The sequence below is a fragment of the Gasterosteus aculeatus genome, chromosome 15 (genome assembly GCF_964276395.1).
Source record: "Gasterosteus aculeatus chromosome 15, fGasAcu3.hap1.1, whole genome shotgun sequence".
NCBI lineage: Eukaryota > Metazoa > Chordata > Actinopteri > Perciformes > Gasterosteidae > Gasterosteus > Gasterosteus aculeatus.
The window spans coordinates 14,386,109-14,510,775 of record NC_135703.1 but is presented as its reverse complement, the minus strand read 5'-3'; the positions used below and the strand labels follow the sequence as shown (position 1 = coordinate 14,510,775).

Genomic DNA, 124,667 nt, shown 5'->3' with positions numbered 1-124,667 from the left:
ACAAACCAACAGGCCTGCAAGTCCCCCGCCCGGCATGCTTTCTCACCAACTGTGGTGCGTGCATTGATTAAATGATATTGTGTAAAAACGTAATAAGTTATTTGTCTTGCTTAGCATAGTGAGTGATGCCAGCGCTGATGTTCTACTGAGATGAGGATTAAACCAGTGCCTTTAATAACCCAGTCTTGGATCATTCACTTCCTCTGCAGATGTAAAAATGGAGTTTCCTGATAAGGCCACACGACTTATCCCTTTCAGAAACAACAAACAGCAAGCTGAACATGATGTTCCGGGGGCCTTGAGGGAAACTCCAGGCTCCTTTTTACCTCCCATTGTTCCGTCTGCATGACCAGTTAGACGGGGAGGGTTAGGCACATTTTTACTGTCACGATAGCGACTGGTGAACTGCACAGTCATGCAACTAATCGTGTCTACAATCAGAAAAGCGTTTCTTTGGAGGATCTTGTGCACGGATAACTAGATTTAGGTATGCACAGGGTTGAGTTGAGGACGCCCCGCTGTGCACCTATTGCATGACTCCTTTCTAATCTGCATTCTGTGCATGCATCAGTTTCTAATGCAGGGGTGGCCAGACGGTAAAAGCAACAAACCACACAGTTCATTGTGAATTCATGCTATGCATCCAGCCGGCTGATCACAAGCCGCTTAGAAGTCATAGTGAAAACAAAAGGTACTAAGGCCGTTATGTGGAGGAGAGCAATGCACACAGCCGGCTGGAGGGGCTTGTTTTATGTACTGAGACATACATTTCAAATAGATTTGAAACATTTACCGAGTCTCGACACCGGTCTACGTCACTCAGCCCTTCGTTTGCTAGTTTGTATTTATCTGTTTAGTTTACTTTCATGTCGTGTCTAATTGGACGATTCAAACATGGGATATGTGTAAATGATGGTGCTGTGATAGTGCAGATCTAATTTGATCTGAAACCACAGAAGCTCTGCGTTATTACAGGAACAATCTGCACCAGTTGATGTCAAACCTTCTTTTGCATCTAACAAACATCCTTGTGCGGCTCTAGCAGCAGTAGATGTGGGAGGAAGTAACAACAGTTGCAAACGTGACAAATGAACCTATATTTGTCTTGTGTAATGAGTGTTTTCCCAGGGTGTCTCCCAGCGGGCTCTTGTGAGCTCTTCAGAACGTAACCTGAGTCATTCATATTGTGCTCCAACCGGAAATTCCGGAAAAGAAAAAGAACATTTTGTAACCTCTGAGTCTGTGATAGTTATAGCTCTTTGTGATGGTTGGGATATTTTGGAGAGGGGAGGATTTTTTTTTGTAGAACTCGCTACTGAATGTTTCCCAGCAGGGATTCGTTCTAAGAAAAACCCAAAGACTGTAACAAACATTTCCGAATTAACTATGCTCATCTGTATCGTGTTTGAGTGTTTGACTGTTGAACTTGAGAACTGTGGGGGGGGGGGGCTACTTACTCTCCAGAAAAACCGAACACGTTTAGGCCGGCCACAAAGAGGAAGAAGCATTTCAACAATTCAACCACTGAGAGTCCTCTGCAGACATTTTGTAAAGAAGAATTCCGGTGATCTAAACCGCGGCCTTCCTCCCGTCCTAAAACACAGACCCACCGGATCGCCTCCCTGCAAAGACCTGCTGTGGCCGGTCAGAACCCGCAATCAGTGCCTTGGCATCAATCTTCCCTCGTTGTGAGGGGAAGATGGGGGTCAGACGATTCCTCTCCAGAAGCACATGCAACACATGAATAGTGTCAGCACAGTAGAGGAACCAGTAAGCATTCCTGTCTTTGACAGTGACGCACACGGCAGCAGGAGAAATCACCCAGAAGCTTCCAGGGGAAGTCAGGGAGTTAAAGTCCCTCTGCAGAACACTGTGGTGAAGCGCATTTCTGAAACATCTCCAGTAAGGAAACGAGATATCCGGAGTGGAGAGAATAGGCTCCATGACATTGACGTGCACTGTGCGTGCACCTTTTTTTGTGACTTCTGTTTTGTGTAGTTGTGCTGACTCGGGTTACTGTATACTGTATGGAACTGTTTGTTCAATACTTTAAACTTTGACTTTTAAATATTTTCATTCATTTGAGCGATTCCTGGAATAAACGTAGAGTCGGGTTTCCAGATGTTTTTCCTGGCATGCTGATCTCTCACCTCAATTTCTTCCCTCTGTAACAGGAAAAAAAATATTAACACAAAAGAGGTGTGTAAGCGGTAAAAGAACATTGGCTTAAAGGGCGGCCAGCCTGGCACCCGCTTCCATAGGAACTGCTTTTCCATAGACCAGAGCTACGAACTATCGTGCTCGCCCAGATCACTACACCGTGTCCGTGAGTATAGACCTGGTTCAATGTTATTTATACAACAATAACCACTTGTGGAATTTGCATCAATTCAAATACATCACCATCCTAAAAGACAACAAATATGTGTTACATGGGATCATTTTAAAATCAGCGCGTGTGTCTGTGCTATTTGAGTGATCTCCGTTGAATATGCTGCAGAAGAGGAGCCCTTCCCAAATAAATGTGCATGTACGTATGGACGCCTGCATGTAGCCTATCCGTGCGCGTTTGCGTGCGTCGTGGGAATCCCGGGGCCTTCTGGACCCGGCTCACACGTGTTACACAGAATGACTAACTATGAATCACTCAAATCATCCACACACAGTTAAATGCAGGATGGCAAAGGGTCAAAGCCAACAATGACTCATCAAACTGCATTCTGAACTCCTGAGTGTGCGGAGACCGAAAGCGCGATGGAGAAACCCCTCCTCCTTATCTGATGGGCTCTGAAACATCGTGGGGCTTCACTGCTTTACCTGTTTCTCCACCTCCTTCCCCTTTTTCTCCCCTCCCCTTACTGAACCAAGAGACAGACTCACTTCCTGTCTGGCAGGCTTTCCAATTTATTTACAGCCACGTGAAGTAAATATTTCTCTGTTTTTTCCTTTGACTCTTTCAAATAGACAAACATTCAGGTCAACACTATTATTTTAGAGCCATAAATAAAGCGCCAGTAATCATGTTCACGAGGAAGCACAGCTGTAGTCCAAAAAAGGGTTTTACTCGGACAGCAAAATGCACAGCACAGTTTATGCCGACATTGTGTGAATGTGAAGTATATTTTACCTTCAGGTTTGCTTAAATCAGTGGTGTGCTCTGTACTTTGAAGATATTCTACTTCATTTTGTATTTCACTGTAATCTAACTTCATACTCTTCATTATTTACTTTTCAGATAGACATTTTTATTTCAATCTGTTCAGTTCAGTGACAATAGTTATAATATGATGTATCTTGGTTACTATTGGGAGTGAAAAGACAATATTGTGGTGTCTTTAGAACGCTCAGAACCTCTTTCCAATAGTATATGAAACTCAAAATGTGTTATATAATATATAATTATATTATAATATAATCAGTCACAAAGGGTAAAAACGTTTGTTCGTTTCTGGATGATTGTTTTGCAGAAATGGTTCAGGGCTGTTTTCCAGCCCAAGTCACACCCCTGGTGGTCAGTGGGGAAAAGTGTTTATTTCTGAACTGCAAATTTGGGACCCTTTCACGCTCACAGAACCACATGAAAGAGCAATAATGTGTTTGGCTCCATTGGCAGTGGGATCAAAATGCTTCTATTACTGTTTTTGTTTACCATTGTTTTGGGAAATTCTATTGAATAAATTATATTTTTTGTAAGCAACCTCGCTTTTTCCTTGCTTAATAATAACATGCAGTACTCTTTCCAGTCTTACCAGCTTGTCAAATCAATACCACAGTATATTACAGGGTTTGCATCTGAGCACTTGAGAAAGTTTGGACGAGAGTGGAGTTTCAGCCATGTCCCATCCAGCCCCCACTTCCCACAAAGCAACGGGGCCTTAAGGACAATCAAAGGTCTCCTGAAGTCCAGTGATCCTCACCTTGGCCTCATGGCCGACTGCACCGCTCCTCTGGCGAACGGACACAGTCCAGCAGAGCTCCCCATGGGCAGAAAGATTAGAACACCCGTCCCTGTCATCCCACCCCAGTTTAACCCAGGATGGACAGACATGGACAATCGGACAGAAGCAGAAACAGAACACAGGACACGCAACAAGCCGCTCCTGCAATGAGGTGACTGTGTGTGGGTCAAAGACATCCGTGAGAGGGGCACAGTGATCCAATGCAGGCACTCCAAGATCCTCCATGGGAAGTCGCCCACACCTAGTGCACCAGCAACACTCACCGACATGCCCGAGGAGGCCCAATACTGTGGAGCAAACACAACTGCTGTTCCTGCTGCATCTGGGCAGCGGACACCAGTGACAGCGATGTCTCTTCCAGAGTCAGAGTGCCTCCAGCGTACTTAAATTACGCTTCGTAGGAAGGAGAGATGTGACTTGAAAAGCGTTGTTAAAGCTGTTAATGTTTGTTAAAGTAGCACATTTAAAAGGGTTTATGATTGAATGATGTTCAAAAACGTGAGAGGAAGAAGATGTAGAATGTAAAAGTAAAAATGTCAACTGTTTTATTTGGACATGATTGCATATTTACAGTAAGCCTATTTCATATGTACAGTTTGAGTTAAATACCTGTTTATGTTATTGTGTTGAGTTAAACATTTAAGAGGAGTGAATGGAAATAATTGGAGCTGTTTTCTTCATCTTTCTGTCATCGTTTAGTCATTCATATGTAGAAGGCATCTTGAAGTCAGAAAGGGGGATGTAGCGTTAGTTGCAATACGGGGAACCTTTTGTATGTAACTGTTGTCGCCTGAGGGAGGTATGAAAATAAAGAACAGGGTTCTAACAATGCGGCACGTCTCCCTAACTTATAACATCATATATAACGTTCAAGGCCAACTGAACCCGTGTCCAGTCGCCGGTGCCCTTGAGCCCGTCTCTATTTTTCCAGTCGCCGGGGGTCAACCCACGGTCTTTCCAAGTCCTGATGTAGATGTTGCTGATCGCGATCGACCTATTGGGCAGCCCTGCTGTCAATAATGTCAATGTCGCTTTCAAGCCTGGAAATAGGAAACCTGCTACAAAAACCATCCAACCTTTAAACAAGTTGTTTAATTTGCTGACTTTGCATGACTAAGATCCTTATTAAATAAAGCTTGACGTTCCTGAAATGTAAGGTGAACCAGTTTCTTCAATGTCAAAGTGGAATTATTGACATTAGCTTTAAGTTAATTCACAGAATGATCTTACTTTTGTAACAGCGGCGTTGCTTTAATGCTGTTAAGATGTCATGTCGTCATAACAGTTGGTCATGTGAATGAGTCACGTTATCAAACACATGTGTACTCCTGTCTCCGTAACATGTGTACAAACACATATACACATATACAGTGATAATCGATTTCATCTATTTCATTTGCTTGACATCTTGCTCCCTTGGACCTACAATAAATTTATATTACTATTTTCATTGTTGTCAATATATATAAAATTATTATCATACTAATATTTATTTCAGTCAAGTACCCCCAAAGCCTTTTTGGTTGAAAAAAGGTGTAATACAAAGTGATGTGCCATCAGAGTCTGAATTCTTTAATTGTTAACACTGAAACAACACTGGGTGGGCTGCACCTTGTTTTCTGATGACGGGGGGCGTGTGCCTGGTTGGCTCAAAGCATCCTGGTACGGGGAGACTCTGGCTTTTAAAGATAATAAAAATTGATTGCAAACTGAATATAAAATCCAATTTATGAATTTAAACTTATTGACAATTTATTGAATAACTATTTATTTCTTCAATTTTATTCAATTTTTAAATGTATTTATTTAGAAAACTACTCACGTACCCCTTGGAGTGCCTTCACGTACCCCCATTTGAGAACCACTGATTTAAAGCATCCGCTAACATGTTTATATGCAATATTTTAAGTACTATACTGTTCAGCTTTATTGGTAATAATACCGTAATACATGTAAATGCTAATGAAAATTGAATGCAACAATAAATGATGATTTGCATAATGTTTATTTGTTGTAAGGGTTGGCTGACAGCTGCCGACGGTTCCCTGTGTGTGTGAGGAGCTTCCCAAACCCATGAGCACAGAAGATGCCGATGGAGATAAACAACGCCCCCTATGCAAGTGAGGACGGGCCGCCCCTCATCCTCTCTCCGGACGGGTGGGGCGAGGGGTGACGGCGTGGCGGGGCAAGGACCACGTAACAGTACTCTCTGGGTCTGGGACTCACTGAGGTGCTGAGAGAGATTCAGGGGTCTGTGGTGGGTCCTCCCGGGATGACGGGTTGGTTGACGTCCACTCTCAACCGCCCCAGGAGGGAAACCAAAGCCCGGAGGAGTCTCGCCCTGTGAAACACAAACAGAAGTGATGAAAACGTTTGAGCTCAACTACAAAAGCTTTACTTTGTTGCGTCAAATCTGCCTCCAATGATGGAACTTTAATACTGATATAGATATAGTTTCAATGAGGGATTACTTAGTTTGCCCCTGTGAAAGAAAGGCGGCCGCTGCCCTTTAGTCTTCCATCCTTCTCATCTGGTCCTGAGTAGGCTTATCTTTTCCGTCGTCAAGGAGAACATAGATGCCTGAGTGAAAGAGACTTGGAAACCTTTTGTTAACGTTGGCCACTATTACTTGAGTTTCGTCTGGTTCAGTCACCTTCACCCATGGTTAGGTTTTAATTCAATTCAATTCATTTTATTTTGTATAGCCCAAAATCGCAAATTACAAATTTGCCTCAGAGGGCTTTACAGTCTGTATCCTCTGTCCCGAAAGCCACACATCGGGACAGAGGATGTCGAGGATGACGGTTCTTTGAATAAATATTAAGTGAGACTTTCTGGAGACTTGTTTGGTTTTCATTTTATTAATAAGTATTGCTTTACATCTGGACAAATTAAAAATAAAAACAAAATTCAGCATGGACCATTTTGTTACATCTTTGTTGGGGCCCGAACATTTTTCTTTCTCCAAAGTTTATGGTCTGTGCAGAAGAAAGGTTTATGCAGTGAGCAGTCCATTATCTCCCCCTCTGTCTCACGGCAGTGAAAATAAAGTTGCTCAACCTGCACAGATTCACAGTTCTAGCTTCCTTTAGGTTATTTTATATGTTTATTCCTCATATTACCACTCCGCGGCCAGAGGCCGGATTTAACTGGGTTTGAGTAACTAAACGGCAGCAGGAAAGTGCGTGGAGGCACGAAGGAGAAACAGGTCTGCTGTCAATGAAAACGTTTGAATATTGATAATAAGTATCATTAATATTATCCAGCACATGTGAAAAAGCTGGTGCTGTGAATGTGCCGCTAGATGGCAGCAAATGACCGCTTCATTGATCACGTGTCTGCTGCCACCCAACGCAGCGCCACGCGGCCGCCTAATTAAGTCCGAGCACGCAGCACGAGCCCAATTCATTGTCACGTGTTCAGGGATGATTGATTGGCTTTTATTTTTCCCTCGTCACTTGGGGGCCTCGCACTGAATGAAACGTACACTTAACGACTGACCATACCCACAGTTCTATAATTATACGACAACCAGGGAAATGTCTTAATTTAGCAGGTTTCCTTATTTTTTCCCCCCATAACACCCGATGCGCGTGCACGCATTCAGACGCAGTGAGAATACAGCTCACCTGTGTAACACTGGATTATACTGCAGTACCTAAAGGCTCGTGACTGAAGCGCAGATCGATAGAGTCATTTTCAGCAGTCTGGAGGATCATCCACCTCACTGGCCACTGACGCGACGCAAACTAAAGACACACACGGACTCACACACGCTTCATGTCCTCCAGCCAACATCCCCCATGTCTGTGGAAATCCATTTATTTACAGGACATCGACCAGAGAACATTTGTCCTGTTTTTAAACTACTAAAAAAGATGCCTGCTCTTCCCCTTTCCCTCAATATGGGTTCTACGTCAACTAAACTCCTTCGTCGTTGAGTGTTACTTTCTTTTCAGTGAACATACAGGTGTGATTTCATAATAATACTAATTCAGTCAGTTAATTGTGAGCAACTTTAATACAGTAATGTGAAATAACTACAATATTGATTGTAGCTTGAGAGCTAACAGAACGAGTTTCCGTATGTTTTTTAGATTCCTGTCATAAATTATACGTTCTGTTTTTTCTTATTCAAACAGGCTTCCTTGCCATAAAAAGAGGGGTAAAATGATCAAAAATAATCTGACCGAGGCCACGAAAGCAGAGGCCCTCAGTCCCTCATGGTGAGCCGGCTCCATAACAACTGACCCTGGGTCAGAGTTTCTCTGTGGCTCACTGAATGACAGGGGACAACAACCCAATTAAAGGGCCACACAGCTGGTGCTTCATTAGTCTTTAGTGTTGGGCCGTCCCCCCCCCCCCCTCTGCTCCTCTAATCTCATCTCAATCCCCCAGGCGGCCCTCGTCCAGCCAGCAGCCCGGCCCCCGAGCTCGTTCTCACGCTCACGCCTTGATGGATATCCAGCGAGGCCGGCTGGCCTGAGCACCACTGGCCGAGCCGAGGCCGCCTGGCCCGCGCAGGGGGGCCGGCCAAGCCCGTAGGGGACGGCTGGGGAGGGGGGGAACATAGATGAATATCCCTCCGATCTCTTATCAGCTAGAGCAGCTTCTAGTGATGGATGTGAACAATTCCCACCCTCTCACACACACACACACACACACACACACACACACACACACACACACACACACACACACACACACACACACACACACACACACACACAGATTATGTGTAAACTACTGGGCTCGAGGTATTCCCACCACCACAAACAAAGACAATCAGACACTTCTATGTGTCAAAGCCCCCAAGGGGATGATCACACTTACCCGGACACACAGACACACACACACACACACACACACACACACACACATCAGATTTTTTTTTCTGACAGGTGAAAAGCACTTCAGCCAGAAATACGAGGAAAAGTTCATCAATGTGGAACCAATAAGGTGTTTCAGACCACAAGGGAAATGACTGATAATTATAACGACTCACTATGATTATTCAATATATTCACAACCATATTGCAAACTTCCTGTTCACCTCTGAACCCACTTGTTTTCTTGTGAAAACTGCAATTGTCCAAACATTTCAACAAATGTATGTAACGCAATGCAATGTAATGCAAACAAGTGGCCCTCATTATTAGAGAAAAAACAACGTTGGTCCAGTGAAAATAACATAAATAAAATCAATATGACCCTTTAGTTTGTACAATGAGCCACCAACTGTTTATTTTAGGGTTTATCCAACTCCAAAGAGTTCTGTAGAATAAATAAATAAGTAAACACATCAAATGCTGGTAAGGTCAAAATGGTACAGCTGATTGAGTGATATTTAATGAATATACAGCGTCCTGGTCCTGTATTAAAAGTGCGTGTTTGTGTGTATCTGAGTGTGCGTGTGTGTATATTTGTGTGCCAGTGACCACGCACACTGATGTCTCTCTCTCTCTCGTGCCATCATCACACCTGCGCGCGCGTCTCTCTCTCTCTCTCTCTCTCTCTCTCCCTTTCCCTCTCCCTCTCTCTCTCTTACTTCAAAGCGCTACTTGATAGTGGGCTTTAGACAGTGGTTGTTGTTCCTTTCGCTTGGTGGTGCCGAACATCACCACCATCACCACCACCACCATGCCTCGAGGGTTCTTGGTGAAGAGAAACCGGCGATGTCCAGCGTCGTACCGGTCCCGAACAAACAGTGACAACAAACCCGAAACATGTTACGGAGACAGGAGTGAGAAGTGCGAAGCGACGGAGCGACCGGCAGCGGGGAGAAGCGACGTGTTGAGCGCGCTCCCGTACGTGGTGCCGGGTGGACTGCTCCCGGCGTCCCGCGGGGACTCCACCGTGGTCACAGAGGCGTGGAGGCCGCACGTGGAATCTGCGCAGTTACCGGAGATCGAGGAGCAGGTGAGGCAGGCGGCCGGTCAAACTCCCCGCAGCGACTTCTCCTGCTTCTTCACCCCCCCTCTGCCCCCACGCGACCTGACGTCGACCCAGTCCTGCAGCCCCGTTAAACCGGTCGGCACGAGACTGCTGGACCGTCAGCACCACGAGGAGGGAGATCAGCAGCCGCTGTTCCCCGGGAAGCGCCTCACTTCCTCCCCGGTGCCGGGGTTCCCTGAACCGCCATTCCTGGTGAGATCCACGCAGACCCCGGCGTCCCCTTCCATCGAGAGGCTCCTCGCCAGCAGTAGCCGCAACGCGCCGTCCTACGAGCATGATAACAGGTACGACACGCGCGTGGGTCACCTGTTCCCGCCATTGACACTAGTGAACCCGGAGCAGTTCCTCGAGCAGGACCAACGCAGCAGACTCAGCAGACCGCCCGCGAAGAAGCCCAAAGTGAACCGAAAGCTGACCTTCGAAGATGAGGTCACGACCTCGCCGGTGTTGGGGCTGCGGATCAAGAAGGAGCTTCCCGGACTGAGGAGGCAGCGGGAGAGGTCGTCCGGTGGCACCGCGAACCAGCCGCTCGGAGAGTACATCTGCCAGCTGTGTACGGAGGAGTACCCCGACCCGTTCTCCCTCGCGCAGCACAAGTGCTCCCGCATAGTGCGCGTGGAGTACCGGTGTCCCGAGTGCGACAAAGTCTTCAGCTGTCCCGCCAACCTGGCGTCCCACCGCCGCTGGCACAAGCCTCGTCCGGTAAACGGCCGCGGCGGGGAGACGCAGGCCGACGAGGGCCAGCCGCTGAGGGAGGGCAAAGAGAACGCGCTGCTGCGCACCGACGGCAATCAGCACCCCGGGGTGGCGGACAGCTCCCGCGTGCGGCGCGAGCCCCCGCTGCTGCTGCTGCACGGTCGTTCGCGGGACAGCCCTGAAGGCGACGGCCTCGCGCGCCCCCACTACGACCCCTCGCTTCCATATCGGAACGCGGCCGGGAGGTGCGCGGACCCGCAGGTGAGAGAGGCTCTCGGTCCGCCCTCGAGCCGGCTTCTGTTAAACGGCAGCCCGGATGAGGGCGCGGACCTGCCGTTTGTCCAGCTTCCCATGGACGAGGCGGAGGAGTGTCGGTACTGCGGGAAGAAGTTCCGCCGGCAGGCTTACCTGAAGAAACACCTGGCCGCGCACGAGACGGCGCGAGCGTCTCCCAGCCCGTCTTCTTATGGGCAAGCGCGCGAGACGAGCGGAGGACAGAGCCAGGTGTTCTCGTGTCACCTGTGCGGCGCGCGCTTCCCGTCGGCGGAGATCAGGGACAAGCACCGCGTGTGGCACGCGGTGAGGGACGAGTTACTGGCGGGAACACCGCGGGGGGACCTGAGGCCGGATTTGCTCCACGCGCAGGGAGGGGAGAGCGGCAGCGGGGAGCGCGAGCCGCAAGTCTTCACGTGCACGCACTGCGCGTCTACGTTCTACAGCTCCCCGGGGCTCGCGAGGCACGTCAACAAGTCCCATCCTGCCGAGAAGCGGCAGGTGATGCTGCTGCAGATGACGGTCCGACCGTAAAACGAGCGGGAGTTGGACCACGCACAGTCACACTGGCATTGCATTCAGGCAGGTACCGTTATAAATTGGGACGGAGGCCTGTTTGGTTCAGTTGCGATAAAAGCGAAAAGCTCGGTGAGAGCCAGTGTGCGGCTCGCGGATGGGTTTTGTTTAAAGCTCATTGAGCGTCTTCAATTGTTTAACCAAGATACAGTTCTGACCATATGACTGATAAATAAACAAAACGTCGCTGTGTCGCTGGCAATTAGAGACGCGTGTTGGTCGGAGCGGAACTGTCCACGGTGCTGAAACCACGCAACATAAACGACCCGGTCAAACTACTATTAAAAAAACGACACCAGGTCCAAGGAAGGTCTGTTGTCTTCCAGCAGGTTTTTCAGTCTTTACAGCCAACAGAGTGAAAAGGACATTTTAATTTTGTAGACGGGTGAAAGATCTAAAATTGAGTAAAATAACAGCTGGATTATTATGAGATTAAACCTCGAAATTGATGTAAATTAAAGTTACCCTTGTTCTAAATGGCAATTTATTCTGTTGAAATCTCTCGGGATTTAATTTGTGCAGCCAGTAACACAATCACAATACTCCAGTAGGGGAAAAATGAGATTTCTGTTCCAGCTTCTCTCGCATCCTTTCATTCGGCCAACACATTATTTGATATTTAATCACAGCAACTAAACGGTTACATTTATTATAACTCGTTAGAGCAAAGGGGGTCATTTGCACTGAGGCAAAGACACAGACCTCTCCACGTGTGGCAGAAGTTTAAATTCACAGTGGACACAGTTCTGGGGTAAAATAACCCTGGAGCCCGTGTTCCATTACTGGTGTGATGTGTGGAGACCTGATATTACATTTAGAAAGTGACCTTATACCCCACGAACTGGAGACAGATTCAATGTCTTTTTCATGTACAGCGAACAAAAAACAAAACAAAGAAAAATACATAGATTGACCATAATATGCCTTTTATATTAAATGTGCCGCTAAGTTTCTCAGCTAACATAATATTTTCATACCGAAATGGAACATTTAATGTGTGTACTGATAATTAAAAAAATAAGTATTTAGTCTTTATCGATTATGCATTATTGTTGAAATATTTGCTGAAACCATCATTGATGCGGATCATCTCATTGTGGTTCTATTAAGCCTGTAAAGTATTTTGATATTCTTGAAGTTCAATGTGACATTTATTCTAAATTATTGTCAATAAATGTTAAGACACTATGATGGCTGAGGAGTCCTGCTCTGTTAAATCATTCAATGGCACACACACACACACACACACACACACACACACACACACACACACACACACACACAATGAATGGGTCCGTCTGTTAAGTGGTACGAATTGTTTATTGTCAAACTCCATCGCACATCTGCGCTCTCTTCCGTTTCCAAAAGAGACATTACACGTCTACATACTAGAGGTGTGACAGTAACACAGTTGGAGGAAGTGTTGTGATGCAGCCGATCACCACATGCAGTTACTGAACCGGCGTCATGCAGTATGTACAGTCAGTAGTTACATACGTCAGTTTCCTGGCTGACAACAGCAGAAGCCCGCGTCCGCCTCCATCCCCGCAGGCGCAGCAGTTACATGTAAGTTTGTAGATGAGTGGGACATTGGTGTGGTCGACATGGTAACTGTCCCCAGACCACCGAGATTTCAGATTACGGTCAATAAGGCTGATTGATACGGTCCCCAGGCAGGTTGAGAGGGATTCCTTATCATGCTGAAAGGCTTGGGGTAACTTTTCTTTACATTTTGGTTTTGCTAATCAGGGTTGCTAATCCTTTACATATTCTGAAAAAATCCCCATCTTTTCGGTGGTGCTACGAAAGCAGCATGACTAATAATCAGGTGGAATCACTGATATTTGAATCCAAACCCCGAGAGATTGCGCTGCACTCCACGCACAACAGATCCTTCCCAGAGTGCAGTGGGGCTGGTAGAACACGTGTCAAAAACAATGTATGGTGCTTCTTTACCGTGGCAATCATAATGATAATGACAGCAATAATTTAGGGGAAACAATTAGCCATGCACAAAATAACAACATGAATTTGACCTAATTTTTAGACTGGCAGATACCAGAGAGGTCCCAAAAAAAGTTTGACCATGTATTTCCTCTCTATTCCTGAAGTAAAGAAAATGAAACAGTAACAGAAAATGCAGTTGTTAATACTACTACACAGTGAAGCACAATGCAAAACCTTCACCTGGATCTATATTTTCAAATGCAAATGACGCATACAGTAAATGTGCTTCCTTTAGATCAGGCCAGGGGGAAAAATAAGTTCATGCATCTTAGCTGTCATGTGGAGTAAGTGGCCCAGCAGTAAACGATGAAGAACAATTTGAAACGTTAGTGCATCAACGTAGAGTTACAGTTTATGGATTATGATTATGAGCAGATCCCCTCCATCCACAAGTAGAAATGGGGATGAGTCTAAATACAATAGTGGGATTTAAAAAAAAGAAAAATTATAATAAAAGAACAATCACAAAACCGTTCATTTCTAAATGATGGTGAGATGACATCACTTTTCTTCACCCCTTCTCCCTTAAACACTCTGTTTCCCCCCTTAATTCCTCCGGCCTCACTTACATGTCAAACGATAAAAACCCGGAATATGACACTGTGGTACCGAGGTTACGCGTATCAGCAGTACAGAAAACCTTAACCGTGTTCCCTTTGAATACCGAGCAAATGAAGAGTGAGCGGTTGTGAAAAGGGGAAACCGTGGAAGCTTTTCATCTCGTGGTGTTTTAAGCAAATAATGAGGTCCGACTTTGACAGCTATTCTCACATAACAGTATTAACAACCGGCCTCCGCACACTGTACACACACTCATTGATATTCATACATCGAATATATATATATATGAATATAAAAAGGAACAAAACAAACAAACAAACAGTTATAAAATAAAAGTAACATAAATGCAGTGAACATCAGTGCTTTTTCCACATTTTACAGCACAAGCACAAAAAAGTTGACACTTTCTGTGACAAATTGCGTTAATTTTTCTCTTTGTAATCCCTCCACCATTCTTCCAGGCTCGGCTTTCCAGACCACAAGTTCAAGGAGGAGGACATTTTTTTGGGTTCAAACATCTTGGGCTTGAGAGCGATGCAGCGTTTTATAGCCAGCTTTCTATGGACATGTCACGAGGACTGAATAGCAACGGACCCCTCATCTTTATCGGCCTAATGCTATACTTAACAAAATACACGTTTCCTCTTGCTTTCTCCATGCAAAACCGACGGTGCATTCATTCGCAAATGAATTATTTTGTTATCAAAACTCATAGTTGTGCCTGTACACACACAGGCTGACTATCTATACACTACTATACAGACTCCACCTCTCGTTTGTTCTGCCGTTCAACCTCGTCAAACGCGCTTCTTCAAAAACGAACAGCATCTAACGTGGCACACTTTTTTTTGTGAATCCTAGCATGGCACGGATTATGATGGAGCGCCGCCTCGGCTGTGCAAAACCAAAGGCTTATAGCAGCTGTGAGCAGCTTCTAAATTAAATGAATATGTTTATACTTCACAAAATACTGTTTTTTGAGAGTACAACTGTGTGACATCCATTGTTTCTCCCGTTGGAAATAAATGCCTGTGGACTTCCCCACCACAGCTGGTTTTCAGTGTAATTCATATCAGATTTTGCAACTTTTAAGCACTAATTGCCTGAAAAGAAGAGTTTGATCAGCTCTGAGCTTAAGTCTTATTGGCCGATCCGGAGGAGCGCCGCAGCTTCATCGACATGCGGCTCTTGCTAGTCCGAGGAGACATGGGGGACGCCGAGTCGCTCCCGGCCTCCCCAAGAGCCGGACTTTCTCCCCGAAGAATCTCGAGGCAGGAGCCTGTGGAGGGGGAGGAGGCAGGGGCGGGAGAGGGGGGGGGGGGGGGGGGGGGGGGCGGAGGACGGATTGTTGTTGGGGGAGGGAAGGACAAAAGAGAGGAGGGAGGAGATATATAAGGGGATGAAAAGGAAGAAGGGACAACAAGAAAGTTACATCACGCCCCTCAATGTTCTACTGAGCCAGATGGCAAACTCACACAGACAGAAAGACACTAGACAACGCACAACATCAACGCTATTTGTTTTCTACGCTGGATTCTTCCCCCCACAAATATATCTAGACCTGCTCACTTCCTAGAACAAACGATACGGTTTAAAGCTGTGAGTACCTCTGAGACGGTGTGTAATAAAAGAGCAACATAAATTATATCCAATGTTTAACAACTTGAAAGTGCTCCCATCTACATCAGCTGACGTGTCTCCTGAGCTCCGCTCTCGTCTGTTCTCACAGGTAGTTTGGTGCAGACTGTAATTTTGAAATTACGCTCTACAAGATTCTTAAATAGCATTATCTGACTTTACAGCTGATACCAGCGACACGTCATTAGACAAGAACTAGAATAGAAAAAAAGAAACGTAAATGTAATAATTTTATATCTATAAAGAATACCATTCACAGCTAGCATGAAGAACCTTCTGCTTCAGACCCTTCCTCTTCACCCTGAGCAGGTTAAAGCTGTCAAGTGGTTTAGGGACCATCATATACATAAAACTATGCTCCTCTGAAGGACGACGGTCAAGGAAAGGAAAGGAAAGGATGGCAGAGGAAAGGAAAGGAGGGACGGTGACAAAAAGAGGCGACAAGATGGAAGCAAAGAGGATACAAGAAGGAATGAAACAGCAGAGAAGAGAAATGAATGAAATAGACGGGAATAGAGCGGAAACCGGATAACAGAAAGAAGGTATGAAAAGAGGAGTTGACAAAGGATCCGTGAAGGAGGGACGGTCAGAGAAAAGAAAGAAAATAGAAAAATGAATAAAAATACAGAATGAGTTGCTTGCAAAGAGGTGAAAAACAATACGTTCAACAGACAGAATGGAAAAACAAACAGACCAGCGACACGTTGTACACATGTATGCTCCATGTTGCTCATCCGCACCACAACTCCAAATACAAACAAGTGTACTGACAAAGAAAGAAACATCTTATGTTAGTTTCAAGTTACACACGGTGTGTGTGTGTGTGTGTGTGTGTACAGCAATACATCGTAGCAATACCAGGAAGTAAGGAGCACACAAAAGGTCAGTGTGACAGCGCAGGTTAACAGAACAAAACCGGAAGAGGACCCAGTGAGTGAAAAGGTTTCTATAGAAAAGGACGTCTCACTTTCATCTTGACCCTGACTGTAGCTTGGTATGACGTACTCCTTAAAGGGACAGTTCACCCCAATATAAAGCACAGATATCGCTACTCTTACCAGTTGTGCCGTTTATCAGTCTAGTTTGTATCGACCGTAAAGATGTCCGCCTTCTCGCCGATATAACGGGCGCTAGGTCCGTCGTGCTCAAAGCAACAATTACGTGTGACAGAAAGACCTTGTTGTTCGCAGTTTAATGCAGGAACTATATTTTTAATCACAAGTTATAGACTCCAACCGTATCACCGCGCGGAAAGAAGCGCACGTCTACTCGCAAAATACAAGGATATTAATGCCCGGTTAGCTAGCTCGGTGGTGCTATGCGAGCAAGCAGAACCCAGCATAGACGAACACTTCCCTACGCGCAGTAATGCGATTGGCAGGTGTTGTTCGTAAGACAGAAAAACGTCCTCACATGAAACTGCTCAAGGAAGTCTTTATTTATGGAAAGAGACGGTTGCGGTTGAGTTACTTGGAGTGTATTAGCGGTGCGCTAATAGCAGCTCGTCATACCAAACTACACCCACGGATGAGCTGACAACGACACCTTTTGAACAGTATACAACTGCAAACACATGCAGGCCTGCTGACACTGTGGAGAACACAGAGGAGAAAACAGACAAATTTAGATGAAACAAAATGGTGGAGGAATCGGAGGAGAGTATAAGGTTAGGCTGAAATGTCAGTAGGAGGAGCCAATCATAACGAGGCGGGTCAATCACGTGACCAGGCTTACCTTCTTAGCTATAGGCAAGTGAGACACTACGATCTGAGGGAGGGAGGGAGGGGGAGGGAGGGGGGAGAAAAAGACAAAAAAATAAAAAGAAATAAAAAATAATATGAAAAAAAGTTAAGAGGGGAAAAGCAAAAATTAGAAAGTGAAAATAAAAAATAAAAAACAGAAAGAGGATAATGTTTGATCATTGTGCTTTTAAGGGTGAGGAACCTAAGTTGAGTAAAGATCAGGAGACAGACACAGAGAGACAGAGAGACTCCTCTTTGGGGGACCGGGGGGGGGGGGGGGGGGGTCGTAATTTGTAATTCAGAGCACAGGATTAGTATGCTTATTATTATATCATATATAATTATTATATAATAATAATAGTAATAATAATATATTATTTATATTATTATTACGTACAGATTTTGCCGTAATCTCCGACGCGATGGTGTGCACATTTTGAGATTAGTAATTTGGCCATTTCAGACTAGTCTGGTGCTGAAACAGGCTGGTGCTGAAATAAGTGGCCACGAGGTGTCCGAGCGTCTCACCATCGGACTGACGTTCTGATCCTGTGTTCTGGAATGACGTTTTGGGGCTGAAGAACACACTGACAACCCGATAAAGACCCACATGCTTAGGGATTTCAGTACCCAGGTTGTGTGTAATGTTATTCAGCCTCAAAGCAGGTTGATTATTATTGTACAGCTATTAACATTTGGGACACAAAAGCTGGTGGGATGAAGAGCATTTGGACAAATAAAAACATCAGTACTCAATTACACACATATTGACACTCACAGTCACACCTCTGCTTGACCAGTAAAGAAACAGAGTAGAACCTCATGTTGCTGTATTGCTGACATATAACACTGGTGGGTCTGCAGACTTACGTCACCCACTGGTGCTCCTTCATGCTTTATGTGGCTTAGCTGTAGGATTAGATAATTATAAATAACTGCCACGCTGAATAATTTGATTACGTGCAAGTCAAAGGACAGCACGCTATTCTCAATGACACTATCCGTCTAATAAACTTAAGGGGACACACATGAGGGTCACGCAGCAGCGTTTAACTCGCTCGCATCTCTACGGCTGATCAGATGTCAGCTAACTCCTCAGAGACGCTCTGGAGACAGAAAAAGGCTCTGCGAGAAGCTTTGGACAGAAACCAGAACGCATCAGATACTCAGACGTGAGCTGCCAGTGTGTGTGTGTGTGTGTGTGTGTGTGTGTGTGTGTGTGTGTGTGTGTGTGTGGCGGCCCTGTTGGATGCTTTTGGTAGTTAACAATCCAGCAGTGGTACTTAGCGGGAGAAAAAAAGCTGTATATTTACCTTTGTTCTTAGTATTAAATCATTTTTTTCCAATGTATTTTAGTTATTATGTACGGTCAAGGCACACGCACAGATGAAATATTTGAAGTTTGTCTCATAGGTCTTAATGTCACTAGTCTAAATTCCCCCAAGGATTTATGGTAAGGGTCAAGACACGTCTAGCTGTGGCCCCTGTGGCTGTTAAATCAGCAGTTTTCTCCTCTGAGGTCTTTGCCGGTCTGGTGTTACGTTGGTCTGGACGCTGCGCGGGCTGGAAGGTTGCATCTTACCCGTGTCAGAGGGCAGGTGCGTGCAGGGAGCGGGACTGTAGACCCGAGCCGCATAGTCCTCGAACGTGGTCGGCTCCTGGTGGTGCTGCACGATGGTTTCTAGGTACCGGGCTCGCTCCTCATAGCTGGGGTCAAAGGTCAAGGTCGAGCAACAACAACAAAAATGAGGACCAGACAGCAGCAGTACCCAAAATGAGCATGATGTCATCAGGGCTTGGAGACTACAAGCAAATGTATAAAAACGGCCGCAATACCAACTGGCTGTGTGGAGCTTAAAAGATGCGGGATTATAGAAACACTATCCAGTTGCATTATGGGAAGTGTAGGCTCCAGTGATACAGGAATCTTTTCGCTTTAGAATCTTACAAAGCATTTATTGTTCCAAAGTTTTAATACCTCAAATTACCTTTCCCTAAACTTCACATTCAAACAAAAAATGCCAGTAAAAGTAACTGAAAATAAGAAACCAAATAGAAAACCGGCTGTAAAAAAAAGGTGAAATACTGCAAAATAAAGCAAATATAAATTAGAAGAAGACACAATAAAAAAGTCAGCACTGTTTCCAACACTCCATATAGCTGCAGGGGTTCGCACATGGATCTACAGTGAATGCGGCGCAAAGGAGGAGGAAATCAAAGCTCTTTTATCACCAGCTATTACAGCCTTCAGCATCGAATTCAAAGAGCGGCGCTGAGAGCTGAGTGAATGGAAACCAGGACTTCAACTGTCCATCTATTAGAGATAACCTCATAAATAGAATGACATTCACCCCGCTCATACATCCAGCCATAATGCCATATGCAGCTATTATAGTCTCTTTGACACACAAACACAGCTCAGCTCCAAATAGTATTACCATTTGCTCAGTGAGCTTCAATAACCTGGGTTTTTCAATGAGAGCAGAGTGTGTGTATTTGATAACAGGGGTTGTGAACAGGCGCCATGTGTGTATGTCAGCGCATGTGTCGCCGTACGAGTGTGTGATAGGATTAGGCCAATGAATCTTCAGAATGAAATCTATGTGTGCGTGTGTGTGTGTGTGTGTGTGTGTGTGCGTGCCTTGTGAATGGGGCGGCCATCTGTAATAGCTCCCATGGGTTTTATATTGGGTTAGAGAGCCGGTCCACGGGCCTCAGAAGCAGAAAGATTCAGGTCTAATGGTAACTGATCCGGTTAGAGACAATGATAATAACAACAATATGGCTCTCTTAAAGTGGAGGGACAAACTGCGCTGGCACAATTCAAAAGAAACAAGGAGAGTGGAAATGGAGGAAATGAAAACTAAAATAAACCGCGGAGAGACATTTTACGAAATACAACCACACTGTATTTCACAGGAACTTCAAGGACTTTTAAGATCTAAAAATAGCAGTTATAGTTTCAAATATACTTCTCAAATTAGTGGGAGAGGGAATAAAGGCGGCGGGGAAGCAGGGATGGAGGCTGGAGGTGCAAAGGAAGCGAGATGGAGCGGGAGGAAGCGAACTTGTAAAAAGAGAGGGAGGATGTAGCAAGGGTGCCGAGGAAGAAGGGTGAGAATCCTGCAGCAAATCACAGTGGAGTGGAACGGGGAGGACTGCGGGGGAGACAGGATAGGGAGGATACAGATGTAACAGCATGTGTGTGTGGGTGAGAGAGAGAGAGAGAGATCTCGCCGTTTGCCTTTTCCCCGTTTCCCGCTGCCCTACATCGCACTTCCTCCATAGGTGTGTGTGAAGGGGAGAGTTGTGTGACTCTAATGCAATTAGGACCAAGAGTGGTTCTATATTCCTGCAAACAACACCTGATTGTCTTCATTGCATGTGTAAATAGCGTGTGGCCGTACGAGGCGGCAGCTTGGGAAATACAGAAGTATCTGCCAACACAACCTCTGGGTTCTTTAGAAAGCCGCTGCCTGATAAAAGGCCACCGTTTTGTCATTTCTGAAAAGGTCAAAAGGTTTAAAGGACCCCAGAGAAAGATGTCTACAGAGGCGGAGGGGGGGTGGGGGGCTGTAAGAAAGAAGGTGGAGAAGAGGGAGAAAAAAAAAATACGCTGGCATGGCTCCACCGCTGGGATAAACGATGGGAACATCACATTACTTTTCTTCGCTGCCTCTGTGAGATGTGTCTGTCTCCCTTTCTTCCTCTCAGCGTGGGGGTTCTGCCTGCGGCTTCATGTCACCGTGTCACAAACACCAGCTCCGACTTCACCAGAGCGAGCGCCGGATGCTCCGTCGCTGCACAGCACTTGACATGAGCAGTTCATATTTAGGATAATTAAAAGAGCCTGCGCAGTTATTCTCTACTTTTAGTAACTCTGTTCAGTTACAAAGTTTGAATCTCGGAAATATATGTACATACATGCCGACAGCAGGGCTCCCAATAGGTTCATCATGATCTGAGGCAGCGCCAGGAGATCGCCGGGCATTGGAAAGAAAACTGCTAACTGGTGCTAATGGTGCAAACTGGAGGCAACAGTGGAACACAAAGGTAGCCGTTACTCCCCTACATCCTTACCCAGCTAGTATAGTAATGCTCTGAATGTTGTATATTAAAGGACGTTCAGGCAGCTTCATTTTAACGTGGCTCTTGCTGGAACCGTTTAGTCTTTGTGGCGTCTAGTGGCGCACCTTCATCATCGAATGAAATGATTACTATCAAAAAGTAGAAACCAATGAGGGATCAAGGAAAATGGACTCTGGCTGACAGATCCTCCCTCCATCCATCCAAATGCACTCCACGCTGAAATCTGTAATTGGATTTAAGATGGCCCCTCTTTTTTGTCATTAGCTGAAAAATATCTTTTGGAGGCAGAGAAAGAGAAAGAAAGAGGGAAAAGTATGAGGGGACAAAGGCTCGCAAAGCAGCGAATAGAAAAAGCGGACAGGTGGGAGGACCGGGGGGGTAAAAAGCCTCTTTTGTATCAAGTCAGAAACTCATTTTCTTGTGGGTGACTGAAAAGAGGAGATTATACCTCTCTCATGTGAATATAGTAGATATTTCTATGAATGTCTACAGATTGGCAAAATGTTGTTTTAGTTTAGTATAATAAATCAATTAAAAATCAAAGGGAAAATTTAAAGATGTGGTCAGGATACAACCCCCCCCCCCCCAAAAAAAAAACCTTAGCTCTTCATACAGAACAGCTGACTTGATTTTTCTTGCAGAAATGTTCCGCTGGTTAAGCATGTTTTCACGGCACACAAATAAATCAGGGGTTAGGGTCCACTAGAGTGGGAGTGGAAAAGGCTTTTCTGGATGCAAACACTTGTCACCTGCATGCACAGACTTTGACCATCAGCCTCACTGCTGGCGAGAGAATCACATCCTGTGCAGATAATGTCAAACATTACTTCCCATATCACCAGCAAAGGCTATATTGACCTTTACTGCTAATGTGTTAAAACTAGACAACTAAAACTAAATAAGCTTCACTCAACTGTAATAAGTTAAGGAAGAAGACATTATTCTTTACTTTTCTTTCAAACTGATGTTCTATCTTACCGTCAAACTGTTGCCAAACTTTACTTCCAGTTAAAAAAAAGACAAAGCAATCCAATGAATCTGCGGGAAACTGTAGTTTTTAATTAATGCACATCTGGTGTTTGAGAGCTATATCTATGGCAGCGGCGTTTTAAATACATTTTAAACTAGACTGAAAACAAACTGAAGCTCCATGTTCATAGTAATAAACATGATGTGGCTCACTGATATGGCTTGATAGTGTTTCCACCGCTGATGGAGCTCTGCCGTGGATGACTCATCATGCTGTGGAGAAACAGGTACCGACGGCACGTATCGATGGCGTCCACGAGGAACGTCGCCTTCTTCTTCAGCCGACGTCGTCGCAGCAGAAACCAGACGATGATGCATTTAAAAGACACACTCGGCAACTGTGCAAGTGGCTCTGAAATGGCGTCTCGTCAAGTCCAGCCAGGCTGCTTTTATCGATTTTTAAAGCGACAGCGGAGTTTAAAGAAGTGGGATGGGTCAAGGTTTCTCTGTTCACTCGCTGCTATTCACATTTTCTTACGACGTTTATATGAATCGGTTGCATTTAGTCGGCCATGACCGCAATTCAACCGCGTGAAACTCCAAACAACTCCGCCAGCGTGAAGCAGGAGCATTCGGTCGCAGCTTTGAGCTTTGAGCGATTCTGAACGTGGACAAAGGGAAACTTGTCTCAGCATTCTACGGACAAGCTTAAACATCGGTTTTCAAAAGGTTAAAAAACGTGTTAAAAGCGCAACCGTCTACTTTCACCTCACCTCTGAAACACACACACACACACACACTCAGTATCTCACCCTGAATCTCACCCACACACCCAAAACTATCTGTGCTCTCCACCCCAGGCTTTGGAACAGACAACAGAGAGGACATCAGAGGGATAATACAATTGGAAAAGCTTTACAGCGTGTAATGATAAACCTGTGCGTGTCTGCCTGTGTGTGTGTGTGTGTGTGTCTCCATGCCCAAGGGAAAAAGCTAATGGGTTTATATCTTTCTGCGATAGCAATGATATGGAGGCTTTGTGATTTTATTAAGAGTGTGTGTGTGTGTGTGTGTGTGTGTGTATGTGTCCACGTACGCCAAAGATGAGGGCAGAGATAGGTTGGTCTAATGCACTACTTATTGTCAGGGGACAACGTACATCCCCCCCCGCACACACACAATTGTATTCACCCCTATTCATCTGCTCTTTAACCTAATGCAGACACAGGCCGAGGAGAAAAACAGACGTGCTACATTAATTGGCCCCTTGTCACCCCACCCCGCTCTTCGACATGTGCACACACACACACACACACACACACACACACACACACACACACACACACACACACACACACACACACACACACACACACACACACACACACACACACACACACACACACACACACACACACACACACACACACGCACACACACACGCACACACACACACCTCCCTCCCTTTCACCACTGGGGAGCCCTAAAGCTGCCAGTGCAATTACAGCTCTATCTAACCCCCCCACACACACACACACAGCAATGTGCTTGGACAGACACACACGCACACACAGCTTGCGTGTGAGTGAACGTCACAGAGGCCATGATAATAATTCTCTGATTAAGCAGACGGATGTTGTTCTTATCTGCAGGCTGTAACAGTTCAGCAGTATTCCTCCTCCGTGCACACATACAACCACAAACACCCACATGTGAGGTGAGATGAGAAGAAATGTTGTCCTTCCATAATGTGGACACGACCTCAAAGACATTACGTTATCCAGCTGCCACACACTCCCTGGACATGACGGATGCATCATGCGCCACTCTCGTGTTGTCTGTCCGTCACATCCAGACGTTCAAATGTAAACTGAACGCAGAGTTCTTGGCGAGAGTCATAAATAGATCCAGATGTTTGAAGGAGATATTTTCACAGCAATAAAAAATACATATATAAATATTATGAATTGAACAAAATTACAGCTCGAAGCAGCTTTTAATGTTAACGTTGTTCTAATTTTCAAACTAATAATACCAAATGTCTATTAATCTATTAAAGTATTTTGAAAGAAAACTGTATTTCTTTCTCCTTTAAATTGCAAATTAGTTTATTTTTTAGAGCTAACCATCTTTTTCGCTAGTCACACAAGTCTGATGCATTTACATCCGTGATTGGTTCCATAACAATTAACAATCAAGCGAACGTCGTGGCAGAAAAAGCAGCCTTTACGGTTCCTAAGCGCAATGAACAGAAACAAACCGAGCTGAGACATTTCTGCTCCTAGTTTGTACATTATCATTTTATCATACCGCCCTTATATCACCAGCAGGAACATGTCTTGAATAAGATTTGGTTCTGAGACAATTTAAGCAAAAGGAGTCCAAAGGTAACAACAACTCTCCTCTTATTTGTGTTAAACACAAACAAACAAACATCTGCCCCCAATGTTTTTAAATAATCTAATATTTATTATATAATACTATAAATATATATTATGTATTCGTAATAATCTGTTTTTACATGGTAATTTGTCATAACTAGTAATGTCAGTAAAAAGTCTGATTTCACAATGTAAAAACCTGCAGGAACATTTAGAGTTTCGTTCTTTCTCTTCCAAACAAATATTTGAGGGTGATTGATTAATTGATTAATCACACACACACAACTACTCCTAACCTGTGAAGACCACCGTTTGGGTGACGGCTGTCAGAGCGTATGACTCTGCTGCACTCTGTCATGCTCTCATCCTGAATCTTAAACACCATGTCACATAAAAAGACTTACATTCTCGCACGCACACACACACACACACACACACACACACACAAAACACACTGTGTGTGTGTATCAGTCAGAGGGGGAGTAGCTCAAACAAGACGTGATCAAGCCGCTGATGGCTACAACTCATGTGTCCGCACAGCTCCTGGTGACTAGTAGTCTACGTGTGCAACGTGTGCACACACACCATCACGTGCACACACACCATCACGTGCACACACACCATCACACACGGCTATTGCATGAATCGTACGTTTCTGAAATTAGAACAAAATTAATAACAAAAAACAAGCAATTTCTAGAGTAATTCGCTGTGATAATTCCGGTCTCAGACCTGAGATCTCTGCGTGGGCGTGGAGCCTGAAAAGGACACGTATGTTTACTGCTAAACGGAGTCTGTGTGACAACAACACGGTGGTAAATACCCGCAGCATTGATAAGGTGTTAACGGTACTTTAGGAGATACGGAGTGCGATCTCTATGCAAAAAGGCTGCTTTGCAAACCTCCTCCTCACACCAACACACGCACACGCACACACACACGCACACACAGTACCGCGTGATAAACACAGAATGGCAGAGGGAAAAGAAAAAGAGTGCGTCTCCATTTGACTCTAGTTGATGCAATGCAGGAATTAAAGGTGAGGCAGGAAGGAGCAGCAGTTTGTCACAACATTAAGCGAACACGGGGAACATTACACAACATCTGCAGAAACGCCACTCAGCAGACCGATCAATGAATGACTGATTAGCGCCATCGGGCTTCTCAACAGGGATTTAAGAGACAAATAATACATCAGAGTTTATGTTTAATACCCCCTTAATTATTTAATAAGGGGAGCAGCCGTATACATTATTTTGTCTTTTTTTCCCGCGACGAGAGTACCGATAAGTAACCGAACCGATTGATTGGCGGTATTGGTAACAACACTGGTATTGATAAAATCCCAGCGATACGCACACCTATAAAAAAAAACCCTGAAAAACATCCCGTTGACCTGCTGTACGTGAGTGAAGCCCACAAAATATCCGACAAAGTGTCAAACGTCAGGGTGCCGATATGAGCCAGTGGAACACGCACACGCACACGCAGACACACACACACACACACGCACACGCACACAGGCGAAGGAGCGATTACCTGCGACCTCCTCCTCCTCCTCCTCACCCCTTTCTTTTCATTTCCTCTATCTGTTCAGGAAATAATTAAGCACAACCCCCCCTCGCCCCTGTGCACATATTCATTTCCTCACCCAAACTAATACACAGACCCTTAACCTAATCCTAACTGTATTTTAAAGCATCAAATAGCGCTTGGGGGTGTGATTTCGATTTGCTATCAATTTGCCATAATGGCTGCTCATGGAACGTTCTGTTTTCAATAATAAAAATACATTTCTCTTCCTCCACACAAAGCTCTATCCTTCACATCAACAACATGCAAAAATACAACTTCTCTTTCTCCACTAATCTAATATATATATACAGTATATAGATATAGGCTGGGCACGTTAACGTGTTATAACCACGTTAACAGAGCTATCCATCAACTCTGACAATAATTTTATCATGCGTTAACAGCGTAACACTGCTGCACACATTAACCGAGAAAATAGAGAAAGGTACTTCACTTTTAAATGGACATTTTCATTTTAAATCTCTACCAGACGGCTGTTCGATAAACAACCTGGAATTATCTTATCCCCAGAGTACTACGTGCCTGAAGTACTACGAGCCTGAAGGCGTGAAACGCCTCTTAAAGGCGTTACACAGCATTGATGCAGCCCACTAGCTACACAAACAACCAGCGGAGCCAAACTTCCTCAGACTTCTTCGGCATGCATAAAGAAGTGGGTGTTAAAAGTTAATTTTGGTCATTGTGTAACTGATCAACCCACATCACTGAAAGTGTTTTTTTGTTCTTTCTTTGACTGAGATTCTCCAAAGGAAATCTACAGGCTTCAAAGTTCCTTTAAAAAAAGTCCCCTGCCAGTAAATCCAGCTGTGTTCCTTTTTTGTGCTAGACCACTCTACCTGCCTCACTACTGCACATATGCTGCATTGTGTTGTTCCCCCTCAGAAGACCAATGTTGCTTTGGTACCGGTTATCAGATAATATATTAAAAATTGCAAATGTTTTTAGTGGAATATCAGTGATCAGTCAATGCGCCTGGATCAGCAGCTATAATTAATATGTGACTTATTTGTCTCATACTCATTATTGCAGACTGAAGACAGGCAGCTTCCGATGTCACACACCAGGGGGAGGGGGGAGGGGGGGGTTCGAAGATAACATGACCCCATTTCAGCATCAGCGACAAAGAAATGTCTCCAATGTGTAAGGTTCTGACCTCACCTCTTCCCCGCGCGGAGGACCAGCACGCTCCCCGTCGCACACAGCCGATTGTCGCCTCAGTGGGACAATGGGCTCCATTGTGGGGGCTGGCAAAGAGAAGGCGGGGAGGCCGCCGGGCGCTTGGCTGCCCTCGGTGTGTGTGTGTGTGTGTGTGTGGATATGGGGGATAATAGCGCTACATGCCCAGAGCTGCCATTATTTCAGTGGAAACAGAGTGGGGGGGAAACGAGGCAGAGACACACATGCGCAAAAGAAACACACATGCACACTTACACGCACGCAGCATCGCTATCACACTGAGCCATATGCTGACCCCAGCCTCAGTGCAGCCATCTCTGCCAATCAACTACTAGAGGGGATGTCCCAAACACACACAGACACACACACACACACACACACACAAAAGCTTTAATCCTGTGAGTGAAATATATACACATGCAACATATACGCTGCAAAATACACAAGTGTAACTGGAGTGATATACATTCGAAAGTCCAAGCACACACACTTGCTGTGTGTGTGTGTGTGTAGCAGCTTAGTGACTCTCCAACATTGTTCCCCAGAACCACAATCACCCAGGAGCAGATGCAGGACAGCACCGGCTTGCCCCTACACACACACAACCCCACAGACACACACACACACACACACCTAAAGCTTGAAGACGCTCCCACGCGGCGCTCACAGGCTCTCTAGTTATCAGACGGCGGAGCAGCCAATGGAAACTCACAGGTGAGTGAGCGAGCGACCTACAGACGCTCTGCTCACGAGCACCTGGTGACCAAAAAAATTACACTTCGAGTACGTTCATGTGCGTTCATTATGTTGTCTGCTGTGCTCAGAGATTCCAAATTCAGAAGTGGTCAGGAGGCTCAATACATCCTCAGTGCTTCCCTTCTGTGACTCTAACTAGAACTATTTTCAGCATAAACACACGTATGAGTTTTGAAGGAAGTAAGGATCTCAGTTTGTGTCTGTGCGAGCTGACGGCACACAGTAACACAAACAGACACGCTAGAGCAGCAACTCCAGTTTTTGTCAAAGGAGTCTCGCGGCTTTGAAGAGCGCGTAGACAACTGTGGGCGGTGCCCTTTGCCATCCGCTGTCCCCAATACACAGCGTGAGCTTTCCTTTTTAGGGAGTGTGGGGACAGCGGTGCGTCCTCAGCAGTGCGTCCTCAGCAGTGCGTCCTCAGCAGTGCGTCCTCAGCAGTGCGTCCTCAGCAGTGCGTCCTCAGCAGTGCGTCCTCAGCAGTGCGTCCTCAGCAGTGCGTCCTCAATGCTCACCGGTTCCACTCAGAAGGTTCGGCAGGGCAGTTATGAAGGAGGAACCGGACGGTGTTTGACACGATGTTTACGAGTCATCAGACGGTCAAGCTAAAACATGCTGTGCGCTGTGTTGCATTGTGAATGTTGTGAGGCCCTGTTTGTTGAGTGTCTGTGTGTGTGTGTGTGTGTGTGTGTTGTTGAGTCTTGGACTGCTTTTCTTGCTGCAATGAGCTGATATGTGAGATAGAGCTGTGCCTACACACAGCTGCCCCAGCGGCCTGGCACTATGCGTCGTGTGTGTGTGTGTGTGTGTGTGTGTGTGTGTGCGCGCGCGCTTCTGGATGGCTGTGGTCATGGTGAATGAAAGATCAGAGAGAGGGAGGGAGAGAGAAGGCAGATGGACTGCCCCGAGGGCCGGGAGGAAGACAGAGGGAGGGAAGTGGGAAAACAGACAGAGATAGACAGAAAAAGAAGAGAAAAATGCCAGTTAACCACTGACACACTTAGCACTGCCAGGCTCTCCCCCCCCATAGTTGCCTCTGTGCAGCATTCAGAACCACACAAACACTGCTTGATGAGGGCGTCCAACCCTCGTTGACCCTCGCTAACCTCCTGCAACGTTCGCATTCTGTCTTACAACCAAAAGCTGAAAGCTGCACGCTGCCGTCGCAGCTCCACTACACCACTCCTGCATAACTTTATCTTGTCTTATGAATCTGGCACCAGATGACAAACATTTAGCATTTAGGGTTAGTAATTAAGAGTTTTGACACCATGTATCAATTCCCCTAACTAGTTTATATATTTAAATGCGTGTCTCTTTAGGGAAATGTCTCACGCGCTTCTGTCTCCAAGGAGAACGACACGTGTTGTCTCCCACATTCATAAAGTTGACAGGCGTTGCTGGTGAAGAGTGTGACGGGAGTGACACTACGAGTAAAGTGGAGAAAAACCTGAGGAGGAAAAACAGACAACGGGACAGAGATGCAAGAAGTCAGAGAGGCGAGAGTGACGCAGCGGCAGAAGCAGAAGGGCGGAGCACGGCTGGAGAGACGGTGGAGGAGAGACGTGTGCGTAGACAGGAAGTCAATAATGACTGATTACTGTAATTCAGCCTGTCAGGGACATCGACCTGCTGCTGCGGCCAATCAATACGCACCAACACTGGCACACGCACCCAAACGCCTCAGAACAAGCGCACGCGGCCCACTTGTCAACGGGCGTGTGTTTGTGTGATCTCACACACACACACACACACACACACACACACACACACACACACAAGGTCTGGGGGTGTTAGCTCCCACATTGAGCCAAACTAATGGCTTCTTCAATCCCCCCCGGAGCCCCAAATCTCAGGGCTGATGGCACGTTGGAGCGGGAGAAAGTTGGACAAGAGGGGAGTAAAGGGACACACGGCGAGGGAGGGAGGGGGGGGGGTGGGGGGGGGGGGAGAAAGGTGCTTTAACAGGTGTCCTGGTGGCTTTATTTTGGCGTGCGCTGTGGCTTGTAACCCACGTGCAAGTTGTTTGAGCCGCACCACCTCAGCGCTCTGTAAAAAGGCCTTTTCTCGTCCCGATGCCGCGCAGAAAAGACCCTCCTCAGACCGGTGTGGTGTTGGCATGTCAGCGATTCTTTTAATTATTTTTGTTTCCAAGCCGTCCCGTCTGGTTTACACTGTACTCGTGCACACGACGTGTTTGAATGTGACCAGCAGAAACGACACCACAACACTAGAGCATCACACAGGAATCAAATGGCTTTCAATGATCAGCCGGCGGCTCATCTCGCCTCAACAGGGACACGGTCACCTCTCTGTGGTTGGTGTGTGTGTGTGTGTGTGTGTGTGTGTGTGTGTGTGTGTGTGAACGTACACTCGGTACTGCACGCATCTGCATGTGGGCCTCTGAGGAGCTTACGTCTGTGTAATCGACTGTCCGTGCTTGTTGAGACAGAAGAGTGTGTGTAAGCGTGGACACGTGTGTGTGTGTGTGTGTGTGTGTTTGTGAGACCAGAGAGCAAAGCCCCCTTCATCTAGAAGCAGCATTAGAGAGGAGAGTCATCAATAAGCATCGACCACAGGGGGCCGGTTCCAACCGAAACTACCATCACATCGCATCAAGCGGGCCGACTGCGCGGGCGCACACCTGTCTGTGCCTTGATCGCTCCCGCACACACGGCTGCATACGCACTTGATATACGGCACTTCAGAGGCGACTAAACACAGCTCTATCACAGTAGCACTTATACCCTGAAAGCCATCCACCGCTGGACATTGATTTGCTATTCTTACCACTCGAGCTGAGCGAGCAGCGACATTCTCGCTCGCGCGCAGACGTGCGAGGATCTCAGCGGCCGGCACAATGGCGATAAGATATACAAGCCCCGAGTTGCTCACCTGACTCTGCAAACGACTCACTTATAAAGACCCTACTGTGAGGTGTTGGCATGGAGACGGAGGCACAGCCAGCAAAGAGAAGTTGAGCGACTGACTGACCTTCGAATTCTGAGCCCGGCTTTCAAAAGGATACAAGTTCTGGTAGAGGGGAATGAGGGATTTGAGGGCTCGACTGGCGTTGATAGCTGTGGCTCTGACCATGGTGGGCAAGATGTCCATGTCCACTACGGCACCGTCAAACAGCGGGCCGAAGAATGGCACCTACAAACACAGAGGAGAAGTTGAGAAACCGGCATCAAAGCAGACAGAAGGAACTTTGCTCTCAAATTTTACAGTTGATTTTTTTGAATTAAGCGTCAATGAGAGCCGATAAAAGACATGCGACTCTAGATGTATTTACCAAAACAGAATGATCTCTTGGAGCCACTGGGGTTTTACTAAGTCCAATTTAATTTCATACTTTGCTTGTGGAATCCACCAAAGAGAATAAGGGGCGGCTTCTTATTGAATTTATCTGTGGAGCAGGTCTGCAAGCCGTGCACTATACGACTGGATACAGTGCTTTCAGGACAACAACACACAGAATATCTCATCTAACTTGTTTTTGGGTTCATGATAATTCAATAGTTTTGCTTTGTAGAATGAATGAAGCAAAATGAGGTTATGTTATTAGTGCTGTGGTATCTATGTCATACAGAAAAAAGCAGCATTTTATTGCGTTAGTTCTCGTTTGAAATGCAATTACGCTATCAGTGCTGTGGTCTTAACGTCTGTGTGTTTTAGACTGATACATTAACCAGAGCAGCAAGACTCAGGAAAAGACTCTCTCTAGGATTGTTAGTCAATCTGCAGGCATATCTGTGTTGTCTGGTAGGAAACATACAATAATGCACCAAAACACCACCCATCTTCAACGTTTTATTTTTGCCCTAATCCGCATCCATAAAGTGTAACGGCTCAAACGTCATTAGAATACCCATGGCACTGTCGCTAAAGTTGTACATGACGCCATTTGACTGGAAACCTTTTCTTTTGGAGGACGTGCTTGGTCTCTCATTGTTGCTCTTCTGTTTGTTACACAGCGAGGCTTTTACAACGGTCTGCGGCCGTGCAAGCAGCTCTGTGAGGCCGGGCCATGGCAGCGTGAGATCTGCCTCGGGGTGTAAGACGTTAATCGCCAGAAAACTTTATTTTAAATGGATTAGGAAAGGAAGCATCGGCGCAGGATAACTAACTGCTGGCCTTTATAGAAACCATCAGTGGAAGGTTTTTGAACAAAGTTTCGAAATGAGCTCTTGAATGACCTTTGAGATTGTTAATAAACAATCACCAAATTCACCATAAAGGAGAATGTGGGCATCACATTCCAGAGGACTCCTCTTCTGGGGACCATGAACTGTTGTACCAAGTTTCACCAAACTACTGGAAATCCTTCCAGCTGTGCGATCAACAGAGCCGCGCCCCTTCGCCCAGCTGCTGTGATCGGTCTGACTGAAGCATCGTGCAGGGATTTAATGATCAACTTAAATGTCTGGCTGTTTCAGGGGCATTTTCAGCCAATGATAAAGGATTCTGCAACACAGTTAATTGCCCAAAGAAATGACAGCTGGCAGAGTCCAGTGTTGAAATGCTGAAGGCTGTTTTTCTTACCTCAGGTTTTTTGAGTATATGAATGGAGTACATGTGGTTCTTCATGGGGTAGATGATGATCAGCACGTCTCCAAACTCCGTGGGGATGATCCCTCGCCGGTAGTCTCTGCTATGTTCCGACCAAACAATGTGGACCTCGTCGTTACCCAGGTGTCGAAGCTGGAGGACGGAACAGACAAGAGGATAAATACTTCAATTAAAAACGGAATAAACATCGCAACTGTTTTTCTTGCAGCACAAACAACAGAAACCGTCGACTTGAGCCGAAAACACAAACACACAGAGGGTCTCGCACAATGAGCTGGACAAACACCATCCATCATAAACCCAAGGCTTTCTTTGCGTGTACGAGCTATAGGCGGCCCTGGGGGTGACGGAGCGAGTGTGTGAAGACGGAGGAGTGGACAAAGAGCGAGTGAAGCTCCGATAAGATGGACTGCGGGCTGGAAGACGGATGGGATCTAGTCCGATGGCGGCCGTTCGCAGTGTTGTGTGTGTAAGTTTCACTTCATAAACTAAGGGCTGGCGGCAGCTCTGTCATTAACCTTGACGCCTGCTAGAATAGACACACACATGGACACACACGCGTGTCTTCGAGAGACTAATGCCTTCAGATGTCTGCCGCTCTGAGCCTTGGTGCCGATACATCCGCATTTCATATGAAATGTTTGCTTGAATCGTACCAGTTATGTATTTTGTCTCCCGTTAAGATCCAAGTAGTCTGATACGCGATCAGCTCACCCAAAAAGCTGAGAGAACAGTGTGTGAACAGAAATCCAAGATACAAAATACATTTTGGGACAGAAGGTCTGCGCAGCATGAAAAAAAAATCCCCCAAAAATATGATTAAACAATAACATCTCTAATGATGTAGCAAAGCGGGTCGAGGGTGAAAACAAGGGTCTCACACACACACACACACACACACACACACACACACACACACACACACACACACACACACAGAGCTGACCCCAAGCCATGCTTCACCGACCTGACAAAATGTATTTATTTATAGATTATTTGAATAAAGGTGATATAAATAAAATAAATACAGGAATATTTGCATGCAAGACATATTTTAATCAAATGTGATCTTTACCTTTATCCTTACCAGTCACATCACAATGGAGGTAAAAATAATTTGAACAAAATGCACTGGAGAGATCCGTCATTCTCCCATTCGGTGAGTTATGACTTTCACTCAAGGGAGTCTTCACTTCTGAGGTGATGCTCTGATGTGCATCACCATTCTTCAACAACGCAGAGTGACGTTGACTCTGAACGCTGCAATCAGTCGCTGTAATGCAGCTGTAATCCTTTTAATCGGGTTTCAAGCAGATGTACGAGAGGGAGCAGAACACACAGCAAAGAGCGAGCGCTGAACAAACGCCCTGCGATAAAATCCCACTGCACTGAGCATGTGTGTGTGTGTGTGTGTGTCTGTGTGGCAGGAGTACGGCTGATAAATACCTGCCAGTATGGACACGTGTATGTCTATCAGTATAAACTCTTTTGTGGACACGTTTGTCAAACATGTACATGCAGTTGTGAGCCTGCGTGTGCGCTCACTACCGCGTGTGTGGGTTTGTGTGTAAGCTCTTGTAAGCACAAATGTGTAGTTGTGCGGTCATTTGCGCACATATGCTAAAGGCTTTATTCACATCAGCCAGCCCAAATGACCGCACGGTGACACATTTGTGCCGGCTAATGTGAATAAATCCCTTAGCATATGTGTGTTTGTGTCACGTTAAACAGGTTTGTTCTGTGCGCATGTGTGTATGCGAGCATGCGTGTTTGATTGGGCCATCAGCTGATCAGGGAGACGGATGGTGTCGGACCAGGCGCTGATAATCCAATCAGGAGCCTGCAGCGACGTGATAGGCCGAGAAGCAGGAAGTATGATCTGATTAAAGGGACATTATGGCCATGTGCAGAGTGCACCAATGCCTGGGGGTTGACAGGTGTACACACACAAGTACACACAACACACAATAAACCTGCCTGCCTAGAAACTGATACGAGTCCACGCCAGGCACAGACATGATTGCCACGAAGAATTATTGGAAAAATTGTTGTTCTTTCGGAACATTGACATTAACAGATAGGTAGGTTGGTGTGTGTGTGTGTGTGTGTGTGTGTGTGTGTGTGTGTGTGTGTGTGTGTGTGTGTGTGTGTGTGTGTGTGTGTGCGCGCGCGTGCGTATGCAGCAACCTATGTTCATTTGCAAACAAAAGAGATCGGGAAGGAGGAAAAGAAAAAAGGCATCAAAAGGGAGACGAGTAGGATTATTTCCCCCCTTCCTCTCACTGCACATCTCCCCTCATTAAATTAAATTAGAGCAGCAACAATAATTACGCTGGTTATTACTAATTACGCCGCCTCTCTCACCGCACAACCTGCATTTGTGTGACGCGGGAGATAAAGGGGCCGACAGATGCAGTGTGCTTGACAGAGAGAAGAAATTGGAACATTTTGAAAAGTCAAGAGTGAGCAAATCCCCCCCCACAGTGATGAGCAGACAATGAGGTGACTTTCCACTGGCAGGACTGAAGAGGGAAATAAGAGAATAGGGGAGAAAAAAATACGCCAGGGAAATATCACCAGTCAGATGGGTGTGTGTCACCTTCTTGGTGAGGTTGTGGTCCTGGTCGTGGGGCATGCGGGTGGAGACGTGGTAGATGACCTCGGTGGTGGAGGTGGCATAGTAAGGCGTGGTCTGGCCCGTGCTGCGATTCCTCTGCAGGCCGCCCATGAAGCCGCAGTGAGTAGCGAGGTCCACCTGAGGACACGCAGGTACATTAAAAACGCCTCCTTTTCCCCCCTTTCATTGGGGATAGAATAACATATGAATCAAATCACACTAGCTTCAGTTTTCGCTGATTCTTAAATAATAACAAAAGATAAAATGTTCATGTGTTAAAAATAAAAATAAATGTATTCTATATTCTATTTGATTTTTGTATGTTTTAACTAACTAAGATCAAGTCCTAAAAGTACTAACCAGGAGACTTCAGGGACCCAATGTCAAAGATATACGTGGATATAAACCATGTGTGAACATCTATGAGAATGAAGGTGTTCTTACCTCCCAGCCCAGTCCAGAGACAAAGTCCTCATAAGCCTGGCTGCCCGCTGTGTTGGTCAGTATGGAGTGTTTGTCCTCTTGGCCCTCGGCCACATAAAACACTGCTATCTTATGAGTCTCGCGGCTAGAAGAGAGAAAAACAATAATGGCCGACACGGCGACAAACTGAATACCGGACCATACATTCATTTGAGCAGCTTCTACAACATCAATACATTACTTTAGTTGGACCAAAGCACTTCTCCCCTGATCCTTACCTCCATCCTTCAGTGTGTTATCGGGGTTTTCCCCCTTAAATAATGAAATGAGGCGTGATGGAACAGATTAATCCCCGGTGATCAAGATAAAAGGGAAGGAAATGGTGCGCAGCATATTCAAAATGGGGCCGATCCATTCGGAAGTCTCTTCTATTGTGTGTTCTTATCTATATCTGTTGTGTCCTCTGAAATATATTCATTCAAAGCTACTTTTTGTTTTTAGATGTAACAATTAAGGGAAAACCTGTTTTTCCAGCAGCCTAGTCATAATTTATACTTTGGTCCGGAGCAGTATCTACAGTAACCCACTACAACAGAAGAAGGGGTTCCTTCAGATTTTCTCACCACTGTTGTGAGTCCAGGTTCTTCAGCTCTCGCAGTAACTTCTCATTCTTCCTCAGCAGATGGAAGTTACTTCTGGAAGACAACAGATACATGCGCAGGTTAGGTATACATATATCCCATGGAATAGTTAGAGTAATAAGAGTAATAGTCAGTAGTTTATCATAGTGAAAATACAATCATTTATTTCCTTGTCATTTCAATTAGACGCAGCTCCTGTGCTCTGCCGTCCCTCTTGGTTTTTCCTGTGTGCTAAACCGCGTGGGCATTTGATAAGGTGGATTACATTTCTTGTGCCTCTCTGCCATTAACTGGCTAACACCACCGTCTCCTTTAATTGGCTGGTTGCTTGTTTTTGTCACCGTTCACTGCCAAAAAGAAAAAAGACAAGAACAAAAAGAAAAACAAAAAACAAATCCTGTGCCATCTGAATAAGACATCAAGCAGAGCGGCCAGGACTTCTAGTGAAAAAGACCAGAATCCCAGATCGAATTAATTCAAAGCAATATGAAAAGAAATAACATTTGAGCTTTCTAAGCATTTTGAAAGAAGCTTTCATAATCATCACAACATCAGATCCCATCCTTTGGGTAGATTTGTACGAAGACAAAAATGGTCCCTCATGTCAGATTTCAAGTAAACCTCAGTCACATGACAGTAGAACTTTGCCTTCATCAAGAAGGATTCTCAACAGGCCTGAATGTAAGTCAATTATAGGTAGTTTGCTTGTTTGTTTCCCTTTTCTGATTGGCAATCTCAAGCATAATGAGTATAAAATCTGTCTCCACAGACGCCAACAAACTCTCGTTCTCAATATAACTACTACCTGCAGTGATACTCGCTGCATTGTGTTGCTATGAGTTGCTTAGTGTTGTGTAGTGCAATGTATTGGAAATGTATACTGTAAAAGTGTCATAAAAAAAACAGGAAAAACACACAAAATACTCAAAATAATACACAAAGGTCTTTTTGCCTCTACGACACCCACAAGGCTCATTACCGTCCCTGAGGAAGCGTGAATCTATCGATGGACGAGAGATTCGTGTTCCTGGTGGTGCCAAAAATGTTTTTGTTTCAGCAGTTTAGCAGTATTGCTAAGCTACAAGCTATAGGAACCAGCCTCATCGTACTACGTCCCAGAGAAGGTCGCTAGAGATCGACAAAAGCACGAGGACAAAATACGATTAACAAACTAACAAGTTTAGGGTTCAAAATGTCCCAGCCACCAACCTCTGACATAAAAAGCTGAGACTTGAGGGGACACTCTGAGGGGACTGATAATGACTTGTCATTCTTTCAACAAAAAAAGAAGAAAAAGAGTGAAAGAGCAGGAGATAAAGGGGGAGAGGAAAGGAGAGAGAGAGATACAGCAATTTGCTCTTTATTAAACTGATACTTGGTAATGGCCTCATTCTCTGCTCTCAAAGACTCCATTTACACCCTGGATTATGGGGAGAAGCATAAAAGAGGACACATGCACGCAGGCACATCTTAGTGTTTGTGATGTCCCATCTGAATACCCAGAGAGACATAAGGACACAATAACTGATGATTAGACAATTTCGTCCTATTTTTCTCATCAGTCTCTCCTCTTTCCCCGCCCAATATCTAAGCGTCTTTAGCATCCTTGTTTTCTCATTTTCTTCATTATTTGCTTACTTATTATTTGTTATTTTTTTTGTCTATATCTGCACTCGCCTTATTCATCCTGTTTTCTGATTTGCCACTTCTCCCACCATCATCTCCTTCTTCAACTACTACCTTTTATTCTAACCCTAAATGGGTGAGTTTGATCAATAGAGTACTATACTCATTATCACACTCTCTTCCACACACACACACACAACACACACACACACACAACACACAACACACTGCGAGTGTGTGTGTGTAAGAAGTCCATTGTGCAGGCTGAATGCAGAGGGTGCAATTCCCTGGGTGAAGCATAAAGAGCGATGAGGGTCCATTAGCTGGCCAGATACTTCTAAAGTGATACCTTGACATTATGTATTTTCGCCCGGAGTCATTGAGAAGATGAAATGGTGTGCCTTGTGTCTAATTAGCACAAAATACTTTTCTGAATGGGACATTTTTCTTCCATTTGCATTCAACGAGCATGTGGTTTGTTCGAGGGGGGACAAAAAGAATTGTAAAGACTTCAAAACAGGCGTGTTACATCGGACTAAAAAACAGCCTCTTAGCAGGAGACCTTTTGTTTCCCCTTCTTACGTATAAATGTGACACTTCACTTTTATTAGTCCTAATAAGTACCATGTCCTATAGCACTGTACTAGTACTACAATCCTGATTCCCAATGAAGCCGGTGGCTCTTAAGTCAACTGCAATCAGCATCCTGTTTCTCAAGTGCGAGTATTGGCCAAAACAGTGACGTTATTTTAAATCATGTATTATATTTACAATAACTTTTCCATCAGAATTGCACTTGTACCTTTTCCCCCAAACCGTTTTAGACAGACACTCTCGCTTGCCATGTTCAAACCAATGCCAGAGCCCTGCAGCAGAGCCTACAGATACAGCCGGCTAGTCACCTTCGGCTAGGTTGGACTCTAGTTAGCTTGGGCTGGCGAATGTTAGCTTGGGCTGGCGAGTGTTAGCTTGGGCTGGGTTCCGACTAGCTGGTTAAATTTAGCTTGGGATGTGTCTTGAAGAAGATATATCTGAACTTTGTTTTCCATGAACTAAATGAAAACAAAGTCAGTTACATTTGAATACAAAGTTATACTTAGATTGTTTCAGTAAAGTACATGTTTTTCTCAAAAAAAGTACACTTGCATGTGGCTTCTGTGGAATATTATCAACAAACTGACGACCGGGTTCATAAATTAGACCAAATAATAAAATACATTTAGTGTACACCAGCATACAGCTATGATTCTGAAACTATCTAATCAATAAAGAAAGGATAACAGTGTAATTCCGCTGTGATTTTGAAACTGTAATAGAATCAATAGAATAACCATTGCGCAGCTATGATTGTGTCCAATGCAATGTAATCAACCGGAATGCATGTATGCAATACTTGATACCACTTACTGAACGCAGCATCTTGATATCACTTACTGAACGCAGCTAATACCTCATTGCACCACCATATTCTGGAATAACTCTAAATAACTAGTCAACTTGAAAGCACCAGGAGACGTCCCATGCACAGGGGCGAGGACACTAACTTTCACACCTTTACTGACCCGTATCAAGAGACCTGCAAGAGACAGTGACTGTGGGGGAGTCAATGAGCTACTCTGTGGCCTGTAGATTACAGAAACCAGCGGATCCTCAGCAGAGATATTCTTTTTAGCACAACAACTTTGTCTTGCATTAAATACTTTTCAATCCAAGATGTCTTTTGTCCGTCCGGAGTTTCTTCATTTTTGAAAACAATACTTCCATTATCTGTATGTCTGTGTGTGGTCTCACCTCTTCTCCCAGGAGTTGAGCCCCAGGATGTTGATCAGCAGTCTGCAGTAGTAGAAGGCTGACTGTGGTGTCTCAGTCTCTGGTTCTGTCTGCTGAACGGCTCTCATGTTCAGATCCTCACCTCTCTGAAACATTCAGAGATTCAGTTTTATATTTATTAAATAAGTCAACAATATCCAGAAAACGAACCAGAAAACGACACGTCATGAGAGCCATAACTCAAATCGTAATCAGAATAGAGATGCCAACATAAGAAAGCTCTTTATAGTTTATCCAAATATCACAACCTTGATGCAAGACCTTTGTCTTGATAATAGCTTTGCATTTATTGCCAAGCAGAATTCACATTGCTTCACTGAGGACAGTGTTACTCTTATGAGCCACCACCAGCTGAACATCCACCGCATCAAACTCATTTTATTCATGCAGTTATGGACACAACGTACATGAAGGACAAACTCTCTTTCGGCGGCGCTCTGCTTCAGGATGGCATTGATCACATCGTTCTCCTGCTTTTCTGAAACGCACGCTGGGGGAGGCGCCGGGATGTTGAGCGGCATGCCTGAGGGGACCAATCAATCAGGTGACAAACTTATTTCCCTTTAGGTCTTCTACAGTCAGGCTGATGTGTTAGTGAGAGTCCACCCTTGATTTGATGAACATTCCTGTTTTTACAGTACAAATAGAATAAAAATATCCTTTTGTGATTGGTCCTTCAGTCTTTCAACGTGTGCTTTGCTTATTCTGATGCCGATGGTTTAAGATACAGTACAAGGAAAACTATTCACGGCTTCCTTTCAAACAGGGCGGCCTTCAAAGTCAGTGTGTTAAATGTTTGCCAAACGTGCTGTAGATTGAATGTACAAGTGTACATTACCTGCTCTCTGTAGACACTCAGGACTGGAGTATCCCAGGTACTGCAGCATTTCATCCAGCGAGTCGTCTCCCTCCCTCAGTGAACCCCAGGCCGGCACCGCCTCCCGACACACGCGTTTAGCCAATGGCGGAGCCAGGATCTGTTCCAAGCCCGAATCCCCTGCATCCCTCTCCCCATCCATCCTCTCCTCCTCCCCCTGCTCCTCCTCTTCTCCTCCACCTCCACTTTGCTCCCCCACCCCCTCCTCAGAGACTCTTCTCTCCTCTTCCTCTCCCTGAAAGCTTTGCCTTTCGCCCTCAGTCCCTCTCCCCCCATCCTCTGGCTCGCTCTCCTCCTGCCCCTCCTCTTGGCTGTCTCCCCTCTTCACTCCTTCCATCTTTTTCAGTGGATCGGCTTGAGGGGTGCGCAAGTGGGGACGCTCGGCGTGAGGCGACCGCGCGGGTGGCATGAATGCGTTTGTCGGGCTGTTCGGGGAACCCGGGGGAGGACCGTAGAGAACGGCGGAGTCCCAGGAGTGTTTTCCCGCGACATCTCGGATGATGACGCGAACGCAAGCAGGAGCAGACGACAAACCGGCCGTCATTCCTCCTCCCGGCACGCCAGACTCTGACCGTATCTGGGACGTAGAGGAGGACAAGGGACATTGGTTAATGCACCAAATTGCACTGCCGAGTAGCACAATCCACATAAAACCCTTCTTGAATAGCTTGAATTGACCAACTTTGCTTCCTTTTAGTTACAGTTTCTCATTCGCAACCTGTAAAACTTTTATGAGAATCCATCAGTTAATCTGTTTTTATGTGTTGGAGGAACGAAAAATGTAATAGACACTGTGAGATGCATGTAGTGGTAAAACATGTTGTAAACATTTGTCTGGTGCTAAAGGCCAGGTCTCAAGTGTTTGACCCTGATGTGCAGAGACAGAAAGATTTAGGGTTTGCAGCTGTGTCTGGAGAAGGGGGTTAACTTGCTCTCACAGACCCTTATCGAAGAAGCATTGTGTGTTACCCTCATCTTCACCTGAGTTCTTATCTCAACTTGAATTGTGGCTTCTCGTAAACTGGCCTGACGATGGTCTTCATGTGTATAAAAACTAAGCGTTTTTACTGCTCGGAGACGCCATCACACAGAACGCTGGAATACGTGCTGGTGTGTTTGACCTCCTGCTTACAAGCAATAGTTAGAGCCAGATATCTGCGGAGAAAGGCTCATGTAATCTTTTTCTCTTCTAAATAAATGTTAACGTTTTGACTTTAATCGATCAACGTGCTGTGATCCTTCTCATCAACCAACTCGGGGGGATCGGAGATCCCGACAACACCAACGTGGACGAGAACTAACTCTCTCGTGAGACTACAAGTAGGGGAAAGTAGATCCTTTTAGGTTTTGAGATCAGTTGGCCTTTATCAGTCATGATTACACACATTATAAAATAGGTAGGGGGTTAAAAGTCATAAAGTGGGAGAGTGATGGTGGTTTGAAAACACTTTCTCTTAGTGGTGGTTACCTGATACACGGAGAGCAGCGTGGAGCCGTTAAGGACCAGGAACTGCAGGTTTGGCGAATGGAAAAGCTCCGGTCCAAGATCGGCGCTCTCACAGAACGGGTTGTCTTGGTTTTCACACACCTACAGAACACGGGCCACAACGTTGCTCTGACCACGATGCAAAGATCCAAACAAAAGTGCTTTAACCTATTTGTATGTATGTAGGAGACATACAGCCATTGTTACCAGCTAACACGCAGGAGCAGTACCTGACTGGACAGAGTGGCAGGCCCTCCAGACATCGGATAGTGTCCTAGATGGTTGACCAAGTGTGTGATGACCGTTCTGGCTGCGATGGAAACCAGGCCTTGCTGAATACGGTTACGGACTGCAGACAGAGAAGGAAAAAGCGGATATTACTTACGTGTATATAGTTCAGAAGAATTAACTACGGGCTTTTTCTTTCAGGGGTCAAAACATGTATTATTCAGGTTCCAAGTTGCAACAAAACTTTGGTGAAAACCAAGACGTGGTCCAAAGACACGTTCGGCTTGTACATAGTTTGCCTCATGCTGAGCAGAAGCCAATGCCATCACACACTGTGCTGCCAGCAGATCTGGGCTAATCAACATCGCTACACACAAAGTGACACACACAGTTTGCCTAGAGCTCCTTATTGATGGGATGTGTGTAGAGTACAGATATGTATTGACCACACATTCTCAACAACATCTGAAACCCCAGGAGAGCTTGAAAGGAGGAAAGGGAAGCAAAAGAAAAAAGAGAAAAGTCAAATGACCAGAGAGGAGATATATATATATATATATATATATATATATATATATATATATATATTTATATTTATATATATATATATATATATATATATGATATACACAGAGAAGTGAACAGTATATTCCCAAGAATGTATTTCACTGCTTCACTTCCTTTCACCCATTTCGCTTTGAACACAAGAAGACACAAATAAAGAGGGGAGCGAAAAGAAGACAAGCGTGGTCCATCACGGTGCTGCCGTCATTAGACTAGACACGGTGTCCTGGAGGGCCACAGCAGGGGACCATACACACTCTCACACGGATGCAGACAGGTGCACACACACACACGCACACACGCTACCATCTGTGGTGATTGGTATGGGTTTGGTGGACGGCTCCGGGTCACTGTGTGTACGACAGTGCTCCACTTTAGATGCAAGAGTTAGAGCCTACATATAGATATGTACTGCGGCCAAACCACACATTCACATGCTTAGACTCGTCTCTACAGATACGGAATGGTCGCAAAGACGGTGCTCGGCGGCGGCGTGTGCCTGCTGTTTGATGAATGACCTTCAGTGACAGGCTGCAGCTTGCTGGAGCGCTCGGACTCCGGGCTGTGCAGCGGCTCCGGCTCCCGGAGGCTCTCCAGCAGCAGGAACGGGTCGTAGTCTGGACTCTGCAGGTCTGACAGCTGCAGCGGGTAATACTTGGGACTGTTGAAAGACTGGGCTCCATACACACAGCCATGTAATACCTGGACCATTTTAAAAGAAAAAAAGGGATTTCAGTTGGACTTCAGTTCAGCCTCCTTTGGAGACCATGTTGAAGGCAAAAGTAATAGAATGCTAATCATCCATCATCTGTGTTTTACTTAGAGTGGCTGGATGTTTGTACAGAAACAGCACAGGAGCCAAACAATGTACTGAAAGTTAAAAAAAAATCAGTTTAAGACTAAGATATATATCGTATATTTTCAGATCTTTCGCTTCTTGTGTACAGATTGCTATTTCCTACAGGGAACTGATGCTGTCAAATCCATCTCTTCACAGTCACAGAAACAGTTGGGTGGTTATTTTGTTTGTTTGTTTTATTGTGTTCAGGTCGGACTTTATAAGTCACACTATAACAGACTAAACACGATTTATCCTTTTAAAGAGAGGATGAATGATAAATGGGTGAAAATATGTAAGTAAACCTTCCTCATGTCAACATTGTGTGTGTGTGTGTGTGTGTGTGTGTGTGTGTGTGTGTGTGTGTGTGTGTGTGTGTGTGTGTGAAGGGCTGAAAGAGCTCACAAAGAGACAACCCCACATGCACACCTTATAAATACAGCTGAGCAGGGTCTTGGTGGGCTGATCTCTCTCTGGGGGGCTTTGTGTTTGAACGGGCTGAAGAAGAGTCTTTGGAGGAAGCGCCATCACCCAGTCCAACAGACACAACAGGAGGGACACCACCAGCTGCGACGCACAAAGAAACACTCAGCTATAGTCACTTTAAAAACAAAATGAGTGATATTGTGATCGTTCACCAGAATTTGTGTGTGTGTGTGTGTGTGTGTGTGTGTGTGTTACCCTCTTGTCCAGTTCATGAGGCGAGGATTCGGTATTAGGCAGCAAGTGTGTGATGGTGGCAATCAAAATCTAAGTAAAAACAATCAAAATTATTTTACGCACTACTGTAGCAACTACAGTACTGCTGTAGGTGTTTACAAGATACAACACAAAAAAACACAGCAAATCATAAGAAAATATATGTATTATTTTATATATAATGAAAAAAAAAAACAAGAGTGAAGGTTGAGCGAAAGCAGCAACATTCGGTGTGTTTCAATGAAGTTTCATCATCTTTATACAATATGATATAAATACAAGTATCAATAATAAACTAAACCGACATTGGGAAACATTCAGAAAATTGTTCCCGTCTCACCTCGACTATCTTCTTCGGCGTGTCGGGCGGGAATTTCTGAAGGTGATCCACGTGACTGATCAGGAGGTGAAGGACGTCCGAAGCCACCAGCGCTACATTCTTATTGGGGTACTGGGACACAAAAAAAGGAGCAGAGTTCATTCTCGGCTTCTTAGTGAAACTGATATTTTGGTACTAAATTATTAAAAGCATGAGGCACATTTGACCTCGTTTGATGACAAACGTGTTATCTTGTAACTGTTGTAAAACATCGCACGTTAGTTGTAACCCTTTTAGATGTAAAGAGGGACTGAGTGTTTGTGTGTGTGTGTGTGTGTGTGTGCGCGCGCGCAGAGGGGTTCATGTCTGGGCATGCTGAATGCTGGTATGACAGCAAGATGCAAGTTTGTGTGTGTGTGTGTGTGTGTGTGTGTGTGAGAGAGAGAGAGCGACACAGCTTGCAGCATTCCCCCTGGATTAGTCTCCTATCTGAAGGAGAACCAAACATATTGACTATCCAGGGTTTGCTCCCAGGAGGAAGTGTGTGTCTGTGTTGGTGTAATGTGTTAGCAGGCATTGGCTGCCGATACACAAGCAAGGGATTCCAAGGTGGGAAAGTATTTGTATGTGTGTGTATGTGTGTGTTTGTGTGTGTATGTGTGTCCATCTCAGGCTGCTTGGCTATAGATGAGACAGTACATGTTGGACAGTATTATTCGGATCCACATGCCTCCCAGTCTAGTGGCCTGAAACAGACAATACCAACTGAGGCAATTTCCCCAACGCTAACAATCATCTCCAACAATGTTTTTCCATCACACTTTGGCTGCGTGCGGCCCACCATGTTAGGGAAATGTCCCAACTCTAAACAAATTTAGCTCTCATTGTGTGGCATCAAACCACAGAAATATGCAAAAAAACACAGTGGATTACTTTCCAAAAATAAAAAAGCACTTTTGCTGTGACAATGGCCCAAATAGAAACCTACCACTTTAAACCTGTTTAAATATATGAAACTATAGGTAGTCAAGTTATTTTCCTTTTGGGATTGCGGTATTCTAAGGTATTGTCAAACATCCAGACAACGGGGAACTCAAGCAGCACTGACCTTCAGAGTGACACAGATGACGTTGAGGGCCTCTTTAATCTGCGTATGTTGAGTCCCGTGAGCCAGCTCCTCGCACATCCAGATGCCCAGACTACACAGAGCCACGCACCTAACACGCCACATGCAGCGTTACACACAAGCAGAGTCGAGGAGAACACACTGGAGACTCACGCTGACCAAACGTTAATGTATTTAGAACGTGTTAACATGCCCAGCCCTAACATTTATTTAGTGTATTTAAATGAGTTTACAAAATAAAAGTGCCAGGTGACTATTTAAAATATAATTCAATGCAGTAAGGCTCTCTGGAATTCTAGATTGCTTTAAATATGTTACGCCGTCAGTCTTTTCTCGTTTAATGTCATCTTTTCACACATATCGGCATCAATTGTCAAAAACAAAAGTTGTAAACTTTTGGTGTTGTAATTGTATAACAACAAATATAATAGTCATAATCACGACGTTGATCACTTACCTCGCGGGAGCAGACGGTTCGTCCTTGGCAGAGGTCAGGATGGTTTTGATAATATGATCCTAAAAACCAGAGCATGCAGACAAACACAGTTAATAAGCACTACAACCCCCCTCGGCATGAGCCATCTACACACACAGACCCACAGGCACAGTGCAGACGCATCAGCGCACACGCACACACACACACACACACACACACACACACACACACACACACACACACACACACACACACACACACACACACACACACATATAATGACACATAATGACCGCTTAGTGATTCAAAACTAGCTTGTGTCTTGTAAGGAGCCAGTGAGCGGGCCCGAGGTGCTGCCATGCATGGCATTGACTCTTTACACAGCGACAACAACAACAACACTGTTACTCCCACAATAGCTCTGGACTGTTACAAGAATGGTTAATGAGCCATTAGCCTCAATTTACTTCTGAGACAAGCGCATTATAAGCCTCGGACCGACCTGGATTACACACAATGTAGCTTTGACTTAAATGTTTGACCTGAACCAGCAACAGTAGTGTGTTTGCGTATGTAACATTTACTTGTGTCTTTCCGCTCTCTTTTTTCTACTGTGGTTCACTGAACACAGAAAGTAAGCACAGAGGCACGATGACTGGTTTCAGCTCCAAAATGCACAAAGCCCTTTACCTTGACGTCGGGGAACTTGGTGAGCACCACGTCGGCTGTGGTGGGATGCAGCGCCGGGAGATCCTCGTACAAGTTGGGAAAACACACCAGAGATCCCAGCAGGATATGGGCCTCCACTCGTGGAGCCTATGACAAGGGGGGGAGAAGAAAGGACAGACAAGGACAGGTAAAATTCAAATGGGATTTTCTTTTTTTATGTGCCAGGTCGTGCTCTTCACGTGTCTCGCAGTTATTGCAAAACAACAGTGTTCAGAAGCGCGCTGCTTACGTTGAGTGACAAGCAGGCGGTGACTTTCGAAGCAGCTAAGATGAAGTCCAGGATCAACATGGTGGCTCCAGGGAGGCCGATACTGAAGAACCTGGGACTGCAATGTTTTATGATAGTGTTCACAATGTCCTGCAGGAACCACAAAAACACACCGACAGCTATAGCAAGTACCACACCTTCCATCCTTTAGACCTGAAGCAGTACAAACAGAAGACATTGCTCTACAGTAAATGAGTGTGACGCGGCCTACCTGGTCGTGGTGCAGCAGTCCCTGGTGCATGATGTTGTAGAAGTGTGTGAGGAAGTCGGAGTTCGGGGAGACATCTTGCCGTCTCTTCATGATCCTGCAGATCAGCTTATAGGCGTGGAGCTTCCCTTGCTTGTAGCGCTCCGTCAGCATGGTGGCCTGCAGGAAAACACATTTACATACGAGAGCAGGGTGAGGCGATAGAACGCTAGTTTGTGGTGGGATCCCCAGTCTCTCCGTGGGATATTCTTTTTCTTTTCAAAAGCATTTGGATTTCCGTTTATTAAAAAGGAATCAATCAAAAGCACTGCAGTTCTGAAATACAAGAAATGTCATAATCTTAGTTATAGGTAGTTATTATTTTCAGGTACTCAATGAGGTGCACACAAGAGGTACTATAGTGACCTCCTCAGTTACCTTAAAAAGCCAGGGGGTGAGGATTCGCAGAGGTGGGATAAGACCAGGGGGAGGCGGAGATGACTGGTTGTCCAGAGAAATGCCCAAATTATCTCTGATCTGGAAAGAAAAGTTGTTGTTTTTTTACAGAAAACCCCCACAACGTTAACAGAAAGTGTTGTTGCATCACTGTCATCGTAGGCTCTTGTCGGCGCACACCTTGGCCAGGTTATGCCACAGTTCACACAGGTAGTCAAAGACCTGTGCATGGATCTCCGGGTCTTTGATGCTGTTGACGTCCCCCAGGATTCCCAGCATCCTTCGCCACATCACCGTGGCAACATCTGCGTGCCATCCGGTTAGCGAGCCACCCGTCATGACACTGCAATCTTCGCTGGGAAACTCGCTGGCTTCTAGGAGCAATCAAAGTTTGTCAGTTACTCTTGCTTAGAGAACACGTGAGTGCATGTTTGAGATGTACTTGTGAGTGTTACCCAGGTCATCTGGAGTCTGCAGCACAGCGTTGTGGAGCTTCTGTTCCAGCTGTAGGTGTGTGTGTGAGTGGGAGTGTTCGCTGTGCTCGGCTGTCAGTGTGGCGGGGGAGGGGGTCTGAGAGCGGGAGCCCCCCAGGGAATGCATGGGGGACGCGCTTTCAGAACCTGGACAAGGATGGACACGACAGGGAGAAAGAAAGTGACCGAGGAGCCTTCATTCTTTGGTCGTTAGGTAAAACTAACATTAGGATGTGTTCGCACAAACCAGGAAACAATTTCAAAACATTTCCACCAAATGGAATTTCTCTACGGTGCTATTTGTGATGTACATTCAACTTTCAAGGGGGCTGATTACAGCCGCCTAATACCTCCGGACATTTATGATAATACGGTGATTGCAGGCTACAATCACAGGTATTACATTACTGCTTAATATGATTGCAAAGTGTCATTTTATTGCACCATCCACAGCAGGCATATCAGCTAAATTTGGGATATTGGTCTTTGCAAATGAAATTGAATAGCCACACGGCGTCTGTGGTGCGATACACACATCTTTGTTTTTTATTATTTCACCTACAATGGCCTAGAATATGCTGTTGCAGCGGTTAATGAAAAAGGAAAACAAATAATGCTATGGATAGGCCGTTTACAGAAGAACACACATGGTTAAGAGTCCATTGGGGTTAGCCGTGAAATGTTCCAGTTACACATTCATGTAGAAAAACATTACAACATTATTATGCAAATATCTACAGTATTGTTGCTAATACTCCATATTTAGGCGGCTGTCTTTGTGTTAGGTGCATACCGGTAACGGTGACGGTGTGGCTGAGGCTGCTGGTCTCCGAGTCGATGTGAAGTGTCGTCAAACTGGCCACTTCGTGTTCGTCACTGGCCGCGCCCCCACCGAGGCTGTCCTGGTCCAGTGAGCTGCCTCGCCCGCCGCCCCCACAGCCGACACCTCCTGCACAGGCTTCTGAAATGGAAGTAAAGTCTAAAAAGAAAGTGCTGACCATTAGACATTTTTCATGGGCAAGTTTTGCAGATGGAGACAAATGACAGGTATCTATAGGACTGTTTTTTCATTTCGACAACGCAAAACATGTCCGGTAAAACTAAAATGACAGTGATCTAAGCGGTTATCACTCACTCTCAAACTTGCAAGTGGAGTACTGAAAGGCATTGAAGGAGTCCGACTGGCTGTCTGAGCTGATGACATCCGAACCGCTGGCGCTCGCAGGCGACGTCCATTCAGAGGGAACCCCCGGATCATCGACGGGGCGGTGGTCATCTGACGGCCGAGATCCAGGGCTCTGACCCGCCTCCAGCGGCTCTGGCAGGTCCCTGGGAACCTCCAGACTGCCGGGGCTGCTGCCACGGCGGCCCTGTTTACAGAAAAGCAACGCTATTTGTTCCCGCGTTCGAATGTCAGCCGCGATAGAAAAAGGAGCTACGGCTCGGTGGCCTAATACACTGAAACCACAGTGTGTGAGTGTTGATGTGCTCACAGCTGTTCCTTTGGCCCTCAGTCTCTCCTGAATAAACTCATCCATGAGGTCAGAAAAGTTTGGGTTTGTGCTTCCTACGTCACTGGAGACGGGTCGGGCCTTCTGGACCACCTCCTCTTTGTTGGCTGAAATGCAGATACATGATGCTTGTCAAAGACTGAGCGTATCCCTATGCACACACACACACACACACACAGATAGAAAATGAATACAATTTAATTAACGCACAATGAGACACCTCAAGCCGCTCAAAGACAAAGAATTGAGTAATCACGTTTCTGTATGACAGGTCATCAGGTCTGACTCGCTGACTGTTAAAGTTGAGAATGTGTACAAACCACTGTATAAGTGGTATGATGACATCATTCATCTTGCCTGTCTCACTCAGTGAGAGAAACTCCCTTTAGCACCATGAGCTCCATCTACGCTGTGGCTACTATGATAGATGTTTGATATTTATGATAAAACGTCACAAAATGCAAAGGCCGTACTTTTATGTGTGTGTGTGTGTGTGTGTGTGTGTACACAGCAGGCTCTGATGTTAACAAAAGATTGATTGTTAACCAAAAGCCACAACACAGCAGGCAATCCCACCGGAGAAGCAATGCAGGAGTTAATTCACACCATGCACGGAGAGAGAGAGAGAGTATCACCTTGTTAGGTCCACAGGCAGCATATCAGACGCCTATATTAGTACACTTGTGTTGTGTCGCTCTTGGCTTGGCGGCAACAAAGTCGTCGGGGTGAGTTTGCAAACACTGGCGCGTCAGAGAGCCTCCATCAATGGCAAATCATAGGAGGGCAAGTATTCATTTTGAGCTTATGGCCGACGGAGCTGACGGAGCCGGGCCTCGTCCAGACCCTCCACCAGGCCGCAGGTTAATAAAGCTCAGCGTCTTTAGACACAGGATGAAGATCCGGCCTTTTGCTGCCACCTGGCTGAACAAAACGTGTCCTTACAGAACATTAATTTCTAGGCGCCAACAGCATGGCCCCTCATCGCGGAGCATCGTTGCAATGAGGCACATGAACCAGTTACCAACTGAGCAAACCCCCGACATGCATGTAATTCTGCTCAGGTTCTTCTCAAGCTAACTAACCTTATAACACCGTGTAGCCCTGTTTACATGGAAATAACATTGTCCGTATATGAACAATTCTGCGGTTTTGTTAATCTGCCATGGCGTCACCAGAAGCAGGAATGACACTTGTATACGATAGAAGTTATTTGGCCTGAGAATTTAGATCCCAATCTCTCAGTAATTCTCATTCTTTTATTCATAAAGGCCCGGTAAAAAAAATGCTCTCATGCTCGCATGTAATTTTCCCCACAGCCTGAACAGGCTCAAATGAGAAGCAGCACTACAGAAATGCTAAGCTGAGACGTTAGCTGAGAGCAGAAGGAGGTCTACGCACACTGGATCAGGATGAGAGACATGCAGATGCTTAGTACTACGATCCGTGGAGTTGTGTGGTTACGCTCATGGTATGACCGAGGACTCCAGCTGTGTTAGAACTAACTGTTCAAAACAGACACAACATCTGGTCTGGTTTTAGTCTGCGTGGAGAACTAGAGGGTTTGGGTTGTCTGAATTCACTGTAACGTGGGAAGTAGAGCTGCAGTCAACCGTATTGATTCATGGACAAATGTTACGTTTTTACGTGAACCATGGTAACAAAATTATTCTGGCCTGTACAGTAAAATGGATGTGTGGCTTCAGCAATTTAATCATTCATTAAACCAGGTGATTAATCACTATGTGGATGTGAAAGATCTGATCCTCAAGACAAAAAATATTTGAAAGAGCAGCAATGCAGTCTGCTGCCCCATGGATGAGAATGAGTAGGAAAAGCTGTTCTGACGTCTTCCTGTTTGATATACAAGGCACCAACCACTCAAGATTGATGATTTGAAAACCATACCGCTCCATATCCATTCCAATTCCTTCGGTACGCCACTACTATGGAGATGGATCACAGGATCTTATGCTGCACTCTAGTGGCCTGAGAATGAACTACAGGAACATGTTTACACTACATATGGAGCGTGCTCGTAGTAATAACCGACTCCATTGATTTACCTTAAGAAACTAAACCTCCATGTCTACACATGGAAATCTAAATGTGATAACGCTCTGACAGAATATCCAGCAGGACGTGACCTTTCTTTGTATCTGTGCTGCTATCTTTTCTACAGCCATTTGGTTTTTTACTGTTGAGTGTGGTTGTTCCTCCCGTGCAGCTGAAGAAGGGCCGGAGTCCGGGCAGGAGGCGAGGGAGGCACGAAGAGGCCGCATGCAACATTGAGGAGGGGAGGAGGAGAGGGGGAGGGATGGGCGGGGGGGGTTAATATCCCAAAGCCTGAAGGAAGAAGAGGACAGGAGGAGGCGGTCGAGGCTTCCGGGATAGAAGAACCAGTGGGAAGGTATGAGGCGGGCAGGGGGATGGGGGGCCTTACACAAGGCAGGCTGGAGGGGGGGGGCTACGTTCAAGACGGAACACATCAACAGGGAGTTTGAATTTCAGTCCAGCAGCAAGATGAGTGTCAGCGCAAAAAAACCAAAAACATTCCATCATAACAAACCAGTAAAAAACAGCCAAAAAAGGAAAAGAGTTGTTGGTGTTTTTATGTGTTGATGAGTATTTATTTCCAAGTTCTTTGTGAGCGCCTCGTTTCGGTTGTTGCCATCCTCACCTGGCGTTGCCGTCTTTCGGCCAAAGTAGCCCAGGACATGGGAGTAGAGGTCCCTGAGCGAGGCGTCGCCCGTGGCGGCACGGCCCTGTCGCTGTGGCGACGAGCCTTGAGATGACCCCTGACCTCGGGGCCGTGGCTTCGAAGACAGAGCGTGAACGACAGTCTTGTAGACGCCACCCAGGAGAGCCCCCTGGTGGTGGCGCGAGGCGGTGCTTCCAGGCTCCTGGGACCGCGAGCGGGAGGCTCGCGAGCGCAAGGCGGAGCGGCCCAGGCGCCCGCGCACGCCCGACGACGCCCCCGAGCTGCCCGACAACGCCTCGGGCTGCGCCTCGGAGCCCGGGCCGGGTCCCGCGTAGGAGTCCCCATACCCTCCGGTCCCGCCCCTGTCATCCGGGCCTCCGGCAGCCGCTCCACTTCCTGCCCCGCTGTTATCCGAGAAGCTCCCGGACTTCTCGTGTGGCGCTCCTCTGTGGCTGATCCCGGCCGCGGTGCCAAACTTACCTGCGCTTCCGGCCCCGCCTCCAGCCCCCGGCCTCTCCCCGGCTGAGTGGCTGTGTGTGTGGAAGTGGCTGAGGCGGCGCAGTCGGGCTTTCCAGTGGGCCTCCTTGCTCTCGAGGGGGTTGTGGAACTGCACGGACTCGGTCGAGGGCCGGAAGCTGACGTGGACGCCCCCGCTGTGGTGCCTCTTGGTGCTACTCCGGCCCGTCTTGGCTTTAATCGGGTCTGACGTTTGGGCAGTTTCACCTGCTTCCGTGCTACATTCTACTGTGTTGGCGTCTTGTCTGCATAAAATGGACCTCACATTTGCTGCAACCTCTTTGCTCCCCTGCTGCTCTTCTCCCGTTTCCCCCCACGCATCACATTTCCCCTCCCATCCACCTGCCTTTCCGGCATTCCCTCCTTCCGTCTTCTCCCCAGGCAGTCTTTCTAAGCCGGCAACCCCACAAGCAATGGGCGACGGCCACTGACACTGCAGCTCCAGGCACTCGTAGATGCTGCACTGCTCTGCCTCATTCTCCTCCGTGGAGTCCACACTGCTGTGTCTCACCGGTTCACTTACCTGCCTGTCCTCTCTCAACACCTGCCTTGCCTCTCCTTCCGGCCCTGGGTATTCCCTCTGGGCTCTCGCCATCCCCACTTGCGTGGGAAAAGATACAATACTGCTCTCCGGCACACGGCCCGGCCCCTCTCGCTCTCCTGCTTCCTCCTTCCTCTCACTTCCTTTGTTAGTGAGGTAGTCCCTGATAGAGGAAAATAAATCCTCCTCCTCTACCACAGGCCCCATCTCGCCCTCCTCATCATCAATTCCCTTTTCTGACGAAAGGAAGGCAGAATCCCAGTCGCTCACCCAATCCGAACTAGAGCCCCGGCTCCGAGAGCCAATCTGTTCCCAGAACTGGTCGTAAACACTACCATCATCGTGCCCCTCAGAGGACGAGGGAGCAACACCATTGGGGACGGATAAAGGGTTGGGAGAGGGGACAGGGGGGGGGTGCGGCAGTGGCTGAGCTGCGTGGTTTTCGCCTGCATGTGAGGGGGGAATTGTGGAGTGGCGGTGCGTAGGGTTGGGAATGGAAGCGGGATCCCCCTGCGGATCTTCACCTTTGACCCGCTCGACGATGAAAGGCTCCATGACGTCAGAGGCGCTGCTGCTCCTTGCGAGGGAGGAAGGGGCGGGGCCGTCATTGTCGCACGCCCCTCCCTGGAACACCTCAGAGCACGAGGTGGGAGGGGCCTCTTCGCTTTGGGAGGCGTGGCGCATCCGAGAGGTGCGGGAGGTCAGTGTGATGGGCGGGTCCTCGAGGTCTGATCGTTGGAGGGGGGAGACGAAGGAAGGGGAGTGAGGTTAGTGGAGGCGAAAACGGGAGTGGATACATGTCTACGCACGACTGACACACACTTCGAAAAGAACAAAGAACCGGCCAAAAGAATCCACATAGTGAGTTTTATGAATGTGATCAATATTTTTGATTATCCTAAATTTCACAGCACCGATGTGGATGCACATCACTACAAGACGGGCATCTACTCACGCCTTTATTTATAATTTAGTGCACGTTTCTTTCTAACATCTGTTGTTAAGATTTGGTTTTCACTTTGGTAGGATGTCAAATTATGATAAATTAACTGCTGCAATCATCACAAAACTCACACCAACAGTAAAATGCAGTACAGAAAAATTACTCCACCACTGCCTATGGGACAGAAGGGGAGGAGTCAAGTTAAGAATACACAGCAGTGAATGAAGCATCACACGATTGGAACAACGAGTGCTTGCAATGGGCAGAAAACAGTGCAGGCAGAAGGAGTTAAAGAAAGGCATGCAGAGATGTCAACAGACACTGAGACACATAAGCCGTCTCCGACTACCTGTCAAAATAATTTAGATCTACAGCAAACAGGTTGTGTTTGAATTATTTGGTGTCGGCATGGCAACATTTCATTCTCTTACTTGGCAATATCCATAAGTGCCACCGAATGTTGAAAACCACAACCGTGACACGCGTTATAATAGCTTTGGGAAAGTGATGCATCTTTGATGTTCAAGCATTTCGTGCAAATCGCCACGATCATTCCAGTTACATGAAGGGGGGCGGCTTGTATGGCTGCACATTGACCACATGCAAACAGCTGCGTCAGTCATCACAAATATCCAGAAGAAGAAGAAAAGGGTTCTGACGGGACGAAGAGGCGAGTCAAGGGGGGCAAGCATGACAGGTAGAGCAAAGAGTGTACCTGCCAGTTGGTCGGCAAGTGGGGGTAGTAAAGGGTGGTGGTGGTGGAGTAGGACAGGAAGAGGCGGCGCCAGAGCTGGAGCACTCTTAGCGCTGCGGATAAAGGCGGAGGACAGCAGAGAGTCCCCCGTAGAGCAGCTACGCAGGGCTGAAGAGGTGGGAAGAGCGGAGAGGAAAGGGAAAAGAGAAGGGAAGAGGGTGAGGCAGAAAAGGAAGGAAACAGGGAAATAAAAGGAAGCGAGGGGGTGAGGTGCGGGGGAGAAAGATGGATGTATGGGCGAGGCACACAAAGCAAAGGGGAAAAGTGTAGAAAAGTGGAGGGATGAAATGGTAGGACGTGGAGGGCGGGACGAGGAAGGAAAAGGAGGAGTGAGACCGGGTTAGCAGTTCTAGAGGAGGGACAGTGAGAGGCAGCGTGGCGTCTACAGCTCAAACCAGGACACCCGGGAGCGCCGCATGTAGCCGGCAGATCCACCGTTCTACTGCAAGTTTGACGCATTTAAACCTTTTTAAAAACATGTAAGTTAATTATGTAGCTGGAAAGAAAACAGCTGCGCCCCTGCAAGACCGTCGGTTAGCATGTGTGTGCTCATTTGTTACAGGAAGAGTTATAGTGAGATATTCTATATGTGTGTATTGTTGTTTGAAGGATCCCTTCAGGTACACGCGCATGAGTCCGTTCTACTTGCTCTCAGCTCTAAACCGGTACTTCTTTGTGGCGTTGTGGCCACGGTTTTAACCTTAGCATGAATTAAACTCCACCGGAGGAACACAATTCTGTCAGATGGACGGGCAGGGGGAAGAAAAGCAGGAGAAGACGTCGAGAGGAAATAAACGAGGGCGGGACACTGACCAACGGTCTTCTGGCGGACGATGCTGCGGGCCTTCTCGATGCCCGGGGAGCCGGCGGTGGTGGCGCTCCGCTGCCTCATGGCCACTGCCTGGCCCGGTTGGTCTCTGCTCCAGCCTTTAGAGAAGGAGCGATCCACAATCTGCCTCTGGCCCTCCGAGCCGATACCTGAAGTGGGAGGACTTCATACCTCAATGTGCGTTTTAATGGCGTTCATGTAACCGCCATCATAAACCGTGCAGGAATATTTGTTTATGTGGAAAAAAAAGGTCTACTATCCCAGTTCTTGGGCTCTGATTTTGGAGATTTCTTTTCTGACTTGTACATTTGTTTATAATAGCCAACAGTTGACAGCCGTAGTAAGACGCTGTAGACAGTGTGGGCTGATGTGATTTCACTGTATCGCTGACTTGGATTGTAGATATGAAACTAAGAATATCTTGGACATTGTATCTTCAATAGATATGTGAACAGGAGGTCTGGATTCCTGATCATGACTCACAGGTTTATTTGAAAAAAAGGCTAAAGGGACCAACCTTTTCCTTTATGCTTCTTCTGTTTTTGCTCACTGAGTTTGTCCAGAGGCAGCTCGTTCAGATCGACACTGTACAGGTTCCTGGCCAACACCTGAGACGCAACACACTCATTTAACACCTACGTTCATGCTACTGCAGTACAATCGTTACGATGAAAGCAAGAGAACGGTTTCTTTATATTCAAATCAATGAAATCCCACCAGGAGCAGCAGAGATGGAATGAAAGTGAACAATAAAAGGCATTTAAACAATGATTCATTGTGTTTCTCCTCTACTTCACTCATAAACATTTTTGTTATAGTAACGGAAGTGAACATACTATCGTTACTCGTGGAAACGTATTTGTTTTTGTGCTGCGATGATCTATGTTAAACCATCTAATGAAGGTGACTAATTCCCATAGCGTGTGCAGGTACCTTGGTGAGGGTCTCCATGGTGAGTGACCACTCGGTGACCAGCTCATCCCAGCATGTGAGAGAAGAGAGGACGGCCAGGAGGTCGTCCCACAGTTCTCTGCTGATGTACACATTTAAATTCCCCTTAATCCAGGCGACTATCAGCGTCTGTGCAGTCAGAAGGGGACAAAGAAGACCACCACTGCATGACAAGCTCTCTACTCCTCATCAGTGCTACTCAACTTCATCAAGTCGCTGAGGAAACAACCTTGAGTAAATAATATATTTAGAAAGTGTTCTAGACATAGAGAAAATGTCTAACAAAGAGAAAATATGATGGCATCTGAATATTTGAAAACTGAAGATCTATAACACAATAAAATCCACTTCATTAGGTGATTACAACATTTGCATTATTTACATCATCGGCTAATGTTAAGTACTTGGAGCAGTCAGTCTTCCAGAAGCTGTGCTGTAATCAACAGCGTGTTCCTATTCCTCCATTGTTTTACCGACCACACAGAATGCCTAAATAACAGTAGGTTTGGTACGATGGGGAAAAAAGAAAAACCCAACTGCAGCGATACTAACGTACCTGAAAGATGGCTGCGGCCAGCCTGCCAGACAGCGTGTTGTTCTTCTTGCCCGGCGGCATGATGGATGGAGGTCTTTTCATCACCGATTCCGTCACCCTCAGGAGAACCAGCAGGACCTGCTCCCTGTAGACAAACACATTAAGAAAAGCAGCCTATGACGGCATGATGCCACAGAAATGTACTTCGGAGCATCTGCTTTGTTGATTGGTTGTTCTTCCTCACCAGGTCTTCTGGTCCATGGTCTCGTGCATGACGAGGCTGCGGTAGATGTTCAGGACTCGCTTGCACATGTCCACGTGCTCCTCCAAAAGGATCTTGATGTCGTTGGCGGGCTCCAGCAGGAACACGTTGGAGGAGTGGGTGATAAATACCTGCGGGGGGGGGGGGGGGGGGGGGGACAAGAGGTTGGGATTAAAAATCTCTTCTGCAGCGATTCCAGCAGGTGAAGTAAGGAGAGTGAGAGGACGACCTTTGTGTGGATGTATGAAATGGAAAGAGAGGTGGGAGGACTAAACCTGTAGTGTGGTCTGAACTCCGGCTTGAACGCTGTACTCCATCAATTCACTGTCAACCGCCTTACTCGTTCCATGAGGAAGACAAAAGGACAAAAAAAACACAGTATAATTAGTGTGGTAATTAAACATAACAAATGACTGTATACAAAGAACCGTTGAGATCCGCCCGTCATCTTAAACACGACGGGGTCATTTCACCGACTTCAGGTAATTCCTCACCTCGTCCTCCTTGTCCCCGCGCTGCGACCCTGAATCCAGGCTGCTAGTTGTGGGATACGGGCCCTCCTCCGGCTCCTTCATGAACACCGGCCGGTCCTCCATGGAGATCCACTCCTGGTAAACACGCACCACCTTACGCATCGCCGCAGCCTTGCACATGGGAAGGAGAAATGCCTGCGGGTAGATGAAGAGGGCCGCCGTGAAACGTGAATAGCTAACTTAAAAAATAAAATCAATCAAATATAATATTAAGAAATACCACCTGGATCCCAACTCCAGACACAACCTCATATTACAAGGGATGGTTCTGATTTTTGACATTTTGACATTTTTATTATGTTGCGATTACTCTGTGTCTTTCGTCACGCAGCGATTACCAATTAAAATTCTTTGTGTGTGCAACAAACCGTGTCAAATTCTAATGCTTCTTCAAAGTCACAAGAAAGCGTCATTTTACTTTGCAGAACACAGAGGTGGGGGCCTCCGGCTGCCTCCATCAGTTCGTTATTTATCTTGAGACATGGTGAATCGGAACTAACCCTTACACAATACACAAACGTAGCGCAATAATATCCAAACTAACTAATCAAAGCAGCAATAGATCAAAGAAAGCAAAGACGGACCGAACAGCTTCGGCTCCAAATGACCCACAGGTAGGTACATAACACCCCCACTGATCCCCCAAAAGCGTTTTTTCCTTTACCTGTCTAAAGATCTCAGTGATGAAGTTGACGTTGGTTCTGGAGTTGGTCAGCACTCTCCTCACCACCTCCATGTCCGTGAGCTGCTCTTCGTCCATGGAGCAGAGGGAGGAGGAGCTGGGCTCCCGCTCCGTCAGCGTGGACGTGTTGGAGTGGCTCTGCTCGGCCTCCGGACCACCAGACAGCCCCATGCCGCCCCCGCCTGAACCCGATAAGCCGCCGCTGCCTTCGAAGTGGATGTCGCTGTCGTCTGAGCTGCCGGCGGAGCGAGCCGCCAGTCCGGCTGCTGCTCGCTGGGGGGGGGGGCAGTGATGTCAATACAAATCCGTACACGGAGACATGAACCAATCTCGGCATCCCCCGTCCACGAGGAAAACCTGTATGCGCTGACCTGTATGTTCTTGGGGACGTTCTCGCCCTCTGTTCCGGGGATCTGCGCGTTGGGCCGCGGCTCCAGCCAGAAGGAAACCAGCCAGCGGATGAAGATGACTCGCCCCTGAAGGAAGCTCTCTTTGGTGCAGTACACAGCTTCACTGCCGTCTTGCTCCCTGCGAACCACACCGTAGTAGGGCCTGGGACGCATCGGGGGCACGTCTGCCAGGGGGAGGGGGAAGGGGGGGTATTACTCGTCTGGGGTCATAGTGATCAATAGGATTGATTCTGGCTAAATGTTACTGACCCAGTATTGGGTTGTAGAGGCTGGTCTCCATAGAGAAGTTGGGAAAGATGTGAGGAAGGTAAAACTTCTTGAAGTGAGCAAAGAGGAAGCTGAAGCCACGTTCGTGGTTCTCTTTACAACGCCACTCTAGCGACTTGGCCTGGTGGATGGATACAAACACACACACACACACACACAGAAAGACAAACAAGCTTGTGTTATAAAGAGAGCATTGCACACACAAAAAAGGGTCAAGCGGAGAGGAGCCCCATTGTTTTCCAAGGGAGGGTGTTATCAGTGTCTCCTTTTACATATCGATGTGTGTGTGATGGCAGCAAAAAAAAAATATATATATATATATGCAAGAACAAGGTCTGTTTGTATCAATAAAGGGGGGCGTTTGTATTTGGGTTAGTGATTAGTAATCAGTAAATGATTAGACGCATACTTCATCGAGTTTCTACATGTGGTATTGAGGGTAAATTCTCATGTCTGGTTTCTCCCGTATGTTTACACATTAGTCAGCATCACAGCATTTGTAAAGGTGTTAGTAAGGAATGATGATAATACCTGGTTTACCATGTATTTGAGCAGCGCTTCCAAAAAGTATGCAGTGAGGTCTTCCTGGTTCTTGTCACCTGACTGGGGAGGAACCAATGGCGTGATCTCCTCTGGGGTGACCTGAGCTGTTGGGGGACATTTAGTGTTTGCATGACAATGAATGCTGGCAATCATGTTGTCACATGTCTGCTCTATGTATACATAGAAGATATAGAATGTATGAGGTCATTGATCTCATCTCTGAGCATTTCTTTTTTTGTATGTTAGCTGAACCCAGTTATAAGTCAAACTCCACTGTGTATGTGTGCGAGTGTGAGTGTGTTTCTGCTACTAACTCTCTGTTAAACTGAGCGCAGGGTTGATCAGAGTGTCCAGGGTGCGCGGGGTCCCTTGGGAGAGCGGAGCCGGGAAGCCGGGGATCAAACAGGCGAACATGCAGAGCTGCTCTCGGGCCGCGTTTCTCTGCAGCGCTTGCATCCACAGCAGGAAGAGGCGCACGCCTTCCCGACGGATCTACACCAGGGAGAAGAAGCGTGAAGAGAAGCCAAATCAGTACATGCCGCTGGACGCTTTTTCTCGAGTTAAAATAAATGAAATTAGGAAGACGCTGGAGGATTGGGATCCAAGGGCTAGGAGGGAGAGGTAACACAGACACGGTACCTTCAGAGAGTTCCCCGTGTGCAGCAGCTTTTTCAGAATCAGCCCTGAGAGAGAAACACATGTCAGCCAAGTCAACCTGATTCAACGCACAGACGGGTGTCAGGAAAGAGGCGCAGTTTGGGCTTTTACCGATGCTGTGGAACTGCCATCGGCACTGGATTCTCTCTGGCAGCAGCTGCAGGATTTTCTGGAGTAATAAAAAATAATAATAATTAGATACTTGGGACCATTCTGTTTGGAGCTGATTTTATCAAGGGGGAGTTTTCCCGCCTGGAGTTGAATTTGGCACTGCCTGAAAAGACGTTTACGCCAATGTGAGAGAATCAAAAAGAATGATGATTAATGGTTCCACTTTATTAGATAGTTAGTTCAACTGGATCAGATGAAAAACTGCTAAGTGAAAAAATTGAAGTGAGTATGATAAGAAATCAATAATTCAATAACTCTGTCCACCCTTATTCCAACTAACACCTGCCAGGCCTGGATTTGGCACCTGCTTTTGTCCAAGTCCTCACTGCGCTTGTGCTCTGCCAAGCCTGGCTCGGTATTTTAAGTGCTTGGGGCCAACTGGAGGTCAGCAAACCAACGCATACTGACTGCTATCTCATCCCCGCTGCTCCAAGCACCCGTGACCGCAGGTCTGCTGCATGCCAGTGCTCTTTGGTGCTGTGGCACCGACAGAGACCCCCTACGGTGAGCCGGAGCTGGTGGAATCCCCATCACGTCAGTGCGCTCGTTCCAGTGCGGTTACGCATCACCGCTCTGGCGAGACTTCCTCTGGATTTACTGATACTTTATGAAATATGACATTACATCTTACCTCAAAGATGAAGAGAATAGAGTCCAGCTCCTCCCTCTGAGACTTGTGACCTGAAACACATGGACGGGTTTAGAACAGCAGCAGCGGGACGGGGCGAACTGAAATGTCTTATTTGCACCACTGTGAAAGCGGACCAATCAGAGCGTCCGGTCAACGGTCCAGTAAAACGTACCTTTTTGCTTGAGGCTGACCTCAATGGTAACAAAGTTCTCAAAGAACACATAGTAGACGTGGGAGCAGTTCACGTCGAAGAACTGCTTCAGCTCTGACGGCTCAGCGTTTTCTGTGAAATCGGCAGAAAATGGAAACGGTGGAAAACCTGGAGATCTGCCTCTACATCTGACACACACACAACATTAAAAAAAATCTCTTTGTTCCCCCTCGCAGCCATTGCAGTCAGGAGACACAACATTGCAAGAAAAGCACCACTTAACAGGAAGGCAACGTCATAATAAATATGGAATAACACCGTCTTTAGTCTAAATGGTTTTGAGCTGGAAGTATAAAAACACCTGGACGTTGACGCCACGCATACTTGTGTGATGCCGGCATTGAACCCGATGACGTACAAGAGTTTCAAATTTTCAAAACCCGACGGAAAATGATCGAGCCACGCCTCACGTACATTATCACAACAACTCTGCTTGGCAGCTCTGAATGCTCCTTCGCTTTAGACTTCGGATGTTCGAGTCCACGATGCTCAGAGTTACATTTGCTCGCTATTCTTAAATCACAGTCTACAGCTGTGAACCAGCAATCTATAAAAGGATTATCTGAGGTCCACAAGTATACTCTGAATAGGAAAACGTCTAGAAAACAGCATTTTCCAAAGACCCAACTTGAATGACAGTATTTGCAAACGTTTAAGTGAAACAAGATCCTTATATACACATATCATGAGGACGGGCGATTCTCACCGTGTTATTCTGTGTCTCCTGTTATTAACAACTCAACTAAATAGCTTGAAAACACAGCTATTTAGACTAGTTCGATCATGAACCGTAATATATATATATATATATATACACGGTTTAGACACAAACGTACTGTGGGGCCAGATGTTTGGCCCTGTTGTTAACGCCGGAGCAAACAGTTACTACATACCCCAATTGCATCAAGGGGATTGCAAAGTGATGAAATAGCTTCTTGTTTAATTATTCTTTCAGATGTTGTTTAACTTTAGGAAAGAATGCGGAACTCCTCACACTTCCCCTTGTTTCCTCAAATAGTAAGCGTTTGTTTTAGGGTGAAGAAAGCTGCTCAGTTTGTTTTCATGAGAAGGACTATAACAGGAACCACAAATGAACTAAACATGATTCTTTCCCCGGGGTTGTTATTGTCTCTCTCCATCTGTGAAGTTAGAGCGTTTCCTCGGGTTACTACCAGCGCTGCGTCTCATAGTCCCCATGTGTCGGGTCGCTCCCTCGGTGACGTGTGCTCAGCAGTTGTTGGGCAGCCTGAGGGGTCCTTCTCAAACAACTTGACTGTGTTTGTGCGTGTGATTGTTATCAAGGTCCTGGACTCCCCACAGAGCACAGAGAGGGGCGCAGCCCTTTCTCTCCCTGACACACACACACACACACACACACACACACACACACACACACACACAAAGAGAGAACCCAGCAGCTCCTACAATAGAAAGAGGAAATTGTGGCTACTGTACTGGCCACAGAGAGGAAATAGTAGTGTTTGTGTGTCTGAGGGCGTGTCGGCATGTGGGAGCCAGTGTGTGTGTGTGTGCCAACGAAATCACGAAGACACTCACAGAACCATCACTTGTTAAAACCCGTTGGCCTTCCAACAACCCTTTCCTATTCAATAACACATGCACAACAATGCAATTAGCAGTGTGTGTGTATGTGTGCGTGTGTGTGTAACACATCTTAAAACACTTCTCACAAGCCAGGTTTTCATGGAGCACTAAGCCACACATCTGCAGAAATCCCAACCACACGAGTGACTCCTGCGATCAACACGTTATTACACCTCCATCCAAAAACATGACAATGCAATAAAACGGGCCCAGCTTCTCTTCCCCCCTCGATGGGTTCTGTTGACAGCTGCTGCAGCGAACACTACTTACCTTTAAATACCTTCAGACTTTTAGCACACATAAAAGGCTCGTTGCTGCCAGTAGAAATCAACCAACATCGATTATAAAGATGGGAAAAATATAACTGATCCAAGTTAATAATTGCAATTGGTCTGTGTTGTAACTAACCCCCCAGCAAGTGACTTTAAAAACGTTAAAAACGAAATTCCATTGTGTTAAAAAGTTTTTTCTGTTTGACAGCAGGGGTTTTGACATGAGTTTGGGGACATTCCCACAGACGGGCACGTAAACGCTAACCTGTTAGCTGCTTAATGACTATCCCCAACTTACCTATGACTATCCTCAGGTGCTTCAGCCTCGTCAACACGTCCTTCTTTGGGTCCAACACTTTCTGTGTTGATTTTTTAACGTCCCCATGAGGCTTTTTGGAGAACATTCCTGGGGCCGGTGACACAAGACGGCGGCGGCAGACAGCGGAGGAGGCGCTAGCTGGGTAGCCACTTGAACAGGCTTAGCTAGCGTTAATCTTCAAAGTGTAACGAACCAGCGCCGCTTCTGGACCGAATATTGTTTGTGATGCAGCAAATTAACAGCCCTCCGCAACGGTGCGGAGCGTATCAGTGATTAAATGTTGTCGTCTCATTCTGGTCAACCTAAGAAAAAACAGGTAAGACGCAGGGGGGCAAAGCATCCATCCATTGCACTCGACTGCACCTCCCTTCCACAACAGCCCGTAGCCTGAAGGCTAAGCTAGCTGGTTAGCCGTCTCCGCTGCTCACTTCGTCATGGCGGAGGAGGGAGGAGGCAAAACAAACTAATGGATACCAGAAACATCCAACGTCAATATGGTTTGACAATGAGCAAACCCTGCTGATAGCATACATAACTTTATAATACACATATACTACAAACGTGTAATATGCTTCTGATTCCAAGAGCATTTTACAGCGGCTAAAGTTTTAAAGTTAAATGCTTTTCGACGTTCTGCTCGAGCGCTTCGCCTTATGCGGGCTCTAGTCATCTAGTCATGGGTAATGTAGTTTGCAGCTGGCTGATAACCCTTCAGTGACGAGGACATCGGCGATACATAAAACTACAGCTCCCTACACAAATAAAACCGCCCTTCTGAGATTTGTTTTTAGCTTAGCTGAGGCACACGAGTGAAATTGTAACTGAGAGGGAGAAAACAAGTTTACGCTTTTTCTTTTCTTTAACAATCTCACCCACGTTGTGTGCATCCCCATCTCGTGAGTTATGGTTTTGTTTCCTTATCAATATATTTTCGAGACAAGTCGCGCTAATATCGTAATCTAACATCCAACTATACTTGATAGCTAGCATGCTAACGTGATGCTAACTTAATGTGTTGTCGTTTCTTTCTGTTTGACTTGTGTAATGATTATAAAAGCAAAAAAAATATATATCGTAGTCAGTCAAAAATGCATTGCTTTATTATCCTTTATTAGCTCAACCCAAGCAAAAACGTCTTTATAAAGCCAGGACGTAAGACAATGTTTGCCACATTATTGCAAATACAGCTGTATGTATCATCTGCGCATCTGGTTGTCTCCCTGTCGCACATCGGCAGTCTGGAATCGACCTGCTGTTATGCCGGTGCACCGTGACCGGGAGAAGAAAGAGAGCACTGTGGAGGAGATGGAGCTGGAGGAGCACGAGCATGAGGCCTCCAGCTCGGAGGAGGAGGATTCTGACACCTCGTCTGTCTCCGAGGATGGAGACAGCTCTGGTAAAAAAAGAAGAAGAAGTCTGATACAGTAGAAAATAAGCACAACAATCAACTTATGTTCATGATTTCCATTAAAACTAACAGTGTATGACTCTGTGTAGTTCCGGTCAAAGGTAACCCTAACTCCATAATAATTAATCTAGAGGCGTTTGTGTGCGTTGCTCTATTGTGTCCCAGAAATGGACGAGGAGGACTGTGAGCGGAGGAGGACAGAGTGCCTTGATGAAATGTCCAACCTGGAAAAACAGTTCGGGGATCTCAAAGACCAGTGAGATAGAAATAGATTTCAGTGAAGTTCATATCGTGACTTGGTATTGGTCGGCTCTTGCTGCAGTCAAACCCGTGTTTGTGTGCAGGTTGTATCACGAGCGTCTCAGTCAGGTGAACAGCAAGCTGGGAGAGGTGGAGGCCGGCCGGGCAGCAGAATATCTGGATCCTCTGGCGGTGCTGCTGGAGAACATGCAGGTCCGCACCAAGGTGGCAGGTAAACAGGGACACGCAGACACACTCGGCACGTCTCGCACACTCCTCCGTCATTCACCCCGTCGTTCCCTCTGCCTCTCTCAGGTATCTACCGAGAGCTGTGTCTGGAGTCAGTAAAGAACAAGTATGAGTGTGAGATCCAGGCAGCGTGCCAGCACTGGGAGGTCAGGAATGCACACACACACACACACACACACACTTTAATTTGCCTCTGTCTTAGAGAAATGTATTGCTGAGTCATTCAACATTCAGAATTAGATTTGAATCGAAGTGTTATTTGACTTGTGTCATTGGTGGTTGTGTGAGTAGGTATTTGGATGTTTGCTTGCATTAGTTCCTTGCTAATATTATGTTAATGTCTTGTCTTGGTGTGTGTGTGTGTGCGCTCAGAGCGAGAAGCTGCTGCTGCTCGACACGGTGCAGAGTGAGCTGGAGGAGAAGATCAGAAGACTAGAAGAAGACCGACAAAGCATAGATATTACATCAGGTAATGCAACTAAATACATTTGAAATACAGCAGCAGCGACGCACACCGCGCATCCAGCATTGTGCGTTGTACTCAACGCCAGTGAAAAAGTTTGTAATCAGTCCGTGTCTCTCCTATCAGAGTTGTGGAATGACGAGTTATCAGGGCGGAAGAAGAGGAGAGATGTGCTGAGTCCGGATAAGAAGAGGAGGCGACCTTCAGTGGTGTCTGATATCCTTCTGTTGCTGATACTACTGAGCATTAAAGCCGCGTCTATAAATTGCCGTATGCGGATGTGTCCTGGTGTTCAGCTCCCTGTGTCCTTAACTCCGCCCACGCCCATATATCGTTTACATGCTGCCCGACTTGGACATCCTGGAGGACTGGACGGCTATCAGAAAGGTGCGCAAAATGCTGCGGCTTTGTCTCATGTCTGCGTCTTTGTGTGTACGCATCTTTTAACAACAACAACAACAATGATGTGTGTGCGTGTGTTGTCCCCCAGGCCGTGGCTACGCTGGGCCCCCACAGAGGGAAGGCGGACACGGACGGCCCCGTGTTCCCGTTCAGACAAGACAGATGCCGGCCCATTCTCAACTGCTGAGGAACACACACGGCGCGCACACATTACCGAGCCCCCTCAAACAAATCAGGACGCACGAGTGTATACACGACACCCACGGCACGGTTTAAGATGGACATTTTTGCTGAGTCGTTCCCACAATCCACCACATCCCTCAGCTAACAGCGGCGCCAGTAAGCTGCCCGTTTGTGTAGACAAGTTTATTTTAGAAGTGACGACGTGCTCCACATTTGTGTCGTCTTCACCGAGGTTATTCCTTTAAAATAGATGCCACCGATTGGATGGAAATGTTTGAAGTGAATCTGGTGTTTGGTGAGAGAGCTGTTATCTGTATCGCAGTGAGCCACAGTGTTGTCTAAGCTACATTTATTTTGTCTGTCAACAGCTACATCAAGGGGAAAAGTTTATTTTGATTGTACTTCACAATTGGATACCCGAGGGACAAAGATAATATACTGTAGGACAAGTTAAAATACCACAGGTGTCACCGGGACATTCTCCTCTTGCGCATCTACCTCGTTACTCAGTCAGACTGCTTCACTCTGTGACGCAAAATCTACGTTAGCATCATTGCTCATGAACACGGAAGCGCTCGTATCGTCACCAGCAGCCCGGCGAGCGTTGGTGCACCGCAGACGTGATTCCTCCAATCACCCCTCCCTCCATTTACTCTTCCATCATTTAACTCTATGGTTATAAAAGGACGATGAACACGCTGCCCTTAACATGTGACCTTTTTTTAATAAGATAAAGGGTGTCAACACAAAAATGTATGGACATTTGTGTCTGTCTCCTTACTAATGTGAGTGGGTTTTATAATTAAAATGGTTTTATAAGCAGGTTGTGGTGTCTGTTCACTGTAGCTACAGTGGTGAGGACGCTGATGGAACGGAGAGCACTTGGATGGACGTCACGAGTAATAGTTCTGTCATAGCGTAACCCCACTATTTTTAGAATGAAATATTTAGTGGTTTTCAATAAGTGTGTTTACAAACTGCTTCCTGTGGAGCAGGAGGCCTGTCCTCTCTCTCCCCGAGCCTCACCACAGGGTGCACGGAGGGATAAATGATGTCATGGCATGAAACTTGTGCTCACAGGTGTACGGCGGAGCATATGTCAACTCACTGGCGGAAGGCACCTTTGCACCTACCACTTTTTAAAAAACCACAAAAACTTTGAGAAGAAAAAAAATGAATTTATACAGCTAGGACCACTCTGAACGAGTGGCCACCCAAGCTTCATTTATTTCACAAACGTCATCGTTGAGCAAATTGCCCGGAGGGAATGGAATGTATGACCATAAGAATAACTGATAAAAAATAACAGCTGTGTAGATTTGTTATCTAGATGTGAAATAGTAGCTTTCATAGAGGTTAGTACATTGAGGTGACACATTTTTAAATTTTGAGCTCAATAGTTTGATGGACTCAAGGTTTTACTCTTGTGTGTCGCCGTGGTTTCTCCTGCTTTGACATGTCCAAATGTCTGGGGTGAAGTAAAAAAGATGTCTTGTTAGCACAAACACTGGCACAATCAATCTCTGGAAATACAAGTTCTTTGTATTTCCAGAGATTAATAAAAATAACCACTGAATATTTAAAAAGGATGGTAAATATAAAATTATGCAAAATTACAATGTACAAATCTTATAATATAAGCAAACATGGCATTTATTTATGTTTATTTAATGTATAGTTATCAGTTAAAAGTTAAGGTAATGAGTTAGGTGGCGTTGTGTATATGCATTGTGCTGTGCAATTAAGGTTACAATAGATAAAATTTGCAATAAATTGGAATTATATATAGTCCATATTTAAACAATGCTGTTGCATGTGGTAAATACAACACTAGAAACACGCTAACAAATCACTAAATTCAACACCTTTTCAATCTGTCTTTCAAGTCTTTATTAATCTGTCAATAATCACTTTTTACAAAATTCACAATGGTGACATCCTTCCAACGTGAGTCACCGGCTACCAGGAGCCTCTCGTTTCCTCCGTAATCAAGTCCTGTTTGCTGCTGTCTGGAACCACAGCTCTGTTGATGGGGGCTGAATCCTACAAATCCCACTGGGAAGCCGGGGAGATCCAGTTATGCAATTTAATCCAATCTTAAGAAACTTGCTTGTTTTACCTCTGAGGAATCCAATCTTGGTCAAAACCCAGAGATGCTAAATAGCTAGTTTTATTATTATTTTTTTAAATGTCTAAATGTTTAAAAGTCTTTCTGGCATTGTCAACCGTCTCTGGTTCACTCACTCTCACACAAACACAAACAAACACACACACAGCTGCCGTGATCCTGCCGCTGACCATGTGACACAGCAACAGGAACTACTTCACAGGTCGGATGATGATACGGGCGAAGAGAGGAAGCAGACGGGCTGTGAAGGCTGATGGTTTCCTAAGAGCTGACGCCCCTTCACTAAATAACCCCCCCTCCCCGGGCCGTTGCTGTCACGCTAAACAGAACCGTGGGAAACGACAACGGGGGCGACCGGACTGACCGTCCCTCGGACCGTCACGTCGTTGCTCAAAGGCTCAGATGACGTCCTCGGGCGGGGGCAGGTGCTCCTCTGCCGACTGGCTGTGCGGCAGGGAGGGGACGGCCTGCTGGGGAGGGAGCGGACCCATCGAGGGTTGTGGGTGTCCGTCGAGCAGAGGGGGGCGCATGGGGGGAGCGTAGTAAGGGCGAGGGGCATTGGGCCCACCGGGAGGGAAACGAGGAGGGAAAATCATTCCTGGGGGTGGAGGGGCCCACACTGGAGAAAAGAGGAAACAGGAAGAGAGCGGCAGGTTAACCAACGGCATTCCGACATAACGTGGCAGCAACAGGTGGCGCAGACGGCCGGGACTGCTTACTCGGCATCATGGGAGGGCCCGCAGGTCCCCTGGTTGGGTAGAAGTCAGGAGGCGGCGGGCCATAGGGGCCTCTACGAGGAAAGGGGCCGCCCACGGGACCCATTGGGTGGCCGGGTGGCGGTGCCCCCCCGATCCTTGGATCGGCTTCAGGGGGAGTCCTTCGATCCCCAGGACCAGACTGTGGACAGAAAACATCAACGTTACAAAAGGCACGAGGCGACACCGACACCCACACACACACACACACACACACACACACACACACACCTCTGTGAGTTCAGGATCGCCAGGCCCGTCTCTGTAGGAGCCATCTGCATTGAGAGGAAAGGAGACAATGAGCAACCATCACCGAGATGGTTAATGCAGGTTTCCATTTGTTCAGCTACATACGCTCCAAAGAATGAGATGGAAACACTGAAGGAACAACGGGATGCTGTACAGATCACGGGGGACTCACCCGCAATGTCTGCAGGGTGGGGGGGTACCGGGACGAGACCCCTGGGATGATAAAATGGTCCCAGAGGAGGTCTCCTGTACATCGGACCTCCTGATTCTGGGAACATGTAGCCTAAGAGACGGACACATGGGGTGATATTTAAGCATATACATTAGCAGCTCTCCAATTCCAAAGCTGTGAACAAGTTAAACAACTGTGCAGTTGTTTAAATAAACACTTTAATAGTTTCAAATATAACTGATTTGACATTTGTCTAAAGTTCAAAGCGCATTGAACACACAGCCCACATGCAGCGTCACACATGCATTTAGCATGCACATGCGCACTAAACGACTTGGCACAGGTGCCACTATTGACCTTAACCCTTTGAATGGATGTCATGAGCGCGGACTGCTGCAGCACTCACAGTGTCAGCGCTGGGTTTTGGTTCCTAGAGCTGTGTGCAGACTTAATACCACTATGCCTTCAAAACAAACAGGACCTACATAAATAATGTAATAATGACCATAACGGAAGGTGGATGACAGAGCGACCCCCCCCTGACAGTGAAATCAATCATAATCCTTGATGTATTCACTGGCTGGTCAGGTTGTGCCTGTCTTGTATTACAGCCTGGAAACCCCGCTGGCTTTACTCTATTTATTTCTTGTCTTCTCTCCCTCTTTCTCACACACACACACCTGGTGGTCCAAGGGGCCCGGGGGGGCCTGGCGGGGGGCCCCTGCGATCCCTCTCCCACGTGGGAGAGATCGAGCCGCTGTCTGAGTGAGGGCCTCCGCTCCGCTCCAGCTCTCCTAGACAAAGAGTGGGAGGGAAGAAGCAGAACCAATCGGCCAAGGACAAAATGTCAGACTATTAGACCGGAATGGGTGTATGATTGTAAGTTGGACACAAAGATGAACTGTCATGTCGATCAGAATGAAATGATGGGATTTAAAGACATATCTTTCTGCCATTCACTTTTCAGAGCGCGAACAGCGTGCTAACACATGGACCATGCTAGTGCACACAGCTGATCATGCTACAGCCAGCTGGACCTCTCCAACATGCACAGAGCGTTTACTGGTCTGATCTGGACTGGTTCAGTGTGCAGCTGTGTTAATATATATATATATATACATGTGTGTGTACCTCTCGGAGACAGTCTAGCAGGTGGGCCGTCCATTAATGTGGGAGGCGATAAAAAAGCTCTGGTTTCAGATGCAGGTCGACCCAGAGGAGATGGACCGTATGGGGACCTTTCAGCTGAGAGGGCCAAGGGAAGTTTGGTTAGTGCAAATCCGTAGCCTTGTGCTTTCAGGGTGGGATCGGGTGAATATGAAGTACGATAATGGATGGTTCGGTTCACATGCGTGTGTGTGTGTGTGTGTGTGTGTGTGTGTGCTGACCTCTGAAAGGCAGCGGCCTGGCTAAGCTGTCCAAGGCGTAGGGATCTTTGTCGAGGGCGTCGAGCTTAAACTGTGTGTCGGTCAGCCTGCAAACAAACACAACTTAAGTCATATGAGCAAATGAGAAACATTTCATAGACTCTGTTGTGTAATGTATATGGTGTATAAAAACAGCGGATGACATTAAAGCGCTTGTTACTGCCTGCTTACTTCTGTCTGTAGAGGCTGTTCTCTCTCCGGATGTCGGCCAGGTCTCGGTCTGCTGCCCGGGCTGCCAGCTGGAAACATCAAGCCATGATCACATAAGTACATGCACACAGATGCAGTCAAGTGCACAACGTTAAGAGAAGTCATTTGAATGCAGCAAAATGAAGAATACTTCATGTCATTTTACAAACCCAGTTATTGTGAGCCTTCTTTTCATGTGCTGATATTTGAGTCTGGTAAGACTGCTTGGTTTTCTCCAGCTCCTCCTCCATCTCTCCCGCACGTTGTCTGAAGAAAAACGTGATGTAGAGGTGAGCCCCCATGTGTGTTTCCTGCTTGTGTGTGTGTGTGTGTGTGTGTGTGTGGGGGGGGGGGGGGTGCCACCTGTAGTTGCTCAGCTCTTCCATGGCTAACGCAATGTTCTTGTCCGCTTTATTTAACTTCTCCTCTTTCTGCAGGCGCTCCTTCTCCTCCACGGTCAGCAGCCTGAGAAATGCACAAGTTCCATCAACGTCCCGAACAGCTGCTACAGCTCGCATCTGCTCTCTTAACTTCCCCACGTTGGGTCTATACCTGTGTAGCTTGAGCTCATTCTCCTGGTACATTTCTGTCATGATCTGGAGTTTCTGTTGTAATCTTTGGACCTGAAGGAGAGCAATGAATCAAAAAGCAAATGAATGTAGATCAACAATAGAGGAGAATATCACACAAATACGTTCTGGGGAAGCTACCTGATCTTGGTACTGCTCAGAGTCTGACTGCAGGGATAACTTGTCATTGTTCATCTCCCTGATGCTCTCTAGAGGGGAACCCAAAAGCACACACACACACACACACGCAGTGTCACACAGATCCAAAAACACTACATCCGTGACCTGTCGGCGTTGATATCAGAAGTAACGACAGCACAAAAACGTACTGCTGACTCACCTTGAAGTTCTTCTTTTGCTTTGACTTCATCGCTCAGTTTAGCAAACAGTCGGTCTTTGTCTTCATCTACTGCTTTGAGGTCCGCATTCAGCTGCATTCAAATACGCGCAACGTATCAGTCAGTGTGCGAGTGTACAGAAATGAGAAAAAAGGCCCACAATGTTTTTGAAGAGATCGAGGTGGTTGCATGATCTTTTCATAAACATGGTGAGCTTTTTTGTCCGTAAAATAACAATACCTTCGCAGCGTAGATGAGTTTCTGGACTTTCTGCAGATGGCCCTGTGTGTCCTTAACTTCCGCTTTTCCGTTTGCCTCTGCTCTACCATTGGAGTTCTCCTTCTGGCCCCCTGCCTCAGCTTCCTCCTCCTCCAGATCGGAATCCCAACCCTTCATCCCCAGCAGCCGATCGGTCAACGACTGGAAGCGCACACACGTATTTGGCCTTGATCAATCACACCAGCCTTCTGTTGTGCTATTTCTCCAGATTCCCATTATATAACGCAAGGTTGTTAATGGAGATGTCAAGGTACAACACAACAAGCCACAACACAGTGTAACAATAGAGCCAACGTACCATTATGCGCTCGTCTTTGGTGGCCACGTCCTGCAGCATAGCACCGTGGGCCACCTCACACCTGCTCATCTCGGCCTCCAACTCACTCACCCTCTCCGCCCATCCCTCCACCTGCTGCCTCAACTGCACGGAGAAACAGGCCAATCAACACGGGGGATGGGGGGGTCAATTAGAAAATAATGAGTGTGGATTGGCTGAATGAAAGAAACTGGCTGAGAAGTACTTTCAATTGAACCGTGCATCCCGCCTCACATGGGATGTTGCTGTTGTTGGAGGTGTACGGCGTCCTACCTGAGCATTGCTCTCCTGCAGCAGTGCGCTCTCCTCTCCAGCTGTTCCCAGGTTCCCCTGTAGTCTATCGCTGTTCATGCTGTACACTTTCAGTGTGGTTTGTGCCTAGGGAGAAACAAGCGGCGGCTTATTTTCAAGGGAAAGGTGAAGCACGAGAGAGAAGAGGACAGGGAAGAAGGGTGCGGTAATGGTACCTGCTCGTCCTGTGACAGGAGGTCTCTGCTTTCTTCTTCACTGGTTTTAATGGTCTCTTCAAGCAAAGCTATCTGGAAGGATAACAAAGTTTTATATATGTGAATATCGCACTAATGCAATGGATTACCAACCATATCCTAATATCACATGTGTCACATGTCAGACAATTCCACAGCTGGAATTGTTGGTCCTGGTACGTGGGCTCCCACCTTCCTTTCCTGCTCTATCCTTTGTTCTCTCTGCTGGTCCAGTTGTTTCTTCAGTTGTTCCACATCCCGATCCAGCTCTCTTTTAGCATGACCCAGCTGTCTGGCTTTGACCTGGAGGAGCAAGAAATCAAATTACTGAGACAGTGTCTCAAGCGCTTTGGTCCAAAGCTGTTTAAGTTCTATTTCATTGTCACTCGCTGCCAGCAGTTCATAGCTTTGTTTATGACCACCGCAGGCTGCTGTTTTCAACAAGCAAACCTCTAAAAACCCACTGTACACTACAACGACACCAAGGCTCATAACCATTAAAACCTCAAACAGGTCGTTTTGAGAAGAGATGTTTTAAGCAGGATGACAAGGGTGTCGTTAATAATGATTCTACTTTTGAACAAAGTATGGAAGAACTAAACTAAATGTCTAAATAAAAATGTCCCTCATTAATAACAATAAACTTACCTCCAGATGTTCTGTCTTTTGAGTTTGGGCCAAGACACCATTCTCCTTCAGCGTGCTCTCAAGGCCATCGTACTACAAATAAAACATAATGAGGAAATAAATCTGACCGGCAAGACTCTTGCTAACATGACAACATCAGGATTTAAACTCATATTTAGAACTGTCCTCAATAGCTTTGCGATGGGAGAGTTTCTGTTTTTTGATCACCACATGCGAGAGACTCGACATCCTCTCATTCAGACCATTTTCAGGCCATGGGAATAAAAAGATATAGTAATTTTGCCTCAGTTGGAAACACCCTGTGTTGTGTCACAAAGGCTCTGCCAACAGTCAGTATTCAATCAGCAATGGCACCAGTACCAACCTCTTGCTGACATTTGCTGAGATCCTCAAGGACTTTACACTTCTCATCCAGCAGCTGTGTCACCTGCTCCGCCATCCTCCGCTCTTTACCTGAAAAGAAGGGAATACAGAGCCTGTAAAGATACTGAAATGATCTTCTAACATATTTCTTCTTGATGGGTTAATAAACGGTTAATAAACAGTGGCATGAGAGAGGTTGGGTTGACAGGGATTAGTGAGGTTTTGTTGGTCCTGGTACCAACAGGGTCTAAAAATATGTTATATTAAAGAATAAGTAGTGAGAACTTACTTCGATACATTCTGCTTTTGACCTGGGATGAAATAAAAAAAATAAAAATCAACATTGAACCGCGTAATTAAGGGATTATATTTGTTCAAAGATTTGCTGACCATAAAGTGTGGTCTCTTTGTGTCTATGTTTAAAGCAACAATATCATCCCAAATGACTATACTGCATGTACAATCTGTGATGTTGATGCGTGTAACATACATAGCTGTGTACTTACAGAACTATAACATCTACAGGTAAATAACAGCATGGTCACCAGCCCCACCAGACTGGAGACGATGACCGGTTCCCATGACAACCCGTACAGGTCCGGCCCAGGTCTGATGTCATCAGGCAGTGACGACACAACCTGAATGAAGAGGAGAGATCTGTTTGTTTTAGGAGCTGGTTTCAGTCTATTTGGTTTGGTCTACTCTACATTGACGCAATGGAAAATTTACTGTGCACTTCTCATTTCTGCAAACCAACTGTTAGTTCAAATCAACTGCGGTGAATGAAATGAAACGTTACAGATGGTTCCTTGCAGCCTCACAAAACAGCTGATGCTTCTGCAAGTAGAGTGTCTCCCATAAACGAGCCTCATTTCATTTCCAAGTAGCTTTAATATTCTCACAATTGTCTAATGTATGTAGAGCCTTACTAGTTCAACGACTAGCCACGACTATTTCGCCTAGAAACTTTCCTACACAGCTGTTATATAAAAAGGAGTAAGATGAGTTAGTACTTTACCCGCAATATAAAAACAAACATCTTAGCTGCATGATTTTTAAAAAAGAGGAAAGCCCCTGTTCAGATATAGTAATGTTACCATTAATTAACAAGCTAACGTTAGCTAACTGTTAATAGCTAACTCTGTGGACAAGTACACAAACACGCCTGAACGTTGTATTGACAGCTGGTTAACGGCGCCGGTCCGACACACTTACAGTCAAACATCAAATAAATCAAATGTAACGTTATTTCGCAATAATGGACGAGCCGTTACATTATGTCAGATCGGAAATGCTAACGAAACCTGCCAGATACAACGTACATCCTTCACTTTCTCCACTGCGATGCTGTAGTAAGCCTCCGCCGTCGCCTGAAAGTCGACTGCTGTGTTGACCGACGGGTCGCTTTCTGTGTGTTCCGCCATTTCCCAAATATCTCATTAGCTTATGCTTTTGGTGAAAGTTGGCATTTAAAGCCTGACATTAGGCACACAAATCGAAGCCGTCAACCGGGCTGGCGGCGATTTCACATCCTATTCACAACACCGAGCTCAAGAGTGGAACACGCCACATTGTAGGAGGGGTGGGTGGGTGTATTCTCTCTACAAACTCCTCATTTAGATCCCTTTGGGTGTTTTTTACTCCAGGACACGATATAAAAACTATTAGAATACGTTTTTTGAATTTTCAAATACATATATATTGATGTTAGCACTCATAGGGTCATATGGATATTTTCGCACCCCCGCCTTTGTAGATGGTTCACTCGCAACGTCACCAATTGCAGAATGCCACACTGGCACGTCGGAACACTTTCAAAGTGACACCGAGAGAAACAGGTGTCCCTTCACACAGGGCTCTGTGACCCTTAATGGAACACTTTCCATCTCTAACTATATATCCAAATAAATAACACCGTCATTTCAAACGTGCATAAATGCAATCGCGCTGTTTACACCGACGTGTCACATGCGTTTTGTTTCGGGTGCAGAATAATAGAAATAACAAGCGGGTCCAAGTAGGACATAGGTGAAGATTCGACCCGTCAGCAAAGGTTTCACAATGTACTCACCGAGCCGGCCTCATTTTCGTCCATTTTTAACTCTTTATTAGTCGTGTCAAACGGTTTGCCTGAAGAGAAAGTGGGTTTCCAGCTGGCTCATGGTGTGTAACAGACCCACCGGCACTCGGGAATTTGAGTCATGATGACGTAGCCGACTGAGTGTCCAGAGGGGGAGTCAGATCGACTTGACACACGTTTGGTGTTCTTAAAGGACCAGACCACACAGTATGCTGACCATGCTATAAGGACCTCTGAACGTTTGTTAAATTCAGTGTCAATTCCAGAGCCCTGTCCATAATAATCAAAATGTAGACATGCATAGTGTCTAGTTTGAAGTTACCTGACTAAACCTGGTTAAACTGGGCCAGGGAAAATTTCAGACAAACAAAACGCCTCTGAACTTGGGTCACATAAACAATGCCGTGAGGTGGGGGGGGCAATGACAGAACACGTTTCATTTAATCAACTAGACTAGGTTTTTTTACGTCCTTTTTTAGGTCTTGTGGATGACCGAACTCCCCCTCTGAAACACGCATGTGTTGTTGTGTAGTTGGTCACATGACAAACGTTTTGTACTTACATCATTGATATTTAAACCTACATCCGGTCTCCATGGGTTTGAATCTGTAAATAATTGTTACCTGTGAAATAAGCCATATAAGGAGCTCCCTCGCTGCGTGCATGTAACTTGTCAAGTCTTTGCCGATCTGATGAGCAAATTCCAGAATCTGTCTAATTACCCCTGGAATTAGATTCAAAAACATATTTTCACAATGGTATATTATTCAAATTCAACCAAAAGCTTTAAACTGTTTGTATTAATGTATAAGAATAAAGTTCCATTTAAAAAAATGTTCTGTATGCCATATCGAGGGAATGATGAGGAGGCCTTTTATATCTCATTGCTTAATATATTTGAATATTTCTTGAATAAGTCATCCATACCTTCAGGTGGGTGTGGTGATGCTGGCTGAATGTGAGGAAGGGCCTCCGGGCGCCGTCTCTCTCTTTCCCTTCTTTCTTCCTCCTCCACTCTTCGTTCATCCTCAGTCAGCCCCTGTTTTGCTGTGCTTCCACCCAGTCTTCCATCTTTGGCTTCATCCTCCCCGATCCATTCATCCCTTGGAGCGTTCCTCTCCAGGCTCCCAGGGGGGACGTCCTCAGCGGGTGTCTTGCCGTGAGTTGGGTACGATTCCCTGACCGAGTTGGGCCCGGCTGCATTTAACAGGGAACACACATGCACTCTGATTGAGATGATTTTGAGTCAAACCCATACTTGAATTCCAACATCAAACTACCTGAAACAATATCTTTGAGGCCATAAAAAAACTGCTGCTGACGTCTGATTCACCTGTGCTGAAAGTCTCCCTTACTCTTGCCAGCATCGTTTCTAGCTTCTGAAGCGCGATGAGCGTTCTGGTCTTTTCCTTGTCCTCCCGCGGTGCGTCCGCCAACCCCATGCTGGGAGCCACCAGTGCCTCTCTGTAATGACCCAGGAGCCTCTCTATATCCAGCAATATGGAGTCATCGCCATCGGGCTGATTGGCCTCGGTTACCGCGCTCCCTAAAGCGTAGTCCAAAAACTGCAGCTTGTGTCGGCCAAAGAGCTCCGTCAGGATGGTCGCCTCGTCTGCGCTCATGTGGCCTAGGAGGCTCTTGTTGTGTCTGGTGGGGGTTTTGGTCTGGAGGGGGCTTTCCACAGGGTGAGAATGGATCTGCGTTGGGGACGGAGGGGATCGCCGGGCCTCCCCAAGGGGGGGAGAAGGCCGCGGCAGTGACGCGGTGACGGGAGAGTCAGAGTGCAAATCTTGTACGTAAACCTGATTTGAACTGTGGGTTGTATCCACTTCCTGTTCAGGAGGGGGAGGTGCTTGTTCATTGTTTGGGCCTGTGTTAGAACCCAAACTTGGTGCGGACTCGTTAGGTCCCTCAGTATTGGCGACGGAGGATCTGAAAAAGCTAACGGTGCTTTTGAAAAGGCCGAACGCTCCTGCGCTCGGAGGCTCTCTTGACGTCCCTACATTGTGACCGTCGGACGGAAAGGTTTCTTCAGACATCACAGCGGACAAAACAGGAACCTCTTCCACCACGTCTGTCCTGGACTCGCCATGACTAGCGGTCTCCTCCCTGTCAGTGTGCATCTCTGTTACTATCATATGATCAGAGTGCACTTGCTCGGTTTTCTTCTCAGCTGAAACCCCGATGCTGACGGTTTCAGTGAATTCAAGCTTGGTGTTGTGGGCCTCACTGGAAAGTCGCTGATCATCTTCTGTGTTCTGAGTTGTGTGGCCAAGTGAAAGTGATTTAGTACTCTCACCTGAATGTCGCAAATCATTGTTCTTCCCCTGATCTTCCATGGCACCATCATCTTTATTCTCGTCCTTTTCTTTCTCCACCTTTATTACATCCTCATCCTTCTCCACACCTTCAACTGGTACTGGCTGACCGTCTCCTAGCCTGTCTGCTAATGTTTGATCAGTGTCGGCTACTAGATTTTGCTGTGCTGTCGCCACTCTCCCTTCCTTTATTGAGTTGTGGTTTGTGCTAGCAAAATCATTTTCATCTCTGTCCTGCACAAATCCCTCTTTGCTAGTTTCAGAGCAAAGCTCTTTTGAACGTTCAAGGATCCCCTCTTCCTCTTTGTTCCGCCTCAAATGCTCCGTGTTCTCCTTCTCCTCGACCTTTTCCTCTTTTATTTCGGCCATGACCTTTTCTTTTTCTCGCGCCTGATCTTCCAATTCTTCTACCTCCCTTTCCTCTTTGAACTCTTCTGTCTCCTGCTGCTTCCCCTCTTGGTTTAACTCCTTAACGTCACCCTGTTCCTCCTCTCTCTTTGACACCTCCCGCTGCTTCTCTTCCTCTCCATTTGAATGATTTTTCTCTTCCTTTAAGTGCTCCGTCCCTGTCTGTTTCTCCTCTTCCTTTATAATCTTCCCTTCCACTTGTTTCTTCTCTTCCTCTGTCTCCTCGCTTTCCTCCTGTTTATCCTCTTCCTTTATCTCCTTTTCTTCCTCCTGTTTCTCCTCTTCCATTATCATCTTTCCTTCCTCTTGTTTCTTCGCTTCCTTTATCACCTTTTCCTCTTCCTGTTTCTTCGCTTCCTTTATCTTCTTGACTTCCTCCTGTTTGTCCTCGTCTTTTACCTTCTTCCCTTCCTCTTGTTTCTTCGCTTCCTTTATCTCCTTTTCCTCCTCTTCTTTCTTCACTTCCTTTATCTCCTTTGCCTTCTCCTGTTTCTCCTCTTCCATTATCTTCTTTCCTTCCTCTTCTTTCTTCGCTTCCTTTATCTCCTTTACCTTCTCCTGTTTCTCCTCTTCCTTTATCTTCTTCCCTTCTTCTTGTTTCTCCTCTTCCTTTGTCTCTTCGACTTCCTCCTGTTTCTCCTCTTCCTTTATTGTCTTCCCTTCTTCTTGTTTCTCCTCTTCCTTTATCGTCTTCCCTTCTTCTTGTTTCTCCTCTTCCTTTAGCTTCTTCCCTTCTTCTTGTTTCATCTCTTCCTTTGTCTCTTCGACTTCCTCCTGTTTCTCCTCTTCCTTTAGCTTCTTCCCTTCTTCTTGTTTCATTTCTTCCTTTGTCTCTTCGACTTCCTCCTGTTTCTCCTCTTCTTGTATCTTCTGCCTTTCCTTCCCTTTCTCGTCTTCCTTTATTTCTTTCACTTCCATCTGTCTCTCCTCTCCCTTCAACTCTTCACTTTCCTCCTTTTCCTCTTCCTTTGACCTCACTTCCTCAGTCTGAGTCTCATTTCGAGAGAATATAGCTGACTCGAGACCACTTTCATTCCAACTGTATTTCTCTGACTCTGTTGTCTCACTCTGGAGGTTAATACTGCCGCTATCTCTCTGAGTTTCTGGAATAGTTTTCTCTAACTTGTGTTCCTCACCAACACTTTGAGTGGATCGCTGTTGCAATTGTGGGGAAACGGACTCCTGAACTGCACTCGTGTTCTCTTTCTGTGTTGTCGCTCTAGTCTCACCCTCCTCTCCCGTCTCACCCTGAAGTGTCTCCGCGCCTGGACTATCAATCACAGCTAGAGAATCTGAACTATCGTCCTTGTTTCCAACGCTGTGAGCAAGTAGCGGTTCATCCTCATTGGAGACTGCTTCATGTCTCTCCTCAACTGCGCCCGACGACAACGAAGGCCGAGTCTTCCCACCGCTCGCCCCTCTGCCATCACTTTGTTCTGCTTGGTCATCAGCCGTCGGAATTTCTTGATGAAGGACACTTGTCTCTGCTCCATTCCCTTCACCTTCATGGCTACCCGTACCGATTTTAATCTCATCGATGGATTCATCTACGTAATCAGTCTGATTTGGATTGTCTGCCCCTTCTTCCACCCCGTCCCCTGTTTTGTCCTCATGCTCGTCTACAGATTGCCCCTCGGAGTTTAAATTCAAAACCACAGAACTGGAGTCAGACCCAATGTTGGTGCCAGATTGTGTATGTAAATCCTGATCATTGCCACTTGCAGTTTTGCTCTCGTCTCCGACTGCCTCTCTGTTATTACCCTCTGCCTGGTTTCCTATTGGTTTGGACATCTGATGAGCTTTACCCTCCATTTCTGTAGATTTATCATTCTTGCGATTATCTGAAACATCGTCATCCTTTTTCTCCTTACTGCTGTTGAACATTAAAGACAATCCACCCTCAGTCTGGGAAGGTTTCTCTAAATCGGTCTGAGGAGGAACATCATGAAGGTCGACCTTGGTTGCTGCATCTTCAGTGGAGACACTTTCCTTGGTGCTGTCTGAAGAACCAAGGTCGTTGTTTTCAGCATGGACTTGGATCTCTGATGCGACATTCTGGTCTGGTGCAGTTTCTTCCACCTTTGATTCATTACTAGTTTCTGTCCCTACTTCCCCTGTCAGTGCACCTTGAGATTGACTGACATCCAAGTTCTCTGAGTCTGTCAGAGGCTCAAAGGTTTTGTTCTCCTCTGTCTCCTTAAAACTACTTCCTGCCCTCTCATCAACTTCCTTCTTGTCTTCTCCGAAGCCTAAAATGTCCTTGATCCCCATATCCAACCAAGAACCAGGAGCCAGCTGTTCCTCCTCCTCCTGGTCCGTCTCTTTGGCCTCTCTTTCAGGTGTCAGGCCGAACCTCAGCGTGTTTGACAGTCTGCTTCCCAGCCAATCCAGTGTCCCGGTCTCTTTCTTCTCCTCTTCGTGCAATTGGCTTCCATCTAGATCCAGAGACATCCTCCTACTCCTGAATCTCTCTGCTGGTTCTTTGTCATCTTCTCTTTTGTCATCTTGCTCTTTTTCTGCTGTTTTTGTCTCTCCTCCATAGCCGAGCCACCCAGTCATGGTTGCTGTGAAAAAATCTCCATTTTCTGTGTTTGCTCCTCTACTTTTCAAGACGTCATCCGGTTTCGGGTCTCCCCCCAACCCCAGCCGTTCTGTCACGGCAGAAGCTTTGGCCCGGTTCTCCGTTTTCTCCTCTTTCTTCCCTCCTTCGTCCTCCTCAGCCAGACCTAACCATCCTGTCACTGAGGAACCGAGCCAGGAAGAAGAGGGGGCAGACCCACCTTGTTCCCTCAGAGCCGCCGGAGTCTCTCGCGCACCCTCGTCACTCCGAGAAGCTGCGTCGTCAGCACTTTTGCCTTCATCCTCTTCTGCAGGGGTGGACACTGCCGAAACTGGAGATCCTGTGGAGGCCTCTTCGGATGTCGAGGGACTCTCAGTGCTTGTGGCACGGGGAAATGGAGATGTTTGGGTGGTTTCAGACACCTGGTTTTTCTGATCATCATCAGCATCATCGTCCAAATGACTGGAGTCAATGAAGTAACCAAATTCATCGATGCAAAAGAAATCGGATTTCTGAATCAAGAGAGGATATGAGGAGGAAGAACAGGTTCAACGTTAGTATTTACTTGGGCTTTAAGACGGTAACACATCACAGTATAACATATGTTTTAAATTCATTATCAACCACACGCTTCTGTCTTCATGAAAGGGAATGATTTGATGAGACCACAATCTGAAGAGCTATTGAAATCAAAGCCTATTTACCTGAGTTTCCACTATTTTCTCCGAAGTAGCGTAGACCTGCTCCTCTTGCACCGCTTCCTTTGGGAAATAGCCAAACTGTTTGTTAATCTGAAAGCAAAAGAAAGCAGTTTTTAAGCCAACAGCAGTATTGTGGACAAATGGAGGGAAGCAGCACGCGGCTATCAACAGGAGAGGACACGAAAAACGGACAAAAAATGAAGATGAAGTACATTCAAGGCATTTTCTTAAAAAGTTTCCTTCCTCGTCTAAGGTTCCTCGGCTATGATTTCATTTAAGTGGACATTTGTTTGAAACATTAAAAGGTAGATTCACATTGATTCTTGTCTCTGCCTTGCCTTAAGTCACTCAGTGCAGTAACAGGAATTTTGAGTAATTCACGGGTCACTAAGGTTTGAAAAAAAAGTGGTTTATTATTTTAGGAAAATAATTTACCCTTTAAATCTGGTAAATAGTGATACTGGGTCGGCATATTCATTCATTTTTTCATCATTATGATACCAAGACTGGCCAATCAGTGCTGAGAATCATCTGTATTATAATCATGTCCAATCTGTTCAATGTAGAACCTCACACAAGGGACTGTTTAAGACAAGATATGGAGCTCAGACTCACGCTGCCTGCCCAGAGGTCTTCTCTCTTTCCGGTCAGTTTTTGGTAAACAAAAATGGTTTCCCCTCGTCTGAAGCTCAGGAACCGACAGTCTTTGCCTTGGTGGTCCCTGGTGGCCTGTGCTCTGCTCAACAGGCCTTCACACACACAAGATTACAACATTAAAATATACACACACACACACAAACAAACTTGTAGATTATCATCATAAATACAGAAAATACAGACTCAATTACATATAAACTGTGTTACGAACTACAATATAATATTTAAAAACTTACTTTCACACTCAGTATCTCCACAGATCTTGTAGTCAGACAACAATCCCAGACTGAAGTGAGGTAAAATCACTAAAACTATGCATGTACCCCACAGAATCGTGCATGTCTGTGAAAAAGCCATTGTTGTTGTTTTAAGAGGAGTGTGTTAATAGGAAATGTCCATGCTAACTCCGAAAGAACTGCGGCCAGCTGTGCTGGCAAGTGGACATTGACTCTAAGCTGCTGCTGTCATGAAGACTCAATGGTGAATGAGAGAGACGAGATAAGAAATAATGCTAGTGAGGATAATCATTAACTGTTCAGAGCTGTTTGGCAATGCAGCATTATCTGGACACTGTTCAAAGGTTTTGTACATTTTTCAAATTTTAACTTCTATTTGGGTTCAACATCACAGACGAGCTTCCACAATGGACATCTCACCGTGGAATACATTTAAAAGAACATAGCGGCTGATTATTATTATCTTTTGTCAGGCTAAGTCGTGGACCCTTTGTGGACTTCAGCCTAACTACATCACCATAACAACCAGCACAGCGCGCAGGGATTCGACGTCATCACTGCGCGCTCCCAATCAAGATGGCTTCCTAGTTTGGGAGACTGGCACAAGTGTTTGATACGCAACAACATTCGAGCCCACATGTCTTGAGAGAAGTCGGCTTTCGCTTGTTTTCAACATGAAGTCGGACGTGGAGGAGTTAATGCCGAGGCTGCTGCCCGTTGAGTTCGGAGCCGCTTCAGAGGACCTGGACCCGAACGGACCGCCGAGAAACCCCCGAGAGTACCTGCGACAGGTCCAGTGAGTTCCCCTCAATAACTAACGTTGACCTCATTGAACCCAATGATATAACTGTACTGCGACAGCCACAAAACATGTTGTATGTTTATATTGAATGCTTCCACGCGCACTCAACTCTCCTCCGATTGAAAGTGTTTATTTTTGATGTGAGTGCGTAATTGTATGAAGACGGTGTTATGTGAGTTTGATGTGCTCTCCGGCAGGCTGGAGGCGTCTCTGTGCCCGGAGGTGGTGGTTGCTCACATCGACCCCAAGAAACTGAAGAAGAAGCAAACAATTAATGCCTCTGTGAGTAAATGCTCACACAAAGGGGGGGCGGTTACAGTGCAAGAAGTTGCATGTCTTCATGGTCCTCTTTCATTTTGATGCTGTTTATTTGAGTAACTCTATCAGAATGAATCATCTCCTTTAAATCTTTTTTTTTAATCTACAAATCCAATCACTATTGTTTTAGTAGCCACACTGTTAATTAAAAGTATGAAGTTTCAAGGGATGCACGGAGGATGTTGGGGTGGATGGAAGGATGTTGGGATGGATGGGGCGGATGTTGGGGTGGATGAGAGGATGTTGGGGTGGATGGGGGGATGGGGGGATGTTTGGGTGGATGAGAGGATGTTGGGGTGGATGTCGGGGTGGATGGGATAGCCTGTGTGTTCCATTCCTCCATGAGGTGTCTCGTGTGTGAAGGTGGCGGGCTGCCATGCGGCTCCAGAGGGGTTCTCGCCCAGCCTCAGCTGGCAGCAGCATCAAGTCGGTAACTTCTCAGATGTCCGGCAGGTAAACTTCAACCCATAAGACACTTTCGAGTACTTTATTTACTTTAGTACACACAATTGAAAAATACCATGTGTACATTTTAAACAACCAAAACCCCAACGCAACGTTTACCTGTTTTTAAATGTGTGTTGTAACGGTGCCGATTGGCAGGGTAATTGAATACCCTCTTTTCACGCAACATAAGAATCCCTTTCAACAATCCAATTATTTGTGGGTTCTGTCTTTTGCATTCAGAGCATCACAAAGAACCGGAATCACTGGAGCAACCACACTCTGGATGACAATGTGCTGATGGTGAGGAGATGGCAAGTTCATTAGCGTCAACCGATCCCCTTCACGTTGGAGGCGTCACCTCGAGAGCATATGTCTATGGTGATCACTGGAAACACCTGTATTTGTTATAACTTCACATTTGTATGCGTGTGTGTGTGTGTGTGTGTGTCCCACAGCCAAAGCTCACGGATGAGGAGGGCTGGAAGAGGTTCTGTTTAGGGGAGACGGTCTATCTGGGCTCCTGCAATACAGATGGTGAACCAGAGGCGGCGCTGGACTACCGCAAGGTTGGATGAACTATTGGGATTTACGATTGAACCTAATTTTTCAGGTATGCTGTATATATGCTAATAAACCGCGTGTCTGCTCAGGTGGGCTTCCCGCCCTTCCTCACCATTGTCAGCAGACTGAACCAGGTGAGCAGCCTCCTCCTCTTCACCCACGTAGCTCACTATCTCAAATCAGTTCAAGTGTCTTGATTACGCCCTCCCCTCGCCTCGCCTCTCTCTGCGTGTCGTCAGTCCACAGTGCTGATGGTGATGGAAGTCCTGATTGGCTGGTTTGAGGAACACGAGTTTGCGCCGCAGTTGGTGAGTTCACGTTGTTGAGTTGCTCCTCGTTTTGTTTTGTTTTTCAAATTGTTTTGCCGACTCCTCACGTGCGATATGCACCGGTTCGCTGGTCTCAGGGTCGCTGGCTGTACGCCCTGTTGGCCTGCCTGGAGAAGCCTCTGCTGCCCGAAGCCCACTCCTCCATCCGACAGCTGGCCAGGAGATGTGCTCAGCTCCGCAGCACACTGGTACGACCCCGTTTGTGCGTCAAACTATCGGTGGCTGCTTTGGCTTCATTGTTTCTCGCAGCTCGTGCCACATACCATGAATCCAAAAAAGTTGTATTCCGGTAGAAGAACCATCACTGTACTTTTTAAAAAATGTGCGCCATTCACAGCCGGGACTGTTCTTTTTGATTCCACAGGAGAGTCAAGGGGACGAGAATCTGCCTGCCCTCAACCTCCTCATCTGTCTTGTTGCCAGGTAACTACCACTGTGAACACTTACAAACGGCATGGTAGTACAAAATGTAAACTCTGGTGTCTCATTTGACCTCTTTACTTAAGATTCCATTACTATTCCAAAAGAACTTATTGTTCTTTTTACATAATGTACTAAACCACTGGCAAAGAGTATGATCTTGTGTAGATAACAAGAGTAGATATATATTTTTTTGTTGTCGCTATAGATAAAACCGATGCGCTGCATGCACGATCCATTACTTTTTCCTTCCTGCAGGTACTTTGAGCAGAATGACCTGGTGGACCAGCCGGAGTGAAATGTTCAGACGTACAGGAGGAATGTGTGGCATCCTCTCAGTGAAACATATGGAGACTCCTAAAGCAGCGGAGAACTTTCCAACCACGAGGATGCGAACTACGTTGAGAGTATCGCTCAAAGACCGGGGTTATCTCGTCGTACCAAGTCGTTTGGATCTCCGCTGATGTTACAGGACAACGACCAAAGCATGAGATGATCAGTATTTGTAAATTGAGTTCTGGGGTTTGTGGATGCAAGTGTTTTTCTATTAAACTAAAACAGACTACTTATGAGGCCCTCATCATTGATCCAACACCCCATTTGAATAATTGTGAAATTGACCATGTTAAGAACAGTCTAAGTAAATGTGATGTCAGGATTAAGCTTAGTTCTGAAAGCAGAAGGTGCTTTGCTGCTGAATTACTCAAACCCTAAGGCATACATTTACCTAGCGTTGCAAAGGGGCAAGAGGTTCTGGTAAATTTCCAGAAGGTTTCTGGAAAGTTTGCATAGGAATCTTTGCTCGGGAATTTAGAAAAAAGTTTTTTGCAAAAGCATATAACAGAGAACTTAAATGTAGAACACGACTATGCAGCATAGCTCAGCTGGAGCCTGGATGCAGCTGGTGGGGAACCTCGTCTGCCAGAAACCTAAATGTAAACATAAAACGTAGCACTTTGGGATTTTCTTAAATATAAAGTGCATTACAAATTAAATGTATTAAAACGTTTTTGAACGTCTGTCATTACGGAGCATATTAATTCCTTGGCAAACCGAAGCCATGTTCCTTTTAATACGTTTATTTGTATACAGTAGTGTAGGATGTACGTATGCCCACACAAAAGTGCACCATCACCTCAATTAATCACAGCTTTCAGGGTCCATCAAAAGCGCGAGTTGGGCACCTTATCACTATCATTTAAGCACAAGGACATCGACTCAGGTAAGTTTATATTATTGATGAGACAAACAAGCTGCTAGTCAACAAACTGACAGCTCATCGTTGGAGAAAAGCTCAATGTATCAATTGTAAGCTGGCATGGCTACTGTGAGTGGAGGTACAGTACGATAGCGGTCTGACTTGATATTTTTACGGGTGAAGGTATCTCAAAAAAACCTTTAACGGTCTTTAAAGATAGTTTTATAAATTACATTAGCCCCGCAACTATTAGAAATGTTTGCATGCATGTCGGCTTATGACAACGTAAATACAGTAAAATTACCCCAAAATGTGCAGTTAATTCTGTGTAAAGTTTCCAACTTTGAATATTCCCGGAATTTTGCAACCCTACTTTTACCACAGCAACACGCCGTCTCATCCGGTTTGCACTTAGTGGAACTAGTATTTGTATTTCAAAATGACCCAGTCGAGAGTCTGGGACGAGTTAGACCGCACAGCCAACCAGGCTCCGCACATCTGGGAACTCAAGACTTAAACCATTACAAGATCACTACTTGTCTTGGATAATTGGAATGTTAAAGGAGGGCAGCTTAGACTTCGGGGAGATTTATTTTGGCAATTATTGGTCCAATCCCTGCAACAATGAATCCAATTCAGGTGATACTGAAAACCGTTGCAGACCCAATGTCTGAAAATATAAAATGCACACACACAACGTATATTTCACCTTTTAATTGAAGCAAATTTGACGGTACAAAAAAAATGGAAAAAACATTTTCAAAAAACAGCTTTTGGGCTAAATCACACACACAGGCCCACGTGGTGAAGATACACGTCTTGACATTGATCAAAAGGGTGGAAACAGGCTGAACAGCATCGTCATGTCAACTTGAAATCACTAGTGCAAGTTAAAGTTACAGCGACTAGTGCGATGAGACGCGTTGCACGAGCCTGTGGCGTCACGAATAAGATGAAACTTAACATTCAACGATCTTCGCCACAAAGAGCTTTTCATAACTCAGATGTCGGAACGAAGACAAAAATGACAACTAAAGGAAGTCTCGAATAATTTTGTCTGTCGCACCTGTTTGATTCTAAAAACAAGATATCCATGGTTCTCAGTTCCTTTTTGACATCAACTTGTAAATCCCTAAACTGAGAAAATAATTAATCATGTTAAAACCTCAAAAAGGCCTTTGTGACATTTTAAGGGAAAATGCTCAATTAAAAACGTTATAGCGTATTTTCCACCCGTTCAGCGCCTCTTGTCCTTCCTGTCTCTCTCTTTATGCTCCCTATCGCTACGGGACGACCGGGGCCTTCCTTCCTCACTCTTCTTCTTCTTCTTCTTCTCCTTCTCCTTGGGCCCCTTCGAGTCCCTGCCTCCTCGCTTGCGGTTACCCTTCTCCTCTCCTTTTTTCCGATCCCGGGCCTTGTCAGACGGCCTCCTCTTGCGCTTGCTGCCGTCTCGGCTGCGACTTCGGCTGCTGGACGATGAGGACGAGGACGAGGACGAGCTGGAGGAGCTTGACCCAGAGGACGATGAGGAGCCTGAGCTGGAGGAGGAGCCGGAGGAGGAAGACGACGAGCTTTTGCTGTGGCCGCGACTCTTCTTTGGCTCCTTTTCCTTCTGCCTCCCTCTCCCACTGTCCTCCCCCTTAGAGGGCGCCGGGGGGGCGCCGAGTGCCTCCTGGGAACCGGGCAGTTTTTGGGGAGCCTCGTCCCCTTGTTTCTCCTCCACAACCCGCTTCTCTGGTGCCCTGTTTTGGACCTCGGGGCCAGGGATGACATCCTGCCCCGGCTGCGGGGGGGCCGCCTGGGGCTCTGGGGTTGGAGCGGACGCCGTGTTCTCGGAGGGCTTTACTGCCGGCTCCCCCGCGGTGTGGCCGAGCTGGGGCTGGCGGCCCGGGTTTGCTGCGGCTGCTTCAGAGGACTGGGCGTCCTGGCGCTTCTCACTTTGGAGGTCAGTGGGCCCCTGCTCACTAACTGTTTCTTCCTCCTTTCCCTCCCTCCTGTCCACCTGCTCTGGCCCACCCCCCACCTCCATCTCCTCTGACCCTGAGCTTTCCTCCTTCTGCCCCATGACCTCTACGTCTTTAATCCCCTCCTCCCCTACTTTCTTCTCATCCTCCTCCTCCTCTTCCTCCTCAATTAACTCCACCATCTCCACCTCGTCCTTCTTCAACACTTCCTCCCCTTTGTTGTCCTCCGCTGTCACCTTTCTGTCTCCCTTCTTTTCCCTGTCCTCCTCATCCTCCTCGTCTTCCTCGTCCTCCATCTCTACATGCCCCTTGTTACCTGTCCCCTTGACTACCTGACCCGTGGGCTTACCCTCCGCCGAGTGGTCCATCCCTGACGCTGCCATGTGTCCGTCCTGGTCGCGGTTTGGTTGCCTGCGGGGGCGGGCCTCCATCTTGCTGAGATGTTCGGTAAAAGCCTCACGCCTCTCGTCAAACACGGCTGTGGACAAAAAGAACCGCACAAGCCACAAAGCGACACACACATTCCGTCAGTACAAACAACGCATGGACAAAGTGCCTCTGGATAAAAGAACCCCACTGACCATTTAGTTTCTTGGTGGAGTCATCGAGGAGTTTTTGTGTGGCGGAACAAATTTTTCCAGGTACAAAAAAGATGTGAGGCTTGGTCTTTGTACGAATGAATTTCACCAGATGATTGTTGTGGCTGTTCCACTCCTCTTGCTGACAATGGAGGAAAGAGAAGGTTAAATAAAACTTTAGATCTCATGATTTATATGCTGTCATTTTCCAACCCGTTGCTCTTTCTTACCAGCTGAGCTAATTCCACTTTCTGTTCCAGCAGTTTCAGCTCAGTCTGTTTGGCTCTCCGCTCTTCAAACAGCTCTCTCTTATCACTCTCGGCCTTCTTTTTCTCAGCCTCAGCCTGAACCTCGAGCTTCTGCTCGATCTCCGTACGACGCTTTTGCTGCAGGGGGGACAGAAGATGCAGAGACGGGATGAGGTCAAGCGGAAGATTGAACACCGCAGCAGCGACTTGACGGACACTCGGCCACCAGTTCCCACGGCATTGTAACTATGCTATTGTGAACCGAATCGACACGATATGAATATATACAATATAAAGAGCAATGACAGTCAAACCAAAGGGTTTTGCAGACTGGTCTCAGTGAAAAACGACCAGCACAGTCAATAAAAACATAATTATATGAAAATATTTAAGGAGCATATTTGTATCTTTGTGCAGTTCAGGACGTCTGTAAATTGACCTCTACTGCCGACCTCAACGGCCAACACATCACCAGTGAACGGACGGCGCTTCCTCACCTTCTCTGTGGAGACGTGGGACTCTTGTTTGAACTTTTGCAGGGTCCCCATCAGCAGGCCGAACATACGCCGGTTCCTGAACAAGAGCACAAACCCGCCATCACACACACGACGGCCAACTTTCAGATGTACGACGACGAACATGGCCCGCTTTGAGTCAGGCGCCGCTGGCTTCCCTCCCCCACCGAGGGTCATGGCGGCTTTCAGCTGGTGCCGGCCTACCTCTGTTTGCCCCGCTCATCCATGGTTTGATCTTGGATGAGGTCCCTGCGTGTTCTCTCCTTGGAGGTAGCTACCACGGACGATTGCAACGCCGGCTGAAAGAAAACACGACGGGCAGGAAACCCGTTTGTTCAGTCCGAAAAACAACTAATGTTGTTAAACTGAACAGAAGCGATTAAATCCTTATTCCAAACCTTTTTGTCGTCGTCATCATCGTCAGCGTCGCTGTCCTGCCGCGCGTCTCTCCTGGCCCTCTGGTCCCCCGCCAACCTGCAGGAAAACAAAGATAAGACACTCGGACGCCACATCTTCTGCCTCAATGTAGCGAGCTGTCAGCTGTGGATGACATCGGTCAGGACAAACAGAATCCAGGTAATTTGATTCTGAACCCAGTGGCACATAAAAACCACCTCGGACCGTTTGGAGCTCTGTCAGAATGAAATGATTTGAACTGGATAAATTTGATTGTTAATTGAGTGGAAATTGATTTATTTTACTATTCTACTTAACTTGCCTGCTCCTTTCAGCAGGTTTGATTTATTTAGTCATTGGATCATTGTGAGATGGTGTGCAGAGTTGTTAGCATGATTTTGAATCTCACCTCAGCAGAGCTCCTTCAATGTCCCTCTGCTTGGCAGGGGGGCCGCCGCTTCCCATGTCTGAGAGACTGCGCCTGCGACGGACAAACACGCGGCGGTTAGATGCAACCAGCAACTTTGAAACAATCAACTCACTGAGACTTTCCAGCCACTAAGAAGACCTTATTTTCCAAGTCATAGTTTCACAAACAAAAACAAGTTCACGTATACAGCAGATTGTTTAGTTAACTTGTCAAAAACTTTAGCCTTTATGACCCGGTCCAGTTGCCATAGAATGCTTTTGATTCTCGCCTTGACTGATGTTACTTATGCGGGAAGAATCAAACGTTCTTAAAGGGGGGAAAAAGGAGCGCTTCTTCCAAAGCAAGAGCAAATCCAGCCTCCGTCAGTCTGATTCAAAAGAAAAAATCCACGCACCCATCGACCATCACAAAATGGAAGATAGAGTAGCTTGGGGTGGAGGAAGACACTCGAACTTGCCGACAACAAAGTAAACTAACACGGCAAATACTTCTGCTGACTTAATTAAGGGGAGTGAAATGGAATCTAATGGAATGAGTCAGTTGTGTTTTGTTTTCATTTCATATACACAAATCCCAAATAAGTATATTTATTATTTTTAACAGAAAGGTTCAATATTATTTCACAAGTTTTAAAAAATGCTCCCAATTTCTTATAAAATGCCCCTGGTTTTCAGTCAGTGGGGGCTAAAATTGCCCCCTAAATATGTCAATTTCCTCCCCTGCATCATACATTCATGAGTTAGGATGTTCAGTTTCAACTGTTGGCTGATGAGTCCATTTCATTGATCATTCATTTTTGTGCAGTTAAAAGTAATATATTAAAAAGGCGTGTTCAGTTTACAGTCTGAATATTGAGTGCACACAATTAAAATATAAACAAGTTTTCAGTTAAATTGACAGGTTATTAATTAGCCCAAATCAAAATTGTGCCTTAAAGATCGGAGAAGAGATGGACCAAATTTCCCAAGTGGTTTTTCTAATTCAAATGAGTTTGCTTGAGAGCGATGACGACAGTGAAAGCTTACCTGAGCAGGTTCAATCCCCTGCCTCTACCTCCACCCGGGCCTGCCATGGGGCCGCCGAGCCGACGGTTCTGACCCGGCCTGCAAACACACAAAGAAAATCACGTCAGGGGAAGTCTAGAAGCAGAAACATCTGTTTGAAGTAACGAAAGCGGTAACGGCCAACTGGGGCGACACCCAAACTGCGCCTGCGCGGCCTTGCACAGTCGGCGTACTTCCACTGCGAAATGAATAGCAGGTGTTCATCCCGGATTGCTTTTACTAGCTTAGTGTGGCGAATGTCAGCCGTTTGGACCTTGCTTTGGCGACCGCCTGTAAGTACCTCACGCGCAAAACTACGTGCCGAAATGGTGATGTTTGCTAAGTAGCTAACCGACTAGTGCTAGCAATTCTAGCTAGCGTTAGTCACTTGAATGGAAGAAGTCTGGTCAGCTTATCATATAAAGACATAGATGTTTTTTTACCTTGACTCGTTAGGGTCACGTCCCGTCAATTTACGAATATGATCGTCCACATTTTTCAGGCTTTCTTTTGCTTTTTCGAGCTGGTCTTGCAGACTCCGCACTACCACCGCCATCTTGGAATCCAGTTAGCGCGAATCACGTGGTTCTTCTTCTTCTTCTTACCCACGCTGGCCCTTTTTTTCTTTCTTAGAAAGTGGCGGCAGAGATGCGAGGTTGCAGCGCACTACCGCCACCTTCAGCTCAATAGTTTATTTGTATCCGGAAAGCGCAAATTCCTAATTTATTAGTTTAAATTCACCTATTGACAAACACACGTACGCATTATAAACCTCTTGAACCCCAAATCAACTGAAAAATAAGCATCTCACTAACGAAACCAATGTAAATGCCCAAGACCACGTCCAATTGTGTGTTAAATCATAGTGGGACATTTCACATTGTGATTTACCTACCATAAGCAAAGCATCAAACTGCACTTCTGCAAATTACTTCGTTATAATATTTTGTTAAACCAAAATACTTTTTCTTTTCGGTGATGTTGAGCAAGTCGAGTTGAGAAAGTACCCACTTACAGTTTGTTATCTTCACGTTAACTGTGGGTCTCTCAAACGACTTATTGTTACAGCTTAATTGACACCAAAATATTAATCTAATTACCATGAACTAAACAAGATATTGTCTGAGCTCTGAACAAGGCAGGGAACCAAGTACAATTGGCATACAACCTTAGAAAAATGCCTTTCTGCATATTGAAGATTTATTTTTTCATGTGCTGTTTTTGGCTTCATACAGTGGCGAAAGTTTTTTACTAGACTCCTACATGCTTTGTAGGTGGGAAAACCTGCAAAATTGGCAGTGTATTAAATACTTGTTCTCCCCACTATTTGCTATCCTGATCTATGGCCTCCATGTTTTTAGTGAAACTTTATATATACTTGTGCAACAGTTAAATAGTAATTCATTCTTTCTGATATCTGAAGTATTGAAGATGCCATTTTTTCTCTGTATTTGTACCTTATATTTCTACAGATTTGGTTTGTTGGGTTAGTCAGTCAGCATCCATCTTCCTGCCCTCTTTCGCCTCCATTTCCCTTATGCTGTATTGTCATGGCAACAGAAGCTGAATGTCATTTATAAGTGTTTTAAATTGCCCAAGAGGAAAACCCTTGCAGTGTGCAGATGTGTGACCCTTGCAGTGTGCAGATGTGTGACCACTCCTTTCAGGAGAAGAGTTTATGTTTCTGGTATTCCCTCATCAGGCTCAGGTAGAGTCTGTTATCTGTAACCATGGTTACATATTCTACGTGGTCAGCGCTAAAAGGTTTTCAGCTGAAGGTAAATAAGACACTGGCAGCAAACAACTTTTTTAATGCTTTTATTCACTGACTAAAAGAGAAGCATTCATTCAACATTAATTCAAATTAACATTCGGCATATTGACACCCCCCCTCAAGTAGACGCCATGAGTCAGCAAAGAGGTTTTACATGGAGGTTTTCTCCTCAACCGAACCATGGATCAACACTACAATAAAATGTGTCCTCTCAGCCAGAGAGGATTCTTTCCCTGCAGACTAAAAAAAAAAAAAAGGAGACAAAAACCAACCAACAGCTGCAACGGTTTCAAATCAGAGTTTTGTATTATTTCAGAATTACATTGAGAGCAGTTGAACAGACGTAGATTGAGCAGAGTTCTCACCAGAGTCGTTCTCGCGTACAGGCAAACAGAGGCCCGTTGTGGGAGTGGAGCTTTTCTCTGGTGTTCAGAACAAGTCTTAATCCACGCCGCCGCTCGGCCATTTGTGGATCGGGTTGGAATTTTCTGCATTCAAAAGATGCTCCACGTGACCTGAAAGCAGGTCCAGCTGTGTTTTTTGGCTTACGTCTGCTTTCCTCCCTACAGAGAGGACCCACTGCTATGTGCTCACTTTAACAAAAACACTCACACAGGAACAGAACGCTCAGAATATTCAACATTAAGGATGGTAAAACCATTTTCGCACAAACACACACGACGAAGTAGCTTCGCGGATTTAAAAGTCGGTGTGACTTTATTTTACACTTGATGTTCATAAATTGAATCCGGACATGTGTTGCATAAGAGTATACCACGGTAATGCATTGTTGATACCTAATACAAATATGCACTGTGTGAGTTTTTATATTTATATATATATATATCTCTCTATATAGATCTATTTATACTTCTTCTTCTATGGTTTTCTAAAGACGCAGCCGAGGCGCTGTCAGCACTGCTCGTGCCCCTTTGTGGCCACTAGTAAGACTGCTGTTATTGCAAACTGTCCTGATTTTAAACAAATGCACAACATTCGTACCACGATAAAACTGGGGCCGTCTAGCCGGTCTCACGGAGACCAAGAGGGAGCCCGCCGCTGCCGGGCTTGCTGACCAGAATCAATCAAGATCTCAAGAAAAAACTATAAAACGAGAAGATATCACGAATCATTAAAAACGCCAAGCATTGTCGTTGCAAGTTCTGGCTGGTTTGCGTCTCCATTTATACTGTGCGAGCAAAGAAAAACGGACAAAAGAATTCAATAACTAGAGACGAGTGTGGGCTATATGCTTTCCTCTTGCATAGTTGTGCGGCGGGACTGGTTCCGGACTTGACGAGCGAGGCCGCGTTCAGCAGCGTGTCGGAGCCTCGTAGCTGAGCTCTGAATGAAGACAGTTGGCCGATACTCAGCGCGGATATCTACCGGTTCCCTGGTGTAGCCGGGCGCTTCACGGCAAGGGAGTTTGGCCAGGTCAATGCGATCATGTTGTTACTTCCTAAACAGTGTGGCAAGTTGTATGACAACACTTCACCGCTATGCTGAGATCTAGGTTGTAAACAGGCTGGGAAGAAAAAGAAGAAGAAAAAAAAACACTGGTTGAAATACAAAAACTGGAAAACCCAAACTTCCTGCGAGGCTTTAGAGGCCTTTTTTCTTCTTCTGGGTGCCGTTGGCGGAGATCAGACCCGGCCGCGCATACTTCCATCGATATGTTACACAGGACTGATTCCGCACAGGTGCCGTGCGCATCCGGTGTTTGACAAGTTTCTGAGAAAGCGAGAGAGAACCAAAGAGATTTTTCACAGTCCGCTCAAAGTCTGGTAGTAATTTGTAGTCTCAGCGTTTTGGTAAACAAACACAACTGAAAGCGTCTGATAATCTGACGATGAGAAAACCACGTCTCTTCATTCGGAGACAAGTCCCTGAACCATCACACCACCTCTCTCTACATCCCTCTTAGGTCTACTCTCCAAATCATCCCGGTACAAACTCTGCAGCTGGCAAAGATCCAAGTGGAATTAAACTGGTCCGGTGTGCATCTGCCTGACTGATGCAGGTCTGACAGTCGGCTGCTTTGGTACTAAAATAACACACGTCTGATCCATCCACGTCAAAGGTGGAGGTATCGGCTATCGGGGAGGAGCACAGCAGGCGTTAAACCAAATCCTTTGTATGTGGCGCTGGTAGGACAGACGGACCCAGATCGACCGTGTTACTTAATAAGCCGCCCAGACCGACGGCTTCTGATGCCACTAGATTACAGGCAAGCTGCGGATTCAATTACGCAGAGCTCTGATATCATCCCAGCGCTCTATGAATGCATAGAATAAGCAGGTCAAAAGGGCAGAATGTTGGCTGGGACCACATCAATGCACAGTAACTGCTGATAATGGTCTCCCAAGTAACCGAAGCCTCGCCTCAACCCCCCTGGAGCCATTTTAAACCCGGCTCTGTCCGTCCGACACAGTCCTCTTCTGAATGTGCGGCGGGCCTTGCGTGTGAACTCGTTGCGTCTGTTAAAAACACAGACCGGTGTTCTTTAACCTAGCCGGTTAACCCGATCACTTCATGGAAAGCTAGTTCCTGTGCCGCATTTAGTGCACTTCACACTCGAGACCTTTTGTGTACCGGACACAAAAAAAAAGAGGCGTGGAACTCGGGCCCGGGATGCTGAAGGGAGGACGGAGCCACACTTTGAATAACCGCCTCTAAAAAACGCCCTGCGCTCTGCTCAGACCAGCTGCTGATGCCCTTGGTTTGGTCGATAATAGCTGCGTCCCAGATCTCTTCCAAATAAACACACACACACACAAAAAGAAAAACACCACGCTGCATATTTTACAAAAAATATAGCAAATATTTACATAGTCTAACTTTCATGTGGACACAACTAGCTTTGTAGCAAACGGTTGCCCCAGGTGGAATGTCCCGTTCCTAGCAGCAAATCACGTCACAGGGACTTAAAAACACTTCACGGCACGTTTGCTCACCTGTGCCCCCCCCCCCTCCCCCCATCCCCTCAGAGAGGCTGCAACCGGTCAGAGTAGCATTGGGATGAGCCAGATTGAACCCACTCTATGGACTCCTTGTCTTGTACATTTACATTAGCTTCTCACAGGGGAGCAGGTTACGGGGGGCACGGTGGGGGGGCGGTAATGCGGCGGCCCGGGACGCTCTGCGTCCGCCTCTGGACTGGAAGACGCCTGTCTTTTTGCTCTGTGAGACGCGACAAAGCCGCTGACCCTCGGTAACCAACACATGCTGGTCATAACCATCAGACTGCACTTGTCACAACACGCAGTCTCCAGCTGGGGGGGCGTTTGCGCTTTGGTCTCCCTTCACGCCTCCACGTGAACAGAGTGTCACCACTGAGAGGGAGGAAAGAAAGCACTGGAAGGAAGTGTGGAGCAGGGAAGCAAACTGGACCGGCCTCCTGCCAGCGTGTGCGTACGTGGGCACTTCAGATAGACTCGTGTCTGTTCTACTGTGGTCTTTGGCAGCGTAAAGAAAACACACCAAGGAAGGAGAACAGATCCAGTGACTCCTATTGTTTGTGTGCGTGAGCGAGAGGCCTGAGCGCTGGTAACCTTCCTTCCTCAATCTCCTCTTTTTGTACCCTGAGAACAAACAAAAGATTCCCCCTCCTTCCCCCCTAAACGAGATGCCATCACTCAAATATATATAGATATATATATATATTTATAGATACACACACACACACACACACACTTTACAATTGGGAGTGTAATATATATATTTTTTTTATTCTTCTCTAGCTGACTTTTGTCTGTGAAAGAAATAAAACATTCAGGGCAGGAAAAGGGCGGCGCTGGTGATGTGACTTCTAGTGTGGAACCAATAACAGTTAAGAAGACAAGAGTCAGGAGGACACACACACACACACACACACACACACACACACACACACACACACACACACACACACAGTGGAGTTTGTAAAATTATCTTTTTAAAATAACTTTAGTAAAAAAATAAACTAAATGGATTTGCCCTCAATCAGATGACACATTCTGCGGTAGATGTCTCCCCTCTCAGTCAGGTGATCCACACCCGACACAAATCTCTAAAAAGATCATTAAGATAAAAAAAACATGAAAATCTGAACCACATTTTGGTCTAAATGTGTCCGTTGGGCTTTGCTCTCCCCGCTGAGTGTGCAGCTCTGTGTGCAGCCACACAAGGCCGTTAAAAGAAACTCCTGGTACCAGAGCACATTTATCCTGAGATACGGACCGAGGACCATAGAGATTCATCATGGCTAAACCATCGAGGTCCCTTAACACACGAGCCGACGTCTGGTAACACGGGGCCCTCACACGGGGCCCTCACACGGGGCCCTCACACGGGGCCCTCACACGGGGACGCGCTCTGAACCGAGCAAAGTGGCGGCACACCGAGGAAGATCCGTCTACGTAGAATAACAAAATAAATACAAAATGAATCACTGGTCAGCCGTGTAACCTACTGACCTCCATATGGACCGTCACAGTCTGCGATGCCATTTCCCCCCCGAACCCTCTAAAACTCGGCAGGTGTGCAAAACAAGTGAGCCAATCTGGGAGGGGGACGCTCTTAAAAATAGGGCCAGTTGACAGCATTTAGTGAGGGCATCGAGGCGCTTGGATTTTCCCCACTTGAATCCCAACTTGGCTGAAGGAACGCCTCGACGACTCTTCCTTCCCCCGGCTGTCATCGGCAATCCCGGGTTACCGATTGGTCACAACAACAACAACAACAACAACACCCCCCCTGTCCCGCCCACTCGAGGGACCAACTCCTGCCCTGCTTCTCCTCCCAGAGCATGAATGACATTGCATTTGGACGATTAAAGTGCCGAGGACTCCTTTGCCCCCCGAGGACCACATGTGATGCCTCGGCGGCACAAGTCGCTTCACACCGCAAAATGGACTACATTCACTTCAGAAATGACAGCACGGACTCCCTCCCCCCTGCTGCAGCTCTGTGCCCCCCCCCATCCACTGAGATATGAAACATGTGCAGTGAGCGGACAGCTGTTACCATTATTTAGTCTTTTACCTTAATCTTTGAAAACAAATGTATGATTAAGTTTACGGATCCCCGACCAAACCCGAGGCGGAGCGAAGGTTTATCAGATGGCATAATGAACAACATCATCAATAACAACAACTCTATCCAGAAATCAAGGGGGCTGTTTTCAAGGCAACTGTGACTCGAGGAAATAAAAAAAATATAGATATATTTAACGAAAATATCTCACACTAACTGATTGTTTCACACACCCTACTGGACTTCATCACCACCTCTCCTGCACGTAGTGATGTTAAAAGCTGACAGTAACACGTGGAGGGTTTTCCACCCGTGAGCTTGTTGTGCTGTTGGTGAAAGGTTTTGGACAAAAAATAAAATAAAAATAGGGTCCTGTGGCGAGATATGCATGTGCCCGATTTCTGGGGCAAAGAGAGCAGCAGGCCTTCGATGTAAAACCCAAACCCGACTGGCCAACAGAAAGAAACACGACAAGAGTTCCGTTACATTCAGTGCATCTTTTTGTTTTAACGGTTCTTCAGCATGAAATGTTTTACCCCAAAGCAAGAAACCCATGCGCAGAGAAGAAGAGGCTTCCTGCCTCTGGCTGCAGAACCCGGGTCTGGTATTTGCCACCTAATGGAATACTGGTTGTTTGCATGGCCGCACCAGTAATTTAGTAAAGTGGGCAGTCAGAGATTTCCCTTGATATAAATATGTATATGTCCTTCCAGAATGAAACCGTTCCACCACTTTAGGAATACAGCAGAACTAGTTGAAGGTTCTTTTAAATCCCAGGGCTCTTTGACATGATGACTTCCCATTTTGATACAAAAAGGGCTCCGAAGCCACTGATACCAGTCAGAAAGTCCGGCCTGCTATAGGTGAGCAAAGGCAGCTATATATTAGTTCTGCATACAGCATTAAACCACGGATGGAAGCACAACAGTGTGCCGCCGTGTGACGGGCTGGATTCTATCGTGGGGCTCTGAGCGGCAGTCGGTAAACGCGGCGCCCTGTCGCATCTACAAGCGAGTGATCGGGTGAGTGTAAGTGTTTTGGCTGCGATCATGTAACATTATTCTCCATAACACCTTCGGCAAGGGGCTCAAGCTATCCAAAAAGCGTCACAACATCAGGGTGGTTGCTGGTACGCAGCAGTGAAACCCACCAGCCACGTCACAGTGGAGATCCCCACCCTGCTGCCAAGGCCTTCCAAGTGGTGGACAAGTGTCAAAAGCAGCAGCTATGGTTGGTACCCAGGAAGTAATCGATTGGTTAGTTCACAAACTCCAACGCTCGCCGGAGTGGAGCTAACAGACCAACGCAGAGCAAACGGTTTAAAAAGAAAACTATATCTTCACAACTAAAGCAGAATACCCCCCCAACTGGTCCATCACTCACTCAAGCTGCCTGCTTGTTTGTTTGTTTGTTTGTTTGAGCTGTGAGCAGGGCTAATATATATATATATTGGTTTTTAAAAGACACACAAAGCTAAAGGGAACCACCACACAGGAAAAAAACGTTTTTTCAGAGTCGGTTGAGATGAGAAACAGAAAAAAACAAATCAAAGTTACATCGTACAGCGACTCTGGAGGTTGTTACGGTGAGTCGATCCAGACCAGACTGGGCCGCGCAAGACAGTTTCGGAACCGTTTCAGCAGACTAAACGGTCAGGACTCAAGTCTTATTTGTGGTCAGGGACCACAGATTTGGGATCACTTCAAATTGAATGAATATAGAATTTTGATTAAAATGTCTCATTTGATAAATGGATATTCTTAATTGGTATGATTTATTTTAAGTCATTGGCCAACGAGAAAGGCAAAGCAAGAAAACAGGGAATCATTTGGAAAATGACTTGATTGTGTGTTAAAACCCCTGTTGAAAAAAAAAAAGAGAAATAAGTAAAATAAAAACCATCAATTCACATAATTGTAATTTCTAGATTTTCTTTTTGAGGATCCAGTTTAGAGGTCTCTCACACGGGTGCGTTGGGCCGAGTTAAGAGGTCTGACTCGACTTGGTCTTTGGCCGGTCTGGCCTGGTCTCGACACGGTTTAGGATGTGACGCGTTGGACTTGCCCCGCCCCCTCCACCCTCGCCCCTACATGCCGACGCTGAAGGCCTGCAGCTCGCGGTGGAAGTGCTGGGTGGGCTCGGACAGAACCAGGCTGGAGTCCAGGCACGGGTGCCAGACGCGGCCGAGGCCCAGGGACACCTCCTTGACCAGGTTGTGGACCGGGTCGCCCTCCATGCACACCGACTGGTCCGGGTCGAAGTCGATGCTTTCCTCGGAGACGGTCAGGACGCGGAGGCTGGAGCCCCGCAGGCGGGAGATGGCCACCAAATTGTGGGACCAGACAGTGTAACCTAGAGAGAGAGAGAGAGAGAGAGAGGTGCAGGGGGGTTTAGGGAGGCTGGACTAATCTTGCAAATAATGTCCTAAACAGCACAGAAACATAGAAAACATGAGTGACGTAACAGGACATACTGGCTACATATTTGCTGTGCGATCATCTCACCTTCACCTACTTCTAGACAAACAATGTACTTATATCTGGCAGTTTAAGGGACTGACTCGCCAGGAATAATAACTTTGATAAGCAAATTACTTCACGCGAGACTATAACATTCCACCGGTCACTCCCCTTCACACTGCACATGCCACTTTAACTGTAATTCATCACTTTGTCGTCACTCGTCACTTTGTCACTTGTCTGTTACTTGTTCGTTAGTGCACTTTATGCTTAATATTTTTCTTTTTAACCTTTTTAATATTTAAAATTCTTAACTTTATTCCCTTGTTTTATACTAACCCATAGCCTTATTCTACTAACCCATTGCATTAGCATTGCATTAGCATTTCATTTTACTTTATTTTATTACTTGTGCACTGCTGTCTTGTCTGTCTACTGTCGCGCACTAACCGCCAAGACAAATTCCTTGTATGTTTGGCATATTTTGGTAAATGAATGTTTCCTGATCCTTCTGTGTGATGTGGATGCAAAAGAATTCTCACATCGACAAACCCACAGAATACCAGCACCAGTCTGCCATCAGCAGGAACTGGTTTCCAGTGTCACCGTAGAACAGCCTCGCAGTCCCAAACACTAGTCAAACACAGACCGTGTGGAGCAGATTTTATATTTAGCAGCCAAATATTTTTCTTACCGCTACGTGTGGGGGAAAGCCAACACACTGAGCACACCATCCCAACAGGGAATCATGGTGGTGTAGCATCATGCTGTGGGGATGCTTCACTTCAGCAGGTACAGGGAACCAAGTCAGAATTGAGGGAAAGATGGACGGAGCCAAATACATGACGACTCAAACACACAACCAGAACTACAACGGAGCGGTTTGGATCAAAGCACGTTCATCGTTTCAAATGGCCCAGTCAAAGCTCACACCTCAATCCAATTTTTTAATCTGGAAACCGCTGCCCACAGACTTTCTCCATCTAATCTGACTGAGCTTCATCTTTTTAGCCAACAAGAATGGAGGAACATTTCCAGCTCTACAGCTTTCGTTACCTCGTTTGACTGTGACTGGCACTGATGTTCCGTAGATGTGAGACCAGATATCAGCAATAGACCCGATAAGATTATTATTATTTTTTTTTGGACAGTCGGTCATCACCACACTCACTGATCTATATTCACTTGTTGGTTTGCATTGGCTGCATTCATGTCCCTCAGCAGAGGGGCTGAAGAAGCTGCCGGGCTTCAGATGCTTCTCACTTATGTGAGAGGGAAACCGTGGCACTTATTTTATAATCTATTATTTTTATTCCCTCAAAATAAAATGGATCCATAAAAATGAATCTTGAGTTTACCGTATGCCTCCGTTGAAGCAAAAAAAAAAAAAACTAACTAAAAAATCACACCCAAAACAATGAATGTAGGTTAATTATGTGGGTGTAACATGCTTAACACGTTTGGTTACAGTTGACCTCATTCTTGCCTTCGTAATCTTCTACAATTAATAAAGCGACTAACAATAAGCACATCAATTCTGGAAAGATTGCCTGAAAGTGAAGTCCTTTTGACAAGCACACCTGAATGTAAAACTAGGTTTCGACAGCCACAACCACATGGATATGCTATTCCAGAAGTTGACCTGGAAAAAAACTGTACGTCCCTAAAACAACAAGCTCATCTCACCGTGTATCACCAGTACAGCCAGCTGAGTACATCTCCACGAAAGGAGGACCAGTGGGTCTTCGTTGCGATTGATGCTGAGGTCGGGGAAGTCGGGGTCGTCCCTCAGGAGCAGGAAGTGAGTTAGCGTTTTGTTGTACTGCTGAGAGATGAGCTCCAGCGTGCCGTCGGTCACCAGCGTGCTGTAACTGTCGAGGTGGAGGCGCTCCAGTGGCAGGCTGGGCTTCAGGACCCTGAGGAGCTCCGAGCTGTCGACCTCCAGGGCCATGATGTACACTCGCAGGTTGGCGCTCACGCGGATCTGGGGAGGACGGGGGTAAACTTGACAACAGGTGGAGGAAACGGCTGCCCCTGGAGCCTTGTATGTAGACGGCAGAGGAAGACGGAAAAACAGAGTTCGCTGCATTACCAGTGCTTTCCAATCGTCCTCTGTAGCGGTCCCTTCCAGCGGTTTGAACTCCAGGGCGGCGCCGTTGAGCAGCAGAGAGAGGCGATGCAGGGGGGTTCGACGAGGAGAGGCCAGCAGGCGGCAAAGCTCAGAGGTCAGATCAGCAAAATCCAGAGCCAAAGAATGAAGATTAGATATACGATCCAACTCTGATGGGGAGATGAGAGGACCTGAGGGAAGTTCAGGAGAAACATGATGTTCTACTGGTCTGGAATATGCACCAGTAGGATCCAATCGGCGGGGCTTTGTTTTTAGCTGAAGCTTATAACTGCGTTAGAACGGTTAAAGACACCGAGATCCAGGAGAGTCACACCTACACATACCCAGCTGGTGGTCCAGTAAACTGAGGTGCTGCAGGGTCTCCACGGAAGGATTCGAGAGGCAGGCTAAGGAGGACGGAGTCACCAGACCCAGCATGAAGCTGCAGGACAACCACCTGAGCTGCCTGACGTTGGACAGCAACTCCATGAACAGCTGCTGGATTCTGCAGAGAGAAGACAATTAGCTTCAAGTCACTCTATGAGCTCAGGACACCATTGTGTGCTTCGTATGCCAGCTCAAATCAAAGAAATTGTGCTTGTGACGAACAAGAAAAGAAAAAAGCTGAAGAACGACATGAAACCCAAAAAACAATGCATGTAAGACTTGCAAAAGCGGACCAAATATTTCACCATCTTACACGCGGTGCGATGAGCAATGACCAAACAAACAACAGACTGCACCAGAGTAATCCAGCCAATTATGTGTTAAGCATTTTTATATGACTAGCAGGAGGTTAATGAAAACAATCTGACATTGTCTTAATGTGATGCCACGCGCTCTCCATGAATGGCAAATACTGATCAGGCCATCTAAGGCGGCGATGTGGGTCGTCAAAATAAGTTTTATATCCTGACGGATATACAGGATCATGTACATTATAGAGCAACTTCACTCTCAACTAAGCTTATCGTCTCCGAGCACGTCGAGGACAAAGAAGCGGCCCAAAGCACGGCGACACTCAATTCACAGAGTCCGTAAATCTATGTGCGAGCGAAAATGCATGGCATTCTATTTGTACGAGTGCCGCTGGAGCAGCACATCCCCACCGGGGGGGTAAATATCCTACGTTATAAAACCCCGCTGTTATTGAGCAGCATGTAGGCACACTGGATTGTTTGTTAAAATCTTTACATGATTGTTTGCAGTTCTCAGTCATTAAACTGGGTGGGCTCGGACCGCGCTACATTATTCATTGGCACGTCCTCCCAGCAGTCCGCTGACAGAGACCCGCTCCGTGTGTTTGGGGTTGTGGCGATGCTGCGCTGACTCGATGTCTACCCATTTACAAAATGGGCCGCCCTTCTGAAACAGCACGCAGTGTTCTGTTCCAAACGAGACCGCCTGCACACAAACCTCCATCTGACATCAAAAGGACAATACTATGGATTTTGTTCCGTAATCACCCATTTAGCAATGCAAATATTTTTACTTACAAGGCAAGAAAGCACTCTGCAGTGTGGGCAGGAACATTACCCTCAATACGTGGTTACTAAACTATATGTTGCTTACTCATTGATCTTTTTGTCCCCTTGGTGAATTTGGTGCAGGTTGGAGCTGTCCAAAAGTCCCTCCTGCTGCAGAACGCAGGTGTCTCCATACAGACTCAGCTTCCGCAGGTTTCTAAGGAATGAGAAGGAGAGAACATATAAGGAAAACAAAGAAAAAAGAGAAATACATAAGTGTTTATTGTTTTCACAAAGCGTTGTCGTTCAGCTAGCGAGTATAAAACAAGTTCATCGTACCAAGCTAGATTTACATTATTCTCTGGCTTAGAGAACGCAAATAAAAACACATATCAACTTGGGAAGTTGACCACCCGGTTCTCAATCTAGCTTTGAGCAGGTTCACATAAAAGGAGGGCATTGTTTGCCAAAAAGGACCGATCTCTAACATGGGACCCGTCTGCTGTCAGCAGAGCGGCATAATAAACAGAGCAAACTTCTGTGCATTCGTCTAATGTGATAAAACGCATAATGCAGGCGAACAGCAACACACACACAACAGCTGCTGAGTTGAGATCAAAATGAAGGCAACGCTTAAGGATGAAGTGGGTAAGGGGCCATTGGTTGTTTTTCTTTTGTGGATAAACCCTATTCATACCTGGTAAATGAAGTAAAACCTAATATGAATGTTCAAGCGCAGGCTATGTTCTTCAAAACCAACAATAGGAAAACATCCGCATTTCAGTCATTAATCAGATGTGTGTATAAAAAAAATATACATGATTGGTATAAATCGGCAAAAGCTTGACTTGACCGACTTGTGTAATCATCTTAAATGGGTGATTTTGATGCGTCTGCTTGCACTGTCAACATTTGTTGAAGTGATGCAAGTTGTGCATCTGGTTTGATCACATGAAGCGGACGAGAGGTGTGGGAATTTTTCACAGAAATAGCAGCAGGTAGAAGGGGGGGGGGGGGGGCGTTGAGTTCAACCCATTGCAATGTAAGCAAACTTCAGAAGAAGGGGGGGGTGTTACCTCATACTGTAGCCATTCTGTGCGCTCTGATCTAGCCTGCCCAGTCCTCCTGTATATTGCTGCGTTGCACTCTGCTGCACTTCCCTCTCGATCCCTTCATCCCCTGCTGCCCAAAATAGATTTCCACCAATCAAACCGAAGACTAGAATTCAAAGGTTGATGCTTTAACAGCAGTGCCTTTTGACAATAATGTTTGGAGGTTGTCGGCAATGGGAAAGGAAGGTAAACCACACATAACGTAGGCCAACCCACCGCGCTGTGTGTGTTTGATGTTTGAGAGCCAAGCTTAAAAAAAGTGCAACCAAAAGCAGGCTCATGTGCAGCTACTTAATGAGGCAAACCGGTAGTTCAGGAACAATGAGCTATCTATGCCCATTATTTCTGAACCAAACAGGTACCCATGGAGTTAGACACTTTTAGTCACTGGGAGCTTTGGTTAGATATGACCGCTGATGGAGGTCTTTGTCGGGGGTCAACTGGTTTGGAACTCAATACAAATGATAGACAGCAATAAGATGACACAATAAGCAGAGTATGACACATTTTATTATGACTTAGTGCTATTTTTGTATTATTGCTGGTTGTTTAAAGTAGTCTTAAAGAATGCAAAGGGCCAAGATCAATCCCTGTTGAGTTTTAATACAGACTTTTACACAAAATGTACTCAAAACTATATCTTTATGGTTTCTAATACAAGAAATCCACACCTTTTCGGAGTAAGGGGAAGTGATACAAGCCAGGCGCCGACCAATCCAACCGTGTTAAATGTTGGACGTTGCAGGAGCGTCCTTAAGAGAAAGCTTATGTGTAATATTGAGGGCAAAATGATCCCAAATTACCACATTCTATAAAAAAAAAGAAAAAAAAGAGCATAAGTACATAAACTGACTTCTTGAAGTATGCTGCCTCATTCGGTCCAGCGTGAATAACTCAAAATAACCTGCTGCATGTATCGTGGACACCAGCCAGGTTTCTGGATGGAACATATCGAAACTGCTCAATGAGAAGAAGTCAGACAACAGAAAAAGGTTTCAACCCCCTCAGCACAACGAAGACAGAAACACAGCGATGGATGGGACCTATTTCCAACAATGCAAAAGCACTGCCGCGAATAAAAGGGAATGTGGGAGAAGGTCGGCCTCTCACTCACACACACACACACTCACTGCACTGAAATCAGGAAGCCTCACGTTCAAAGCAACGTGTTACTTCCCCAGCACGGATGAGCCTGAATGCACGCAACAGACAGGTGGTTTCATCTGACCTCATGCAACCTCCTTCCCACATCTAAATGCTGTACACACGTACACATATTGTGTGCGTATGTCAGCGCTGATATCAGCAAGTCAAGGCCGACAAAGCCTTCTCCAGCCACCACTGCATTGTTTCTGCTGGTATGAAGACCCCAATGGAGCATAGAAAATACAACTGGCAAGAAAAAGACACGCAGAAGAGAGATCAATGCTTCGTTGTCATAATATAACAAATAATGTTCCCAGAGATTAAGACAGTGTCGGATGCTCACTCCACCACAAAGACGAGAACCTGTTACGTAACTCCTAAAGCCAGGGTTTGTTTATAGCTAACTAAGCTAGCTAGATGCTAGCTTACTGCGACGCACCAAACACTGCGAAATGGGAAAAAAATGGCGAGGTGGGGGTGGTGTCGCGCGACACGAGAAATGGAAGTTTTATCGTAAATTCAACGATACCTGTTGTTACGGATGCTGGAGAAGACGCACAGCACCTGGTCCAGGTAGGTGGCCATGGCGTCTCTCCATCGCTCGGAGAGCTGCGGGTCGCTATCGGGCTGGTCCATCCTGTTGGACGTCTGGCCGCTGTTCAGGGGGCCGAGGGAGCCCTCCACCGGGGCCAGTTCCAGTTGCAGCTCCCGCACGAAGGAGCCGAACTTGCGCATGAGAAACTCCAGCTTTGGGGTCTCCTCGGAGCTGGAGCCGCCGCCGTTGCAACCACCACCTATCCGCAACTTGAGCTCGGTCCACAGCGCCGGGTAGAAGAGACACTCCCTCCACCGGCAACACACGGCCGAGGCCCGCAGCTTGTCTCGGTCGGAAAGGAACGAGAATATGTGGACGATAAGCTCGCTGGGCAGATCCATGGCTCCGATACCCCCGCACAGAGCCATGGCGAGACAAGACAGCTGCTGCACTGAGACCAAGCAGTTGTAATGTTACAACTGTTTTTTAAAAATGGGTGCTGCTACAGCGAATAACAGCAACGCGTCTCCCCCTCGCTGAAAACAAACCGTTCTTTAGCGTTGCGTTCAATACTATTGGACCGTACCACTCAATTTAGATTCACGGAAACAAAACAGTCCTCATAATATTCATTAATGCCCGGAGCGTTATGAGTGTCATATTTCGTGGTTATAAAATGCAATATTTAATTTATTTATGCATGTTAGGGTTCAGTAAAAACTCGCCACATTTTTAGTAATTTATATCCGCATTGCCTCGATGCCGAGTGAATGGTTTAGTCCTGAAGCGCTCCTATTTTTGCCATACTGCCGTGCTCCGCAGGAGGGCGGTGTTTCTCAGCAGTTCAACGCGAGCCAACACGTGATCTTTATTCGGTAAAGTTTGGAAATGGTGTGAAAATGAATAGGACAGCACTTTGCTGCAACATATGCTGTCACCATGACAACGTAACCAAATATGATGAACAATTTAGGGTGTTTTTTTCGAACTTTTTACTCTTTATACTTTTTTGAGCTGTAATTTCCATTAATGTTTTTGTTCAAACCGGCTTCAATGAAAAGGTTATATGCGAGGAATAAATGAGTAAATATTGCCTTTCATGTTTTTTTGTTAATCTTTAAGCCTTAATGTTTCTGTGTAAATTTAATATGACAGGCGGTACACACATCCTTCCTCTTTGTTTACCTATTGTTATATCTCCATGCTTTCGCCGGTTTTGCAATGACTTGTGAGTAATTCCCTCGGTCAAGTCAGCATCCAATGCCAAAGGTTCATTAGGACCTCAAAATGTCGACCAGAGAGCCCCAAACACCCGGGGATCCGACAAGTGGCACAGCCCTGATTGAATTCTGCTGAGAACTTTCCATCACTGATTTCTTACAGATAATTAAATGGTAAATGGACTGTACTTGTATAGCGCTTTTCTAGTCTTCCAACCACTCAAAGCGCTTTAACACTACATGACACCATTCACCCATTCACACTGTGAGATGCATGTACTGGTAAAATATATTATAACATTGTTTTGTGCTAAGGCCGTGTCTCAAGTGTCCTGTATTTGACCCTGAAGTGCGAGGAGCAGCATGATACAAAATGTTGCTTTGCAGCTGCGCACTGAGAAGGGAGGGCGGTTAACTCGATCTCGTAGAAGCTTCAAAACAGAGGACTCCTGTTCATGGCCTTGGTTCATATCTTATTCGGTACGAAAGTTCCGGATCCACATTTTTTACTTTATGTCAATTAACTATGATTTGCACCGGCCACTGAGGAGGATCTTGTGTGTGTGTGTGCTACCCTCAGCTTCACCTGGGTTCTTATCTCAACCTGCTTTGTAGCTTCTCGTAACTGGCACGGAGAATGTTCTTCACATGTGTATAAAAACTCAGCGTTTTCACTGCTCGGAGACGTCATTACGCCGAGCGCTGAGATACGTGCTGGTGTGTTTGACCTCCTGCCTATAGGCAATAGTTAGAGCCAGATATCTGCGGAGAATTGCTCATGTAATCTTTTTCTCTTCTAAATAAATGTTAACTTTTTGACTTTAATTGAGCAGCCACAGGAGCAATGTTGGGTTAAGAGTCTTGCCCAAGGACACATCGACATGCTGGTTAGCCAGGCCTGGGATCGAACCAGCAACCCTTCGATTGGAGGACGACCGTGCTCCCCACTCATCCAGGGTCGTTACTTGGAGAAGACCAGGCATATAGAAAAAAAAGAGTAGGAGATTCTCTGTTTAGGTTGAAGTAGTAAAACACAGTATATTTAAAAAAAGGAAAAAAGATTTAAGTGTTTGACCGCGGTTATTTTTTATAAACGTACCAGTGTTTGATGCCCATCTTTTTTGATTGTGTTAGAGCTACAAGACGCGTTCTATCTCTGCCATGTTAGTTAAAGTTACAGCTCTATTATTTGTGTCACATTACATTTATTCCCGTCCTCTCAAAGTGACATTTAAAATGCAGTGTGAGAGCCCAATTATGGAGGATGGTCTCCAATGAAATCAATTATAGCCTATTCAAGTAATACAAATGGAAATAACTACAAGAAAGGCACAAACTAATTTTAAAGACTGGCCTTTGTATTTTTATACAACAAAAGTGCAGACTCAGTACATCAAGTGTTTTTTAAATTTAAATAGTTATATTTTGCAGTATTTCGAGTGACTAACCAGCTGAATTCCCACTTTAGTAGTTGGTACTATTATTATTAGTAATTGGTATTTCCCTCTCAATAGTCACATAGTTAAGAAAGGGCCGTGTTTTTTTGAGGTCTTGGTTTTCAGCAAATGCAAATGTTATATACCGACCGAATCTATTTTTCTTCAGACTGAAAAATACAACAATACAAAAATGTATTTTCAAAGGTTGAATCTTAGGGTGACAATCGGAACAGGGCATATTCAAAAAAGAATATAGTTATGGGGTTTTGCGCTCTTAATAGTCTTAATAATTGTGCTTGTGTCATTTTTGCGTCATAAAACCCCCCCAGTAATACTTCATCACAATGGTGTTGTCCCCTGCCTTTCAGCAATAAAGAGCCCCGAGCATCTCTTTGCAAGCAAGTCGAGCTCTTATTAGATATTTGTTCCGGCTGATTTCCTTTTGAGTCGAACAAATTAAGTTATGTTTGGAGTTCAGCAGAGTTTTTCTGTTCATACATCCAAAAATGTCCTGTGTGCATTGGGGAAATTGCAACACAGCCAAAATGGTATATTTGTATGATTATTAAACCTTTATTTATCCAGGGAAGTCCCACAGAGATCTTTTTAGACACACTGAGCTGTAAATACCACAGCAGTTTCCCAGATCCTCTTTGTTGTTTTGAGACGCGTAACCACTGTAACCTCATGGGACCAAATAAATGATTTGTCAAAAAAGTCTGAAATGATTAAAAAACATCACATTGTAGGCAAAGTGGAATGTTATTGACGCATTCATTAATCAAACCTCTCGTTATTTGGTGTATTATCCCTTAAGATTGTACACAAGCAACACATAGTCCAAAGAAATTTACCTCACCTGGAAACTGGGCCTCATCTTTTGGAGATTATCAGTATGTTAAAACGTTATGGGAACATGTCTCAAAATGAATTATTGATGTTTTGTACACAGATTAAATTTGGATTCTTTGCTATGAAAGAACATGTGAGGAAAAAGTCAAGGACATCAATTCATGGATTATTTTTGCCAAATTCTAAACCATAGAAGCCACTGGATTCGGACTTTGGCTTTGTTCTGCTTACTGTGGCTTTATGCACAATATCAGAGACACTGTCAGCAACCACAGAGAAAGACTGTCTGTGTTGTAGTATATTGTGTGTCTATGTGCCATAGAGAGGGTAAAACAACAACAACAACAACGTTGTTTCATCCGAGTATTACATGAGACAGAGTCATTTAGTGAGATTATCAGGCTTCCCTACTGAAGTGTCCTTGAGCAAGACCGTTAATCCCACTTGGTGGCTGGTGCAGCAACCTAAGCAGAGGGCAGAAATGTGACGTAAATCAGTGAAGCTCCACGCTGTCTAGGGACAAGCCGAGACCATCAATCTCCCACCTCCACGTCGTGAGATAATCTGTGTTCATCTCCACCTGCTGGGTGTGATGGCAGCTGCTGCGGGCTCTCGTGTCAGCACCTTAATGGCGCTTTGCACATTACTCTGTTGTAAAGATAAGCGCCTTCCCCCGTTGCCGAATTTGTGTCGGTGAAATCAAGAACAAAGGAATGTGATTGCAGCAGAGTGAAAATGGTGAACGTTGAGTGACTGCAGAGACAAGAACAAAAAAATAAAAAGTTCCTGGTGCGCGTCAGTGTAGGCATTCCAACTGTGATTTCCATTTGAACCTCCCCCAGTCTTTGTTGCAGCATGCTGATCAATTGCATCCTCACACACTCCATCTCTGCGCTCTGATTGCTCGCAGATCGCACTCCGCCTCTCACCGGGACCGTCTTCATGCTGAGATGCCAAGTATGTGTACGGAGCGATTTTCCAATAAAGCATAAAGAAATCATGTTGCGCTGTAATGGGGTGGATACGTTAAGCTCACTCTCGCTCTCTGTGGGGACCAGACGTTTACTGAACCTGGGCCCAGCAGGCAAACCGATCCATTTAGTGCTGAATCACCTACTGGTGTCACGGCCTGCTGCCGGCGCGGAGCAAAGGGTGGCGGTAGAGCTCTGCGACTGACTGCTGCCGCCTCACTGTCGAGGAATGAGATGCAGAGAAACGCTCCTTGTGAGACAGATCGAGAGATGAGACATAAAAAAGCTAACAAGCACAAATAAACTAAGACAATGCTAATGACAACCAGTGATAAAGTCGAGTGCATCATTGCATCATCTGTACTGAATAATAATACATTAAATACACACACAACAAAATGTCAAATCATGACTGAAAAATGCATACACAGTAAGCAATACTCATGTTTATAATTATTCACTTCAACGTCTATATTTCCATACATTACATATGTAACCGGGGCGGCCGTTCGCCTGGTCACAAGGGTGACAACGTCACTTTGGGGCTCTCACCCAAAGTATATCAGTTGTAATGAAAAAGAAAGGGGAGCAGAGAGGTGAAGTTCCAGTTTTGTAACAATGTTTTTTTTATTTACAAGTAGGTTTAATATTTAAAAGAAAAGGAATAATCAATCCAGAAACATTGGTCGGTTTTATGGCAAGATATAATCTATGCTTTAAAAAAAGATTACTATACTGGGGTACCCTACCAGTATAAGGTGACTACTTGAGGCCCACCGGGGCGGGGGAGTGAAAGGGGACAAGGGGGCCACCACCAGGTCAAAGGGAAGAAAACACAGCAAATCAAAAGGAATTAAAACACAGCAAACAAACAAAATAAACCGAAAGGGCCTTCCACCTCGTGAGCCACCCCCTGTAGGCCTACTATATGCCCACCTGCACTGGCATTAAAGGGACCCCCAGTATAGGGCGCAGTAATGGTTGTTCATGTAGGACAAAACAAAGACACTAACCCAGAAAGAAAACAAATTCGCAATTCATAATCAAAGATACTATATAAACCGGGTAACCATAATCTATTTTAAATCAAAGGCAAAAACAGCAGTGACCAGGCTCAGTGTTGCACCACCTGATCATTTCCTGTATAAAAGAAAGAAAAGGTAAATAACGCCAATAAACATTTCACTGCTAAAAAGCATATTAAAAGATGAAACAGAAAACCCCTGACATACCTCTAGATTCCGCTCAAACCCATCCGCACGTGGCGAGTGCTGTGCCTATGCCGTGGGAGACCTACAGCAAGCCCCCCATTAGCTCTAGTGGGGCAAAAGCTCCCATTTAAAGAGCACCTGGTCACACCTGTTAGGCATCACCAATTAAGGTGGTGTAGCCAAACAGGCAGGGGGGGGGGAGGGGAGAGCTCTACCCATCACACATATGTTATGGCTGTAGAAAACTCTTCAGTCTCCAAGTTATTTACATTAAAACAAGACTGCGTGGCTTTTGGTAAAAAGTGCCATAATTGATAATAATGGGATCAATGAAAAACATAAAAATGAAGCATAACTTTTGGACAAGTCCTAAAGGCAGCAAACGATTGAGAGATACAGTTTACAGAGCAAAGCAGTGCTAATATTTTCTAACGTGGTTAGCTGGCTACTACCAGCTACAAAACACTAATGTTTGGAGAGGCAGATCCACTGAGCGTATTAAAATTAGTTATTTCTATTTCTTCTCCACTTGCGTTAACAAGCGGTGATAAAAAGAATCATGTAAAATCTTCACACTTGTGTGGAGCTGCAGGTCTGGAGGGTCGGGATGCCAAAAAGGAGGAGAATCCTCTGGGGGACCAGGGAGTGCTGTGAGGACTGTAGGGAGGAAGCTGGTCATTTCCCAAGCAGAGGACGGTCCGGAGAAGCTGCTTCAAACGCCCGACTGCTTAAAGAGCTGGACGGAGGAGAGCCTGAACCGGCTGCCAACCGTCAAGCAGAGCGTGTTATAGAAGCTCTCCAGCAGCCAAAAGCTGGGGGAACATCCACAAGGAGGTGCTGTGCTGATTAGACATGACAAGTGAACATGAGTTCGGATTTACAAGCAAAATTGCTAATAAAATTAAATAAAAAAATATTGTGCGCATGACCAGGGCCGTTTCAGGGGCCGATGCCAAAAGAAATACCGGAGGATAATTGTTAGTGTTCAATTACAGTGTTTAGGTTATTTTATTTTTCATTACGTAACACTCATAAAAGTGAGTAAGTTGTGTTCAAGTTGTGTTGAACACTCTTAGAAAATGATGAGTTTATGATTGCAAAGTTTTGTCCCAGTCTTCCTTAATACAGGAGGATGTTCATTAGAAAGCTCTGGTCCCTTTGATAGTCAAAAACACCTTAAAGCAGCGTTTGACTTCAAACCAGAGCCGTGTGCGGCGTCACTGGTTGCAAAAAAAGATGGAGGTGGCCTTAATGTCAAAAAGGATTCAGGAAAAGGTTTTCGGGCTTAGCGTGCAATTCAAAATATAAGGTGGAACATAACGCGATGATTAAAAATAAATAAAGTAAAACAAGCACATTCACATCACAACCCTATCGCCAATTTGTTTCCCCTTTCCCTTTTGAACCTGCTATTTTAATATATTAAGACATATTTAAAATATTAAGACAGACCCAATATTAATAAGTTCCTGATTCGTCGTTTTGGCATCACAAACATCATTGATTAATTTATTCAATTCAAAGCTTCAAGCACCAAAGCCACGGTGTCATCATAACCACGCTGCCTGTTTTACATGTGTTGTCCACTCGATGGCACAGTAGAGCGAACGAAGCCCCATGAAGCTTCAGCCCAGAACTGAACCGACGGGATGGAAAGCCTCAAAGCTTCACCACGCTTCATCTCGCCATCACTGGATCACGCAGGATCACAACCGATCGCAGACCAACCGACGACGAGACGAAGGGAAACACACCGCTTAAAATGCGCTGGGAAGCTGCAGGAGATCGTACACAAGTGGGAACGATTAGGGACAAGGGAGACAATCCCAAGGGAGGAAGAAACACACCAGTGGAGGATGTGAATTTATCCCAGGGACACAAGAGGCAGGGAAGAGGAAACTACCCAAACACTGGGGTGTGTTTGGATATCTGCTGCGATGTGTATGTGGTGCTGGCCGGTTGACATCGAACCGACCATCGCCCCATTTCTGACTAACCAGTATGCAGTACACATACTGCTTGAGTATTCAGTCTGCAGCATGTTAGTATATGATTTAAAATACAGCTTGAGTCACATGGGGCTGAATGTTAAACATTTTAATAATGTCCTCGCAAACCTCAGGATGTCTGGAGCTTTTAAGGTTGGACTGTGGCTCCACAGCATAAGGCCTCTTTCAAAACACGATGATTATGATAAATGCCGCGAGTGCAAATGGAGTCCATCGGTGTTCAATATATTACCCAGGAGGAGTGATTTGCAAAATTGCTTTAACCACTCACGTTGGCATAGTATTGCTGTACTAATGCCATTTGCAGTACCTGTGGGAGTTCACTTCCCAGCATTTGACTAATGTGTTAAATGGGTACGTGTGTGTGTGGGTGGCATAACGTGTTGTGTCTAAGTCTGAAACGCTTTGCTTAGGATGTGTTTTTTTTAATAAAGGACGCTCCAGAGGAATGGAACTTGATTCGTCAGCCAGGCATTCTTCACAACACCAAACATTTGTTTACTAGGGAGGCAGTCTGAAGAGCCTCTCCGCAGACAACACAACTGCAGCTGGTTGTAAAGTGGGAATTGGAGCAGGCGGTAGTCCAACCGTGACATTTCTTCTGTTGTATTGCAATTGTAAAAGGGGAAAATGTCCAAATATCACCAAATAGAGAGGAAAATGTAAATGTTGAATCTGTTAAATGTGTTCTGGTTCTCTTGTGCAGCTCCATTCATTGCTGTCACTGGCATTATATGCTGCTGAACAAATGAATGGATTCAATTTGCCACACAAATTCGTGCCCCTCAGAGGATGAATTGCAATCACTTTGTTGATCACTTAACTTCTTTTCCAGTGTCAGAATTTTAATTTGAACAATTCTTCTGTGTTTTCTTAGTTTTTTCAGCCTACACTTTTGCCTAACACCGGAAAATTAACTTGTTTAGTTTTCCTAGCGAGATAAATCTCTCTCTGGCTAGAAATCGACTTGCGAGCACCGAGCTAAGGCTTTGCCTCTGATCTAGAGTGTTTGTCGGTGAGCTACTAAGCGAGTGGAAAGTTGGGTAGTGTCAATTGCACAAAAGGAAAGCACTTTCTCAAAAGCTGCAAGAATAAAACAAAACAAAGACGTCTGCTGAATACAACACGCACTGTTTGACTGTGGAAAATAAATATAAATGGGAAGCAAGAGCAAAATCTTTAGTTAAGTGTGTGAAGACGTGTAGACGTATAAAGCACATTGAAAAAGGTAAAGCAGTAATGATCATGTCATATTCAGCAGTGCCCTTAAGAAGGCAGAGTGTCTGCAACCTCTTACAATGATAACCGTGCACGTCATGTCAGCTGATAAGATGTCTAGAGAGCCTTGGATCAGTGTCTCAAGCACATGCCAACAGTAAGCACAGCCGCAAAGCTGCGACCAAACTTAGAATATACAATTGAAAAAGCAGCACATAATCAAACCCTACATCTGCATGGTGAGTAAGCTGCTTCAGAAGAGTCAGCTGGCAAAACCACTAACTGGCAGCTCAGCTTCGACCCTGAAGCCGTTCCAGAGCTGACAACCGATACAAAGAATGACCCTAAAGTGGAGGAGGCTGGCAGCAGCTGCCCACGCTGCACTCACACAATTAGTAAAACCCCGGCTCCGGGTTGCTGGTGCGTTTGTTGCCAACCTTCACCTCTCAGTGTAGGTGGGATTCTCAGCTGATTGGCGTTGCGACGGCACATAAACATATTGTAGTTTTGCAAGCTTCTTTTTTTCTTAAAAAAGAGGTATAAATAAAATTGAGGGTAGCCTGCGTGCTTAAAAACAGCTGGTTTTATTCAGGATGTCAGGTGTCACCCTACTGATTGTATCCCACCACCCATCGGTCTCCACCTTCTAGCATCAGCTAACGTGGACATCTATTGGTACCATCCCAAAACATTTGTAAATGGAAACGCAAGAGTGACCGCTGTGTTGTGTAACAACCTCAAAAAACCCCTGATTGGTGGCTGTGGTTATTCAAAGAGAAACACAACATGGCAGCGCTCTCTGGCCATCGGCTGGTTGTTGTTGCCGCTGTTTAATTACGTAACTTCATTTCTCAGTTCTTCAGCAGCGAGGTTAACTTCTGATTTTGGTGGCAGGTCGGGACCTTAATAAGGCTTCTTCTGGAACAGAGGGGAAAACAGACCTATGGTGACACAAAGTGTTGATCTATGAGCAATGTAACAACAGTGTATTAGAAAACTCCCAGAGCAAGCTGGAGGAGAGAGAGGTCGACACAGTAAAACGGTATAAAAAGTGTTAAGCTGTAATGTATTCTGAAGCACATGAATAAAGTGCAGCATGTTTATTTGACATGTATGCTCAATAGCATCTCATTATCAAATTTGATATTGACCTGTTGGTTTATTAGGGACATACTTGGTCAATAAAAAGGGAAGAGAGAGATCGTTCGTCGTTGTGTGTCAGCAGCCTGTGGGATTAATATTTATTTCATTTATTTATATGTACCGTGATTGATTTCAGAGGGATTGGCTGTAAATGTGTTAGCAACAAGCAAACCACAACGCTAAAATTATCCCAAATTTAGAATGTCTGTCGGCATAGAATTACTTTTAAAAGGAGCCGAGCTTCCGGTAACCAACTGCTATTTCTGAAAGATAATTTATGATTTGGGCGACATTCTTCTGTATGGAAAAATCCAAAAAATAAAGTTGGTGCATCGCATTGAGGGACTCACTAATCAGTTAAATTAAGTACACTATAATTAAGGCTTTAATTTGAATATGTGACATCCACTGAAGCTCTATTCCTGAACATTTACAGACCACCTAAATATTCTGCAACCTTCTTTAATGAGTTTAGTGAACTATTGTCTATAAACTGTATTGAATTTGACTTTATTGTTAATTGTTGGTGATTTTAATATCCATGTTAATAAAAGGGTCCACAGAACTATGTGGTGTCCTTGATAAACTGACTCAGCATGTGACAGGACTCTCTTGGCACACTCTTGACCTAAATCATCACCAAGGGTCTAAACATTTCCATGGTTGGTTGTGACAGATATTGCACTCTCTGATTATTTCTGTGCTTCCTTTGAGAGTGCAATCTCCTTGCACACAAATGTTCAGACCAAGGTTGTGAAAAAGCTTTACAAGCACCAGTGAACTATTCATACAGACGTTTTCCTCCACACCGGCTCTCTCCTGCATCTCAGTCAATGAGCTTGTAGCCAGCTTCAATGCCAAAGTACAAATATTATTGATCACATTGCACCCACTAAAGTGAAAGTTGTGTCAGGTAATTCAAGATCTCCTTGGAGAAATGCCCCGCTGTCCAGAGTAGAGAAGAGAAGGTGTCGGAGGGCTGAGCGCAACAAATCTCCAACTTGGCCAGAAACCATAGTGAGGGGGGGTTCAAAGACCAACAGGGAGCCTAGTCAGTCCGATACCAGCACGCCAGGAGACATGAATAGAGGGCACAGCCGCACATGGCCATGATAACACAAACACACCAATGAAGACATAGAGATGGTAACAACAAAAGCACAACAAAACATCCGCAGTTTACACCATCACATTTTGAATGGGCGCGACCCACATGATCAGATGCTGCTCATCCCAGAAATGCATGTTCCTCACGGACCCGTTGTAAAGGGCTTTCTAACGATATACAATGTATTGCCAAGAAGCATTGTGACAGCCGAGGCTTGCATAATCTACCAGCAAAAATGTGTTAGTAGCTTTTCTTTCTAAAATTAGTACAATCATCTCACTTCTCCAGTTCAGTTTTTTATCATTTTTGCAGCTCTACAAAGCGACTCTGCTGGGCATGAGTTTTCCAATTTATTTTTGAAAAACTCAAGGTGCTTGTTCACAGGATCAAGGTGATGGATTTCCAAGTGCCTTTTCAATTTAGTGGACTTCTTCCTGTCTGCCGTTGGTATTTAAGACACTCAACACACTGGGGTCTCTCTTTTTGGCCCACCAGTGCTTGTGTAGCCTATGGACAGAAATGCCTCTTTCGTTTTTTTTGCAACCATATAAATCTCTCTCTCTCTCTCTCTCTCTCCCTCTCTCTCTCATATCCGTTGCCATATCAACAGAGCTCACTCAAAGCCAGCCTTAATAATGCCTTTTGCATGGAGGGTTGCATTGAGTGGACAAAGCGCATCTTAGTTCCTACATTTCTTTGGCACCGGCTTTAATTATATCGTGAAGGCACATGTAGTGGGCGGCACAGTAGTGTGGTGGTTAGTCCTCCTTTTGAAACCTAGCCGCCTTTCTGTGTGCAGTCTTGCATGTTCTCCCCGTGTCTGCATGGGTTCTCTCCGGGCACTCCGGCTTCCTCCCACGGTGAGGAGACATGTTCTGGGGGTGAGGAAAACCATAATTGGCCAGTTGAATCCAGTGGTTCCCAGCTGAGGGTTTGACATAAAAGGTTCATCAGATACATCTGGGGAATTGAGACATGATTATTGGAGGACAGACAGAGAAAGAGAGGAACAACTGACTAGGTTGGGGGTTGACAGTGGTGTGCTGGAAACCGCAAGGCTGGCGGTTCGAGCCCCGGCTGCTCCATGTCCCATGTCAAAGTGTCCCTGAGCAAGACACCTAACCCCTAATTGCTCCCTGGGCCAAATTGTAAAAAGCCATGGGTTAAAAATGTAATGTAAGTCGCTTTGGATAAAAGTGTCAGCTAAATGACCTGTAATGTAATGTCAGGTCGCCACCCTCAGGAGGCGTCGGTGTGTTGGCACCAACCAGCACTCGAGGGGGCCGGACGTCAGCACGGAGGTGAGAGCAGGGCCCAGCTGCGTCTCATCCACAATCACCCACCTGTTGCTGCCTTCCAATCAGGGGAGGTATTTAGGAGCGGCCCCGAAGCCTCTTCCCCGCCGGATTGTTAGTCTTGTTTGTGAGTCAGACCGACAACTCAGGTCGAAGAACAGCAAGAAGTCAGAGGCCGCTGTTCTAAAACTAACCAGTGTCCTGTCTTCCTCTTTTCACCCAGGCACCTGAACGGGCCGCATGGCCCACGCACCTCCCCGGGAATCCCGCTCACTGTTTTTCCCCCCACCTCTGGAATCCGGGACCGCCGTCACCACCCCGTCACCTCCTAGTCCGGTGCCTCCTTTTCACGAATAAAATACATGGTGACTAACAAATCTGCGTTTGGGTCTTTTCCAGTGGAGGCAATACGTGACATGTAATAGGTTCTGATACACAGAAGTGTTTCGTAGTTTTCTATAATATGAGCTGTTTGTTAAACCATTGGATTTTTATTTTTGTTCATTTTACCGGTTTGGAATAATTACAATGAAACCATGTAAAGGTCATATGTCCCACAGACATTTCTACACACTGTTGAGAGGTTACAATCAATGGATAAACAAAGAGTTCACACGTCTCAAAAGTGTTGTAGTGTATTAAAAGCAACTACAGCTTGTAGTGTAATAAAAAACATTTCAGAACTGACATTGAAAAAAGAGGTTTCTCCCTGTCCTCAACACAAACACACATAATGAGCAGTTAATGTTGCCACAAACGTACTTCATTAACAGTTAACAATGCAAACTGCTGCACGCTCTCTCTCACTGTGCCAATTAGACTCTCCCCAGCATTGTTTCCTTGAACCATTCCCACACATCTCTCGCCTGCAGCTGAGCAAAGGCCTCATTTGAATATTATAACACGGCATTTTAGAAAATGAAGTGCTTTAATGAAAGTAATCAAGTGGAGAAGTTTCAAGTTGTCTATGTGTTCATTTTGTTTACCCTGTTGACTTGTATTGTTTCCACAATGTATGTCATTTTACAAAATATATTTTTAAAGGCCGTATTTTCAAAATTTGCTTTTATTGGACTCAAATGCAGAAATATCCACTTCGAGTAGCTCTTACCCACAACAAACAAACTTCCAGGATTCATTCCCATCTATAATGTGAAGGTTTTGTCAGGGTTCTGAAGGGAACCCAAGAGCCAACTGGAAACAAAACGGTATTGTGTGACTGGCAATTTGTTTGTTGGCATTGTGTTTTGCTCTTTGAAGTGATACAAATACAGTAAATATCTAAAAGTCCCCTCTGTAAAAGCCTTTGGACTCTAATACGTCAACCAAAACATTTTAAACCCAATGTTCACATACCTTTTCTGGATAAGGATGCTAATTAGCTCATAAAATAATGTCTCAATTCAATATTGAAAAATGACATTTAATCATTGATCAACTATTTTTTTACCCTTCACCTGCAGTGTCTCACATTACATCACAAAAGTATTTTATAATGAGACCCTTGAATGTAAGTTATGTCTGAATGGATTCCAGGAATATGTCACAAAAATAAATTCACAAATGAAGAAAAACATCTCTTTTTTGGTCTGTTGTTCTTACAGATTGGCGTCCAGATTTAATTTGTCTCAATAGAGGATTTACGTTGTCGCTGGTTCCCTCAAGCTATGAGTAATGTCCTATTCATTGGAACCAATGGAAAAGCTCCGGTTGTTTCCCTCTGGGTGTGCAGGAGTCCTTTAATTAGAGTGAGTCACAGGTTGAGACGATTGCTCAACCTGTCAAGATGCCAGATGATCTGATTCTATAACAGACTGCTAACCAAGCAGGCAGGGCAAGGCAATTTTATTTGTATAGGACATTTCAACAACAATTCAAAGTGCTTGACATAAAAACATTACATTACATGTATTACTTGTCATTTAGCTGACGCTTTTATCCAAAGCGACAAAGTGCATTTCAACCATAAGACTACAAACCCAGAACAACAAGAAACAAGAAAGTGTAATCCAAAACATAAAGCAGGGAGATTTACGAACAGTTAAGAACATTGATTGAAAAATAAAAGAAACAGTCATTAAAAAGATTTTTAAAAAACATTAAAGTGTTGTTTAAGAATGATTTAAGAATTCCTAAATGCAGAAATAGTCGATTAAAGGCAGCAGCAAACAGAAAAGTCATTATTCTTTTTACTCAGTTATTCTCAATCTGGTTGACACATAAATCCTCTAATCCTTGATATATTCTTTAGGTGATAGTAGGCTGATTTTGTAACTGTCTTGATATGGATGTTCAGGTTGAGGTCCGAATACATAATTACGCCTAGATTTCTGGCTTAGTTTGTGGTGTTAACATCAGCGTTTGAAGTTCAGCGCTGACTTTTAATTGTTCATTGTTGTTACCAAAAACAATTACTTGTGTTTTATCTTTTTTTAATTGAAGAATGCATTGGATTGTAGTCACCAGGTAATATAGTTATATAGATGTGTGTCATCTACATAACTATGATAACACACATTGTTGTTTTCCATATTCTGATTTAATAGAAGCATGTAGATGTTGAAGAGTAAGGGCCCCAGTATTGAACTGGTTAACACCACATGTCATTTTCTTTAGCTGTGATGTGTAATTAGCTACAGACACAGTATTCTCGGTCTTTCAAGTAGGATTCAAACCAGTTAAGTGAGTCCCACCCAGTTGATTAGTCTATCCAGTAGTATGTCATGGTCGACCGTGTCAAATGCTGCGCTGAAAAGTAATACTAAGACTGAAATTCTGCCTTTGTCTGTTTGTTTATCTCAAAAGCATAACCAGTTTCAGCACTGTGGTGCTGTCGAAAACCTGACTGGAAGTCATCAACATCGTTATTTTCGCAAATAAGACATGTGTGTTGTTATTATTTTTAGT

General features: G+C 45.7%; 7 protein-coding genes across 29 annotated transcripts; 3 read left to right on the top strand and 4 right to left on the bottom strand.

Annotated features, from left to right (window-relative positions):
- The first annotated feature begins 9,524 nt into the window (after positions 1-9,524).
- insm2 (insulinoma-associated 2) lies at positions 9,525-12,647 on the top strand. Its single transcript, XM_040199197.2, has one exon. The coding sequence runs from the start codon at positions 9,600-9,602 to the stop codon at positions 11,415-11,417; it is 1,818 nt and encodes a 605-aa protein (XP_040055131.1). The 5' UTR covers positions 9,525-9,599; the 3' UTR covers positions 11,418-12,647.
- A 113-nt stretch (positions 12,648-12,760) lies between these two features.
- On the bottom strand, positions 12,761-65,213 carry ralgapa1 (Ral GTPase activating protein catalytic subunit alpha 1). 19 transcript variants are annotated; one of them, XM_078089029.1, is made up of 47 exons: positions 64,587-65,213; positions 62,373-62,483; positions 62,201-62,250; positions 61,510-61,567; positions 61,381-61,424; positions 61,056-61,233; positions 60,730-60,845; positions 60,181-60,319; positions 59,893-60,095; positions 59,504-59,794; positions 58,801-58,974; positions 58,582-58,641; positions 58,289-58,437; positions 58,066-58,189; positions 57,492-57,638; positions 57,076-57,166; positions 56,543-56,707; positions 55,691-55,837; positions 52,955-54,760; positions 50,260-50,384; positions 49,902-50,136; positions 49,560-49,745; positions 48,749-48,913; positions 48,474-48,667; positions 48,276-48,374; positions 47,862-48,017; positions 47,612-47,740; positions 47,344-47,469; positions 46,675-46,733; positions 46,200-46,308; positions 45,113-45,223; positions 44,755-44,823; positions 44,503-44,640; positions 43,754-43,937; positions 42,674-42,792; positions 42,426-42,545; positions 40,919-41,534; positions 40,488-40,603; positions 40,042-40,166; positions 36,607-36,678; positions 36,005-36,128; positions 35,543-35,698; positions 32,917-33,075; positions 31,400-31,527; positions 18,990-19,114; positions 17,400-17,432; positions 12,761-15,306 (listed from the first exon to the last, which is right to left on the bottom strand). In XM_078089029.1, exons 1-46 carry the CDS (start codon positions 64,690-64,692, stop codon positions 17,404-17,406), a joined length of 8,133 nt encoding a protein of 2,710 aa, XP_077945155.1. In that variant the 5' UTR covers positions 64,693-65,213; the 3' UTR covers positions 12,761-15,306; positions 17,400-17,403. The 19 variants fall into 19 exon arrangements, with proteins under 19 accessions (XP_077945155.1, XP_077945156.1, XP_040055125.2 ...); XM_078089030.1 differs by having other exon boundaries at positions 48,474-48,664; XM_040199191.2 differs by having other exon boundaries at positions 54,557-54,760.
- Positions 65,214-65,312: 99 nt separating this feature from the next.
- brms1la (BRMS1 like transcriptional repressor a) lies at positions 65,313-68,374 on the top strand. Of its 2 annotated transcripts, XM_040199202.2 has the most exons (9): positions 65,313-65,503; positions 65,845-66,003; positions 66,181-66,271; positions 66,360-66,487; positions 66,571-66,650; positions 66,877-66,973; positions 67,094-67,183; positions 67,290-67,354; positions 67,458-68,374. In XM_040199202.2, exons 2-9 carry the CDS (start codon positions 65,865-65,867, stop codon positions 67,554-67,556), a joined length of 789 nt encoding a protein of 262 aa, XP_040055136.1. In that variant the 5' UTR covers positions 65,313-65,503; positions 65,845-65,864; the 3' UTR covers positions 67,557-68,374. The 2 variants fall into 2 exon arrangements, with proteins under 2 accessions (XP_040055136.1, XP_077945170.1); XM_078089044.1 differs by lacking the exon at positions 65,313-65,503 and having other exon boundaries at positions 65,844-66,003.
- Positions 68,375-69,418: 1,044 nt separating this feature from the next.
- Positions 69,419-84,960, bottom strand: mia2 (MIA SH3 domain ER export factor 2). 4 transcript variants are annotated; one of them, XM_078089041.1, is made up of 28 exons: positions 84,431-84,960; positions 84,153-84,286; positions 83,541-83,627; positions 78,884-83,348; positions 78,478-78,747; positions 78,174-78,274; positions 75,977-76,108; positions 75,760-75,781; positions 75,472-75,560; positions 75,108-75,179; positions 74,652-74,762; positions 74,442-74,513; positions 74,248-74,352; positions 73,957-74,079; positions 73,620-73,799; positions 73,382-73,472; positions 73,183-73,250; positions 73,025-73,095; positions 72,836-72,937; positions 72,643-72,739; positions 72,455-72,522; positions 72,245-72,330; positions 71,988-72,101; positions 71,537-71,650; positions 70,857-70,967; positions 70,667-70,710; positions 70,400-70,577; positions 69,419-70,299 (listed from the first exon to the last, which is right to left on the bottom strand). In XM_078089041.1, the coding sequence occupies exons 1-28, from the start codon at positions 84,549-84,551 to the stop codon at positions 70,079-70,081; spliced, it is 7,449 nt and encodes a 2,482-aa protein (XP_077945167.1). In that variant the 5' UTR covers positions 84,552-84,960; the 3' UTR covers positions 69,419-70,078. The 4 variants fall into 4 exon arrangements, with proteins under 4 accessions (XP_077945167.1, XP_040055129.2, XP_077945168.1 ...); XM_040199195.2 differs by having other exon boundaries at positions 83,057-83,348; positions 84,431-84,950; XM_078089042.1 differs by lacking the exon at positions 71,537-71,650.
- On the top strand, positions 84,904-87,876 carry gemin2 (gem (nuclear organelle) associated protein 2). Its single transcript, XM_040199200.2, has 10 exons — positions 84,904-85,226; positions 85,430-85,514; positions 85,914-86,003; positions 86,238-86,297; positions 86,453-86,563; positions 86,648-86,692; positions 86,798-86,866; positions 86,965-87,075; positions 87,252-87,310; positions 87,566-87,876. Exons 1-10 carry the CDS (start codon positions 85,105-85,107, stop codon positions 87,603-87,605), a joined length of 792 nt encoding a protein of 263 aa, XP_040055134.2. The 5' UTR covers positions 84,904-85,104; the 3' UTR covers positions 87,606-87,876.
- A 1,328-nt stretch (positions 87,877-89,204) lies between these two features.
- Positions 89,205-94,286, bottom strand: pnn (pinin, desmosome associated protein). Its single transcript, XM_040199196.2, has 9 exons — positions 94,123-94,286; positions 93,662-93,739; positions 92,616-92,687; positions 92,209-92,284; positions 92,015-92,109; positions 91,793-91,868; positions 91,278-91,433; positions 91,051-91,189; positions 89,205-90,947 (listed from the first exon to the last, which is right to left on the bottom strand). The coding sequence occupies exons 1-9, from the start codon at positions 94,233-94,235 to the stop codon at positions 89,743-89,745; spliced, it is 2,010 nt and encodes a 669-aa protein (XP_040055130.2). The 5' UTR covers positions 94,236-94,286; the 3' UTR covers positions 89,205-89,742.
- A 1,195-nt stretch (positions 94,287-95,481) lies between these two features.
- Positions 95,482-109,872, bottom strand: fbxo33 (F-box protein 33). Its single transcript, XM_040199198.2, has 6 exons — positions 109,289-109,872; positions 106,608-106,718; positions 105,380-105,540; positions 105,018-105,226; positions 104,612-104,909; positions 95,482-102,818 (listed from the first exon to the last, which is right to left on the bottom strand). Exons 1-6 carry the CDS (start codon positions 109,720-109,722, stop codon positions 102,553-102,555), a joined length of 1,479 nt encoding a protein of 492 aa, XP_040055132.1. The 5' UTR covers positions 109,723-109,872; the 3' UTR covers positions 95,482-102,552.
- Between the last annotated feature and the right edge of the window lie 14,795 nt (positions 109,873-124,667).

Bases quoted from the DNA above. Each gene is read 5' to 3' on its own strand.
- insm2 (XM_040199197.2), top strand. From the start codon at position 9,600: ATGCCTCGAGGGTTCTTGGTGAAGAGAAACCGGCGATGTCCAGCGTCG.
- ralgapa1 (XM_040199187.2), bottom strand. From the start codon at position 64,692: ATGTTCTCCAAAAAGCCTCATGGGGACGTTAAAAAATCAACACAGAAA. The intron at 58,642-58,800 runs GTGAGGAATTAC...GGAACGAGTAAG, and splicing joins GCGGGGACAAGGAGGACGAG to GCGGTTGACAGTGAATTGAT. The intron at 35,699-36,004 runs GTAAGAACACCT...GCGTGTCCTCAG, and splicing joins TCTCTGGACTGGGCTGGGAG to GTGGACCTCGCTACTCACTG.
- brms1la (XM_040199202.2), top strand. From the start codon at position 65,865: ATGCCGGTGCACCGTGACCGGGAGAAGAAAGAGAGCACTGTGGAGGAG. The intron at 66,004-66,180 runs GTAAAAAAAGAA...ATTGTGTCCCAG, and splicing joins CGAGGATGGAGACAGCTCTG to AAATGGACGAGGAGGACTGT. The intron at 66,974-67,093 runs GTAATGCAACTA...CTCTCCTATCAG, and splicing joins AAGCATAGATATTACATCAG to AGTTGTGGAATGACGAGTTA.
- mia2 (XM_078089041.1), bottom strand. From the start codon at position 84,551: ATGGCTTTTTCACAGACATGCACGATTCTGTGGGGTACATGCATAGTT. The intron at 72,740-72,835 runs GTGGCACCCCCC...GTTTTTCTTCAG, and splicing joins GAAGAGCTGAGCAACTACAG to ACAACGTGCGGGAGAGATGG. The intron at 72,102-72,244 runs GTCAGCACACAC...TGGCCCTCTCAG, and splicing joins CAGGCCGCTGCCTTTCAGAG to CTGAAAGGTCCCCATACGGT.
- gemin2 (XM_040199200.2), top strand. From the start codon at position 85,105: ATGAAGTCGGACGTGGAGGAGTTAATGCCGAGGCTGCTGCCCGTTGAG. The intron at 86,298-86,452 runs GTGAGGAGATGG...TGTGTCCCACAG, and splicing joins TGGATGACAATGTGCTGATG to CCAAAGCTCACGGATGAGGA. The intron at 86,564-86,647 runs GTTGGATGAACT...GTGTCTGCTCAG, and splicing joins CGGCGCTGGACTACCGCAAG to GTGGGCTTCCCGCCCTTCCT.
- pnn (XM_040199196.2), bottom strand. From the start codon at position 94,235: ATGGCGGTGGTAGTGCGGAGTCTGCAAGACCAGCTCGAAAAAGCAAAA. The intron at 92,285-92,615 runs GTGAGATTCAAA...GTTTTCCTGCAG, and splicing joins ATTGAAGGAGCTCTGCTGAG to GTTGGCGGGGGACCAGAGGG. The intron at 92,110-92,208 runs GTTTGGAATAAG...GTTTTCTTTCAG, and splicing joins ATGATGACGACGACAAAAAG to CCGGCGTTGCAATCGTCCGT.
- fbxo33 (XM_040199198.2), bottom strand. From the start codon at position 109,722: ATGGCTCTGTGCGGGGGTATCGGAGCCATGGATCTGCCCAGCGAGCTT. The intron at 105,541-106,607 runs GTAAGCAACATA...TTCTCTCTGCAG, and splicing joins GGGGACAAAAAGATCAATGA to AATCCAGCAGCTGTTCATGG. The intron at 102,819-104,611 runs GTGAGATGAGCT...CTCTCTCTCTAG, and splicing joins GGCTGTACTGGTGATACACG to GTTACACTGTCTGGTCCCAC.